This window comes from Callospermophilus lateralis, chromosome 2, assembly GCF_048772815.1.
Source record: "Callospermophilus lateralis isolate mCalLat2 chromosome 2, mCalLat2.hap1, whole genome shotgun sequence".
Lineage (NCBI taxonomy): Eukaryota > Metazoa > Chordata > Mammalia > Rodentia > Sciuridae > Callospermophilus > Callospermophilus lateralis.
This window is the reverse complement of record NC_135306.1, coordinates 61,303,561-61,422,975: the sequence shown is the minus strand read 5'-3', so window position 1 is coordinate 61,422,975 and position 119,415 is coordinate 61,303,561. Positions and strand designations below refer to the sequence as shown.

At 39.5% G+C, this 119,415-nt stretch overlaps 1 protein-coding gene and 1 non-coding gene across 2 annotated transcripts; one reads left to right on the top strand and one right to left on the bottom strand.

The window, feature by feature from the left end:
* Nucleotides 1-9,286: 9,286 nt before the first annotated feature.
* Nucleotides 9,287-96,669, bottom strand: Gldc (glycine decarboxylase). The gene is made up of 25 exons (XM_076843429.2): nt 96,415-96,669; nt 95,799-95,877; nt 75,469-75,604; nt 68,387-68,551; nt 64,687-64,764; nt 63,566-63,713; nt 63,072-63,268; nt 61,419-61,515; nt 55,150-55,255; nt 53,668-53,807; nt 53,055-53,135; nt 51,381-51,478; nt 50,847-50,931; nt 50,629-50,670; nt 48,604-48,746; nt 35,300-35,375; nt 30,062-30,187; nt 28,241-28,390; nt 26,684-26,796; nt 25,596-25,737; nt 22,877-22,988; nt 15,373-15,468; nt 12,081-12,253; nt 10,810-10,890; nt 9,287-9,900 (listed from the first exon to the last, which is right to left on the bottom strand). Exons 1-25 carry the CDS (start codon nt 96,667-96,669, stop codon nt 9,757-9,759), a joined length of 3,063 nt encoding a protein of 1,020 aa, XP_076699544.2. The 3' UTR covers nt 9,287-9,756.
* Trnan-guu (transfer RNA asparagine (anticodon GUU)) lies at nt 65,868-65,941 on the top strand. The gene has a single exon. It is a non-coding gene; the product is annotated as a tRNA-Asn (tRNA).
* Nucleotides 96,670-119,415: the final 22,746 nt, after the last annotated feature.

Below are 119,415 nucleotides of genomic sequence, written 5' to 3'. Positions count from 1 at the left end.
CATCTAAGTTATTACATGCATCAAATAGTTTCATTTTTTTCTTAGTTGTATTTTATTTTCTTAGTTGTATATATTTTATAATTGTAATTAGACATAATACCTTTATTTATTTACTTTTATGTGGTGCTGATGATTGAACCCAGAGCCTCGCACGTGCTAGGCGAGCACTCTACTACTGAGCCACAACCCCAATCCAGACACAATACCTTTTTATCTTATTTATTTATTTTTATATGGTGTTAAGGATTGAATTCAGGGTGTCGCAAGTGCTAGGCAAGCATTCTGCCACTGAGCTACGACCCCGGCCCTATTTCATTTCTGTTTATTGTTAGGTAGTATTCTAGGTTTTTCATCCATCCACCCATTTAAGGACTTAGGTATTGTTTCTAGGTTTTGTCTGTTATAAACAAGGCTATTGAATATTCATATACAGATTCTTGCATTTACATAAGTTTTCACAGTGTTGTATTATAGGTATATGTATAACTTTATAAGAAACTGCCAAACTATTTCCCAGAAGGGCTGTACCATTTTACATTCCTGTCAGCAATATGAGAGATCCAATTGTGCGTTCTTACCAGCACTCTTTTTTTTTTTTTTTAGTTGTAGATTTTTATGTGATGCTGAGGATTGAACCTAGTGTCTCACATGTGCTAGGCAAACACTACCACTGAGCCATAACCCCAGCCCCTCTATTTTTATTTTAGCTATTCTAAAAGATGTGTACTGGTATCTCATTATGACTTTATTTTGTATTTCCCAAATAGCTAATGTTTAATTATGTTTTCATGTACTTAGTTGCCATTTATGTATCCATGAAGTATCTATTGAAGCCTTTGGCCTACTTTCTGATTAGATTTTTTTCTTACTGTTTAGAGTTCTTTCTCTAGCTGAATACTAGTTTTTTATTAGATATTTGATTTGCAGCTAATTTTTCCTGTCCTATTATGTTCTTATCATCTTACCAGGCTATTTCACACAGGAAAAGGTTTTAATTGTAATACAGTCTCTAATTTATCAATTTGGGATTTTATGGATTATACTTCTGGTATCAAACCTAACTTTTAAAATTCTAGAAGAAAATAATAACTTGTACCCAGATATTTTCCTTTGCAATTACTCTTTCCAAAATTGATTTTTCCAAGTTCATTTTCTTTTTGCCTCAAAAGCTTATGTGAGAGACAGTGCAAGAAAGTTTAGAGGTGAAATGATTGGGTTATGAGAGTCTTAACCTAATCACTGCATTTATCCCAATAAGGATTAACTGGATGGTAACTGTAGCCAAGAAGGGTGCCTTGGTAGGTCGTTGGGGGCATACCTTTGAGGTTATATCCCTGGTGAAGAACTCTAGAGCTTCCTGGTGCCGTGTCGAGCTACTTTGTCCCATACTCTTCTGCCATGATGTTCTGCCTCCCTCAGGCCTAGAGTGATGGAGTCAGACATCTATGGATTGAGATCTCTGAAACCATGAGTACCAAATTAACTTTTCCTCCTCTAAAATTGTTCTTGTCAGGTGTTTTGGTTATGGCAGTGAAGAAACTGACACACAGTTCAGAGTGCATTTTCTCACCCACTTTTACAGGCCAGACAGTTTAGTTTTCAAAGTCCTTGGGTCTGCCCAGGACTTCCTACAAAGATGTATATATATTTGTTTTTTAGTTGGACACAATATCTTTATTTATTTATTTATTTTTATGTGGTGCTGAGGATCAAACCCAGGGCCTCGCACATGCTAGGCAAGCAATCTACCACTGACCAAAACCCCAGCCCCCTACAAAGATTTAAAGAATCCTTTTCTCAAGTTCCTTTCTCTCCATTTTCCTCCTTCAACCTATAGTTATGATTGGTAGCGAGCTGCCACTTTGCAGCTGGTCACTCAGTATAGGACAAGGATGGTCTACAGGGCCTTACTCCACAGTCTCAGCCAGACTCAGTTATCAGGGGGATGGGTATTCCCCCCCACCACCCCCGTGGTATTTACCTAGAATAGGGAGAATAATCAAATAGACTTTTTCCTACTGAGTCACCTTTTTCCCATTCCTTTGGAATGCTCAGCTGGTAAAGAAAAATAACATCTATGCCATGTTCTAAGCCTGTTTGGTTTTTTGTGTTTAAAATATAGAAAATGACATTCATATAACAAACCCTGTACAGTATTGATCATTGTTAACATTGAATTTCTTATGCAACTTCGATTTTTTTGTAGTGCTAGAGATCTAACCCAGGGCCTTGCATATGATAGGCAAGTACTCTGTCACTGGAATACATCCTCAGCCCCTATGCTTTATTTCTTAGAAGGACAAAATAATACAAGTAAAGTTGATGAGCTTGTCATGCTTCCCATTCCCTTCTAGAAATTACCATAACTATTTTTTTTGTTTTAGATATACATGACAGTAGGGTGTATTTTGACATATACACACATGGGCTACAAACCATTATGATATTGTTCCTGTTATTGTGGTTGAACATGATGTGAGTTGCACTGGTCATGTATTCATATATCATGACCTTATTGATGCCTTTTCAGCTTATTGTTTGCATGTACACATAGATAAGGATGCATGCAGGTAGCTATAAACAAATTAACTATTATGATGAAAATTTATACCAATGACATTATATGTATTCTGAACTGGCTCATTCAGCTTTACCCTTTAGTCTTTTCTTTTAATAGGTATATTTAATCTCTTCACATATAAAGCATTATTTCCCATATTTAGTATTTTGAATGTTTTTAAAAAGCCATTATTTTTAAATTATGAACTTAATTTATGTAAGTTTTAATCTCAGTGATTTATTCATCTGTGAATACTTTTTATTTTACTTTTTATTGGTTCTTTTTAATTATATATAACATTAAGGTTCATTTTGACAAAATTATAAAAATCCAGAATATAATTTGTTCTAATTCAGTCTCAGTACTTCCCCGTTCTTCCCTCCCTCTACTGATCTGCTGTTTATGGCTTATTTTTTAATATAGTGTCTTGTGGATATACATGAGATTCACTGCAATATATTCATTTATGTTTATAGGAAAATTAGGTCAGATTAATTCCACTTTTCTTTCCTTATCGTATCATCTTCCCACTTCTTCAATCCCCTCGTTTCCTCCACTGATCTTTCTTCTATTTTTTAAATGCCCCCCTCCCCTAGAAACATCTTATTATGAATTAGATTCCACATATCAGAGAAAATATTAAACTGACTTTTGACTTCAAAAGACTGGTTTCTTTCACTTAGAATGATAGTCCCCAGTTCCATCCATTTACCAGCAAATGCTATCATGTCATTATTCTTTATGGCTGAGTAATACTCCATTATATATATACAGCACATTTTCTTTATAAATTCATCTAAAGGGCACCTAGGTTGGCTCCATAGTTTGAGCCATACGGTGGTTCCATTTCTTGTTTTTAGAGGAAACTTCATACTGCTTCCCAGAATGGTTGCACTAATTTGCAGTCCCATCAGTATATAAGTGTACTTTTTCCCCCTACATGCTTACCAACATTTGTTATTGATATTCTTGATAACTGCCATTCTAACTAGAGATGAAATATCAATGTAGTTTTAATTTGCATCTCCCTAATTGCTAAAGATGTTGAACATTTTTTCATATATTTGTTAATCATTTGTATTTCCTTTGAGAAGTGTCTCTTTAGTTTTTTTTTTTTTTTTTTTTTTTTTTCCAATTTATTGATTGGGTTATTTGGGTTTTTTTAGTGCTAAGTTTTCTGAGTTCTTTATATATTCTGAATATTAATGCCTTGAGGAACAGGTGGCAAAGATTTTCTCCCATTCTGTAGGCTCTTTCTTCATGTTTTTCAATTGTTTCCTTTGCTGTGCAGTAAAATTATACTCCAGAGCTATAGTAACAAAAACAGCATGGTACTGGCATGAAAACCAATGGAATAGAAGATAGAGACAAACCCACATGTATACAGTTTTCTGATACTAGGCAAAGGTGCCAAAAACATTTACTGGAGAAAAGATAGTCTTTTTTAAAAATGGTGCTGGCAATACAGAAATCCATATATAGGAGAATGTAAGAATGACCCTATGTAAAGGTCAACTCAAGAGGCTGGGGTTATGGCTCAGTGGTAGCGCACTTGTGTGGCATGTGTGAGGCACTGGGTTCAATCCTCAGCACCACATAAAAATGTTTTGTCTATTTCTTCATTCATTGTTTCATATTGAGCACTTTAAGATGTTTTGTACCTTGAGACCTTTTGGTGACATTCTATGAACAGGAAATTTTCTCAATCTTTGTAGGTTTGAAAATGCCTTTAGATTTTACACTGGTTTTTAATAATTGGTTGAGTTTACATTCTGTATTGCTAGCGTCTTGTATTCTGGCAGGTATTGTTGAAAATGGTTGTCAATTTGTCATTTCTTTGAAGAATGTGTTTTCTAATAGCTTCTGGGTTTCACTGAAATGAAAGTGTTTAATAATTTGTATTCCATTTAGAACTCATCATTTTTAAAATTGAAACTATACATCTTCAGTCCTGGAAAATTTTTTTTAAAATATTGCTTCTCTCAGTTTCTTTCCAGAACTGCTAGAAATTTTCAGTCTTTCCTCCATAACATCTATTACATGTCACACCTCATTATTCCCCCTATGCTGTGTTCTAGCCGATTCCTTCAAGTCATTCTTTCATTAAATTTTCTCATTTGAGAAAATTGTTTTCCAGTTTTTCTGTTCTTGTTTCATACTCTTATCTCTTTTGTGAATGTTAGTCTTTCCATTATCTCTGAGCACTTAAGCATACTTATTTCAAAGTCCTAATATTTCTCATTTCTGACTTCTTAAGAGTTCTGCCATTCATTGGTGCTTAACATTGAATTTAAATTTTTTTTATCTGTGAACTAATGTATTGTATCTGTGAGTTTATTTTCTTCAGATAGGGTTTTGTTTATTGCATGGTTATGGACATAAATGCTTCCCTTGGAGAATTTTGCTTCTTTTAGGGCCTTGCATAGTTTCCTGAAACTAAACCAGATGTTATGTTTTTGTTGAATATAACTTTTTCATTATGCAGATGGTATGAATTGACTTCTTCAGTCACATGCAGTCAAGTTTCTTGTCGGGTGACTTTGTTTAAACCCATGGCCTGAGATGGGAAATTTGTTTTCTGCTATTAACCTGGTTAGTGCATATGGATATTTTGGTCCCTTTATTGGAACAGGGCTTTCCCAATTCTACATGTGCCCCATTTCTCCTCCTTCATGTTCATTATGACTACAGTCTCAGTCCCTAACATTCAATCATTGAACCTCCTGATTACTAAGGTAATATCTAGTCCTGGTACCTCCACAGGCCACATTTAAAGTTATGTGGGTTCTCTCTCCAATTCTGCCACCTCAAAATTTCCTTTTCTTCCTTTAGAACCTGTGTTTTTAAATAAGAATATTTTGTCAGTATGTTTATGTCTTAGGAGCAAAGATGAATATTCCCCACATCCATTCAGGCTGTCTCTAAAAAGGAAGAGTTAATTGATATTTTTAACTTACCATTCATACTCTCCTACGAGGTAAATGGCATTATCTCCATTCTACAGGCAAGGAAGAGGTTATGCCCTAAGTCAAAGCTATCCAATGTTGGGTCTAGAATTTAAACTCAGGGATATTACTCTCCACTAAAGTATTTGACAAACAAGTTGGATACTCTTCCAAAGAGAAATAATGTGCAATCTGACTAAACTGCATATAAAAATACCTGAGAATCATTATTGTAATTTCTTTTAGACACTTCTCATTTTCAAACCATAATCCCTAAGTACAATTAACTTCTGGGAAATACTGAAACCGTTTAGGGACCTTTGTTCAATTTTTTGGCAATTCCCATAACTGCCTCATGCTCAGTAGCATTAAACTTCAGATCGACAGTACTTCGTTGGCTGATGCCATCACAGGCTAAAGCCTATCTTGATAAAATAGAGAAATAGCATTGCCAGCTAGCCTTCCACTTATACCTTCCAAAATGGTTGGCACCACATTCTGTACTCACTGATGTGTTATTGGTAAATCTGTTTAACAGACTACCCAACTGTCTCCCTTCCATGGAAATATTTTTCTCATTGTCTTTTGAAATGTATCTGAAGCAGCTTCTTTTGACCACTAAAAACAGATTTTTTTTTTTTATTTGGGGGATCTTTAATATTGTGGGTAGTTCATATTGGACAAAACATCTTGAACACAAATAAGTCAACTTTTTTCTGTTCCTTCCTATGCCTTTAAGAAAGAATGCTTGCATCTAGTTCTTTGGGTGCTTGGTCTACTGTAGTGAGTAGCAGTTTTGGATCAAGCTCTCGATGGTAACAGCATTGGGGGAAAGTCTGCATATTTTTTTTTTTTTTTTTTTTTTTAAGATGGACTGACCTCATCCCAGTGCCTTTGGATTCCATCCTGTTTTCTGGAAGTTTATGACTTTGGCTGTTATTTAAAGCACTTAAGACTTTCTGAGTCTACCAAGTTTTTTGCTTTGTTTTTTCAAATGATCTTCAATAACACTTTCATTTAAAAAAATTTAAAATGCTGTATCCAAGTATACACATATTTTTCAATGTAGCAAACAGATCAAAACCATAGTAAAATTACTATTGCATCAGTTTTGAAAGCCGTAGATCTCTTAGAGCACCTAGGAAGTTGTTTCTTTTCATGCATTTTTGTTAAAAAAAAATGTAATTTTTTGTTTCAAACCCATAGATCCTATTGAATGCAAAAGAAATCATACACAACCTCCAACTCACATTTTTTAAAAAATATTTTTAGTTGTAGATGAACACAAAACCTTTATTTTGATTGTTTAGGTTTTTTTATGTAGTGCTGAGGATTGAACCCAGTGCCACATGTGTGCTAGGGAAGTGCTCTACCACTGAGCCACAATCCCACCCTCCAACTTGCATTTTAGAAGTTAGTTTGTAAGAGAAATGAAAGTATTTCTTGGTCTTTGACTTGATGCAGGTGGGAAATGATATGATCTTGTTTGTATGAATTTGTACAAATATTCCCCATTGGAACAATGATATAGAGAAAAGGGGTTGGTTACCTGGTTAGCCTATCAAAGTCTATTAAACCATAATTGAACAGCACTGTTTTTTTGTAAAAAACCTTTGTCAATTCTAGGTACCAGAGACTACCCATCCCAAACTGACTACATTTTTTTAAACAAATGTTGGTATGGGTGACCTGACAGAATTAGAACTTCTAAAAATTAGGAAATTAGGGGGCTTGGGGCCGGGCTCAGTGGTAGAGCACTCGCCTAGCACATGCGAGGCCCTGGGTTCGATCCTTAGCACCACATACAAATAAATAAAATAAAGGTTTTTTAAAAAAAAGAAAGAAAGAAGAAATATATCTTTAAAAAATTAGGAAATTATCCCTATCCCCAGGAGATTATATGTTTGAGAGGTAAGGAGTGGAAGTGGAGAAAAGTTTCAGGTGAAAGGTACAACATGTTTGAAGGTTGAGAAACTCGTTTGGCAAACTAATGGCCGGGAAATTTAGAACCAGAAGTACTAAAGGAGTAAGAGAGAGGAAGATGATGTACTCAGTGCCCCCAACAGATGGGAATTACACATTATGAACAGAAGAAAAGGGTTGGGATTGTGGCTCAGTGACAGAGTGCTTGCTTCGCACATGTGAGGCTCTGGGTTCAATTCTCAGTGCTGCATATTTAAAAAAAAGTCTGAAGAGAAAGAAAGGGAAAAAAGATGCCACAGTAAGAAATCAAACATTGACACCCACAAATACGCTCAACATTAATCATACCTCCTACATTTACAGTAATGAACAAACAGATCCTCCATGCTGAAACATGCAAAGTGAACAGGAGTCATGCAAAAGTGGCTGAGGAGAGTGCTCCAAGTAGAAGATGTCATATGAGCCAGGACCCAGAGGTGGGAAAGAGTGGCACAACCATTAAGTAAATATGTGAGTGATTTAATAATGAAGGACATATGGTTCACTTTGACACTCTTAACTACCAGAATTTGCCTCTGATACATTCTAGAGGCATGACCAGTTGGATGGCCAGTTGTGGAAACAACTTTGACCCTCAACTACAAATACTTTGACAAAATAGAAAAGAACCACTCTTTGCTTCAATTATTTATTTTCATTTACTGGTACTTCCTGAGAAGGGGCTGCTGCATGCCCTGATGGCTAACCTGTATTGAGAAAACAGTTTCCAGCTCAGGAAGGGCAAAGGTTCCAAGTTTGCAGTCACCATAACAGTGTCATATCCTGTTTGGGCTGACAAGCGCTAGAGCTGGTCAGCCTAGGCCACACCAGCTTGTGTCCAAGAACATCTCTCCATACCCCTTAGGTAAAAGTGGAAAAGTTTTCAAATGAGATATTTCACACACTTCACCTAGAATTGTAACTGAGATGTAATTAAATATTAATTACCATATAAAAAAGAAACCATGGAGCCTATTGTTTCTTGACTACTTTGTTAGGATTAAGTGTGGCCTACTTGGAGAGAATTCAATAGGGCACTCAGACCTTTTGTCCAGATCATTAGTGATACTGAGTAATTGTTGGAGTAACCAGCCAGAGGAGGAACCAAGAAATCAGTGTTAGAGCAAGTACTTCAAGAGCACCTCAAATATTTGCTTTTAGGGGGAGAAAGTCATGGCAGGCATTCTAGTTGCCTACCCAAAACCTATTCCCCTTTCCTTTCACAAACTGCTGATTTTGTCTGGGGTAGTAGGGTGCCCAGGTAAAAGACCTCCCCTTAGTCCCTTGTAGTTAGGAGTGGTGATCTGAAACAATGCTGGCCGGTTAAAAGTAAGGAGTTCCTAGATGGAACTTCTTGAAAAGCACTTCAAAAGAGACAAAACTTCGATGGAATGTGCCTTTTGCTTTTTCCCCTCATTCCTATCTTAAAAGGGCTATGTGATACCTGGATGTGCAGTAATCATTTTGAAATGTAAAGGCAGGCAGAAAAGCAAAACTGACAGAGCATCAGCCCTTGACTGGTTAGCTCTGGACTTAAAAATTTAAATTAAAATTCTGTACTTGAATTTTAGTTACATGCATCCCAACACAATTCTAAAGGGCCAAAGTAACCTTCAATGGTGACTAGGACAAGCAAGCTTTCTTCAGCCAAAGGCAAAACAGATAATATAACTATGGCTGTTGGGTTGGGTACTCTTGTTAATCTTCAGTTCCCCCTGAATCTGGAGTGTGATGGGGTAAAATTATAAAATGGAGGGCATTCTTCAAATTGAATTGTTTATTAGAATACTAATAAATGCAGATAAGAAAAACCCACACAGAAAATAAACACACTTAAATGCTATTACAGATTAGGCAAATTAGTCAGGAAAAAAGTTCTTCAGTGGATATAAAATGTAAACATTTGCCCTGGGATTTCCCACAGATGGCATAGTCCATGAGGACTTATTTGGAACAAAAATGTGAGTATTGAATTTCCAGTAAAGCCTCTAACTTCTGCAAACTTGCCACATTGAAAACGTTCCTAGCACACTCAAATTTTTCTATGCAAAAAAATAAATGGCTTCCAATCAACTGGATACAGAATATTGAAGCAAAAAACCCAGACTTCCAACAGTCAGCTGCCATTCACTATGCTAACTGTATTTACATTAACCTTGAGAGAGATTACAAAAATATGAAGTACATAAAACCCTTACTTGAGCCTGGGTGGGAGATGAAATATTTATTGCTTATCAAATGCTCCAGGGAGAGACATCAACTTGGTAGCTTGAACTTAGGGAGAGAATATTAAGAAGAAGCTCTCTTCATTTCAGAAAATGGGGACTCATAAACTTCCATGGGTGGGCAGGTACAGACCAGATGCTGATCTCCATATATGTCATCAATCCGGGCAATGGTCGGCCAGAATTTGTTCTCTGGTTTCACAAAGGGCTGGAAAGGACAAAAGATGAAAATACTAGAGGATATTGTGAGCATATGTTCTTGAGGAAAAGGAAGGTGCAAAGATACTCCCACAGCCCAAAATACCATTAGCCCAACAAGTACTAAAAGCTATTCTGTCAAAAATAACAACAACAACAAACATCCAGTGCAGTGGTGCACACCTATAATCCCAGGAACTCAGGAGGCTAAGGCAGGAGGATCACAAATTCAAGGCCAACCTCAACAACTCAGCAAGGCCCTATGCAACTTAGGAAGGCCCCACCTCAAAATACAACATAAAAAGGGCTGGTATGTTGTTCTCTAGGTTCAATCCCCAGTACCCCTCCAAAAACTTCAACTTGTGCCTTAGTAGTGGTATATCCTGTAATCCCACAACTTGAGGCTGAGGCAAGAGGTTAGCAAGCCAGCCTCAGAACATAGCAAAAACCTGTCTGGGACTGGGGCTGTAGCTCAGTGTAGGATGCCCCTTGGATTCAATCCCCGGTAATGTATTAAAAAAAAAAAAAATTCCAACATTTGAGCCTTGTCTCTATGTCACTCCCAACAGACTACAGAGTACCTTCTTCATAAAATCTGTAAGAAGGCAGAGTGCACTTGGGTCCATTTTTTGTTGAATGGCAGTAGAAAACATGTTAATCACAGAGATCCCCTAATATTCAGCTTTCTTCCTGTACCTCTGTTACTGTGGGTTCCAAACCTGTGGTGAATGTCCTGCTTCTGACCTCAGGCACTGAAAGCCAGGACCTTTGCCCTGTGTTCATCACGACCCACCTATCACAAGGTGTGCCATATAGGATTTCTCTAATGAGACTGTAGGAAAGGGATCCTTCAGGAAATGTGGCTTAGGCAAGTAAACACCAACGCAGTTGCCACATTCAGCTTCAGAGGAGAACTTACAAGTGGGAATGCCGCCACCTCTCTGGAATATGGACGATCCCAGTGGGAGGATGTGACACAGGTCAAGGAGTGTGGAGACATCTGAGAGAGACAAGGATGACAGTCAGCAGTGCACTGCCTTCTGCTCTACGCCACAGTCATCGAGCTTCTGCTGGAAGCCCAGAGAGAGGAGTTGTCTTTCAATTTGGGGGATAGGAAATTTTTTGATGAGATATTTCAATTATTAGAAGGGTAGGTAATAATAAGCATATCTACCACCCAGCAAGGTGACATGAACATTTTTTCATACTTGCTTCACCTTTTAAACTAAGACATTACATAGTTAAAGCTTTAACTCCCCTCTGCAACTCATTGCTTACTCTCCTTGTTAGTGATAATCACTGTCCTGAATGTAGTGCTTATCAGTCTCATGTTTTTAACATGGACTACACATTAATAAACAGTATATAGCACAATTTGGCTCATTTTTAAACTTATCAATCTTTGAGAACCATTCTCCATCTGTTTCTGTAACTCAGTATCATGTTCTTTGAGATATCTATTGCCATTTTTAAAAATAGCCTAAATCCTGGAAAAATCAATATCTGGGGAGAAAAAAGAAATGACAGTAAAAATATATTCCTCACATTTAGCAAGGGACTGCCTTCTCTTAGGCAGTGGCCCCTACATGCCAACTTGCCTTAGTTCCTTGTTTTCCAGCTTAGAGCCACGGAGACACAACCATAGCCTTCATGGTATGTTCCATTCATGGTTCTCCAGCCCAATGTCTGGACCTAACCAAAACTTAAGACCCTAACCAGATATAAAATTAACATGCTATAGAAGAGGTAGGGTAATGCCTAACAAACTTTTCTCCAATATGGCTCATATACACTGCAAAACATCCAGGGCAGATCAAATGTTCTCAGAGGCCACTGTTCCAATACAAGAATTTGTGTTTATACAGTTAGAATTTATGCACTTACTTCTGATTTATGCCATTCTCTCACTACAATGCATGAGAGACTTAGAAGGATAAGAATGCTTCAAGTCCTTCAGTATCCACTGCCTCCTTTGGCAATCAGTTGGGTACATGTAGGTATGTAGCTCCCACCCCAACATTATATCCGAGGAATCAGTTTGCTTAAGAAATGGACTACACCTTCTCAGAAGAATTATCTTATTCTAGGCAAGACTATCTTCAGATGAGAGTTCAGTAGTTGCCAGCAGACTGTCCAGATACCATTTTCTACTCTATGGGACATCTGAATAAAGTATCAGCGCTGACGCACCTTTAATGGATTGACCCTAGGGTCGATGCGGCCCTCTTCAATGTCAGCAATTTCCTGCCGAATGTTGATCATGGCATCACAGAATCTGTCCAGCTCTGCCTTGTCTTCTGACTCAGTGGGCTCAACCATGAGGGTTCCTGCCACAGGCCAGGACATGGTGGGAGCATGAAATCCTGAAAAGGGAGATAGAAGAACTTGCCTCACTTACTTTGGCCTCCCCTTATAATTTACCCAAAGGAAATCATCAAATAAATGTGTGCATACATACATGCATCTATACATGTATACACATACATACTGCACATATACATGGGTACACACACCCATATATACATGGAAATTCATCTTAGCACAGTTATTCAAAGAAAAACTTAGGATATAAGCTAATTTCCAGCAATAGGAATTGGCTAAATAAATTTTATAGGACACCCATACAATAACTGTGAAAGCATTCAAAAATATATAAATTCATATTTGTTAAATTGGGTAAAACTTCAAAATTAGGTGTGGAAAAAAAAAGTTACTTATTACCCCACTTTGGTAAAATGAAAACAAAAAAGACAAATACTAATGTTAACAGATGTTATCACCAGGTTTCATTTTGTGTTTTAGGCTCTTTGAGACTGGATATAGCTCAGTGGTAGAGCATGTGCTGAGCATTCACAAGGCCATGGATTATCCCCAGCATGCACACACACAAGCACACATCTCCCTTCCCCCCCCCCCAAAAAAACCCCACCTTTCTGCAATGATCATACCTTACTTACAATTAAGAGAAATAAAAATATAGCCTATACAAATTTAAGTTACATATTGTCCCCATTTTTATAAGTGAGGAAACTGAGACTTGGTCAGTACAGGGAAAGCATGAATACAGCATGAGGTGTTTCTGATTCCAAAAGTTTTTATACGTAAGATGAATCAATAAGAAATATTAACAAAAGATTTCCTGAACAAAAGCAAACAACATTTTTACATTTTTTCGTGGAAAAAAATAATAAAAAATTTTGAGGGTGGTGCTGGGGAATGGAACCCAGGGCCATGTGCATGCTACCTGTGCACTCCTCCACTGAGCTACATTCTCAGCCCCTCTGTGAGACTTTTAAAAGACAAAGAGTAACTCCAAGGCTAATAACACCTGTCAACTAATCTTGCCCCAGAGTTCAGTGGTTCCCCAATTCTGGCATGCGTTAATGATGTGGAGTGTTATAGTAATGTCTGCATACCTTAAAGACTTATGTCCTCAACATTTTATTATAAAAATTTTCAAACATACAGATAATTTGAAAGCACTGTAGGTGAGTACCCAAATACCTATCACCTAGATTCTATAATGTTTGCTTTATCACATTCATCCAGCTTATTTTTGATGCATTGCAATCATCAGTATACTTAGCTCTCTAATATTTCAAAATGCATATCATTAACTAGAATTTAATATTTAGTCACACATTTTTGAGAAAATCTTCAATAAAATGCACAATCTTAACTGTACCTTTAATGAGTTTTAACCAATGCATACACTTGTGTCACCCAGCCAGTAAAGGACTGTTTATTTTTTAATAATAATCTGATTTCATTGAAGTCTACCCTCAATTTACTATGTGAGCAAATTCAGTCCAACATTTTTAGTGGTCTCCATATCTGGAACTGTCAGAGATGTTTTTGGAGAACATTTCTGGATCTAGACCTTGGTTCAGGAAGTCCAGGGAAGGAGCTGAATCTTAGATTCTGAAAATGAGTCTGATAATTAGTTTGACCTAAGACAGTATATCCCAAACTTGTCTGAAAAGAGACAGTGGGCACTTGTAAAATATATAGATTAAATCCAGATTCAGTGTTTATGGCTAAGATCAGAACCTGTGTTGCTAATTTCATTTTCCAACTCAATTTTTTTTTGGGGGGGGGGTGGGGAAGGGCAATACCAGGGATTGAACTCAGGGGCACTTGACCACTGAGCCACATCCCCAGCCTTATTTTGTATTTTTTTTAGAGACAGAGTCTCACTGAGTTGCTTAACACCTCACTTTGCTAAGGCTGGCTTCCTACTCTTGATCCTCCTTCCTCAGCCTCCTGGCCACTGGGATTACAGGCATATGCCACTGCACCTGGCTCCAACTCATTTTTTTTCCCCCAGCTCTCATTTATTAACACATGTGCTGACTGCTGAGGAACCTGAGCTTTGAACAAGTATGGAAATTCTATCAAACATCAAAATAGTATCCAAGTTGGGAGAGAAAATATGACTTGGACACAGTGAGTTGTAACATCAGTTGCTACCTCTCTCCTAGACTTTTCTCTGTTGATGTGGTGTAATTAGGTGTGGGATGTAAACAATGCATGCAAGAACTGAAAATCTTCATCTCAACTGGCTATTACTCAATCCCTGACTGGGTGAGTGAATCAGAGGAACAGAGTTCTACTATCAGGTAATGGGAGATACAGTTGCTAATTTTATTGATAACAGCTTCAGCTTTCTTTGGTTTTTCCATTTATTATCAGTGTAATTCTACATAATATCATTCGAGAGGAGTTAATCATACATGCAGGACTTCCATTATGATGTAATAGCAAAACTATTAAAATTTTCACATTCCTTCTTAAAACAAGACATTAAAATTCAGACAGCTCTCCACATCCCTCCAAAGGCAAAGTTCTCCCCACCTTAGCCTTTCTGTGGGTTGAAGGATCCTTGATATTATTCATAGTATCACTAAAAAAATGTAATTATAATGAGGATGTGGCAAATAAGGGATCCATGCTTCTCAAAATACTTTGGAGAAAGCTGAGTTTTTGTGAAAAGCATATCACCTATTTCTTCATTTCCAGAAGCAGCTGCAACGGCTATGCCTTGGCCACAGTGGTTGTGTAACTCCAGAGCTATGTGTCTCTTAACACACTTCTACAGGTCACCTGCTCTGCTTCCTTCCCTGTTCCACCAGCTTACCTTTTCATGGACCCCGTATTTAATAGAAATGGGAAAGAAGTAGGAATTTATGAGAAACAATAATCCTTTTCTTTGGGATTTGAAAATCTAACTGTCATGACTCCCTTTCTTGGCTCTGATGCATCCAAGAGGCATGTTTTAATGTCTTTCAAAGGGCAGGAGCATAGCAATAGAAGAAAATTTTTTCATTATTAAAGGTTGCCAATAACCCTAAACTCCCCATTTATCCCATGAATAAGGATACTGTGGTGCCTGAACATTCCATTTGTGCTTTGAGGAACTGGTCTGTAGCCAGAAGGGACAGCTGCATGAATGTCAGAAGCTACTTACCCTAAGTCCACTTACCATAATCTTGAAGCCTCTTGGCCACATCCACAGCATCAATATTTGCTGACTTTTTGAAGGGTCTTGTGTCCAAAATAAACTCATGAGCCACAAAACCTGTTCAGGGAAAAAAAAAAAATTGTTTCATTTCAAGATTAGCATCAGCTTGTTTTGCCCAAACAAATAATTTAGCTCTTTCTGCATATTAATGAGGACCAAGAAGCTATGAGCACTTGGTTAGTTTATAGCTGGCAATGAAGAATTCATTGACTCTAATTATATGTGTGTCTGATTTTATTTTACTACCCACCCATGAGCCTGATCACAGCTGATGGGAAGTGGGAGGCATTACTGGAACATTCAGCAGGAGGTATAAGGAGATGAGATTATTTCTACTCTGAGGACCTAAAATCTACTTGCAATAATTAAATATAACATTGTAGTCCTGATCCTTTTAAACAAAATATTTCTAGAGTCAAAGATCCACAGACTTTTTTTTAGCAACTTTACCCTCAACATGGACTAACAGTTTCTTCTGGATGTGTGTAAATATATATTAAATATATGTCCATAGGACGCATACAGGATTTTATATAATTCTTCAAAAGAGCTTTGGTGTTAGCATGCAGACTGAGAATTAGAGATGAGTGGCAAGGAAGCAGTGAGGTATAGTCTGCATGGGGCAGTTCACTTTGTTCTAATTTGAACGCAGATGAGCTTCTGACCACCCCTCCATTGTCAATTAAAAAAAAAAAAAAACAAAAAAAACACAGTGAGTCTACGGCGCCAGGCCAGTGGTACATGCCTATAATCCCAGCAGCTGAGTCTAAGGCAAGAGGATCACAAGTTCAAAACCAGCCTCAGCAAAAACTAGGGGCTAAGCAACTCAGTGAAATCCTGTCTCTAAATAAAATACAAAATAGGGCTGGGGATGTGGCTCAGTGGTTGAATGCCCCTGAGTTCAATACCCAGTACAAAAAAAAAAAAAAAAAAAAAGTGAGTTAATAATTGAAAACAGAAATTTCTGGGGGCTTCCCAAATTCTACAGTCTACCAACTGATGAATTCTCTTAAGAGAAATTTCTAATCTCTAATATTGTGAGACAATAACGTATCCAACTTGCTTTCCTGACTCTCAGGAAATAAAGAAATAGTGAGTCCACTTATGAGCAGAACAGACAAAACTTCCCAAACCTGTCAAGAACAGCTCCAGTCACTAATAACCCCTGCAGATGGTCTGTGAACTGCTCTGAAGAAACACTAAAGAATTGGTTTTGTTTGGGTGGGGAAAGTATGAGAACCCAAGATTGAATACACTAAAACTGTTTGTTTTTAAAATACACTTTCTAACAACAGTGAATTGGTCAAGAGTGTGATTCAAAAACAGAAAGTTCTATTCATGAATAAGTAAACTTGAGGGGAGGAGGGGTGCCAAAAAGCAATAGCCAGTAGAATGCTCAAGGAGAACACCAGGAGAATACTTAAAAGCTTATCAACTATTAATTTCAGTGCCCTGCTATACTATCCTACCTTTGGAGTCCAGTGTCAGCCTTTGCCCTTTTTTTGAACCTCTGGCGCCACTAGGTTATTAAACTATGGCAATGACAGAAAAAAGAAGGCTAATGGAAGCTCACTGCTGTGAAGGACATGCAGACAGCAGGAAGGCAGTGATGCACATCAGGGGGAGAGGAATTGCTTGTTGGCAGGTGGAGAGGAGAGTCTTCCAAGCAAGGGTTCTGTAAAAGCTGAAAGCCCAACCTAGCATGGCTAATACCAAGACTTCATCTGCTGAGGGCCCACCACAGCCAAGTGGTTTGGGAAGAGCTCCACTTTTAAAATGAGGTTCAGATGTTATTGTCTAAATCCGTATTCTATTACATTCAAATGGAAACTTGTGGAACATCAGCATGTCTATCTCTACTTGAGCCCCGAAAAGGATGAAATTTAAACTTGGCAGCCATCAGAGACCAGATACCAAGATATTCATCTTTGCAACTTTTAGGAGAAAGATAAACTTCCTTTGGCATTTTGTTGAGTCAGGACAATCTGAAGTAGAAACTGTATAAAATGATTAGTGCAAGTTTTAATTTTCACCAAGTAGCTATTTTTAGCTATGCCTGATTAACTATAGCTTAAGACAAAGGAACATGAAAGAGATAAGAAAAGTGGATGATGGAAAAGCAAAAGAAAAGTGACTTAGTTCTGTTGGTACCACCTCCCCTCCTAATTGTCTTGGGAGGCTGAAAACAAAGGAATATGCTGTGGGAAAACAGGGCTTCCATAAAGCCTTTCTTTTTTTTTTTTTTTTTTTTTACATTTATGTTTTAGTTGTAGTTGGACACAATGCCTTTATTTTATTTATTTATTTTTATGTGGTGCTGAGGATTGAACCCAGGGCCTCACACATGCTAGGCGAGCGAGCACTCTACCGCTGAGCCACAACCCCAGCCCCCAAAAGCCTTTCTTAAGGGCAGCAACTGAACTGTGCTTGTCCCATGACCTCAGAGAAACTGCCTAGGAGTCAGTCATGGTAACACACATTTGTAATCTTAGGGTCTTAGGAAGCTCAGGCAAGAGAATCACAAGTTTGAGGCCAGTATCAGCAACTCAGCAAGGCCTGAGCAGTTTAGACCATCTTGAAATTTTAAAAATAAAGGGGGGGGGGCAGGCTTTTGGGCATGTAGCTCAGTTGTAAAGCACCCTAGGGTTCAATTCCCAGTAACCCCCTCCCCTAAAATAAGAGGTCACCTAGGAATATTGGAGCTGATTAGGCAATTATTTTGTAAAGCTTGGTGGGCAATCAAAGCTCCTTCAAGCTCTTCAGTGGTAATTCAGGAATCATCATGAATAGAATCTAAATTTGGCTGTTTCCCTGAAAATGCAATCAGGTACACTAGACCCCTGGTCTCAGCAGGGTCACTTTGGACTGGGGATATAAGGGCCTAGGCCCTAAGGCCCCAGCCCATTTACAAAGCAGGGGCCACCTGGACAGGAATTTGCAAGTAGAGTTAGGTTTGTCAAGGGTAAAAAGCAGATAGGCATATAAGAAACTAAAATAATAAATCACTGGTATACTAATACAGTTATCTCCTGCTGATGAGAACTCCATTCAGCTCACACAGGGAGCTGAGGACTTCCCATAAGATCAAAAACCTGCAAAGTTTCTAAAATGCTTCCTTTAAAAATGTATCATCTTCCCTGAGGTGATTCCTTTCTTTTCTCATCCAAGCAGAATTCATACTACTGCTCCTCCAGCCCCACCCTCACCCCCCTTGCCTGTTACTTCCTTGTTTCAAAAAAATCACAAGCAGTTTAGCTGGTATTCAAATCTCACAAAGAAATGTCTCCTATAAAGGCAAGCCTGGAGTTGATTAAAATGATTGCCTCATAGTCAGACACAATTCCAAAGTCTTCATTTGAGCTGGTAAACATGATTAAGACGAATGGCAGGCTTCTAATACTGCCATTAGACATTTTAGAATACAATGTGTTTATTGGGAACGTTCCTATTTGGTGCCCAGAGGAGGGACAGTGGTGATTGATTTTAGGACCTAAATTACTAAGCCTCAAACTGTGTATTGAATGTGTTTACCAGACCAAATATGAGACAATTTTTGGTTTCACAAACTTTGGGATTGGATAATAAAGTCTGTACCAATCTATTTCTGCTTGAAATGAGAAATATTATTTGTTATTTAATTCTGGAGTAAAATGTCAAAACAAATGGAAATTTCATCCATCTTTTTATAACACAAATCCCACAGTTGGTGGGGGTGGTGAGGGGGTGTGGTCAGTCTCTGTGGTAAAGCTGTCATTTAAATGCTAAGCACATGACTGTAATGATCCCTCTCCCACAGGGTGCCAACCACCCCACTCAGTTTAAATCGCATTCATTCTTTTTTGTTTTTAATTTTGATTTGTTATATGTGACAACAGAATGCATTACAATTCATATTACACATATAGAGCACAATTTTTCCTATCTCTGGTTGCACACAAAGTGGAGTCACATCCTTCATGTCTTCTTGCATGTACTTAGGGTAATGTTGACCATCGCATTCCACCATCTTTCCTACCCCTATGCCCCCTCCCTTCCCCTCCATCCCCTCCCCTCCCTCCCCTTTTACCCTTTGCCCTATCTAGAGTTCATTTAATCCTCCCACCCACCCCACAGCATATTATGGATCAGCATCCTTAAATCGGAGAAATCATTCGGCATTTGGTTTTTTGGGATTGGCTAATTTCACTTAGCATTATATTCTCCAGCTTCATCATTTACCTGCAAATGCCATATTTTGGTCTCTTTTTTGCTGAGTAATATTCCATTGTGTATATATATGACATTTTCTTTATCCATTAATCTACTGAAGGGCATCTAGGTTGGTTACATAGTTTAGCTATTGTGAATTGTGCTGCTATAAACATTGATGTGGCTGTGTCCCTGTAGTATGCTGTTTGTTTTTTTTAAATATTTATTTCGTTGTAGATGAACACACAGTATCTTTATTTATTTTTATGTGGTGCTAGGAATGAACCCAGTACCTCACGTATGCAATGCAAGCACTTTACCACTGAGCTACAGCCTCAGCTTCTGTAGTATGCTGTTTTTAAGTCCTTTGGGTATAGATCAAGGAGTGGGATGACTGGGTCAAATGGTGGTTCCATTCCCAGTTTTCCAAGGATTTTCCATACTGCTTTCCATATTGGCTGCACCAATTTGCAGTCCCACAAGCAACGTATGAGTGTTCCTTTTTTTCCACATCCTCGCCAACACTTATTGTTTGTATTGTTAATAGCTGCCTTTATGACTGGAGTGAGATGAAATCTTAGTTTTGTTTTGCATTTCTCTAATTGCTACAGATGTTGAACATTTTTTCATATATTTGTTGATTGATTGTATATCATCTTCTGAGAAGTGTCTGTTCAGTTCCTTGGCCCATTTATTGACTGAGTTATTTGGGTTTTTTTTGAGTTCTTCATAAATCCTAGAGATTAGTGCTCTATCCGATGTGCATGTGGTAAAAATTCTATAGTACTCCACTCCACCAGCAGAGCTACCAAAGGGACTCAGATAATGGTACATCATACAATCAAATTAACATTTCAACAATCAGTATTTCATGCCATGAAAAATGCTCCTGATATAAGATGAAGTTTAAAAATAGGATTAAAAACTGTGTTTTAAACAAAACCAGGACTGGGGCTGGGGCTCAGTAGTAGCACACTTGCCTGGAAAGTGTGAGGCACTAGGTTTAATTCTCAGCACCATATATAAATAAATAATAAATAAAGATCTATCAACAACTTAAAAAATACTTTAAATGCATAATAAAATAATAAATATGACCAATTGTGTAAAATAAAGATTAAAAGGAAAATGGCAAAAATATTAATGACTGGCTATGCCTGACTTGACAGAGGCATGGACCATTTAATTTTCCTTCATGCTTTATTTTCCAAAATGTCCATGTTGAACAATACACATTATTTATATAATCAGACAGAATATTTATGCTAATCCTTAAAGCTCAACAAGCAAGATACATATCACACAGGAGCTACATTTTAGTTAATTAGTAGCTCTAGCAGCTTCTTTAGCACCTACCTCAGAAGCATCTTCTCATGTAGTTTAGAAACTTATTGCCTACCACTTTTTTTTTTTCCCCCTCCTGGGGCCAGGGAGAGGGGGGCATTCCTAACCAGAGCTTCTATATATATTTAGTTTTTTCCTATTTTCAAACTCCCGAACCACCCCTTTGGATACATATTTATAAGGTGAGACCTGCCTTTAAATTAAAGATCACAATGCAGATGTACACTCTGCCTGGCTGGAGAAATCAAGAGCCCAGGAGGGGCCTGGTTGCTATTGCCCAGATCTGGCCTGCTGGTGCCTAGCTTCTCTCTGCTGGTCTCTGTGTCTGCTCAGCTCTCATTCCAGGGCCACAGCCAGCGTTCCAAAGGTCCACTTGGTTCTTGGTTCCAGCCTTTCCCACTCAAGGTGACTCTGTTCTCCCATTTATTATTCTATTGTAGTTTCACTCTCCCTTCATAGACTTTCCCCTGGCAGCTTAAAATCATATTGCTTTCTGTTTAAAAATAATACATGACTACATAACTTTTATGTTGAAACACCCCAATCCTCTTTCACTACCAAACTTCTAAAGCAGGAAAGCTTCTCCTTTCTCCTTCCTAATCCCACATCAACATCTCAGTCCATTTCCATTTCCATCTGGTGTGTGCCTCACCATTTGCCCAAACTACTTTCACAGGTTACCAAAGTCTTCTTAATTATTGAAGTCAAGGGTTCTTTTAAAAACTCATAAAATCAGATGTGTCACTTCAGTAAAGCTGTAGAAAAATATGAATTCATGAAATAAAATCAGCTCCTCGCTCTCTATAGTCTCTCTTTCCTTGTCATGCAAGGTCACACACATTTATCTGTTGACTGCATGTGACAGGCTGGTTATGGGTGCTAGAGAAATGAAGCAGACAGACTGCACCCTGTTGGAGGTGTTTTGCTATCATTTCTTCATACTCCATCCTTGGGTTCCTCTCCAAGACTCTGCACTTCGACTCTGTGGTCATGGCCAATGTCTAAATGTCTACCTGGCTCTTGGTTCCATCACCTCCTATCACTTCTAGGGTGACTTTATTCCCCCACTTACCTAGACCTTTTGTTGTAAGCCTATAAGGTTTACCTAAGATTTCTCTTCATACTCAACTAATCAGTAAATACAGCCAACCAATTCTACTTATAAAGAGCAGCTTTCTTCCTTGCCATAGTCTTAATGATCTATGGTAATAATCTCCTAATGAATCCTGTAGCACTCCCCTTTCCCCCCACCAAGACTCCACCCACCCAGGCAACTTTGCTTCTCTGGCTTGCTCCTGTAACTGTTTACCAGGGATCTTACCTGATACTTTTCCTTCCAGATTCATTTCAACAAGCTCCTTCCCGAAGGGTCTCTCTACTATTTCACCCTGCCTTACCCAATCTGAGCGGCTCCACTTTTTGGAAGCAGACATATAGCATTTTGTGATAACCAGCTCATAGTATTATGTAAACGCATCTCTCAGTGGTGTGTGTTCCTTGTTGAAATGGGCTGTGTAGACTAAGTGCCTTGGATAGCCTTCTTACAATGATACTATTAACTAAACCAAAGTTATTTTCAAGAACTCTATACTTGCTGGGTACAGTGGTACATTCCTGTAATCCCAGTGGCTCAGGAGGCTGAGACTGGAGGATCATGAGTTCAAAGCCAGCCTCAGCAACTTAGAGAGGCTCTAAGCAACTCAGGGAGACCCTGTCTCTAAATAAAATATAAAAAGGGGAGTAGGGTAGGGGTGTGGCTCAGTGGTTAAGAACCCCTGGATTCATCCCCAAAAACAAACAAAAAAATAAACAAAACACCCAACTCTATACTTTTCTCTAGTATATGAAATAGAAATCTCCTGCTCACATCACAAGTCAACTTAGTTAGACCAAGAAAAAAACAAGGTGATGATAGTCTAAAGTTGATACTTACCTCTTGCACCCCTAAAAAGGACTCTATAGTGTTTTTCTAATCGCTTCGCCATGTAGTTGGCATTTAATATAGCAATTTCTGTGGCCTGTTTAAGGCCTTTGCCTCCCATCATCTGCAACAAAAATAAAAAAAGCCATCAATCATTGAACAGGTGAACCCAATGGTCAAGATACTAATCAGACAGCCCCAGATAAACCTCTCCCAAAAAAGATGTCAGCGTACCATAACTCTCTGGATTAAAGATGAATGGAAAATCCTAAGAAAGATATCTGTCTTTTCAGAGCCTGAAATAATTTTTTAATCACTACCTTTACTTCCCCAACCCTCCAATGCCATGCTGGGGATTGAACTCAGGGGCACTTTACTACTGAGCTATATTGCCAGTCCTTTTAATTTGTAATTTGAGACATGGTCCTGCTAAATTGCTATAGGTCTCACCAAGTTGCTAAGGCTGGCCTTGAACTTGCAATCCTCCTGCTTCAGCCTCCTGAGTCACTGAGATTATAGACATATGACATTGTACCCAGCTACATTTTTTATTATAGTAACACAGTCTACAACAGAGCAAAGTTCATGCTGACTACTATGTTATTTAAAGAGAAAAAATAACTGTTCTTAGATACAGGTATTTTGGGGTAGTTTTTTTGTTTGTTTACTGTGAATTTAGGATATTTCAATAATTGCTAGGAGTATCTTGGTCAAAATCTCCATTGAATCGATTTTGTACAATCTGTTTTCCTATTGTCCACAGAGAAGCCCATTGATTTTTAACAAGCACCAAGTTCAATCTTACTCTATTCTGATGGTTATTAAGTCCCTGTGATCATAGGAGGAAATGCCATCACTAGCAAAGAGCTTAAAATCAAGACTCTCAATTTTCACCATCTCCTTTCCTTCCCAAGAATCTCCTCTACTATGGAGCCTCAATATATATTATATATGTAACTAATATAAAGTAAACGAGAAATCACCAAAGAAAGCAAGAGTGGTACCAAACTCCAAAGTAAGGAGAGGACACATGTCCCCAGGCATGTGTCCTGAGTAAAGAATGCCTAGAGTAAAAGTTAGAATTTGACTGAAAACTTAAAAATGGGCAGAATTTGAAGAGGCAAAGAGAAAGGGGGAGGCACCCCAAGTGAGAAAAAAGACAAAAACCAAGTGTGGAAGGCAGCACATGCTTGTCATCTGGGAGTCACTGTAGGACAAGGTGGATTGTGACTACACCTTCTAAGCCTCAAAGTTTCCCTAGGAAGAGTGTGGCCTTGATTCAGTCAGCCTCTGCCTTTGCACATACATCTCAAAGTCACCAAGCATCTTTCTAAAAATGCTGACAGTTCCAGATCAAGCCCACATATTCTGAATTTTGTTCTCCCTGGGATGGGGCCAAGGCATATGGCATATGCTAGTGAGAACCAGCAGTAAGACAGAAGGAAGCAAGAGAGGCTTGTGGGCCTTCAGTCTAGCGGTCCTGTGGGACTGTCCAAGAAGGATCACAGCAGGGAGAGAAGAGGCTCCTGCTAGAGTACAGGAGATAAATAACAACAGCCTGAAATAAGAGAAAGCCCCAGGTCAGAGGACTAGCTTAAACACTACTTTATTTATTTAGTGTTTAAACTGAGACTTTGTCTGGTGTTCCAGGCATAAGGCCAAACCAGCCTCAGGACATTTATTTTCTATATGTGGGAAATCATCTCCAACCCAACTATGTCCATACAAATAACCCAGATTTAAAGAATCCAGGGATCAAAGGGAAATGGGAACTTGATTCAGTTTGCAAAGAAACAGACCTTTATTCCGACTCTTTGCAAAACAACTTGAGTATCATTTTTAAAAGCACATTCTAGTCTCTTGATTCTGCAGAATTGTTCTAGCTTCCAAGAAACTTTTCATTAAGAATCATAAATGCCACACTGTTCATGAATAACAGCCACCCCACAGAGTCATCCCGCGTGATCTGCTTAGCTGAGTTTGGGGTATTGTTCCACCAGTAGCCACCCTTCCTTTAATGAGAGCCAGTGCTTTGAGGAATCTGCTCTAATTAGCAGCTTACACAACATTCCTATCCACAGGCTTGACAGTCAGGAGGTGGGCAGGCCATTTTGAACACAAGCTGTATAAAATAAACTCTGACCCCAGTATTTTTTTGGAGAAAGACAAAGGAAGGAAGCCTGGTCTCTGACAAAGTGTAATTACCCCTAAAAACGCAGCTCCACAAGTCCTAAAGGGCAGAGAGCTTTTGGAATAGGCAAATCTCCACTACTTTTCAAGTTATCCTCCAGGTCACCAAGAAATATAAAGTAAAGTAAGATTTGTCCCTAAAATTTATCCCAGGATCTCAACAAAGTGTAATAATTAGTATGTGCACTTGCAAGAGGCTGTCTAAATCTTACAGGAAATCGAATGATGAAATCGAATGATGAAATCGAATGATGAAACATCCACTGTGATGCATCCATGATGACTCATGGAACTTAACTGTGTCTGGAAAAATATATTGGTTCATCAGTTTCTCTGATGTTAAATCCACTATGAGAACCCAAAGGAAATGGCATAGTGAAGAAGAGATGAATTTTAGCAGATCTCTTCAAGGAGGTTTCTCCTACGTAGGCATCAGCAGTGTCACTGAACCACATCTCGCATCATGAATTTCTTCATTTTTAACCGAAGAAGGAAGAAGGAAGTCTCCAGCTCTCCACCCATACATATCCTCAAGTCTCACCTTAATATAAGCCCAGGAAATGGGCAAGATGGAACTGGAGCCCCACGGGGCTGCACTGACGGTCCCCACAGGCCAGGTGTCCTCATTCAGCTTTACTGCAATGATGGGATGATTGGGCAGAAAGGGGACAAGATGCTTCTTCCTGTATTTTTTGTAAGCAGACATTCAGAAGATGTTAAAAGATCCAGTTGAACTAAACAGGCAAGTATCGGGCCCTTTCAAGAAGCCTTATTCTTAGTGGAGGAACTTAACTATGGAAGGGACCTGATATCTGCCAAGAGGCTGGCAGCAAGGCAGGAAGGAACCAGGAAGAGTTCCTTCCTTCTTCCTCTACCAGCCATGAGAGTCCCAGAAGCTCACCCACTGGTGGAGGATTCAGCAGGAGTAGCATGCAGAGCCATGGGATCAAGGTGTGGGGTAGCATGCAGAGCCATGGGCTCAAGCTGTGGAACATCCCAGTTCTGGCCCCACCACACACACATACACATCTACGGGGCATAGAAGAGTGTTAAGGAGGAGATGCCCCAGGACCTGTACCTTGGAAGCCAGTACATAACCACCACCACCCACACACACATACGGAGCTGAGGCACTGGGGATCATCTGCTTACTATAATAACACTAATCAAAGAGAAAGGCAAGAGAGCCAGGATCCCACTAATCCTGAAAACTGGCAGCTCTGGCCCACATTTTTGGAATATGGAAGAAGATCCAGAAGTGGCTACTGTCACCACAGTATGACAAGGATTCTGTCTGTCTTATTGTGACTTCATCCAATTGTTTCCAGCACTTCCAGGTGCCAACACTTAGTTCTAACCCCTAATATTCCAGTGAAGTTTCCCATCCCTTCCTCTGTTAATAAACCTACTGTCTATGCACAATTGGGAGCTCAGCTAGGCCAGACATTATGGGTATGAAAATCTAATTACACTCTTCTTTGGACATACCCCAAAAGCACTCCTTTCATTGGTCCTCGCCCAGCCCCCACATACTAAGGCATCCTCGACACTTGAAGACCTCAATGGGAAAAACAGTTTGGGGCCATTCTGTCTCCAGGGCCAACCTGAAACCAGTGGCCCAGAACTCACACTCCAATGGGCCCCATGCCAGGGCCACCTCCTCCATGGGGAATACAGAAGGTCTTGTGAAGATTTAGGTGTGAGACATCAGACCCAAAGTCTCCAGGACGGCAGATTCCCACCTACCACAAAGAGAAAGAGCCAGAAGTAAGTATCAAGAGCTTGGCAGGGCCCTCTGCAGCAAAGGCCATGACCTTTTGGTGCTGCCTCTCCCACTGAAAGGCAGGCAGAGCAAGCCACATCCATGGTGTCACAGAAATGTCCTTCATGCTGGCTCACTTCTGCTGTTGAAACGGCCATCCTACAGAGTAGCTGTAGTTTCTATGGAAACAGCAACTGACCCTTTAGCCCAATTGAGATTTTAAAATAGATTTGAATACACAGTATATTTCTAATTATCTGCTCCAAAAGAAGTAGTAAGAAGTGTCATTAATCCAAAAAAAGACATGATCTCTTTGTTATTAAAATAGGCGACTCCCCCCTCCACCCCCCGCCCCCAGCAGTTCTTCCTCTTCCTCTGTTCAGATACAGGTACTATGCGCATTACCAAATGCCCCTTCAGCCACATTGATGTAAGGGCCTAGAGGGCCACCAAAGAGGAAGCTAAACTGAGGGAGCAGGAATGAAGCTGCTGTTCTCCTGAGATGATCCAGATACAGATCTTGACATCCAACTGGCATTTCTGCCCCTTTGGCATTACAGCTCAGTTAGATTATGGGCAAAGATAATTTGCTTCATGCTATTAAAACAGAAGATTATTCCTGGACTGTACTTATGAAAGGTATCAGAGAAAGTAAAGCATGAGGAGGGAAGGAGGGAGGAACATCAAGAAGTTGAAAAAACTCTGAGGAGATTGTGACAATCTTCTCTTTAGTGGCTCCCAACAACATTTCCCAGGAGGTTCATATTACACAGACCCTTAGTCCTCCAGGTAGTCAGGATTGACCCCTGAGGCTGCTGTTTCATAGCTGACAAGTAGTGACCTGCTAAAGTGGCTTGTCCAAGGCCAGGGGAGATCACCATCTACCAGTTGCCACCATGTAGATCTAAATTTCTTCAGCCAAGGAATTGGGAGGCCTTGGCTGGAAGCACTCCCAGAGGGAAGGTACTTCCTGATAGGAAATTCAGCTCATCCCCGCTTCCTTTCAGTCTTCCACCTCCTCCCCAGTGACCCTTAGCATTTATAATCCCAGTGAAATGAGGGTACTCCGTTGGAAGCTGGCAACAAAGAAAGTCAGCCTTAGTTCTGAATTTAGAGTCACTTTATGTTTGTTGTTGCTGTCCTAGGAATTGAACCCAGGGTACTTTACCACTGTGCTCCATTTTTAGCCCTTTTAATTTCTTGAGACAGGAGCTTGCTAAACTGTTGGGGCTGGCCCCAAACTTGTAATCCTACTGCATCAGCTGCCTGAGTCACTGGGATTATAGGTATAAACCACGGCATCTAGCTTGGTGTCATGTTTTAAGAGGTGTCTCCAGAAGACAGAAGGGAGATTTTTTTTTTTTTTTTAATTTGTTCATCTGTTTTTTCAGGGGGAACTAAGGGAGCCCTCTAAGAATTCCCACCTGAGCATTCATATTGGCCCCGTCGAGATAGACCTGCCCTCCATGTTGGTGGATCAGAGCACACACATCACTGATGTTCTCTTCAAACACCCCGTTAGTAGATGGGTACGTGATCATGATGGCAGCCAGGTTCTCCTTGTGTTTATCCACCTGTGGGAGACAAAGGGAGAAAAGGTTTCTTTCTTGGTTAAACCCTCGCTTCTTAAAGGATTGATTACTGAAAGATGAAGTCTTAGTCTTTGCATTCTTGGCACTGTATCAAAGTACAATAACGGCAATAAAAGATAAACAGCCACTATCCCCCTCATGAATCTTCCAAAGAAATATCAAGATTCGTTCAGGCTAGGACTCTACGTATACTCGAGACCTAAAAGACTTTAGGCTGGGTACAGTGGCACCTGCTTATTATCCCAGTACTTGAGAGGCTGAGATAGCAGGTTCACAAGTTTGAGGCCAGCCTCAGCAACTTAACAAGACTCTGTCTCAAAGTAAAATAAAAAAGGTAAGGGTATAGCTCAGTAGTAGAGTACTTGCCTAGCATGTCCAAGGCCTTTTCAATCCCCAACACTGGTGGTGGGGGGAGACTTTTCAGAAGATTTTTGGGTATTTTAGGTCTAACTCTCTAAGGTGGTTTTCCTTTGGTCCATCTCAATAATTATTTTGGGCTTCTTTGGTTCTCGATATGTCTATTCTCACAGTTAATCTCTCTGCTCATCTTGTCACACCCATCCCTACTCCCTTTCCCTCATACTCTCTTGAAATTAGAAAATCCATAAGAAGCATAACTGATTTGATAAGATTTCCTTTCTGCAGAAGGCAAATGTATATAAAAGACTAGTTACTGGTTTTGACAAGTTTTTTGCTTTTTAGCTGTTTTTCTCTAAACAGCAAGTCAGAGCAGAAGCATGTGAAAATGGGAGGAAAATAAAGTCATATCCTATATTGAAGAGACTTGATAATTACCACTACTGGCCCAGAATATTTGTTGCAAAAAAATTCCATCTGGCGATGGAAGGGTAGGGGTGGATGGAAGAAATGAGTAGTGCTGTGTATTTTCAGCTTCCCTCTGAAAGAGGGGTTACATAGGTTCCCAGTCTCGATGCCTAATAACCCTGACAAAATCACATTGCTATTCCACTGATTTCCTTCCCTTTTAAGAAGCAGCCCCCAGTCCACCAGCGGAAAGCAGATATGGTTGCTAAGCAACCTCTTCCTGGAGGTTGGGAGGTTGGGAGTGGGGGTTGGTGTTAGAGGAAAAAGGGTGGAATGCTGCCTGGAATTCAGCACAATGTGGCTGGAACATTCACAAACATTTGCAAAATCTACATTTGTGTTTTAATTCCCAACATGAAGACTGTGTGGAACTCTGACTGCCAGGTGTGATTATTAATGGGGGAAGATGACGAAGTAAAGGGAATGTCGGTCATAAGAGGTGGGCAGATCCTGCAAGGGGCACTCTTCCTACCATGAATAATTCATTCAGTGTCTTACTCAGGCATAATTAAAAGATGGGGATTTTAGTTTAAAGAACCTTCTCCCAGTTGGTGAAGGGACGGGTACATAGAGGTGCTAAGCTTTATTAGGGACTCAAAACATGATTGTTGTTTTTTCCTTTTTCTTTTTTCTTATAGAGACTATTATTAGGTTTCTGACTTTTTTTTTTCTGACTTTCACTATTTTCCCTCAGACCCATTCAGAGGAGGAATTGTAGTCTTCATTAGGATGCAAGAGATGATAATGTTTCCATAGCCCATCAGGTCCTGCTCCCCACCTCCTCTTCCAAACCCAAACCTATCCCATCTGTGGGGGACAGATGAGTACCATGGCCTTGAGGTGAGCAGCGTCGATATTGCCATATTTATCCACTTCTACAGGCTGAATCTTCATGCCTGCCATGTGGGCACTTGCTGGATTGGTACCATGTGCTGATTTCGGAATGAGGCAAACCTTGGGAAGGGAAAGGAAACAGGAAAGAGGGAAAAAATAATAATAACAGGCTATTAATAATGACAGAAAAGTCCCACAACATGCTTGTAGCACAAATTAAATAGGCAACATATGCTTTTATTTAAGCTGACCTTGAGTGCCTTAAAATCTGCTACAATTTAATTTTTAACTGTTATTACAAAACAATGTCTAAACAGAGTTTCCATTTGAATCCTGAAATATTGTTCCCTAAAGAGGTTTGGAATATCTTCCCTCATTTCAGCCACTAAAAATAAGCCTGTACTTATTCTAACCTTGTCTCAGTCAAAATATATAGAAAGTACCTGATAAGAACATGAAATTGGAAGTTAAACTCTAGGACTCAAATGCCTATAGGTGCTTCAGTGTTCCTCTGGGCTTATTCAGGACAGATGCTAATGACAAAAACACAACCCAGGGCCTCCTGGTACCAACACACCAGTTGTGTCAACATTTCTTGGATGCTTACTCTACAACAAATTGTTAGCTACCATGAGAATCCTAAAGTAAGCATGAAAAGCAATCAACACTTGCCCACTGACAACAGTGGCATATGTAGCATGTCTAGAATCCAGAAGTATAATAGGAAATGGAAAAATGGGATGAAGCTTCAAGTTGAAGAAATCATGGGAAACTTCCTCAAGAAGGAACTGGTCCTGCCAATGCCTTGTAAGCTCAGGGCAACCAATTTTAGACCTATGGCCTCTGTTAATTATGAAAATAAATGTGTGCTCTCTTAAGCCATAAAATTTATAGTAATTTGTTACAGCAGCCATAATAACTCTCAAGAGCTACTAAGTTACAGGTTAAGTATGTGCTGGACTTTTGATGGGTTGGTTGGTTGTTCTGCAGCACTAGGGATTGAACTCAGGGCCTCACACCTGCTAGGCAGGGGCTCTACCACTAAGTGACACTCCAGCTCAGTCTTGGATTTTTATGGATGGTAGGTGCAATGTTAGAATTCCCAGATTCAAATTATTTTTGTTTCCTCCAACCCATCATGCAAAGATAGGCAAGCACATAGACTCCTGTAGATTATTACATTATAATGATGTACCACAACAGTAAAGTAAATCACAAAGTTTTCCTCAGCAGAAAGCAACAAGGAGAGGTCATGATTACCCTAAAAATAATCCTCCTCCTTTTTTTCAAATCCCAGAATCAAGATGGCAACCCCTTTGAAGAGAAATGGGCATTATAAAATTGGGCTTATGTAGAGAAAACTTAGCTTCCAGCTATTTCCTTAAAAACAGCAAAGTAGTCTATTTCAGAAGAAAAACACAGAACTTTAACCAAAGGCAAAATGGAATTACTTTGTCACTTTTCTGCTGACAGAGAGGCTAGTGCCCTTTTTGAGTGGCTATTGGTCATACACAGGATATGCTTATGACCACAGATATATTGGCCACAAATCCTTTTTCTTATTTATATGCTTCCCTTTTGTAGTTGACTTTTTTCCTTTCATTTTTTGGACCAAAACTAGAGTCACTGTCCTCTCTCACAAGGTATTTTTATTCTACAAGGAATTACTGAATGAAAGAGGATCCCTTCAGGGAAGAATACTGATAAAGGAAGGAAAAGAATATTACCAATGAATATAAAATAAAAGGCCACAATTAAGGATCTGATGAAACAAAAGCATTCCAACTAAAAATGTCAACCCCCCTAAGGGCTGAATCATCTTCAAGTCCTGATCCCTGGAACCTGTGGGCATCACCTACTTTGACAAAAGGGACTCTGTAGGTTTGAGCAAATTTAGGCAGGATCTAGAGATGGGAAGGTTATTCTGGGTTTTTGACTGGGTCCTACATGTATTCACAAGTGTCTACATCAGAGGGAGACTGGACTACAGAGGAAGATGTGACAACTGAAGCAAGAAGCTGGAGTGATGGCAGGAAAGGGAGCCGAGCCCAGGAGTGTAGGTGGCCTCCAGAAACCAGGAGGACAAGGACATGATCCACCCCCCCCCCATTCCATCTGAAGGAAGCAGTCCTGCCAATCTTGCCAACACCAACAGTAAACCCAGTGAATCCAATTTGAGATTTAGTCTGGCCTCTGTAACTAAGAAAACAAATGTGTGCTGTCTTAAGCCACTATAATTTGTTATAGCAGCCATAGGAAACCAATATCTATCCTGGTATAAAGAATAGTGAAAAAAGAAATTTTTTTTCAGTGGTTTTATCAATAGATTATTTATATATTGCTGTTAAACATTTATTGTTTTCCACATGGGTTAAAGGAACTTGATGACAATGTCAATTTTCCTCACTTGAAAAATCAGTGTTGTGAGAGACCTGAAAGTAACAGCACCCAGATTTGACATTTTAATTTATCCAAAGTAAATACAGCTTTTGGTACATTTATGCCTGTTTGAGTGAGGCTGTTTTCCTGACTTCCAGGGAGCTTGGCACAGATCTTCCTCAAAGACTTGTTGAAGGAGAGAAGGATTAAGGAGACGTGCTACTGCATAGGGGAAGTTGATGTTTTAGCATCAATAAAACACGCTGACTAAAGGCCTCGGCAATTGGAAAGAAAAAACATTCTTATATACATGTATTTGGGGGGCTTAATATTTGTCCTTCTTGTAGGCAACTCAGTCTCCAATCAGCAAGCAAGTTAATATTTAGCAAACTGAGATATTAATTATAAAGTGTTTGGGACAGAGCTTGGCATATGGTAATTGCTACGTAAGTGTTAGATAAATTTGTACTCTCCCAAATTAAACTGGTAAATCAAGAACGTAGGCATTCCATTTCAGGAACCTCTGAAATTTCACCCAATAGTAAATGTGAAAATAACTTCAAAAACAGCTTTAAAGAAGAAAATCATCAGGAACCCAGGCGGTTCTATAGCACATGATTTCCCCACACTCCTTTTCAAAACAGAAGAATCTATTTTACTGGATTCCATTAGAGCCTATTGTGTGGGAGCAGCTGCCTCAGACATCACTGATGTGGAAAAATCTTCCCTGATTACTTGAATAACAAGTCATTTTCTTAAAAAAAAAAAAAAAAAAGTTGGCTTTAATTAAAATCTTTGATCCAAAAGGATACCAATATTTCCAGGCTTATGAATTTTGTATTTCTACAAGCTCAATAACCGGGTGGTCTTTCCTGCCTCTCCTTTCTCCTCCCATCCCCAAAGTGCAGAATCTCACTCTTCTCCATCCTTCAGACTGTAATGGCCTCTCACAACACTTCATTGGTAGCAGTATTGACATTGATGCCAAGAGAAACATCACACACAAAGGGATAGGAGAGATGGGAGGACCAGAAAGCACAGACAGAGGGACAGGGGTCAGGAAGAATCAGAGAGCCACAGAAGAATGCTGCCCAGGCCAAATCAGAAGATCACTCATCCTCCTTGACCCTTCTGGCTTGATCCCCAACTCCTACACCTTCATAGCTACTTCCCTGGTGACAGACTGGAGAATTGGGAACACATTAAGGGGTGGGTAACCTCAGAGCAGAAAGAACCTCGATTCTAGCTGTCCCTTCTACAAACACCACCAACATGAACTTCAGTGGCCTGTAGGTGATGGAAAAGTAATGTGGATAATCTCATAGGACAAACTCCTCCCTTTACAGGGTCCCCAGGATTCCCAGCACCTTATGAGGAAAGAGGGTAATGACCAGGAGTGTCAGGGGCTCCCTAAATGCTTGGTAACCATGAAGGAAAAACAGGAAAGTGGCTTCTGGCATCTCTCACTGGACAACCTGAGATCCAAAGTTTCCTTTCTGATTCTGTAAAAGCGCTGAGCCCCTGAAGCACTCACAAGTTTAAACTAACCCTTCCTTAGAAAGTTAAGAATTCAAAACCATGAGAAAACCCCAGTAAATAAACCCAACGTGGAAGGTCAGGGTCTGTGTCTGCCAGGCTATCCCTAGGTCTCTCTCTGGCTGGCACACACTCCCTGCTCATGGCTAGGATTCAACAGTTTATTGAATTCATGAATGGCTTGTTTTTAAAAGATTTTTAAAAATCACTTATATCCTCCAACCAGGACAACGGCCTGGGAAGATATGCCTGTGAAATCAGGATGGATAAGTAAGAGAAGGAGAGAAAAAAATCTTTCTTCTTTTCCCTTTTTGAAGGGGAAGTAAAATGGTTTCAAAAATCTTCAATGCCAAAGCCAGGCAGCTAGCCCTAACAATCTTCCAGTTTTAATAAAACCAGGAATGGACTAAGATTGGGCCATTGCCCACCCCCCACACACACACACACCCACACACACCACTTACTTGGGCAGCTAGAACCACTGTGCACCTCTTTCTCAAACTCTCCCAGGACAGGACAGGGTTTTGCCCTGCTCCTGACCCCTACCCAGTGCTTCCTCTAAGAAAGCCAATTCCACAACTCAGTAGAAATCCTAGCATAGCACTGGCCACCAAAACCAAGGAACCAGGAACACAGGTCACCTTCAGCTACAACTTAAGCCCTGCAATGGATCAAAAAGCTTTGTTGCTGGGGATTAGTGATGTCTATTAGAACCCGCTGGTCCCCACAAGGGTCCCCAAGAGCAATTTGGATACTGGAGACTGGACTCTCATACCCAAAGCAAATAACAAAACAATGAACTCTGCTCCATGTCTTTTTTGTTGTTGTTGTTGTTACTTAGAGCTGAGTCATCTAGTGGGGAATTTATTTATTCAATAAATATTTTTTTGAGCATACATATAATGAGAACTGTGCTTAGGCACGGTAGGGGTTATAGAAAAATTAAAGTATGATCTCTGCTCTTTGTCCAGGCCCAGGGCCTGGAGAGCCAAGGAGCAGAGGAGAGGAGGCTTGCAATGGCAACATTCCTGCCCCCTTCCTTCCTTTGCTCCCTAGAGAGGGCAGTTCTGCAGCCAACTGGCTGACTTTTACATTCTGGGTTTGAGCAAAAGCCTTTCATCTCTGAATGTTTTCCCTCAATATGGCCTTGGAGGCAAGGATCAGAATGGCCCGTTCACAGAAATTTGTTTCTTGATTATATGTTTCTCATCTGCTTCCAAGAAGGCTTAGAGGGAGTAACCCACAGAACAACAGGGACCCTAACAGCTGGGTCCACTGCCACCCAACGGTGAGCAAGCACCACCTGTCCACCCTCACCGTTCTGTGCCTCTCTCCTTTCCGGTCTAAGTATGCTCGGATTGTGGCCAGTCCAGCATATTCCCCCTGGGCTCCGCTGCAAAGACAAGAAGAGAAGGATCAGGGCTTTGGTCTTTGGGCTTTTATTGACTTATTCAGTATTTATTGGGTGCCAGCCACATGTTCCCCAGTATTTGAAGCTTTGTCACTTTCCCAGACACAGAGGAAAGTTCACCTATTAGCTCGCGTGAGCCAAAAGGTCTTGAACAACCAATGCAACAGCGTTTGGTCTATGCACTAAAGCTCACCCACTCCTAACCAAAGACGGACCTTTCAGCTCAGGACCATACACTGAAAAAGAATTTTTTATTGCCAAAAATTTCAAAATTATATGGAAATAAACTGAAAAAATAAGCAACAACCATGTAGCTATCACTCAGCTTTAACAGGTATAAGTTTATGGTCAATCTTGTTCCCAAGAACCTTCACATAACCCCCTTCATGCTCAGCTAGATTGAAGCAAACCTCAGATCAACTCAAACTTTAATATGTATCTACCAAGGGAAATATTTTAAAAAATATAACAATATTATTACACCTAAAATACTGAACTAATTTCTTAACATTATCAAATTCTGATTCAGGGGCCAGGTTGTACCCAAAGGAACTTTGCACTTTTAATGTGGCACCATTCCTGTAAGTCTTAGATTCGGCTTTCCCAAGACCTGCTCACAGATGGCTGCTGGAGGCTGGCCACACTCTCCACATCCTTGCAGGCATCTCTTTCAGAACATACTTAGTGACTAACATTCCAATGAGCAATGCTGAGTCAACTATAGACTGTTATTTAATGTTCTCAGTACACCACGTAGGAAGGAAAGGGAAATGAGTAATAGCTTATTTAGCTCCATTCAAAATGCACATGTCCTCCATTGTGCACTATTTTACACATGAAGAAACTAATGTCAAAGTGTTATCCGCCCAAAGAGCCAATGGTGACAAATGGAAACTTCCATATGGAGATGGCCTGTCTCAAGGAGCCATGTGTTTCCTTTGCAATCAGAGCTGCTTCTTATGTTAGCTCCCTGAGGACTGAGAATCATGAGAGCAATTTTCCTTCACAGAATTGTACTCTGCATGTAGTAGCTCTGCAATAAATGTTTAGAAAAACTTTTCATAATTGAATTCCACCCTTTATTCAGGCAATTAACACAAATGTCATCCTTTTCCCCTACAGTCAGAGACTTTGACAGATGTATTTTCTATTTACGCCTATGTTTTTCTCATCACTTATATTCATCTTTTGCAAAACCAATCAAGGTGTAGACTAGGAGTAAAAGAAGAGACTGAGCTATAAGCCAGTAATCTGAGAGGAAGATATTCCTTCATAGACTTCCATCTGCTTGACTTAACTAAGAGGTTTAGCGAAAAGCAAGGGTAGAGGGCAAAGCCTGTCTCACAAAACCTGAGACTCCAATCCTTGTTGCCTGCACTGAATTGGCTTCACTATTCTCAGCTGTCTTCCAGGGAGAAAAGCAAAGACTGTTCTGGCTTCTGAAAAACAAGTCCTAGGCCATTTGATGCTTTTTGTTTGGGGACATGAAAAGATGGATATGCCACACTTCAACAAGCCACTCATTCCACTAATTACTTAGTCTCCCCTTGCCTGTGACCTCATCTGTAAAATGGGGATAATAACTGAATCTACCTCATAATGTAGATGTGATATGTAGATAATACATGTCAAGTGCTAGTCAGCCGGATCTTACCCATTCTTCAAATAGTTCTAATCTTTTGCAAAGCATTTTGCAATCCAGCTCTTTGCCAGGGCCTACAAATCCTAGGACATCCTGTAACCTGCCTATACTTGTACCTTCTAACATCCTCGGCCACCCAGGCCTCCCTCCTTCCCTGAAATATATCTAGCCAATTCCTGCACTGGGGTTTTGTACCAGATATTCCTTCTGCTGATAAAGATCTTCCTTTAGATCCTTTCAGGTCTGACTTCTTTTCAATATTTAACTTAAGTGCCACTTCTTCAGAGAGGTTTTATCTGAAGACAAGAATCTTGTTCATAACTGTATTCTCTACCCCAAAAACACTGACATAAAGGATGTTTGATAAATATTGTCTTTTCTGTGGCACAGGCCTATAATCCCAAAAACTCTGGAGGCTGAGGCAGCAGGATTGCAAGTTCAAATTCAACCTCAGCAACTTAGCAAGAACCTGTCTCAAAATAAAAAGGGCTGGGGAGATGGCTCAGTGGTTAAGCACTGCTGGATTCAATCCCTGGTACTAAAACAAAAATAAAAACAAAAAAAATCTTATTGAATGAATGATCCTCTACTTCTTCCAAACTATCATAGCATTTTCCTGCACATGCTCATCCGGTAATACCATCACATATTATGTACCATACATGGAAAATTATTACACATCTCACACTTTGCATACTGATCTTATCTCAATTAGAGTAAGCTTTGAAAATAGGAGCTGGGGCCAGGTGTGGTGGCACACGCCTATAATCCAAGTGGCTCAGAAGGCTGAGACAGAAGGATCCCAAGTTCAAAGCCAGCCTCAGCAAAGGTGAGACACTAAGCAACTCAGTGAGACCCTGTCTCTAAATAAAATACAAAATAGGGCTGGGTATGTGGTTCAGTAGTTGAGTGCCCCTGAGTTCAATCCCTGGTACAAAAAAAAAAAAAAAAAAAAAAAATAGGAGCTGGGACTTGGAGTTCTGTACATTTCCCCCACAAGAATATTCAGAATTGTATTCTGCATATATAGAATTGTAGCTCTACAATAAATGTTTAGAAAAACTTTTCATAATTGATTTCTACCCTTCATTCAGGAAATTAACACAAATGTCATCCTTTTCCCCTAAAGAGACTTTGACAAATGTATTTTCTATTTACGCCTATGTTTTTCTCATCACTTGTGTTCATCTTTTGCAAAACCAATCAAGGTGTAGACTAGGAGTAAAAGAAGAGACTGAGCTATAAGTCAGTAATTTGAGAGGAAAGAAAGGCAATATGGTAAAGACTTGCCTGGAAATGCTGGATGATTTTTGCCTTAGATGCCCTTAAAATCAAATACATTTCAACTCAAAAAATACAAACATGTTCAAATACCATACACAGCTTACCACTGGGGAATTACCAGTGCCACCTGTTGGTGGAAATGTATAATCTGCATACTCTAGATCAGAAAACCTGGTTTTCTGACATCTATTAATGAAATGGCTAGCGGTCAGGAGCTTCAGGGCTGGCTGCAGGGAGGATGATGCCAATGGATGGGGAGTCTCAAACCCACAGAAATGCCACAGAGCACACGCTGATATTGTCTTTGTAAATAATTCCCACCAGTGGATAACAGTCATTTAGGCTGATGAAGAAGTTATATGTATTTTACTCTTTAACACAGAATTAGAGAAAATTAGGAGATAACTTCTTCCAAAGCACATACTCATTCTACAAAGAATCCAAGAGAACTTTCTAGAAGAAACTTGAACAACTATTAAGTACAAGAACTCACAGGTGAAAATAAATTGGAGTTGATGTGCTTCATCTGTTTTGTGATGACTAAATCTAGGCCCTATCATCACAGGTGAAGATGTTCAGGAAAGCTGGTCAATGTGAATGCAGCAAAAAATTTAGCAAGCTTTAACATTAAAAATTTTTAAAAGCCACGAGAGGTGGCACACAGCTGTAATCCCAGCAGCTCAGGAGACTGAGGCAAGAGGATCACAGGTTCAAAGCCAGCCTCAGAAACTTAGCAAGGCCCTGTCTCATAATAAACAATGAGAAGGGATGGGGATGTGGCTCAGTGGTTAAACACCCCTGGGTTTAATCCTCAATACCAGTCAACCAATCAATCACAGATGGCCTGGCAGAGAATGTGATAGTTAAGACTTAAAAGTTCTTTTCCCAGGGTTAGAAGAGAAATTTTAAGGGCACTATAAACTTTAATTTAAAAAAAAATTAATTTTCTTTTACCTTTGCCAGGAAACATAGATAAAAAGTTTGAGATTTAAAATGGCTGTTGCATATTCAGTTTAGTTTTATCTAGAAGGTTTAAATCTTCAGTTAATGTTCAATGCAATATAACATAAGAGCAAACTCAAAGGACACATGGCTACATTTTGGAAATATGATTATAGATGATATGTCTAACTACCATGAAGAAAGAACATGGGGGCTGGGGCTGTACCTCAGTGGCAGAGCATTTGCCTAGCATGTGTGAGGCACTGGGTTCAATCCTTAGCGCTACATAAAAATAAATAAATAAATAAATAAATAAATAAATAAATATTAAAAAAGAAAGAACATGATCGGCTTTTATAGATGATTTGTTCTGAATAGTCAAGACTAATACAGGGGCTGGGATGTGGCTCAAGTGGTAGCATGCTCGCCTGGCATGCGTGCGGCCCAGGTTCGATCCTCAGCACCACATACAAAGAAAGATGTTGTGTCCACCAAAAACTAAAAAATAAATATTAAAATTCTTTAAAAAAACAGACTAATATAGATGGAAAGCACAGAACTTTTCCAATGTAAAAATAAAGATGTATTATGATTATAAAATTAATTGCATCTCAGCCAGTGCGGTGGTGTGTACCTATAATCCCAGAGACCTGGAGTCTGAAACAAGCGAACTACAAGTTCAAGACCAGCCTCAGCAACTTAGCAAGACCCTGTTTCAAAATAAAAAGGGCTGGGAATGTAGCTCAGTGGTAGAGTACCTCTGGGTTCAATCCCTAGCATCAAACTAAATAATTAATTAATTAAAATTGTTTCTCATAAAGTAGGCCTTTTGTGGTACAGTTTCTGTGTACATTTATGGCTGATTACAGAAGTCATCCCTGACCAGTCATGAAGAAAACACTTTATTATGCCTAAAGAACATGGTGGCTAACCACGTGCAATGTTGATCACCTGTAATCTCAGTACTGGGGAGGCCAAGGCATAGAATCACAAGTGGGAGACCAGCCAGGTAACTTAATGAGACCTGTCTCAAATAAAAAGGGATAGGGAGATAGCTCAGTGGTAGATTACCTAACATGTGCAAGGCCCTGGGTTTAATTTCAGAACCAAAAAAAGAAACAAAACATGATGGCTAACTTTATAGACACCATAATAAGTTTCTCAGATGATGGCTGTTTTGGAATATCTGGAAATTGATTATTGTATTTAAGGGAACTATTTCTACACGCTTTAATCATATACACAAACAAGCAAACAAAAACACAGAACCCATTTTGCAAAACTGCAAGTTCAAAGCCAGTCTCAGCAACTAAGCAAGGCCCTAAGGTCTATTTTGAGGCCCAAGGTCTAGAAATAAAAAGTAAAAAGGGCTGAGGATGTAGCTCAGTGGTAAAGTGCTCCTGGGTTCAATCCCCAGTACAAAAAAAAAAAAGCAATACATTTACGTGATTTTTTAAAATCCATCTATGCGGAAGGATACAAAGCTACACGTACCCATTCTGCCCAGTCCCACTCCTTAGAAGGAAACAAGTTATTGTGATAGATAATAATTCGGAGATGGAGATCTCTGATGCCAAATTTCCCTCATCCAGACTTCCCTTTACTTTAAAAATACCACCATCAGGTGGTCAGAAACAAAAATGATAAAAGTGAAACATAAGCTAAAAAATTGACATTATGGTAATAACATTGCAACAAAATAATCAAAATGCCAATGTTGAAATGACTCTCAATTCCTGGCAATCTCAGAAGACCACTCTCAAGACAATAAGGTAAAAATTGGCACTGATTCCTATCTTAAAAGTGTGATAAACACACAACTAATGATTTACCAGCACAAATATCTTGGAAATGACAATTTTAACCAATCTATTTGGGGCTTATATCCTAAACACTACATGGATCTCTATTTCTACAAGCTTAAAATAAAAACTTTCAACATGTCATTCTGGAATGTTCTTACTAACCTGTAGCTAATCAGACATAAATTCAATTCTGTATAAAATTTTGCTATCTGGTCAAGACACCTGGATGGACCCAGTTACTATCAGGAGAATACCTTAGAGCAGTGGTTCTCAGACTCATCTGTCTAGTCCTCAGACAATAATATCAGCATCATCACCTTGAAACTTGTCAGAAATGCAAATCCATGGGCCCCACTCCAGAACTGAATTCACTCCAGAGTGAATCAGAAATCCTGAGGGTGCAGCCAAGCATGAGAACAACTGCCCCACTACCTTATAAACTGAAAAAAAAATAAAATATGCTTTTGAGTTAAGGACACTAGAAAGAGGAAAACCTTATCCCTGCTTTAAACCTCTCCTCAAAATGGCTTTCTTCATCCCTCATTCTGCTTTCTCTTCTTGCTGGCATTTTGAATGCTTCTTTGTAAAATCAGTCTCCATTCATGGGGGGCTTATAGGTCTCACATGTAGCCAATGGATTCAGTTTCTGAAGCTGCATTAGACTTGGTAGGAAAAATTAGACATGAAGAATGACAGGGGAATGTGAGGGGAATGGGGAAAAAAAGCAAGGAGAGAAATGAATTACAGTAGATGGGGTAGAGAGAGAAGATGGGAGGGGAGGGGAGGGGGATAGTAGAGGATAGGAAAGGCAGCAGAATACAACAGTTACTAATAGGGCATTATGTAAAAATGTGGATGTGTAACCGATGTGATTCTGCAATCTGTATTTGGGGTAAAAATGGGAGTTCATAACCCACTTGAATCTAATGTATGAAATATGATATGTCAAGAGCTTTGTAATGTTTTGAACAACCAATAAAAAAAAAGAAAAAGAAATAAAATACAAGACATTAAAAAAAAAAAAGAAAAGAAAAGAATGACATCAACCATGAGCTTAGGAAAGGCAGGGAGGGAGGTGGCAAACAGCAGCTGCCAATCCTGCCTGCTGTAAACTATCTGTGATATATACAGGATACTTGGGCTTTAAAGGCCAGTTTAGAAATCCAAGGTGAAGAGCTATTAGTCATCTGCTAAACTTCCCTTTTTGGTTTTTCCAAGTCAACCTTTTCTTCAAACAAATGATCATTGATTTGCAGGGTGTCGGACATTAATATTCTTAAAGGTTCCCCAGGTAATTCTAACTTGCAGCCAGGTCTGAGTTCCTCTGCACTCCTAGTGGTTTTCACAGGGTAGTGCTCAAACCAGCAGCACCAGCAGCACCAGCAGCATGTTGCTAGAAATGCAAATTCCGAGTCCCTAACCCAGATTGACTGAGTCAGAAGTGCTGGGGCTTAGCAATTTCACAAGCCCTCCAAGTGATTCTCATGCACAATAAATGCTAAGATCCACTGAGTCCCTGTCCACACCACAGAGTGTGAAAAACAACTTCCTCAATCCTAGAAGTCCCATGAGCAAACAACACTTCTGGCTTGTCTTCCACTGTGATTGTCCATGGAAACTGTTAATTACTGTTTCTGTCTGCATTAAACATTATCTCAGAACTCTAAACCAGCAAATCCTAGAGTGTATTGGGGTGCTGCTGAATGACTGTAAGAGTGACAAAGTGTTATGGGGAATAAGCCTGTGCAAGCCACACCAGGCTCAGTGGGGAATGGAGAGGTCATTAAATATTATTTGGCTCTTTTCTCCACCAAGCTAGAAATATTCCCTTTGTGGTTTGACAAATAAATGAGAAAATAAGTATACGTTTTTTGACATTTTTGTTTCAGGCCTTTATACACCCTTAGGCTCTAAATGTCCCAAGGCAGGAAACAAGACCAGTTAAGACTTGGCTACATCAGGCAAAGTGTTCACGCTGAAGTTTATGGTTACTGTCCTAAGTCCATTCAGGCTGTTATAATAAAAAACCATAGATGAGGTGGCTATAACAACCAATGTATTTCCCACAGTTCTGGAGACTGAGGAGCCCAAGATCAGGGTGCCACAGATCCATTCTGTTGAGGCCCAGCTTCCAGGTTTGTTCATGATCTGTGTGCTAATTTTAATTTACTTAACTTTATTTTCTGTGAATTTTCTCCTTTCCTGCCCCATTCTCCATAGCATTAATTTCTGCTCTTATCCTTATTCTTTCCTTCTTTCTACTTGTTTTGAGTTTAATTTGCCTCTTCTTTTTCCACTGTTTTAGTTCATCGGCTTGTGGTTTTCTTTTTTTTTAAATGTAGGCATTTGTAGCTATCAATTTTCCTTTTAAATGCTGCCTTAGTTGCATCCCACAAGCTTTGGTAAGTTGTATCTTCAATTTTCTTTAACTTTTTATGGTGCTGGGCACTAAACCCATACTAGGCAAGTGCTCTACTATCGAGTTGTATATATGTCTGGCCCTATGTCTTCATTTTGATTCATTTCAAAATATTTTCTAATTTCCTTGGGATTTCTTTTTGGTCCATTGGTTATGTATGAATATACTATTCAGTTTCCATATATTTATAAATTTCCCTTTTTCTGTTATTAATTTCTAATTTCATTCCTTTGTGATCAGAGAAATCACTTTTTTCACCCTTGTGTTATCTGGATTTCTTGATCAAAAGAGCAGCAGTATGCTCTTTTTAACAGCTCTGATTTTTTTAAAAAAAACTTCCCATTGAGGTAAATCACTTTTTAAAAAATTTTAATATTTAATCTTTAAAATTTTTTAATTTTAATATTTAATTTTTTAAAATTTTAATATTTAATATTTTTAGTTTTCGGCAGACACAACATCTTTGTTTGTATGTGGTGCTGAGGATCGAACCTGAGCCGCACGCATGCCAGGCGAGCGTGCTACCACTTGAGCCACATCCCCAGCCCCAGGAAATCACTTCTTAATCTGCTTTTAACACACCTTTATTCCCCTAACCTTTCAATAAGAAATCATTTTGTTTCTGTTAAGTTTGTATGAGTTTGTCTATGTGTGTGTGGTAAACGGGATTGAACACATAGCCTCAAGCAAGCAACGCAGGCACCTTACCGCTGAGCTATATCCTCAGATCTGTTAACTTTTCATATTTGTTGACATATGGTAGTATATGTTAATCTTGCTATTCTTTTACAATTATTTTAATCTTACATATACATATATCTATGACTGTTTCCTTTCTCATTCTGTGTGTGTGTGTGTGTGTGTGTGTGTGAACATACACACATATATTTCAATAGTATAAAAAGTTTACTGATTTTTTTTTCTCTTTCACTTCATAAAGCAAAATTTATTTAGCTCACAGTTGGGAGGCTGGAACTCCCCGGGCTCAATGCATGGCAGGAATGTACATGTATCTCTGTGTTCAATTGTTTACTGATTTTATTGGACATTTCAAATAATCAGATTTTTAATTATTCTTTTTACTATATGTTTTAGTTCATTCATTTGCATTTTATCTTCAATAATTCCATTTTCCTACAATCACTTTAATTATACAGTCATTTTTCATCAATTCTTAAGATGAATATGAATTGACTTCCATTTTCTCCTTCTAAAATGCTGCACTTTGAATTTGTCTTCTTAGTTTTTAACTTTTACTTCATAACTTCAGTCTCTATATTTTTGCTTTTTGTTTTGGAATATTTTTTCTAAGAAACTTTTCAAGTCACAAGTTGGTTTTCAACAGTACCCCACCCTGACTTTTTAGAATTACAGCCCATAATTTTAGTTCCAGAATGTCTTTTTTCCAAGCCAGGCACCATGGTACATGCCTTATAGTTCCAGCAGCTTGGAGACTGAGGCAGGAAAATCACAAGTTCAAAGCCAGCCTCAGCAACATAGAGAGGCCTTAAGCAATTTAGCAAGACACTGTCTTAAAATTAAAAACTTAAAAAAAAAAGGGGGGGGGCTGGGGATGTAGCCCAGTTGTTAAGCACCCCTGCATTCAATCTCTACTACTCTCCCCCAGCCAAAACCAAAAACTAAACAAAAAAACCAGAATGTCTTTTTTTAGTTAACGTTGAGTGTCTGGGATTATAGATACTGGGATTATAGTGTGAAGCCACTATTGGGTAACTCTGCCTCACTCCACTGCCTGCAGTGCTAGTTATACAGGGCCACCTGTTCTGAGGGCTGTACCTCTCTCTGCTATTGGGTCCAATGAGACACATGGCTATCTCGTTTGCAGATATGACTCCATTCACCCTGGGGGTTCATTACAAACTGTTCCAACACATTCAGCAGCAGAACCAGCCTTCAAAACTGTCAGTCCTCTATTGAGAACATCAGATCTCTCAAGAGGAAAAATCTCCCCACCTACAAAGGATAGAATGTTCTTGGCCTCAAAATTAGGGAGGATATGGTCTAAATCTTACTTTCCTCTGAAACTCCTCAGGAAACCACAAAAACCTTCTGGTCTATCCAGAAGACTCCTTCAGACAACCTCTCTCCTTTCCAGGGTTTGTAGATCCCCATGAGCCAAAATCACTTTAGGCTCCAAAAAGCCACTATCATAACCCCCAGGGCTCCCTGCCTCATATCACCAAGTGCTCTGCTTCCTAATTGTAGCAGAGCCTGTCAGTCCACTTCTCCGTTCAGGGCCCATTTGGGCTGCCATCTTCCTCTAAAGTGCATTACCATCTCTTTTCCTTCCTTAACCTACTCATGGTCCTTAGTAACCATTTGCAAAGGCCATACCTACTAGAAACCAGCTGTAATGGAGTGGTTATTGTCCTACCCATAGTCCTTTGTCTCATCCTGAAGCTCATTTGCAACCTCTGTAGACAGTTATGATTCAAAATGAAAGCATCTAACTCAAACACCTGTGTTTCTACCTTGTGGATGTCCTCTACTGGCATGTGCTTGATTAGAGGAGGGACAAGCCACAAGTATAGAAGTGCCCAGGAGGTAAGGCACCCAAGAGAGGTTTTCAACCAAAAGTTGGTAAATACTCTAGCTTCCCTACTTCTCACTGGAACAAATCTGAGGCATGTTCCACCAGTCTACCATGATGTCCCCCAGTGGGACTAAGTGCCAGAATACCAGTGACAACCTGCTCATCTTCTCTAGCTTTTCTCATTTCTGCAGCTTACCTCCATACCTTCTCATTGTACTTTCTATGAAGAGCCTGCAAATTAACTTATTGTATTTAAGTTTCAGTTTCTGCTTTTAGGAAACCCAAATGAAGATACAAGCATATTGAGGAAAAAAATGGCACTTTTGATAGAGCTGCCAGCATTTAGGGCCAGCTAGTATCTAGGCCAACAACATAAATTTCCAGCATGGACCCCTTTTCTCTAGATACCCAAGGACCATGTCAGGGCAAACAGCACAGATCAGTTTAAACTACACCACAGTAAGTCACAATAATAGAAATTGATGAGAGACTATCCCTGTTGACAAAAGAATGATATTTACCAGAAGAGGGCCCTAGCTATAGAGTATTAGACAAGGTATAAGTTCTTTACACATGAACAAAAAAGTTTAGAGTTGCTTTTGTGCATAAAAGGATACTATCAATAAAATAGACAATTCATGGCATGGGACAAAACATTCACTAATTGATAAGAGACTAATATTCAGAATATATGAAGAACACCTACAACTCAACTACAAGCTTCCAAACAAATTCCAAATGACCCAATTAAAACATTGTCAAAAGACTTGAGTAGACATATTTTCCAAAGATATGAAAATGTCAATGAGCATAAGAAAAGATGATCAATGTTACCAGTCATAAGGAAAAGCAAATCTAAATCACAAAGAACTACCACTCTATACCTATCAGGATGAAGATTATTTAAGAAATAAAAAGAAAATAACAAGAGTTGTAAAGATTTGGAGAAATTGGAACTTGAGCCTTGCTTATGGATATGTAAAATGGTATAGCCACTATGGAAAACATTACAGCATTTTCTTGAAAGATTAAACAATAATTCACTTTTAGATGTATATCCAAAATAACTGAAAACAGGGACTCAGTAATATTTGTACACTGATGTTCACAGCAATATTATTCACAAAAGCCAAAAGCTTAAAACAACTCAAATGTCCACTGATAGCTAAGTGGATAAATAAAATGTAGCATGTACATACAAGACAATACTCAGCCTCAAAAAAGGAAGGAAATTCTAACACATGCTACAACACTGATGAAACTGGAAAACATGCTCAGTGTAATAATCCAGGCACAGATGGACAAAAATTATACAATTCCACTTATATAAGATGCTTAGAGTAGCCAAATTCATGGAGAAAATAGAATGGTGGTTCCAGGGGCTGGGAAAAGTGTGAAGAGAGTTACTGTCTAATAGAATAAAAAATTTCTGGAGATGGATTGTGCTAAAGGTAGTTAAAGACTTTAAACTTAAAAATGGTTGAAATGGTAAAATTTGGTGTGTTATATATATATGTGTGTGTGTGTGTGTGTGTGTGTGTATGTATACATATACAATACATATGAAGGCTATATAGGTCCCTTAGATTTATGTGTGTGTATGTGTGTGTGTGTGTGTATGTGTGTGTGTGTGTATGTATACATATACAATACATATGAAGGCTATATAGGTCCCTTAGATTTATGTGTGTGTATGTGTGTGTGTGTGTGTGTGTGTGTGTGTGTGTGTAGGTCAGATTTCTGGATCCTGGCTTGGAACTCAACTTAATGTAAAAGTTATGATACTGAAGATGGATCATATTCCCATCACTAGAGGGCGAAGTCTGTTCATTTTCAACATTTTAAAAAGTACATATGTTTTAAAAGTTGAATGATGAAATTTCAATGAAGGTACACAAAAACTTGATTTTATGGTATCCTTCCTCTTTATGAAGTGAAGAGGGGAAGGGAACTTTCAAAGCTGGTGAGAACCAAAGCAGGCCCCAAGTTCACCTGGTCCCACCAGATCAAGACCTGCTGCTTGTTAGGAGTTACCATTTGTGCAGGCTATTTATTCTTATGCTATATTATTGACAGGTATTGTAGCCAGTTTCCAAAGATGGGCCATAATGAACCATGTCTCCATTCAGACCTACATGCTGTCCCCTCCCACATTCAACCTGGGCTGGTACCATGATTGTTCTAACAGATAGAATGCTCTGAAAGCGATGTTGTATAACTTCAGGGGTGAAAACATAAGAGGTCTGCAGCTTCTGCATGCTTCACACTGGAAAACTCCATTATAAATCTGGACATCATGTGTTAAGAATGCTCAAGGAACAACAGGAAGAGGAAGAACTAAGGTTCTAACCAGTATCCTCAATGGTACTCCCAGCCAACAAACCATCACCAACTTTTTGAATGAGGCCAGCTTGTACCTTCTGGCCATATCACCCCAGTCAACTCATAGGAGATGTCCAGTCAACTCACAGGATAACACAAATAAAATGGTATTTTAAGTCTGAAGTTTTGGGTGGGTATTAACAACAATGGATAACAAATGGGAGGGGGGAAAATCCCCTTACCTGTTAGGCTGGAAAGAGACTTGATCATAACCTGTGAGTTCACACAAATCTTTCTCAAGCTCTCGGAATAGCTGCTGGTATCCTTGAGCTTGGTCCAGAGGCACAAAGGGGTGGATGTTTGCAAATTCTTTCCATGTGATGGGCTAAACAGCAAGAGAAGAGGACAAAAATACATATGTCAATATTGTAATTGCAATAACAACTTTAAGGATAATGATGACAATACCTAGCACCAAAAAATGTCTCCTCTTTGCTAGAGACTGTTCCAAGCACTTAAATATATTAATTCACTTAGTCTCACACAATCTTATTAAGTCACTATCTTCACTGTACATGCAACACACAGGCCACAAAGGGAACCTAGGGATAAAAAGGCCCCCAAGTAGATTTATATCCATGAAAACACAATGAATTTGTTCAAACTCTTACATGCACATGTATTATTCTGTCTCATCATTAAGCAGAATAATGCATAAATGTAAAAACAAATATTTCCTTTTAAAATACAAAATTATTTTCTCTGCCTAGTGTAATTTGTCACATTAGAATAATCCCATAAATAAAAGGTATAAATTAACTTTCTTAAAAGGATCCTGGCCTTAGAGATACTTATCAACCAAAACACCAGGTTACAAAATCCTCTGTTGGCCTTCGGAAAAAAATTAAGCCTCAAATTCATATCCACTCCCACATTTTTTTTTTCATTTAAAAAAATTTGTTCTTTTTAGTTATACATGACAGTAGAATGCATTTTGACATATCATACATATATGGAGTATAACTTCCCATTCTTGTGGTTGTACATGACATGGAGTTACATGGGTAATATATTCATATATGAACAGAGGAAAGTTATGTCCTATTCATTCTACTGTCTTTCCCATTCCCATCCTCCCATACCCTTCTTTTTTTTTTTTAAATTTAAACTGTTTTTTGTTTTTTAAGTTGTAGATAGACACAATACTTTTATTTATTTATTTTTATGTGTTGTTGAGGATGGAACCCAGTGTCTCACACATGCAAGGCAAGCACTTTATCATTGAGCTACAACCCCAGAGCCAAATTCATACCCTCCTAACACAATGATTTGTAGAAAGAAGGCTTAAGGTTCTTAATTCTACTTGAGGTTAACAACTACAAATAGATAAAATTAGTTTTTATTATGATAAATTTTAAAAAACAAACAAAAAAAAACCATCAAGCTGACACAATGGAACATGCCTGTAACCCCAGAGACTTCAGAAAGATCCCAAGATCAAGGCCAACTTGGGTACCTTATCAAAACCCTGTCTCAAAATAATATATAAAGCCAGGCATGGTGATGCATGCCTGTAATCCCAGTGATTCAGGAGGCTTAGGAAGGAGGATTGCAAGTTAGAGGCCAGCCTCAGCAATTTAGTGAGACCCTGTATCAAAATAAAAAAACAAAAAGGTCTGGGGATGTAGTTCAGTGGTAAAGGGTTAAATCCCTAGTACCTAAATAAATAAATAAGGCTAAGAGGTAGCTCTGTGGTAGAGTACCCTAGGTTCAAGTGCCAGTATTGTCAAAAATAAATAAATAAATAAATAATAAATAAGTTTAAAAAGAAAGGATATGAAGGTATAAATACATCTAATTATTTTAATTTTAAAAAATAATTTTACATAGCAAAGCATGGTAGTACAGGCCTATAGTTGCAATTACTTGAGAGGATGAGGCAAGAAGGTTGCTTGAACCCATGAATTTGAGACAAGCCTGGGCAACATTAATAATAATAATATAGCATGAATAAGGCCCTGGATTTGATCCCCAGCACCATCAAAACCCCCTAAAAAAGGGTAATTTTTGCCCATATATTTAAATGGTCAAGTTGTGTGAAGTATCATGGTCTCTCCCAATATTGGTGAACAGCAAGTTAAAGGATTATTGAAGTGATTATTAAGTCATAGCCCTGGTAGATTTCTCTAGATACTAGCTTCTGTACAAACTGGAAAACTGTACCTAGTAAATACCCTAGTAAATACCCTTAGAAGTGACCTACTTACTGTGAGTTCAGATGAGCTATTGAGCTTCATGGTACAGGATCCCTTTAAGAAGAACATCCAACATTTATCACATTAGTGATTTGCTACAGTCCATCATCAACCCTCCTCTCTCCCCACCTGGCCGCCCCTTTACCCCTCTTGCAGTGTATTAGATATGACCCAAATGGGATCAGATCAGGGCAGGACTAGAGGTAAGAAGAAAGGCCACAAACAACTACCAGTGGAATCATGCTGTGAACAAGGGAAATGTCTTTGTTCTCTAGTTTCTTCATGTACCGGACAATATTTGTTTCTGAGTGATAGCTGTGAATACAAGATACATGGTCAGGGCCAACAAAATCAGATGAGTCCACGCACATCCCCCTGAGACACACTGACATCTACCTTCAAAATATAGAGAAATTTTGAATATGGGCAACAGGTCAACTCTGCATCAGAAGGAAGGGTACAGAACCCCTGACCACAGAGAATGCGTGATTCAAGAAGCTGCCTGTGGGCATGAAGAAAGGAAGTTGGGAAGAAGAGAAGATAGGGCTCCTAGGTAAAAACTTCAGCCTGGCAATTATACCTCCAAACGCCCCTCTCCCCCAACAGTGCCAGCAGACTGGGTCTACCAGGTAACAAGGCACGCTTGGCCCGAATCAGGAATGAAATCATTAGGGTACTGATTTCAGCACAGAAGCAGCTCCCTACTGGGCTCCCTAGCTTATGGCCATGACACAAGACGCAGATGTCACACAAGCCACACAAACCTGTTGAACACTTGATGTGTGAGGAATGGGCTAGTTCTCTTGAATGCAGATCCTGGAATACCTCTCCATTCCTCTCCCATGCTTTCAGCCACCAGTTCCTGCACAGAGAGACAACAGAAACTAAAGGCCAGAACTGTGCCTGGAATCACAGTGGACATCCACGCTTTCAGATGGCTAGGCCACAAAACATGCAAAATGATCAACCACATCCCTTTAAAAGCCAAAACTATTAAACTCTTAGAAAAAAATATAGGAGCAAATCTTCATAACCTTGGGTGTAGTGGTGGTTTCTTACATATGACACCAAAGGCAAGAACAGCAAAAGAAAAAAAAGTAGATAAATTGTGATTGCAGTAAAATAAAAATCATTTGGGCTAGGAGTGTAGCTCAGTTGGCCCTGGGTTCTGTCCATAGCATCACAAAGATAATTAATTAAAAACATTTGTCCATCAAAGGACACTATCAAGAATGACAAGAGAACCCACCAAGTAGGAGAAAATATTTGCGAATCATGTATCGGATAGGAATTTAATATCCAGAACATGTAACTAAATGCATGGTTTGTTCTTCATTTTTTACCCCAGGCTCAGAGTATGGCCATCTTGAACCCTATATGAGTGGCTCCAGAAATATTCTTCAAATGGATAGACCAAATAAATGTGATTAAATTTTGCACAGTGTTCCAGGGGGAAGATTACTCAGTCCTGTTTAATTAATAAATGAAGCTCAAAAGAGCATATTGTGAAGCTGCTTTGGTAATTTATGATTAGTATCTGGGTGCTGCACTCCTCTTCCAAAGAGAGCACACACAGGCAACCAAGATGGCAACATTCAGCACTCTGGGGATACTTCTACTTCTGCAGTATGATTTTCTTTCATTAACTTATTCAACAAATAGTCACTGAGTGATTACTATGCACCAAGCAGTGCAGTGTCTAGGTAGCTGCTGACTAACTCTCCTCCCACGGAACCAGAACCCTGCTCCTGGCTTTTCTTTGCTACTTTATTATTTTAGAAACCAACTCAGTCATGCTGAAGTGATTACATTTCTTGAACCTCTTGATCTTTGTGGCTGTTTCCCCCCAGTGTTTGCAATACCTCTAAACCCACCTTCCTTCTCCATTGTGCCCTGTGGGATAACTCCTACTTATCTTTGAGATCTTAGCTTAGACTAAATCAATGCAAGCCTTGGTGAGTAGCACACCCTCTGTGCTCCCAGAGCACCTTCACACATCACCTAGCATACCACCTGGACTGTAATGCTGTGCTTGCGTGTCTGGACCCTCCCACGCACAATTCCCCACTGGATCCTCAGGGCCTAGCATAGTACCTGGCACATATTAGGTCCTCAATAATTATTTATAAATAAATGAGTATCATAACTTTTCCCCAGAATTGACATAAACCAAGATGCTAATGTCATGAATCTTTGTATTAGGAATAGTTTGAATTAAACATCATTAATAATACTTCCAACTAGCCTGGCTGCATGGTCCTGGCTGGAGTCCTACAGCAATGGCCTTTAGCTGTCAGCAGTCACAGGAACAAGGGACAGTCAGTGGTGTAATTTTAACAGCAGGCTGCCCAATGTCATACCTGGGCACTCTCTCCCTCACACTCTTTAACACCCCCCTAAGAGTCATTACGAGGAATGCATGATTTTACTTTACTTACTGCAGATGACTCACAGCCAAAGATCCATAACAAATCATCGAGATCTTTCTCGTTGACTGTTTCATCAAGAGAAATACCAAGCTACAGAAACAAAAACAAAATGAAAAACATCAACTCTAAACTCCAAGATCAGTGGAGGAACCCAGAGGAGAGATCAAAGGGGAGAAGGTGGTGGACAAAATTTCTGGTCAATCCAAAATATCAATATACCAGTCAATCCAAGTTGACCCTTAGGGGATGGCAACTAGACCAGGCTGAGACTTTACAAGGTTTAGAGTTCTGCAAGCCACTTGTGGATTCAATAGTCCAATGGCTATTGAGTTCAAGGGCACTCCTATTAGAACTAAATATGCTTGGCTTTTTCTCCACTTAACTTACTTTATTTATATCAATCATTTAATAGAGACTTGTCCTTGAACAGTGTGTATGAAAACACAAAGACTCAGGAAGCTGTAAACAAACTATTTGAAAAGGTTCCAATGTTCTAAACTGGTATTTACAAAAACAGCTTGTCCCAAAGTCCTAACATATTTTTAAATAAAAAGGAAAACTTTTAATTAGAAAAGTCATGAAAAATTAAAGAATTGGAAAAAATACAGAAAAGTTGACTTACTGTGCCATCCTCAAAGAGCCGAAAATTGATTTGCCGCTGGGCAGCCCTGCTCAAGACCTCTTTCACTGAGCAGCCACACTGAACCTTCAAGGTGTCAAAGAACAGGTCATGCTTGAGTTTATGCCCTGCTCGCCTGAGACCTGGATAAGACAGGGAGCCACCAGTTACTGACACAAAAACATGCTCTTCAGCCATTGACATCCCACAGAGAAATAGAGAACTTCTACTATAGACTACTCCTGATCCTGGCCAATGTTTGGGGGCTGCTTTAAAAATAAATACCTTTATTACTAATGCTATAGAAAATTATGAAATAAATTCTAAAAAAGAAGAAAGATCATCGTTATCACCAACAAAAAATCAGTACTGTTTACATTTTGGTGTGTATTCCTCCAGAAATGGTGACGGTGGGGGTGGGGGAGGGAGATTAGGTATATATATTTTGTTACACTTTTTAAGAGCTAAAATATGAGTATCTTTGTTTTTCTATAGATTGATATCCATCATTATTTTCAATGGCTGTGTAAGGTCAAACATGGATATACCATAATTTAGTTGCATTATTAAATTTTATCATGTATAACAGATCTTTATTTTCTCCCCCTTGTGTTCTTCCAAGCTTCTGGTTAAAGGAAAAGAGTAAAAAGAAAAAAGGAAAATGTGTCTAAAGTCCATCAGTATTAACTCCCTGTGACAGGGATGAAAGAAAATAATTTAATAGTTCAAAAAATAATAATATTGAAAATTCTCTATGAAAGACTGAATGTAAAAGTAAAAAATGTTTCAATGGGCACGCTTTACATACTTATTTTATTATAAATTTTAGATATATCCCTAGAAATTTATTTCTAGATAAAATTATAGGAACATTTTTTTAAAGCATTTGATATGTAAAGTGTCATCATAACCATATGTTATCAACATTTCTTATTTATTGTGGTACTGGGAACTGAACCCAGAGGCACTCTACCACTGAGCTACATCCCCATCCCTTTTTTACTTTGAGACAGGATCTTGCTAAATTGCAGAGGCTGGCCTTGAACTTGCAATCCTCTTGCCTAAACCTCCCAAGTCACAGGGAATGTAAGCATGTAGACTGCCCCTCTCAGCATTCTTCTTAATCTTTGCCAAAGTGATAGATAAATACTATGATACTGTTTCCACTTGTAGTGAGGTTGAGATTTTGTATATTCATTGGCCATTTACTTTTATATTTCTTTCTACATTACATTTCATGTCCTTTGCTCATTTTTCCATCAGAATGTTCATTTTTTGTGTGTTTAGGGATATGGAGAGAGCACAGTATATATTAAAACTATTCATACTCAGTCTATCATGGATGTTGAAAATATTTTTCCTGGTTTCTCATTTGACTTTTAATTTTGCATTTGGTATTGGACATGCCCCAAATTTTCCATTTTTCTTACTCAGATTTATCAGTCTTGTTATGCCTCAAAATTTTGAAACAGATAACTGACTCACCTTCAGACAAAATCAAAGTGGCATTATGTACCCTCTTAGCAATATGCTTCAGCCCTTGGGAACCATGGTAGATTGCAAACATGGCAGCCATATTTGCCAAGAGGGCCTAAAAGAATAAAAAACATTTAAAAAATCATGTGTAACAATGTCACAGAACGTGATTATTAGGAGGGGGAAATTATACAACTTGTGATGCCAAAACTGAAAATAGGAACAACACAAAATGATCATATTTTCTGCATTTTTTAATGATAGTTGGGAACCACTGTAAACTGCCTGATTACCTGAGGGTAAAGACAACATCCAAATCACTCCGAAGTCACTATACTAAACCTACAAACTGAATCATTATAGAGGGATCTCATTAATGCAACATAACCATGACACCCATGAGGGGGACAAGCAGGCTCCTATCTGGCATCAAAAAGCAATATACAAAAAAAAAAAAAAGCAATATTTGATGTTGGAACACAGTGGAGCAAGAAAAATTTCAGAGGAAAAAAGTGAGATCTAAGAATTTTATACTCAAATAGCTCTTCAAGAATGAAAGAAAAAACAAAGAACGAAAGCAGCAATTTCTAAACACTCAAAAATTTTCTCAGAGATGCCAGGTGTGGTAGCACATGCCTATAATCCCATAGACTGGGGAGGCTGAAACAGGAGGATCACAGGTTCAAAGCCAGCTTCAACAACTTAGCAAGGTCCTAAGTAACTTAGTGAGACCCTGTCTCTAAATAAAAATAAATAAATAAATAAATAAATAGGGCTGGAGATGTGACTCAGTGGTTGAGTGCCCTTGTATTCAATCCCTGGTTTAAAAATAGATAGATGATTGATAGATAGATAGATAGCTCAGGAAATACAATTCTCCTGAGGTCTTAAATAGAACACTAAAAACCGAATTTCACCCAATCAGTAGATGAGCAGAGCTGTGGTGTAGCTGGTGGCAAAGTGAAAGCTTGTTATGTTATTAAGTTCTGCATTTGATCCCCAACACTCCCTCCCATAAAAGAAATGAATGGAGAATTTGTGACCATAGACTGCCAAAACTAAAAATGTGGGAAGAAAAGAAATAAAGCCAAAATGAGCTGATAGGAGATACACTGGATGACCCAATGAAAACAAGGTCATTTTCTCAAGTAATTTCTCGCTTAACCATTGGATTGAGGTTTCAGAAAAATATTTAGAGGGATGTGTGAGTTGCGTGTTACAGAAATAAGAAAGAAAGAGCATTGGAACCTCATTGAGATAAGGGACCCCTGTGTGAGGGGTCCTGAATGAGGAACAAGAGACGACCCACTGTGATAGCATCTGGAGTGGGGGAGAGAGAAAAAGAAGGCAGCTAGGGTCAGAAGCCAAAATGAGTGGTGTCTCACGGGAAAATGGTGGAGACCCACATCCTATATCTCCTCTTGATCTCATTCCTCACTTTCTTTTTTACCCTAGAACCTGCCAAAGAGCAGCATTCCAACCGTTCACTGTCATCCCAGGTAACTGGGCCAAATTCAAGTCTCTCATTTGCTACCTGCCCAGCCCACTCTACTCTCCCACGGTCCCTCCTCTCTCATTAGAATGATCTCTAATGAACTAGGTAAGCAATTCAAGGTCTACCTACCTTCACGGCAATCTCTCCAGGATGGGTAGGAACATTTCACAAAACAGACACCGTACTCAACTGAGAAATACAGTAAACACTTTAAAGTTGAATAATGTTCAATGTGGGATCTATTTTTGCTAAGTACATCTTTTCTCTGCTAGAAGAAATCTCTCTATGGGGCCATTGCAAAACAAGAAACATTCTGGAAATGATTTCATAAAGGAAGTTAGCAATCAATGAAGAAAATGAGGAGGAAAAAACAACATCAGAGAAAAAAGAAATAGACTTTCCTGAACTAGAAGCTCCCAGGAAAGCACTGACATGCTTATAGACTCCATACACCAATCAGAGATAAATTCAGAAGGATCACAGCACATTGCCGCTGTGGAGAGGGTTAGCATGAAGTAGAGGATTCATGGCACAGTGTGCTCAAATGCCCATGGCCATGCTGCCAGGGAACAGAAACCAGGCCTGATATTCACAGAACATCCTAGAAGCCTCCTTCACTACAGCCTTCTGGAGGCTAGTTCATGTCCCTTTTTAATTTAGAAATGAATCTTTCCATAACCAGGAGACTATATGACTGGAGAACTATATGAACAAATTGATAAGAAGTATAAAATCACTTCTAAAAATCTTTGAAAAAAATAAAACCCAGTGGTATAGCGCTTGCCTAGCATTTGTGAAGTCCTGGGTTTAACACCCACCAATGCAAAATAAATAAATAGATAATAAAACAATAAATAAATAAAACTAAACGTAAGAAATTTAAAAATTTTTTACATTAAAAAATGAAAACCTGTGGTGCATGCCTGCAATCCCAGTGGCTCAGGAGGTTGAGGCAGGATGATCAAAGGCAGCCTTAGCAAAAGCAAAGTGCTACGCAATTCAGTGAGATCTTGTCTCTAAATAAAATGCAAAATAGGGCTGGGGATGTGGCTTAGTGGTTGAGTGCCCATGAGTTCATTCCCTAGTACTAAAAAAAAACTAAAACTTTTGAAAAGCATAATTTTTTTTTTTTTAGTACTCAGTATGAAAAGGCATCAGAATAGCAAATAAGATCAGAGAAACAAAGAGACCAAAAAAAATTTCAAATTTCTTTGATATATCAGAGAAACTTAAAAATACAATCAAGGTATTTAATTAAAGGCAACAAATAATCATGAAAAAATATTCAAAATCATGAGTTACTAGGGACATGCAAATCAAAAGCACAATGAGGGCTGGGGTTGTAGCTCTGGAGTAGCACACTTGTCAGACATGTGTAGGGCACCGGATTAGATCCTCAGCACCACATTAAATAAATAAATAAATAAATAAATAAATAAATAAATGGTATTGTATCCATCTACAACTAAAATATATATATATATATATATATATATATATATATATATATATTTTTTTTTTTTTTTTTTTTTTTTTTTTTTTTTAAAGCACAATGAGGGGCTGGGATTGTGGCTCAGTGGTGAAGCACTCGCCTAGCATGGGCGGGGCCCAAGTTTGATCCTCAGCACCACATAAAAATAAAGGTATTGTGTTGTGTCCATCTACACCTAAAAAATAAATTTTTTTTAAAAAAAAAAGTATAATGAGGTACCACTTCATGCCCATTAGGACAGCTAGACCCAAAAGACACAGGCAGTAACAAGTTTTGGGGAAAAAGTGGAAAATTTTGAAACTTCATCTTCTGGTAGGGATGTAAAAAAGAGAGCAACTACTTTGAGAAATAATCTGAAGTTCCTCAAAAAGTTTAATGTAGAATTTTCATATGACCCAGTAATTCCACTCCTGGGTATCTATCCAAAAGAACTGAAAACACGTTTGCACAAAAACTTGCACAAAAAATGTTCACAGAAACCTTATTTATAATGTCCAAAATTGGAAACAATACAAATATCCATCAAGTGATTAGTGAATAGACAAAATGTAGTATATCCACACAGGAAGCTATCGTTCAGCCATAAAAATAAAAAAAAAAAACAACAACTCATGTTACAATATGGATGAACCTTGAAAACATGCACATTTAAAGAAACCATATGCAAAAGCCCATATATTATACAATCTCATTTACATGAACCATCTAGAGTAAGCAAATCTGCAAAGATAGAAAGTAGAGTAGTGGTTGGCCCGGCTCTGTGAAAGGAGAGGTAAGGGGAATGATTCCTTAATGGGAAAAGGTCTCTTTTTGGGGTGATGAAAATGATCTGAAATTTAATACTCATGATGGTTGCACAACCTTGTGAATATACTTAAATTGGTGAATTCTGTGGTGAGTTGTGGCTCAATTAAAAAAAAAAAGCTAATGAAATATAAATTCTTTCTCAATGCACCCAACTTTGGAAATGCTAATAAACGAGCAATTTTTGGCTGAAGGTGAGAAATATGAGAACATGATGAGAATTCCAAGATCTGTAATGTTGCAAGTTTATAGAAAGATTTTTTAAATAATCCATTAACAGACTTCCAGAGATTAAAAAAAAAAAATAGTCATGCCCCATGAGTGATTCAAAAATAAGACTCCATTTGGACCCCATAATGCCAAGAGGGAAAATGCAGGATTGAGAATATGAAAGAATTGCTACGAGCAGCAGAAGGCCAGCGACAAACAGCACAATAGGAACAACTCAAAATATATCAGTCATCTCCTAACAAAGAAGGGAAATTTTTATCCTCACAAATAGAACAATAGTTATATGAATAACTGCTTTATGCAACAGTTATGAAAAGGAACACATGAAATAGATGATGGAAAATTAGAAGACTACCAAAATGAAAAGACAAAAGCCAGACAGTTTGGCAATTCCAAGGGCAAACATAATTTTTTTTTTTTTTTTTTTTTTTGGTGGTGCTAGGGATTGAACCCAGGACCTTGTGTATGTGAGGCAAGCACTCTACCAACTGAGCTGTATCCCCAGCCCTGGCAAACATAATTTTAATAATTGCTTTCTTAAAAAAATAGCCACCAGCTGGGCTAGGGTTGTGGCTCAGAGGTAGAGCACTTGCCTAGCAAGTGTGAGGCCCTGAGTTCGATCCTCAGCACCACATTAAAATAAATAAAATAAAGGTATTGTATCCAACTCAACTAAAAAATAAATATTAAAAAAAAAAAAAAAGCCACTAGCATGGTGGCGCACACCTGTAATCCCAGAGATTCAGGAGGCTGTGGCAAGAGGATCAAAAGTTCAAAGCCAGCCTCAGCATTTAGTGAAGCCTTAAGCAGCTTGATGAACCCTGTCTCAAAAAGTGCTATGGATGTGGCTCAGTGGTTAAGCACTCCTGGGTTTAATCACTGGTACCAAAAAAAAAAAAGAAGGTTTTACAACCCAAGGGAAATGATGAAATCAGAGTTATATGTGAACTGGAATAGTTTAAGAAGCAGAAACTTTTCTTCTGAAAAGTTCAGAAACAAGGTAGCCCAAGTTCCCCTGGAAAATAAATTTTAACCCTGGAAGCAAAAAACTGAGTCCCTGAATGGACTTAGGACCAGACACAACTTCTGGAAGGACATGGACATAAAGGGCAAGACAGGAGCAGACAGCTCCCAAGGAAAAGAAAATACAGAAGCAGAGAATTAAAAAAACAGAACAGAAATTACAGAAAGGAAAGGCATCATATAAAGATCAATTTATTGTTCAATGCAAGCAAAGCCTTTAACAACTGGTTCCTTCCTGTGCCACTGGATGATCAGAAGATCTTTCACCTGAAAAAGGGCAGCCACTTTCCTGAGGCAAAAAGTAATATAACAGATGAAAATTATCAAGACCAGTGGCTGTAGGAACCAACTACAGAAGACCTCATTATCCACTGCCTCTGTGGAAACGTGTTCTAAAATCTCCTGGCAATTCTTGGAGCCAACACCCTCTGAAAGAAAACTGCCATACCTCCCACTGAGGTGTCTGTGAGATTTTTCACTTTCCCCAACCCCTAATGAAAAAGTTGCACCTAGCATGAATACTATGCCCAGGAGGGGTCTTCTACCTTGTCCTATGAGGTGGTTGGATTTCAAAGCCCTCGTACCTAAGCCTTGGAGCAACTTTGAGGATGGTCAAAAGCGCAGGAAGTGTATCCCTTAATCCCATCCTTTTCAGGAATGCTTTTCATGAGCTCTGAAAGTGCCCCATAGCCAACACCAGTTGGCCAGTGTGGACCATCCCCCCCAGCACCTCTGCCTTGCAGACCTCATTCCCGAAGCATCTCCATTCCAGTCCTAAATAGAGTGTCCCAATCTCCACCCAGAATGAACCTGCCCCATGGCCAAGAAAGGTACAGACCCTCATCCACATCTGTTATAAACACTCTTAAAATACATGTAAACAAAAAGTGAAGAGTAGCCCCTTTGTCCCTTGGTCTTAGCCTGTTCAAGATCTGAAGATGTGATTTTTAGGTAAAATAAAAATGAACAATGTTCTTTGTTTTTTATTAAAACACTTATGAAGTGAATACATGGGCGATGCATGTATACACAGAACATCAATAAAAGACACTCTATTTTGGTTCTGACAAGACCACAAGACTTCCTATTAAGATCTTGCCCTTCTAGTGTGCGCACTCTTCAGCAGGCGGTGAATGAGTAATCAAAGGAGTGAATGAACGAGTAGCTCACTCCTATAGATTGTAAGGTAGCTCACTTCTGCAGATTAGCAGGCAGGTCAGATGTGTGATTTACCTGAGCTGTGCAGATGTTGCTGGTAGCTTTGTCTCTCCGGATATGTTGCTCCCTGGTTTGAAGAGCAAGACGATACACTTCTTTCCCAGTGGCATCCCTGGACCAAGATAATGTGTCCAGTTAGCACAGGTAATTGTAACACTAGGAGGTGCCATAAACCAGCTTCTTTCCTTCTCAGATAAACTGAATTCAGAAAATTTACTTGGGTGTGAGTTCAAAAAGAAATTACCAAAACTTTCTCTTCTAAATAGGACTAACTGGTATTTAGTTTATACTTTTGAAGCACTGAGACATATACAATGAGGCTAGAAATGTGGAAATAAAATAGAAGTTTCCAGGATTACCCAGCCTAATATAATGTTAAATTAAATGTCACTCTGAGCTTCTTAGCAACAGATGAAAAACAAAAATACTTGAAAAATTAAAATTGTTGTACCAGAAGTATGAAAAGAACTGAATGGCTATTAACACACACACACACACAAAAAAAAAAAAAAAAAAAAAAATCATAATAGTCTTATTGCTTGTCTCTAAAATTTTCCCCTCCCTAAAACAATTGGAAATTTTTATAAGAATCAGTCTTAATCTTTATTTCATCAACCTATAACTTATGGGACCTACTTTTCAGAAAGATAAAAAGTTCATTATCAAAATCAGTCAATAAGCCAGGCATGGTGGCACTTGCCTGTAATCCCAGAGACTTGGGGAGGCTGAGGCAGAAGGATTGTGAATTCAAAGCCAGCCTCAGCAACCTAGGGAGACCCTGTCTCACAATAAAGAATAAAAAGAGCTGGGGATGTGGGTCAGTGGTTGAACTCCCCAAGTTCAATCCCCACTACCAAAAAAAAAAAAAAAATCCATTTAAAAAAATCAGCCAACAGTAACTAACACACTAACTTTTTAAATTAGAAAGCCTTCTGCCTCATCCCTGATGAAGAAAGGGCATCAATAAGATAAGTTCATGCAAGAGTAGTTGATGAGACTATTTCTACACTAAAAAGCTGTTACACAAATTTAGAGTATATCAAAATTTTATATCACCCTTACATCACTCACTATATTCAGCCTACTCACTTATGTTCAACAGTCGAGCTTTTAGCAAAATGATTATGCTAAATTTCCCCAGTAATATTCCTGGCAGTCATATGAATTCTTCATCTGAGAAGCTTCATGAATGAGAAGCACTTAAGAAAGTACATCTGAAAATTACTTCAATGTCAAGTGGCAGACGCCTCTGGGAAGTGACAGAAATCACTTAATGTGATCTTTGTCATCTCTCATTGCACTTGTCTTTACATAACTATAATATATGAGAATACATATGATAAACAAACTAAGTAGACACAAAATGCACCTAAAATATTTAGTGTCTCAAGGTTTTCGTCAACCTAAATGAATGCATTTACATGAATAAACACCAATATATGGCAAATTATACACACACTTCTTCAAGTATGTACAAAATTTAGGGTGTTTGAGAAGTACTAGTTCATATCCCAGACTCTCCCATCTTAATCTGTGTTGTACATTTGTTTCATTAACTCAACATTTGTGATCAGAAGGAACAGGAGAGGAACCACAATAAAGCGGGGGGGGGGGGGGGGGGGGGGGCGGGGGAGGCGCGGGTAGGGTGGGCAACAGGAGCTGCTTTACCTTGTTACCCCTACCATCCTTCCAGGCATCATCCTCACCAAGCTTTCTCTGACAGCAAAAAAGGCTGCATGTGGTCCACCGTAGCCCAGTGGCACTCCAAATCTCTGTGAGTTGCCCAGGGCGATATCCACCCCAAACTCTCCTGGTGGCCTCAAGATACACAGGGCTAGAAGGTCAGTAGCACAGCAGGTCAGGGTCTGGAAAGGAAAGAAAGGGTGGAGTTGCTACCTTTGCCTGAGAGCAGAGCACATAATAACTAGATCTACGACAGCTGATTCATGTTCAGTGAAGTCCATTTGCTCCTTCATTCTTTGAACAAATATTCAGAGGGCCTGCTATTTTATTTATGAACAAAATATATCAAGAGAAAGGAATAGGTAGGAGTTTCTCCATTCCTTGTGATAATGGTAAAGAAATTAAGACATCAAAAGATGGATAGATAGACAGACACAAGATGGGACACACCTCCCTGAACTCCCGAAAGGTCTGCCTACCCCAGTCTCATGGGCTCTCTCCACAAGTTCTGTAAAGTCTTCCACCTTCCCCTCAGTATCTGGGTATTGGAACAACACCCCACTGACATCTTTTCCGCTGAAGTCCATTTCATGGGGTAACTTCAGCTCAATGAGGACTCCACGGTATCTGGAAAAAAGAAGACAAAGAACAATCATGTTTTGGCTTTACAAGGGAAAATTAAATGAACTGCAGTTTCTTTTCAGTGAAAAAGCATTCATTTTATGTGCCCTCCCTTGATGTCCTCCCAGCCCCACCCTACACCTGGCCCTTCCATGGTAACAGGACTTCACACCAACTCAACGGCATCCAGCAACTCAGCTTCTTTCCCTCTCTCCTTTCTACTCCTAGCACTCTCCTCCTTCAACCTTTCCATCAGAACCTACTCCTGAGAGAGAACCAGGAGCACCACTTCCTAAGGCAGAAGGAAAAACAGCTGAAACCAGAGCCACCACCACTTTGACCTTGGATCAGTTTTAGGAGGTAATTGGGAAAACATCAGTAAGGTGAAGAGGAAGAATTTCCCTAGATTTCTAAACTCTAACTATAATTATATGTCAGAAAACCTTCTGAAGGGGTGCAGGATGGTGGTGTGGGATGGGGGAGGAACTCCTGATGTTTCCAAAGGAGAAAGCAAACGCACACAAATGGAGGTGGTGCTAGGTTTGTGCATCTGATTACAGAATTAAACAAATTCAACATATCTTACATCAGTTTACACCTCGGTATTATGTAGATTCCCCATAAATGATGTTTACAGAGGACACATAAAAAAAATCATAATACTATGGGTGAGTTCTATTTTTCCCCTTTGTTTTTTAAAATTTCTGAAATATTATTTACATATATATGTATTTTTTAAATGAAAAGACAATGAAACAGCATGGTAAATTACCATGAAACAAAGCAACTGAACCCACTATGTATCCCTTTGATTCTGACAGTGAGGTTAACAAAGAAATCTCTGGAAGAAAGTAGGACGGAAAGAAAAAGGCAATGATCCCAATTAAAAGCATATTCACTTCTAATCAGGTTACAAGTGACAAAGAACAAGAGATAAGTGTGATATTACCCTGGGTTTAAAACAGATAAAGTTAATTACTTGGCTCGAGTCTGGATGACAGCTATTGTTTGTGGGTGGCAACGAGGGTCGACAAAAAATTTCCTCCTCTTGTTGTGTCTATTGAAAAGAAAAAGCACATTCAAACATGAACATTAAAAATATCAAAGTATCTGAGAATGCAAAGCAAACATGGAACTTAGGGAAAGACTGAGCATAGTACAAAAAGTACCAAGTCATTAATTCCTAATGATATTGACTGATTTCACTTAAATCAGATTCCCATTCTAATCCCATTTACTAAAACCAGTCTTAAAAAGGCGCAAATATATATATATTTTTTGTTTGATTGTTTGTTTTTGTTTCTGGTACGAGGGATTGAACCCAAAGACACTTTACCACTGAGCTCTAAACCTAGCCCCTTTTATTGTTTTTTAATATTGAGACAGGGTCTTGTTAAGTTGCTGAGGCTGACCTTGAAATTGCAATCTTCCTCAGCCTCCCAAGTTGCTGGGATTATAGGCATGCACCCTACACCTGGCAAAACAGCTCAAATTTTTAAGAAAATATATCACAATAAGAAAGAAAGAAAAGGTCAATGGTTAGATATAAGTGAAAAATTTTAAAAATCTTATAAATAAATACATCTTAGAATTTTATTGGCATAAGGAGCGTTTTAAAAATATATATCTAAATCAAGTTCCTTCACTCATACAAGAGGAAAATATTTAGGTTATGAAGTATACAGGACCACAAAGAGCAGAATGAAACCTGAACCCTGTGAGCTCTCTACCATCCCATGGTTTCAAGCAACAAAACTGGGATGGACGCACATAGTTCGGTATCATGATCACATTAGGATAAAAAGAAAAGGTGAGGGGGGTGGGGTGTATGTGTGCATTGTGCTATACACTTAATATCCAGAAGGAAACACAATGGATAATCAACAATGGCTTCAGGGGACTAAGAAAAGAAAACATCAGGTTTTACTTTTACTTATATCCCACTCAACTTTCTGAATTTTTTTCCAAAATTTTACAATAAATAAAATTAATAGAGGAATTGGCAGAGTTGGGAAAATACAAAAATGATTAGTTATCCAATGCACAGTGCTCTTAACAGTTTGAATCTAAATAAACCTGGAGAAAAAGCTCTCTGAGAGCCTAAATGTGTCTGAGGTACAAACAGAAACAGCACTATTTAAAATATTTTTGCTAGTGCCTGTCTCTGTGGCGCAATCGGTTAACGTGTTTGGCTGTTAACTGAAAGGTTGGTGGTTCGAGCCCACCCAGGGACGAGGAGGTGTATTCTGTGAACTGTGAGGGTAGCCCAGAAATAGACTTTATGGTTGTTATCGTTGTCTTCATCCTTAGCCGTTTCACCCCCTGCTTTTAAAAGGGAGGGGAGGAATAGGGGGGGATAGGAAGGGCAACAGAATAGACATTATGATTGCTGTATGTATATAGGTGAATCTATGACCAGTGTGATTCTGCAATCTGTACAATTAGAAAAATGAGAAATTATACCCCAATGATTCAAATGTATGAATTGCCAAGATCATTGTAATGTCATGTGTAGCTAATAAAAAAAATTAAATCAATAAAAATAAAATATTTTTGCTACAAATAAAAAGCACACACCTAAGCTCTTAGGGCTGCTTTTCAAGAGTAAATCTAAATGCAGACACCAAGGAATAAGAATGAAGGGAAGACACAAGTCAGGCATTTGCAGAGTGTGAGCACAGCCCATGGATACTGAATATATCAGGGTAGGAAACCCCTGGACTCCACAAGTGTGAGGTGAACTTTTCCACATAGAAAAAGAGGGAGGGGGAGGTGGGCATGGTGATCCAGCCTGTATCCCAGTGGCTCAGGAAGCTGAGGCAAAGCCAGTCTCAGCAACTTAGTGAGGCCCTAAGCAACTTAGTGAGACTCTGTCTCCAGCCAGAGCTCCAGCTCAGTGGTTAAGCACCCTGGGTTCAGTCCCTAGTAAAAAGAAAAAGAGGGAGAGGGAGGGGGAGAGAGGATAGATGGTAGGAACAGGGAGTTGAAATCAGTGAAAAACTGAGAATAACAGGTACACTGACACATGCCTGTAATCCTAGCTACTGGGCAGGCTGAAGCAGGAGGATCCCAAGTTTGAGGACAGCTTGGCCAAATTACCCAGGCCCTATCTCTATCCCTGTCCCTGTCTTTGTTTCTGTCTGTCTGTCTCTCTCTCTCCAAATATATATACATATATATGTTTTATTTTTTTAAAGGGCTGGGGATATAGTTCAGTGGTAGAGCACTTGCCTAACACACTTAAGGCCTTAGGTTCAAACCCCAATACCACCCAAAGGAAAAATGATAATAAAAGCTGAGAATAGTAACCAAGGGTTAGATGGATGGCACTCCTTTGTGGCTGTCCATCCCTCACAGAAGGAAGAACCTGAACTCACCCTAAGGCTGCTCAGGAAGCAGAAAGGCCTATGGCTGGAATCCACCATAGGGACCTCCACACCTACTGAGGGAGTTTGGGCCTCTTTTTTCCACCCCCAGATCTGTCGGACCCAAGAAATAGAACTCCATGGGCATTTGGGATCAGATGGACACACCATGAAATGGTCAGATTTCCCAACCAGATGACCATCGGCATGAGAATTCTACCAGGAAGGTATGTTCTAACACACTCACGAGGCAGAGAATTAAGGAAGGAGAGGAACTGAAGAACAATTACCACAACCCAGTAACTACTTCTAAAACTGAATCCTCAGGAAATAATCAGAATTTTTGACAATGATTTATTATGGGGTGCACATGAAGTGCTATTACTAATAATAAATGGTAGAAACAAAAAATAGAGAGGATGTGAAATAAACCACAGTGCTTCCATGCAAGTGAGTACTACCATGGAAACAATATGGCATAGAAAGCAGGCTAAGGAAATCAAGAGATGTTCACAATATATTGTAAAATAGGAAAAGAAAACAAGGTTAAAAAAAAACGCTCAAATATTAAACATAACCTGAGTACAATATCTTCATAAAAGAGTGTGATACTTATTACATACTACATTTCATATTAACCAGTTCCTCTCAGTATCCATTCGTCCCTTCACCCCAAAGTAACAGAATCCCAACATGTTGGGTACAATAATGTGCCAATCTAAACACAATTTATTTCCCCAGGTCACTCACAGGAAAGGGTGACCATTGAAGTATAAGTGAAAGTTGTTGAGTGGGGGCTTCCAAAAATCTTTTTTAAAGAGGGCATATTTAGCTAGCAGTTCCCTTTGTCTTTTGCTTTTTCCTGAGTGCAGATGTGACAGCCAGAGCTCCAGCAACCATCTGCTGACCATGAGGATGAAACCTCATGCTAAAGATGGCGGGAGGCGGGGCGGGGCGGGTGGGGGTGCGGTGGCATTGGTCCTTGGTAATATCTCAGGGCTGCCACAAAATCCCTGAACATAATGTTCCCTCTGGTCTTAAAATTATGTAAGATAAAATGAAATGTCTTTCCTATAGGTTAAGCAATAGTAGCTTTTCAAAAACCACTATTATATCAATCTGATCTTTTGGTTACCTCAGCTAGCTAATAAAATGTCACTGATACGTTGTTTCTCATGTATAACAATGTGTGTGAGAGAGAGAGACAAGTCACAAAGGCACTGACAGGGATAGTGGAGCCTGCTCCCATGTGCATCAGGAGAGGGACTGGAGGATGTCCCTGTCCTGGAGGGACTCCCAGGCTGATCCTCTTACCTGTGACACAGCTGCATTGCCTCAGCAGCTGCGGTCGCCTCGTCCAGCAGGGATGCATTGGCCATGTCCATGCCTGTGATGTCACACACCATGGTCTGGTAGTTGAGTAAACTCTCCAACCTCCCCTGAGACACCTCTGGCTGGTATGGGGTATACTGGGTGACCCTGGGAGGGAAATACAAGACCATGCCCAAACTGGGTCTGCTGCTCAGAGAAGCTCACGAAATGCCTTCATTTTAGAATTCAGTACCTGAATGTCTTGAGAAATATACATCAATGAGCAACCCTTTTGGCTTTTGTAAGGGAGATTAGAATTAATTCATAGTAACAATATTATCCTTTGTTTGGGGGGATAATCAATGCTTATTTTTCTTCTTCTACAATTTTTTTTAACCTATGATACTATATGGGGGAAGGGTGAGCAGTGGGGAGTAAACCTGGAGTGCTTTGCCATTGAACTTCATGCCCAGACCTTTTAATTTTTTGAGAAAGGATCTCAATAAGTTGTCCAGGCTGTCCTTGAACTTGAAATCTTTCTGCCTCAGACACTCAAGTTACTAGGATTACAGGCATGCACCACTGCGCCTGGCAGAACATTACTATTTTAATGATCTTACTGTACAAATGTGTTTCATTTTAAATTATCTCTTAAAATCCACATGAGCCTACCTATGATATTATAAACAGAACTCTCACTTCCTATTATCTTTCCTCGAAATAAAGCACATATCTTTCACAGCTCATAATAGGAAAGCATTCAAGAACCTAGTATCTAATATTTGAAACCTTTTTATATTAAACAGGAGATAGTCTATATATTCCTAGGAAATTAACAGATATCTGTGGGGCATAGGCACGGTGGTACATGCTTATAATCCTAGCAATTAAGGAAGCTGAGGCAGGAAGATTCCAAGTTTGAGGCCAGTCCCAGCAACTTAGCAAGATCCTATCTCAAAATAAAAATGTAAAAAGGGCTAGGAATGTAACTCAGTGGTAAAGTGCCCCAGGTTCAATGGGGTAGGAGAAGAGGGGGTGGTGAGGAGGAGAAGGAAAAGGAAGAGAAGACGTAGAAGAAAGAATAAATTAATAGACATTTAAGAATTCTCACTAGCTACTAAGTCAATGAAGGTTAACTCTTTAGCTATCAAAAATTCAGGGGTAACAAATGATTAGAAGGCCCCATAGACATGGATTCTAATCTTATGACTGCTAGCTGTCAGCCAAGAATGTGGCTTTAGATATTTGAATTAACCCCTTGAGTTCCTTCTTTTTTTTTTTCTTTTTTTCATTTCTTCATTCATTCACCCATCCTCCAGTTTACTATCTTCTTAGTATCAGGAACTATTACAGGTTCATAAACAGCGTGGTTAGTAGTCCCTGATTCCAAGGGAAATATATCTTAAGGGAGAAAAGAGACAATAAGTAAAATAATTTCAGATTGATAAATGTCTTAAATAAAATAAGGTGATAGGGTGGGGGTGATTGAGGACTTATAACAGAGCTGCTACTTTTTTAACCAAAAAACCATTTGCTCTGACTACCACCAACATGGATCAGGTCTGTGTCCATGCTCCTGCAGGAGACTGGCATTCATAAAAATCTCTATTATATTTATATTTCCAAGTCAAAAGAGTCTTAGAAAAAAGTTTTGATGGTTGATTTGCTTTTCATTTCTTCAAGTTCTTTTCCTTTCACCCCTATTCTGGTAATCATCCATTCACCCCCCTGCCCCTTTTTGAAGCATTTGAAATCAATATCTTTTGAGTCTTGTTTATTTTAAACATTTTATCACTTAGGGGAAGTGTAAGGAGGAGTTTTCCTTAGCAAGCAGTACAATATCAAGACTTTTAAATAATTTCCAGAAACTTGCTGGTATAACAAAGTATATATGTGTATGTATGTATACAGTCTCTTTTCTATGTTAAATTTTTGCCTCAGTTAATTCCTTGAATACCCTGGCTTAGCAACTGTAAATTAGTTTTTGCCAAATTCTAAGTGAGTGGTGAACTGGAATGAATGAGGCACATAATGCACAGTGCAGGCCATTAAAAAGGGAATGTGCACAGAAATGGGGTCACACAAAAGGCATGGACAACAGGCAGCTGTGATCTCAAATCAGACTAGACCTTCATGCATCATTTGCCACCATGAAGACAGACATGGTGCTACTCCTGCCACATGCTTAGGTTGCCTGGCTAACACAAAACTTCCATTTGGCTCAGATCCACTATTCAGTATGCAGACACACAGGGGCATATGCACAAACCGAGGATTTAGTATATCCATGGAGAAAGACCTTGAATAAGATAAGCATCAGGAAGAGAGTGGTGTTCTGAAAGAATTCAGCAGCACCGAATGGGGAGAACAAGGAACAACCTTAATTGTTCACTAGTAGAAATGGTAAAATAATTTAAAACACACGTATAATACCATGCACTCATTGAAAACAATGCTCTAAATAAATATTTTCTGACTTTAGAACATTTTCAAAATGTTAATTTTTAAAGTGAAATATAAAATACTATGATCCCATTTTTGTACATTTGTAAAAACAAGCTAGTAAACCAAATATTAAGCAGTGATTTTTCTCTGCATGGTAAGAGAAAACTAATTTTTATTTTACTATATGTTCCAAGAGTTAAAGACATTAGATACCATTTATTAACTACCTTCTGTATGCCAGGGATATATTTACTATCTTTTATTATGATTATGTTATACATATTCATTGTAATTAGTTGTAAAACTCAGATGACTATTGAGAAAATAAAATTGCTCATAATCTTCAAATTTCAAGATAACTACAGTTAACATTCAGTGCATTTCTTTCAGTCTCTTTTCTATATTATAATCATATTTATATCTAAAAGTAGGATTATATTCATCATAAACTCTTATATTCTGTTTTTCAGTTAACATTATTCCATGGACAATTTAACAACTTTACATATTATTCAAAAATCTAATTATTCTATGGTATTAAATATTTTTATTTTATTTACATGATAACAATTATGAATTTACATTTAACAAGTTCCTTCAAGTTTAATATGACATTTGATTTTAGTATCAAAATAGCATAATAGTGAACAAGCTTATCTAGGTCTATTACCTCCGAATAAATTTCTAGAAGTAGAATTTTAATTCATATTTGATAATTAGTTTTAAGGTTCTCAGTACATATCGTCATCTTCCTCTCCAGAAAGTTTATACCTGTCTGTACACCAGTAAATAGCACATTGACTCAAAAGATTTCCCTATATCTAGTGTTAAGACACCTGGGCACAGGGCATGGTGGCACACCCCTATAATCCCAGTTACTCGGGAGGTCAAGGCAGAAAGAACGTAAGTTTAAGGATAGCCTCTGCAATTTAACAAGAACCTGTCTCAAAAATAAAATAAAGGGATAGAGATATAGTTTAGTTGGTAGAGTGCTTGCCTTGTATGCATAAGGCCCTGGGTTCAATCCCCAGCACCACAAATAAAATAAGAAGGGCTAAGGATATAGTTCAGTGGTAGAGTGCTAGCCTAGCACATGTAAGGCCCCGGGTTTAAATCCAAGCACCGGGGCTGGGGATGTGGCTCAAGTGGTAGCGCGCTCGCCTGACATGCGTGCGGCCCAGGTTCGATCCTCAGCACCACATACAAAGATGTTGTGTCCGCCGAAAACTAAAAAATAAATAAATAAATAAATATTAAAAATTCTCCCTCTCTCTTTAAAAAAAAAAAAAAATCCAAGCACCACCAGGGGGAAAAAAAGAGGTAGTAGTAATAGTACTGAATTTCAGTTTTAATTCTTTAACTTACTAGTTGTGAATTCAGACAAATAACTCTCTAGCTGATTGCTCTTGGCCATCAATGAAGATAACTACTTATAACAAAGGTTTTTCTTAACACTCAAATCAGATTCGCATACATGAAACATTTTGGAAATGGCAATATAGTGCCCAATTGTTATTCAAGCAAACAGCACTTGTAAATTAGCAATTGCAAATTCTTTTGAATGAAAAAGAACACTGATAATTGTTGCCTTCTAAATCCCTGGCTTTAGAAAATTTATGTGCCTGTAAGAATCATGTGTTCTAACAGTCCATATAAAGAGGCATGCATGCCTTAGTTCCAGCTACTGGGAGGCTAAGGCAGGAGGATAGCAAATTGAAGGCCAGTCTCAGCAACTTGGTAGATCCTGTGTCAAAATTAAAAATAAAAAGAACTAGGATGGGGCTGGCGTTGTAGCTCAGAGGTAGAGCGCTTGCCTAGCATGTGTGAGACACTAGGTTCGATCCTCAGCACTTCATAAAAATAAATAAATAAATAAAGGCATTGTGTCAACCTACAACTAAAACAATAAATGTTTAAAAAAAAAAAAAAAAAAGAACTAGGATGTATTAGGATGCACCTCAGTGGAATGGCACCTCTGGGTTCAATCCTTAGCACAGCAAAGGGAAAGGACCACCTCTGGGTTCAATCCCTAGCACAGCAAAGGACCACAGACACATTTTCTGTCTATGTCTTGACTAATTAATTCAGTTGGTTTCTGTATGTATTTTAATATCTATTTCAAAAGTATCTGCCTATCCAAGAAAGTTTTTAGTTCTGCTCAAATAGGATGTCTGATATTTTCAACATGACATTAACATTTATTCAAATGAATTAGTATTCTCTATCATTTTGACTGTGACTTTCTTTTAGAACTGGAAGGAAGGAAAGTAGTGGGGGTTTGCATGAAGACAAACACTCATGAGTGTCTCTCATTTTAATCCTGGTACCAAAATTACATAAAACAGAAAGCCACAAAGAAAATGTGAATGTTACTGATGATATTAGTTACTTATGTTATCAGCAATTGAAAAGTTGGAACAGTGGACCCCATAAAACAAACTCTAGATTTGATATAAATTTTCTTTTAAGGGCCTAAATGTTTGTATTCTTTCAAGGCTGTGTTGCCCATTTATTTTCACCTCACGTCACCGGAATTTGTTGGTTCCATCTCTATGGAAACCATTCAGAAGGATGATAATGTGAAGTCCACCACCCACGCGTGCACAGCCCTCCCTATCAGTGCTGGCGGGGTGCAGTATCTCTCTCCGGTTCAGATTAGCTTTCAGAGAATGGAAAGAAACAATATTTAATATGCACCCAAAATGGAAATTGAAAGGCACACAAAAACACTGCCTCCCTCTCAAAACGCTGGCTGCTTCTAAAGTAAACGAACACATTCGTTCACAACCAGAGAGCCATATGGTGAATATTCTGTATGGCCACCAAGAGCAAAGGCCGCAGGCCAGCACTCAGACAGCTGGAAAGTTGCTGCCCATTCATGAACTTGGGAAGGTTTTTTGTTGTTGTTGTTGTTTTGTTTGTTTTTTAAGGGCAGCAGAGAGACAGGCCATTTGCTTTTGAAGTCAACCTTGGAGTTTAACTTTTACCAATATCACAGTGGAAAAGAAGCCCTCAGTAATGCGAACACATTCACATATACACCCCAAGCAGAAAAACGAGTTCTTAGATGGTCTCGTCTTCTATTGAAACTAAAAACTACATGCAGGCATAGCAATGCAGGTATGATTGTGCCAACAGATCTGGCTCCTATAAAGATGTGACACAGATAACGAGGACAAAGCACTCTCACCTGCCAGGTGACAGTGATACTTACGGAAAAGCAGATAAAAAATACAAAGTATTGATCAAAATTTTAAGATTTGTCAATTTTAAAATTGACAAATTTGATCTGCCATTTACTAAAGTTGATTTTATATATGTTAATCTGAAAGATAATCTCTGTATCTTGCTATAAATACATTTGAATTGCAGAGGCAACGAGTTATTCTGTCCTCACATAATAATGGTTCTACTAGAAATTAAAGTTATTTCTTACACAAACAAACAAATCACCTAGGAATCATCACCATCTCTCCAACTGCATATTAGCTCTGTTTTTATACTGGGAATAAGTATACACCTATATTCCCAAGTAGACGTCTTCCTTTTGGACTAAGGCTTCACTTGAAATAAAGTTTCAATTCAAATATTCTGGCTTATAAAATGTCACCAATCCAAAGAGGAGGCACAGAGGGCCCTGCCCTCCTTTCTCCATGGTTAGCCATTATTTCCCAAGGGACAGAAGCAGCAACTGCCCTCATCTGTCCTCATTCACTGTTGGAGGCGTGGCCTCTGCCCAGTAGGACATGACCAAGGTATTTGCTTGTTTAGCACTGGGATGTAAACTTCTCTGGCTCTTTATGACTTTTAGCACTCAGCAATGGGAGACAAGAAAGAGGGCATGAAAGAGGCCTCCAAGTTGTTCCTCAAATGTGAAAGTGCATTCAGGGTGTTCCATCAGTGAGAGCCAGAGTGGCCATCAGGCATAGTCAGGCATGCATTTGTGCAGACCCCTAAAGAGCAGAATGACTCATCTGAGGGGTGAGATAACTGGAGCAAGTAACAAGTATGCACAACCCAGGCCTTTCTCTTGTCTTTTCAAGAAGAGCCTATCCACAGAATACACATGCTCTCTTTGTCAATAAAGTGCTAAGTAATCAACCAACATTATGATCTTCATTTATATAACACTGTCTTTTCATTTTCAGTTGGTCACGAATCCAGATATGGGGTAGGGAGGGGTGGAAGGAATGATTATCTGTCACCTTCAAATCCTGAGAGAAGAAAACCCACTGAGTTCCCTCCTGGACACCAACACTGATTCACTGAGGAAGCTTAGACCTAGCCTAAAGTTCCAGGATCTCCAAAGAGAACTAAAGCCCTGAGTCTACCACCTGTGGGTTTGATGTCCTGCTCAAAGACAGCACGCAGAAACCAAGTTGCAGAGAGGAAGTCACTATTAGCATCTGCAATTTACAGTGCTAGATGTTATGGGAATAAAAGCAAGAAGAAGCTTCTATTTACTTAATACTTGAGCAAGGAGACTTCCCAGGCAGAGAAACCAGCTACCTGGAGCTTAGAGACAGTATCAAGGTCTAGGTGTCAGCATGTGGGCTCTGACGCACCTTGGGGAAAGGAGGAGGATGGGAAGAATCAGGCAGATCACAGTATTCCTGTTCTGTAACCAGGAGATACATTACCATCCCGAGTTCTCCAGTAAGTTCCGCAAAATGGTCTGTGGCACTGAGCAGTTATAATAGCCCATGCCAATATACGATCTCCAAATCTGGTTTTTGCTGGAAATGGCACGCAGAGTTGCAAGGATTTCATTTTCACCTGATTGTGGGAAAGAGAGAAATGTTAGAGAGAAAATGTCTCAGAAGGGAGAGCTAAGTACAGTTTAAAAGCCTCATTTTGTTTGAATGATTAAATGATTTCCATGATATATGGAAAATATAATCATCTATCCAACCAACTCTAAGTACTATATGTGGAAATCTTTAAAAAATGAGAGAGGGGTGGGGGAGGGAGAGGGAGAGAAATTGGGTATGACTATGCACACCTGTAATCCCAGAGACTCAAAAAGCTGAGGCTGGAGGATCGTAAGTTTGAGGCCAGCCTCAGCAATTTAGTGAGACCCTGACTCAAAATAAAAAATAAAAAAGAACAGGGGTGTAGCTCACTAGTAAAGGTTCAATCCCCATAAAAAGAAAACAAGCAAATAAAAACCAACTAAATAGCACTCATATTTTCCTCAAGGTTGGCCCTTCATAGTAAGTTGTTTTTTGTTGTTATTGTTTTGTTTTGTTTTGGGGGGGATGCTCTTTGTTTGCCAAAATTGATCAATTTCCTCTGCTTTGGGTACTAGAAACTGAATCCACAGGTGCTTTATCACTGAGCTACATTCCCAGACCATATTATTTTTTTATTTTGAGAGAGGGTCTCACTAAGTTGCTGAGGCTGGCCTTGAACTGTGATCTTTGCCTATCAGCCTCCTGAATTGCTAGGATTATAGATATGCACTACCACATCTGCAGAACTGGCCAAGTTTAACTCTTGCCTCATTCCAGGTTTATTCTTTCTGTCTTCCATGTCTGTTATATTTAATCTAAATAAAAATTCTATCTCACTGTTTTCCCTTTTAAATTGTCTATACTTTCTGCAAGCAGGAAAGGTTGCAGTTTTTAAAAACATAAGTTACATTTTCTCTACAATTCTTCCACTGAATCAAACACTTTCCCTTTGTGTCACTGGAAGGGCTACTTATGAAAAGCTCATCACCCAACAAGAAATATCAATTAAAATAAAAGACCTACAAGCATTGTCACCCAACATTTCCATTAGTTTATCAAGTAAAACTTATAAAATTCTCAGATATAGGTTATTCGTATAAAAATCAACAAAATAATAATGGCACTGGTGATTTATTGAACATGAACTCTGCCAGGAAGTACACAAAGGCTTGAAGAGGACCACTTCCCTGAGGTCACATGGATTTAAATTAAAGGATTACCAATCCAGTCTCTAACTCTGGATCCCACACTTTAACCCACTGAACAAGACTTCTGTCCCTCTGCAAATAGATCATGCTACTAAATTTAAATGTTTAGCAAATGTACATATCCTTAAAATCTTCCTAGGGATTCAGTCACTTAATCCCTGGAACTGATTTTCTTGTTGCCAGAAAAATGTAGGCACATCAAAATCAAGTGAGCAAATCGGCTAGGAAGAGGCTTCACAGTGTTTTATCTCTCAATATTGTTTTCATCAATATATTTTTATCCTGAATGAAAACACTGTCACCCTCCACCACACTTGTATGGTGTCACCCTTCACCATACAAGAAATAAATTCATAAGCAATGTGTCACATTATCACAGTAGATTAAAGAAAGACAACTTGTGAGTTATTAGTTTCATGAGTATATATATGGAGGTCTATCTTGCCTTCTTTCAGTGAAAGCTTAGGAAATAAATCAAATTACAATAACTAAGACCTGAGGAGAAAGACAAGGAAGGCATCTGTAGGAACAAACAAGCAAGAAATCCCAAGTAATTACTTAGATTACTTCCCAAGTAATGTAAGGGGCAGAGTGATCCAGAAGCCCAGTAGGAGGGGAGGCTAATTAGCAGTGCCTGGCAGGCAAAGCCAGGTTCAATTAAGATCCTGTGCAAGAGGTTCAGTCCCTGCCCCGCATTATGTCATAAGGACAAAGGGTCCAGTTCTCAAATGAGAATGGAATAAAGGAATTTGTCAAATCAAGAGTATAGACTTTAGAAGTCAGAGAATATTTTCAAGCAAAAGAATAATATGATTTTTTTCAACATTATAGAAAGATCATTCTATTGATGGTATAGAGAGATCATGGAGGGAAGACCCTGGACACAGGGAGATGAGGTCAGAGGACAGGCAACAGTCCTGGAGGAAAATGGATAAGAGGAATATCATGAATTGAATTGTTTCCCACAAAATGATACACTGAAATCCCAATCCTCAGTATCTGTGAATGTAACCTTATTTGGAAATTGAGTCTGCTGATCCAATCAATTTAAAATGTAATCATGCTAGATTAGGGTCATCTCTAATCCAATGACTGGTATCCTTATATGAAGAGGGAAATTTTGATATAGGGACATGGACCCAAGGAGAATGCCATGCATGTTATGATAAAAGCAGAGATTGGAGTGATGCTTCTACAAGCCAAGGACTGCCAGCTATGACCAGAAAAGGTACAAAAAAAATCTCCTTTAGAGTTCCACAATAGAACCAACCCTGCCAACACCTTGATTTTGGCCTTTATAGTCTTTGGAACTATGAAAGAATAAATTTCTTTTGTTTAAGCCATCCAGTTTGAGGTCCCTTTTTATGTCAGTCTTGGCAAATTAATATAGACAGTTCTATCAGCCATTTTCCACAGAGGCTGCTCTGTGCTTGAACCCTCTGTCTGGTCAAATCACACTCAGAGGCTTTGGTGAACTCCAGCATTTTGCCAGACATTCCTTACATTGTTAAGATTCTACTAGCAAAGTAATCACCCAAATCGTATGTTCACTCCCTAAAAACAATCTTCATATCCACTGGCACAAGACAGCTGGTGCTCTGTTTCTGGAATGTATTAAAAATCTATATAGAAAAGTGCAGTGCTTTCCCCCTAGCTCCTCAGTGTAACTTGGCCAGATGTCAGAGCCAATTATCCAGCCCAAAGATCTGCCCTGAGCATTGCCCACCCTTCTCACAGCCTAACGTGGGAGAGGCAAAGGGGTCTTGGAGTCGTAGTGTTCCTCAACTGACAGAGCTCACATAACCAACTCAGTGGCTGATGTTTAACTTGCCCCATACCTGGAGGAAAACAATCTAATGTAGGTGACCTAATTAGAAATAGCTCAAATATATTTGATAGCAGCCAAAAGGATTATTTAGATCAGAAGTTTTCATAGTTAAGCTGCCAACATGATTCTTCCAGTACAGGAGTCTCCTTCCCTCTTTTCCTGTCCCATGAGAACATATGGGACTATAGAGATAGGAATTGGGTTTTATGCCAAGAGCCATGATTATGATCCCTCATTAAGCCAGAATATCTGAAAATTGCACTTCAAAGACTCAAAGTCAGGAGGTCAAGGAGGTGACAGGAGCTGGAATCAAGAGAATTCTAAACTAAAACCAAACCCAGATCTCTTCTCTCTGGGAACACAGATACCACTCTTCTGCTTCCTCAGCAAAAAGTCTCCCGTTCTTTCCTCATGAGGAGGTGCTCAAATGGGTTGTTTTGATTTTGCCTGTAAACTGTCCCTCTTCACTATAGTCTTGTTTTCTACTTCTTTAATAGTAGCTCTGGCTGTGTGTACAAATTCCCATTGAGACGCAAGAGGCTTTCTCTTGGAGGGAGATCTATGTATCTTATAGACCATTATATAGACCTCAAATAGGAACTATCTTTCATATCGGTGGAAATACACACACACACACACACACACACACACACAACGTCCCTAGAAGGCAGGGCACCACCCTAGCTCCACAAGACCAGACTCTCAAGACTAGTAGAGAGGACAGGGTAGATAGCCCTGTTTCTTCACTGGACAGATAGCACAGGAACCAGGAGGGCACCAGCCATTTAGAAGAGGGTTTTCAGAGTGGTGGAACAGAGCATAGACATGGTAGGGTCAACAAGCCTGACTTCTCATAGTTAACTTTTTCTGTTATGCTTTCTTTCAGAGATTAAAAGCTTTTCAATCCCCCCCCTTAAAAACTCAGACTATCACAGGTGAATTAACAGGAACCTCAGAAAGGGAAACCCAAGGACAGCTACCCCAGGGGCACAGGAAATGCTTTTCTTGGGCCTCACACTACCCTCTGCTCCAAGATCTTCCTTTTGGAGCTCTCATAGCTAGAAACTCCTGTGTCTCAATATTGTCCATTTTTATGCTTCTGCATCTTTAAAATTAATTATTTTGTTCTTCATTTATGCTAATTGGCCTTTTGAAAAGCTTAGGTATATCACTCAAGTGTGAAAATTTCTGGAGACCCCAGCCTCTCAACTGGAATAGTGGAGAGGTCCGAATTTTCCTTGTAAAAGAAAACTGTTGCCTCATACTCGCCAACAGAACTGTCCACAAAGATAAGCAAAGGTGAAGTTCCAGACCACAGAGAAGCCAATTTCTATCTCCCTTCCTTCTGCAGTCTCCTACCACATGACTCCTCTCTGGCCTTACCCCCATGCCTGCAATAGCAAGGAAGAAAAGACGCCATGCCAGGAATTAGCACACTCCACATTAGTTCAAGATATAAATCAGCATCCCTTACAGCAGTCACTGAAGTCTTATGTACTTGAATAAAACACCTGAGCCTGTTATGGTGGTTCACCCCTGTAATTCAAGCTACTTGGGAGACTGAGACATGGCTAGTGATGTAGCTCAGTGGTAGAGTAATTCCGGACCCGGAATTACTCTACAATCCTCACTACCAAGCCAAAAAAACCCAAAACCCTGAAAATTTTAAAAGCCAATAAGCATAAATGAAAAAAAAAAAGTGAATTACAGATAAGATCAAGAATATAGTCAAAGCTAAGACACAGAACTTTCTAATCCCATAAAGATACAACCCTAGTCCCTATAGCACCAACTAAGCTTTTCAAGCATGTGTTGATGCTCCTGTCTATCCAGACTGGGATTGATATGCATTTCATTTCCCCCAATGTGACCTCATCATAGCCTGATCTTCATGCTCAGTTTTATCTTGGTTGAGAAAAGAGTGTGAATAGAATGAGCTGTCCCCTGTACCCCAAGCTAACAGACACTGGAGCCAACAGGAGTAGGGCAAGTACCTGGTCATGGTTCCTGAAGCTTGAACAGTGTGAGAAGCCCTTGCCATTAATTTACCCACTCTTTATCATGTCCAAGCTCCACAGCTAGAAGCCAGGACACTCTGTGACATGATGAACAGAGTGAAACTTCTCCTTACCATGATAAGAATCTTAAGATTGCAGGCTCCCCCATCTACACAATTAAAAAAAAAAAAAAAGAGTTTTCCAAACACCAGCCTAATGAGTGTCTGAATCATTTCAAATATTTGTTCACTGGTTGCCATTGCTCAAACCCACTCATGATATCTCACTTTGGTCAAATCTGCAGAAGAGTCAAATGATGTATTTAGGAACCCAGAGACAGTTATAATCATAAGTGATACCCAAATAGCAATGATGGGGGGGGGTCCACAATTAGATTTCTACTTGCTAAACTTACTTGAAATTGAACTTAGCAAAATCCAGTCTCTGAGTAAGTTCTAGAGTATGATCAAGTCTAAATAAAACTCCAAATTCTAAGCACACAATGCCCACCACAGTCACTTATTTTCTCCAGTGGAAAAGAAGAGAAAACAGTGTGGAATCCTTAATCCCAAAGTGGCAGCCTTTTTCCCCTACCTAGTAAGAGAAGCATTATAAAGAAGCAATTGTGCCATCCAACCCCCAGGCAGCACAGCCCAAGGAAGCTGTGTGTACAAAGGGAAGAGGAAAAAGAAGACTGGGACTACCCCCAGAGCCAACCTCAAGGATGCACATTCCTTACAATTTTCCTTCCAACTTGACAAAAACAGCTTGCTCCTGGGCACAGGTCTGATTCCTATAACTATCTTCTTGAATGTAACTGTGATGAAACTAACCATGGGAAAATGAGAGAAATTAAGAAAGGGAGCATCTACTAAGAACTACTTGGGGGCCGGGGTTGTGGCTCAGTGGTAGAGCGCTTGCCTAGCATGCGTGAGGCACTGGGTTCGATCCCCCGCACCACATACAAATAAACAAATAAAATAAAGGTATTGTGTCCATCTACAACTAAAAAGATTAAAAAAAAAGAAAAAGAAAAGAAATACTTGGAAGAGAGATGAATAGAGGAAAGGGAACGGGGGAGGGAGGAGAGAAGAAAAGGGAAAATACTGGGAAATGATATTGGCCAAATTATATTGTTATATTATGTGCATGTGCGAATATGCAACCACAGATCCACCATTATGTACAACCATGTTGTACCAAACAAACAAACAAACTGTGGGGGGGAAAATTGAAAAATAGAACTACTTGGAGACAAGTTGTCATTTTCCAAATGCTTGCTGACAGTCCTGCAGGGCAGTCAGACACTGTGTACTCCCAGCCAGGAGGGAGTCTAGCAATCCTTCAGGCACCTAAGCAATAAGTTCCTTCCTTGTGGAACAAGCACCTGCTTCTGACCTTGTTTACTCCTCTGCCTCAGAGCATTGCATAATGCTCTGGTCCTAATGTACCAGGAACAGAGTTCAGTGGCCTCTCAGCATTGCTTCCTAAAAATTCACAGGTGATGACTTGTACTGCTCCTGCTTCTCAGAATTCAGAATGAATACTTCCTTCTTCCTTATATAATTCTAGAAGTCTTTCTAGAAGCAATTTCCTTGCCACTTCTGCCTAAAATATCAAGATAACTACGCTAAATAAATACTTTCTAACAGAAATAAATCAATTTAGCTATTAAATACTTGATGCCTTGCTAGAGGTAATTTTTAATTGCCCATATATGAGAATTTGCATAAGAACTATACAATGTCATTGAAACGGACAGGCTGGCCGAGTGGAGATATGTGCTAAATCTAAACACACATACACACTATTCCCCATCCTTAACTCTTTACCCCAAATACAAATTTACTATAATATTTTTTTGCCTTAATTATATGGAAAATGTATCCATGCTTCACTTTTTCTTCAATAACAATTTAAGATTGTTATGGCTAACATTCTACAATGTATAGAGTATGCTATCATTATATTTTTAAATGAACATCTCTAAGACGATTCACCAAAAAAAAAAAAATAATAATAATAATAAGATTAGAAATGGGAAGAAGTTGTACTTTTCCCTGTGTATCTTTTTGTACTTTTGAGTTTTGGACAATGTGTCTATACTATTTCTCCAAAAACTAAGCCAAGTGTGGTGGCACACACCTGTAATCCCAGAGACTTTGGAAGCAGAGGCAGGAGGATTGCAAATTCAAGGCCACACTCAGGAACTAAGTAGGGCCTAAACAATTTAGCGAGACCCCAAATCAAAATAAAAACAAAAAGAGCTTGGATACAGCTCGATGGTTAAGCACCCCTGGGTTCGATCCCTGGTACCTAAATAAATTATAATGTTATGTCTAGAATGAGATACCACCTGGGAAATACCCGGTGGGAGAGTCTTGTCACTCCCTGACTCTGGCGTTTCCTGGGCAGCCCAGCCAGCAGTGTCTTGCACAGAGCAGCCTCTAGCCAGCGTCACAGCCTGCCTCCCTTCCGCTCCTCGCTCTTCATGCACTTGGCAAGATACTAGGAACAGGTCTCCAAGGAAATCATCAGGACCGAAAACCAACAAACTCATATTTGAATTTGCCCAGACAATGTCACCAGTTTGAGAAAGGCCTTTCTCTGCCAGAGACTAAAGAGGAAATCTGGGACCAGAATGTGAGGACAGAGACCGCCTTGGCAGATTTTTCTTGCCAACATGCAGATCCTTGGCTTCAGAGCTGTGCTGGAAACCATGGGGGTAGGGTCCGGGTATCAGTCAAGATAAATAGGCTATGAATGACAGCACAAGTTAAGATTTTCTGATTTTTCTGAGTAGAAGCCAGAATTTGGGTACAAATTCCAACCTAATGCTTAGCCTTTCCTTTATTTCACCTGATTATTTACAATACTTTTTTAGTTCCCCCATAACCACCTGGCTTAAGCCCACTTCCATAGCCCATGTATCCTATTGTCAATTTTCCCCCATGAGCAGAGAAGAGTTTCACAACCAAAGTCTGTTCAATCACAGAATTTTTTCATTCCAGGAAGCCAAACCAAACCATAAGATCTGCACAGTGTAGAATGCAGACTTTAAACTGAAAACTGGAGACCGATAGAGAGGCAGCATGTGTGACGATGTGGCCAAGGTAGCAGCACCACACGGACTCTCCTCACCCCAACCTACCACGATCTTCCCCGTCTTCTTTCTTGCTCAGCCAATTAATAAACCATATGAAGCCAGGGCTGGTGGTGCACGCCTGTAACCCAGCAGCTCGGAAGACTGAAGCAGGAAGATCATGAGTTCAAAGCCAGCCTCAGCAATTTGGTGAGGCCCTAAGTAACTTAGCAAGACCCTGTCTCAAAATAAAATATAAAAAATGCCTGAGGCTGTGGCTCAGTGGTTAAGTGCCCCTCTCTTCAATCCCTGGTACCAAAAAAATAAAATAAATAATAAATCATATGACTCGGTCCTTCATGACTCTTAGGAACTAGAACCTTCCTTAGGACATCTCCACTACCCAAAAGCAGCTGAGGTACTTCTCCTCTGTGTTTTTAATGGCTCTTTGGTCCCTCAAGAGTCAGCACAAAGTAAGCAGTCATACAGCTTGTCCTACTCACTCAAAAGCCACAACTTCAAGATCCTTCTAGTTATAGGATCACTAGAGCAGCGTCCTCAGTGGACAAGTAGGAGCATCATGTCTATCATTTTGTTCCTTTGAATCTTATTCCTTTCTATGGAAGGCTCCTTTACAACCTCTCTTCCTTTAATCTATTATTATTATTATTTTTGCTTTGTTTTATTTTGTTTGCAAAATAAATGAGGATTAAACCCAGGGCCTATACACCCCCCAGCCCTGAATGTTTATTTTAAAGAAACATACATAGAAATGTTGCAATTAATAGTTATCTGGGACATCAGATAACCTATGTAATCATGCCAAAAGGTTAATTTGAAATGAGAATCAGTGGAATATTTGTTTTTCCTCTTCATTACCCATGGGCACACTGTTATGGACTACAGAGAATAAGGAAGAAAGGAAGAACATGTTCTAAGAGCCTTGCTCCAACAACTTACACTGCTAGAAGGAACAATAATTTTTTATAGATCATAAGATTAATCCTATGGAGAAATCAGTAGTTCAATCCAGAATCTCATCATGTAAATTGTATTCTCTCTGTGAACAGAGGCATCCTGGGTTGACAGGTGAATAGATGTGTTGCAATGAAAATTCACCTAAAGTCTCACAAACAGATAGATCAATATTTGCAATAATTCACCCATCACATACTCCATATGAGAAATCAATACACACATATTGTTCTCACATTTGGTTCAACTGCATCCCTAAAGCAAAGGCTTCAAAGGAACATTTATAAATGGAAACCTGCTGCTATTTATAGAATTTTTCAAAAAATACAGTGCTTACAATAATTTCAGGTTTCCAGAGATTTTTTTTATTTTCTCATTGTTTAATCAATTAGTATGTTGAGCAAGCATTGAGAATTCTTACGAAAGTTCTCAGCTTGCAATTTTTGTTTAAAAAAAAAAATTCAAGGGCATGCCATGCCTATAAGACCCCGTTTCTTTTCTTTTCTTTTTTGGTACTAGGGATTGAACACAAGGGTGCTTTAACCACTGAGCCACATCTCCAGCCCTTCTTTTTTTTTATTTTGAGATAGGGTTTCGCTAGGTTGCTTACAGCCTTGCCAAGTTGCTGAGGCTGGCTTCAAACCTGTGATGCTCCTGCCTCAGCCTCCTGAACTGCTGGGATTACTGGCCCACACTACCATGCCTGACTAATGAGTCACTGTTTCAAAATAAAAGAGGATTGTGGATATATTTTCATGGTAGAATTCCTAGCATGTGCAATCCCCAGTACTATAAAAATAAATAAATGAAATGAAATTCTCTGCTAAATAGGTAAAATAAACTACCAAAAATCAGATCAAAGTTATTCATTCATCATATAACTGAGACTCATTAAAGCAAGTCAGGGTGGAAAGAAGACTAAAGAAATCAGAACCCAAACAGCTTATAAGCTGCTCATAACCTTGTTGCCCAGCACCTGCCCTAAAGCTCCTCGGTCATTCACAATAAGCAGCTCAGGCCCTCAGTCCATGTCTCATGAGTTGGTCACTGACCCACGAGGGACCAACCTGGGGTTGCCTCACCTCTCTCCAAACCAGCTGACCTGAGCTAACTAGCGGACCTTGAAGTCCTTGGCATGGATCTGCCAATACTCAAGTTCAGCTGAACTCAATCACCACATTCCTCTCTTCCTGCTCCCAGATCACTAAATAATATCAGGGAGAGGAGACCCTGACAAGCCTTACGAATCCATGCCATTCAATCTCAGCAGGTCCTCCATGCAGGCTGACCTATGTTCTTACCACCCAGATAACAAACACACAGTAGCTCTTCTGAAACTCTTTTTTTTTCCTAATGCTCAGTCTCACCCTTCCTGCCCCTCTGCAGCAAGATCATCAGGCAGATTCTCAACTCCTCCCTCCTCAGAGAGTCCTCATGTTTTTATGTAGACTTTCTTCCCTCTTGTATCTAAGAAAAGTCCAGAATATAGCACTAGATCCTCACTTCCCTGCTGAAAATGTGCCTTCCTGACTCTGATGACTTGATCACAGATTGCACTGATCCATCTACATGCTCTGTTTGCTAACATCTCAACGTTGTCTTTCTTCCCTACACTCCATCCCTGGGTAATATCACTCATTTCCATGGACTCATTCAAAAGACTAAGTCTGCAACTTCATCTATTTTCTCTTGAGCTCTAAACTCTACTTTCAGACTCTTGCCCCAACTTTTCCAAATGCTCCAAGAGCACCAAAAATCTAATTCTGCTTAAGAATTTGATCTCTCCTTTCTCTAGGACCCTGTTCTCTCCCTGTTAATGACATTGCCATAACCACAAAACACTCATACTGGAAATTGACATTAATTGAAATTAATTATTGCCCTTCTGGATCAACCACCATGTTTGTACTGGAACCATACTTCCCAAAGACTGTCCCTAGCCATTGACAAAGCCCAGAAGGAGAACTAATGCAGACTCATTCCTGCGAGACATGAGACTTCTCAGGCGGGTTGCTTTGACACAAGAACTCTTGGCCTAAATGAACTTTTCTTAGATTTGTGCAGCAGGAAGACTTTTTCTGCCCGATTCTCTTCCATCTCTCTCTCCTTTTACCAGGGTCTTGCATTAGTCTGTGTACTCCCCTGCCTTGTCCTGCTGCCATTGCCAATAAATGTCTTTGTGTATCTAACTTTATTTTTGGTGTCTGCTTCCTATGGGACTGAACTAATGAGCATTTAATATATAACATCTAAACTTGCCAAAAATCTCTCAGCTGGTCCTCTGCCTCCGATCTCAGAGGCACTCAGCAAAATTCTGCACTGAGAAATGGCTAGGCTGAATCCTACTGATGGCTTCTGTGATAACTTCTAAAGTCTCCCTCCCCATTACTTAGGTGGGTGGAATCCTTTACAGCTCCGAGCCCTCCACATTGTGGCCCCATACCTTCAACGCCCCTCTGCAACTTAACAGTCTACTCACATGGTGTATTCAACATTCCTAAAATACCCACATCCTCACATACTTCCATTCCTCTGCTGATGCCTTAGCCTCAGCCAGAGTATTGATCCCATCTGCAGAATCATAGCATTATTCAATATCTGTCTCCCTATCATATATGACCTATAGTCCAAGATCATGTCTTTATTATCTTTTACTTCCTCACTCTTACATAGCCAGTTTCTAAAACAGTACTTCCATAAGTCTCTCAATAAATGTGGAATGGAAACAGATGGAGGAAGCTGTAGAAGCAGATTTGGTAACAGAAACTCAACAAACACCTCATAAAGGTGATGGCAAATGCCATGCAAAAATCATAAAGCTTTGTAGTCTATGGCATTTCATGTATGGGAAAATGGTCCTATGTACTTTAATAATCCCAAGGATAATACCACACTTACAATTCAGTGTAAATGATTTCATTTTGATTCAAGGAACATTTTTAGAATTATATAAAATTCATTATAATTTAAGATATGGAGTATGTACAAATTTCAATGGTTGTGATAGTTTAGAAGTATGCTTGCAGAGGATTCTTTTTTTTCTTTTTTATATGTATTTTTTAGTTGTTGATAGACCTTTATTTTATTTATTTATATGTGGTGCTGAGAATTGAACCCAGTGCCTCACACATGCCAGGGAAGTGCACTACTGGTGAGCCCCAGCCCCTTGCAGAGGATTCTTAAGGAAATGAAACTATTTGGTATGATACTATAATGATAAATAAAAGTCCTTACACTGTTATTAAAACTTTTAGAATGTACATTAAGGCTGAACCCTAATGTAAACTGTGAGTTTTAGGTGATGACAAGGTATTAGTATAGGCCCATCAGTTGTAACAAATGTACCACTCTAGTGGAAGATATTGATAATGAGGGAGACTGTGCTTGTGTGGAGCCAGAGGTGTATAGGAAATCTCTGTAGACTCTGCTCAATTTTGCCATGAACCTAAAGCGGCTGTAAAATATGGTTTACTGAAAAAATTAGACCTACAAATTTGTTTTACTCCTCACTTCAAAATGTGACAACTAATTCTTCATTTGACTGCAGGTCAGACTCTAGCTGACTAATGTATGAAATATGGCACAAGAGATGCTATGGTATTTCTAAAGCTAGGTCATAAGATGGATAGCTTCTGTCCTATTTGCTTTCTCAAATCACTGGTTCTGTGGCATCCAGCTACCATGGTGAAAGGACACCCTAAAAGCCTGTAGACAGACCCGTCTAAGGAACTAAAGGCACTCCACTTTACAAACCAGCATCAGCTTGCCAGCAGTGGATCCTCCAGTTCAACTGAGCATCCACCAACATGTGACTGCAAACCCCCTAGAGACTCTACCCTCCTAAGAGACTTCAATCCCCACAAGAGACTGTAAGCCACAGCCCACAAGCCAGGCTGCTTTTTTTTTTTAAATTTATTTTATTTTATTTTTACACAAATGGAACACAACTTTTCATTTCTCTGGTTGTACACAGGCTGCTCTTAAATTATTGGCCAAGAAACTGAGGATAGTAAATATTTATTATTGTTGTAAACCATCAATTTTTTTTTTTTTTTTTTCAGTACTGGGGATTGAGTCCAGGGGCACTCCACCACTGAACCACATCCCAGCCCTTTTTATTTTTTTATTTTGAGACAGGGTTTCACTGTGTTGCCCAGGCTAGCCTTGACCTTGGGATGCTCTTGCCTCAGCGCCCCAAGTAGCTGGGATTATAAGCATGCAGCATCAGCCCCAGTTAAGCCATCAAATTTGCTAGTAATTTCTTATGTAGTAAAGGATAACCTAAACAATGGCTTTTCCAAGAGAATCAATTTTTAAAAATAATGTTAAGGCCAGGTATGATGGCACATGCTTGTAATCCCAGTGACTTCAAAGGCTGACAGGAGGATTACAAGTTCAAGACCAGTCTCAGCAACTCAGTGAGGTCCTAAGCAACTTAGTGAGACCCTGTCCCAAAATAAAAAAACAAAAAGGGCTGGGGATGTATGTCAGTGGTAAAGTGTCCCTAGGTTAAATCTCCAGTACAAAATAAAACTTTAAAAAATTATACAATTTATGTGAACTGTAATTTTGAAATATAAAATGTTTTTATATTTGATGATACCAGATGAATTCCATGATCCTTTAACAAGATGCAGAGGAAAAAATTTGACATTTTATATTCTTTGCCTGACAAGTATGACCTATCTGGCCCCTCATCACTATATGCCAGCAAGTTTGTACCCTTGATATATCAAAAATAAATAAATAAATAAGAAAACCCCAACTATTTTAATATTAAAGGTTAGAATTATAAAGACTTGGATTTCTAACTTGGCATTCTAATTTTAAGAAGAAGAGAAAAATGATTATGATTTAGGATTCATCTCTTTTAAGTAAACATTTTTACCCCTCCACTTCTGTCAGGAAATACTTTCACATTTACCTGACTCTCCACAAATGATTGACAGCATTATTCTTAGATTCCAGCAAAGATGACAGTGCAACAATTCTCAAGTGCTTCCCTAATTATGCCTGGCATGTTGCATTATTCCATTTTCTTTTACTCAGAGAAGATATAGCCTTTGTATAACACATTTACACATAAAAAGTCAATGCAAAAATATCATCTTTGCTTCTAACAAAATATATATTTCAACTACTACCTCCATTTCTGAAATCCCTATTTTCATACCCAATGTTACACCATTTCTGAATAATCATGACATTGTTTAAAATATTTTTTTAGTTGTAGATGGACACGATAACTTTATTTTATTTATTTATTTTTATGTGGCACTGAGAATCAAACCCAATGCCTCACATTTCCTAGCCAAGTGTTCTTCCACTGAGCTACAACCCATTTTTATTCAAGGTTCTCATGGCATCTGGAATCTATTTATTTGTTTATTTATTTATTTATTTCCAGCAATTGCACTTAGGGAATCTCTACCATTGAGCTACATCCCCCAGCCCTTTTTCTTTTTTATTTTGAGACAGGGTCTCACTAAGTTACTTAGGGCCTTGCTAAATTGCTGAGGTTGGCCTCAAATTTGTGACCCTCCTGCCTCAGCCTCCTGAGTCACTGGAATTAAAGGTGACATCTAGAACTTTTTATCTTCCTCACTTAATTTATATTAAGAAAGCAAGATGAAAGCATCTTGGAGACAGTGACCATATTTATTCATAAGTATATCCTCATAGTGCCTTACTATTGTAGAGAGTCAAACATGTAACAATTTAGCGCCCGGGTGTGGTGGTACAGGCCTATAATCCCAGCAATTTGGGAGACTGACACAGGAAAATGGCAAGTTTGAGATCAGCCTGAGCAACTTAGTGAGATCCTGTCTCAAAATAAAAAATAAAGCTGGTGTGATGGTCCACACCTGTAATCCCGGGGACTCAGATGGTTACAGCAGGAGGATTACACATAAAAGTTCAAACTCAAAGCCAGCCTCAGCAATTTAGTGAGGCCCTAAGCAACTTAGCGAGATCCTGTCTCAAATTAAAAAAAAAAAAAAAAAAAAAAGATGGGGAGCTGGGAATATGGCTCAGTGGATAAGTGCCCCTGGGTTCAATCCCCAGTACCAATAAATACATAAAATAAGTAAAAATGGCTGGAATGCAGCTTAGTGGTAGAGTACCCCTGCGTTCAGGGCCCAATACAAAAAAAAAAAAAAAATTAGGCAATAGGTTGTTTGTTCAAGGTATTATTCAGATTATTCAGATCAGCAGGTATCTACTTAATAAGAATTAATGACACCTTCAATAAATGAATGGATAAAAGAGACTGGTATATATACATAAGAGAATATTACTAAGCATTAAAAGAGAATAAAATATTGGCATTTGCAGGTAAATGGATGGAGCTGGAGAACATCATGCTAAGCAAAGTAAGCCAATCCCAAACAACCAAAGGCTGATTGTTCTTTCTGATAAATGGATGCTGATCTATAATTGGGGGAGTGACCATGGGAAGAATGGAGGAATTTTGAATTGAGCAAAGGGGAATGAGGGGAGGGGAGCAGGATGGGGATAGGAAAGATGATGGGATGAGAAAGACATCTTTACCCTAGGTACATGTATGATTGCACAAATGGTGTGACACTACACCATGTACCAGAGAAATAAAAAGTTGTGCTTCATTTGTGTACAATGAAATGAAATGCATTCGCTGCCATGTATAACTAATTAGAACAAACATAAATAAAAACAAAAAAGAATTAATGACAAGCTGGGTGTGGTGATGCATACTATAATCCTAACAATTTGGGTGACTGAGGCAAGATGATCACAAGTTTAAGGCTAGCCTGGGCCACTTAGTGAGATTCTGTCTCAAAATTTAAAAAAAAGAAAAGACTGGAGATGTAGCTCAGTGGCAGAGCACCCCTGGGTTTAAGCCCTAGTACCCAACCACCCCCTAAAAAAGAATTAATGAAAAAAAGCATAAGATAAATTCTGTTGTGGAGGAAATGATAGGCAACAGCCTGTCCATATTTCAAAACAGAACTCTCACACACAATTTGTACATAAACTAAAAATCTTATCTACAAAAAATCCAGGAAGACAGCCTACTGTAAATTATCTTTGCCAGAAAACCAGATTGCTATCCCTAATTACAATCCAGGAACTGAGCAAAAACTTCCATAACAATAGTTTGTAAATGGTCAGGACCTGATTAATAACTGGCAGCTTCCCTAATTTTTGCCCACTTCCTAGTTTGGACCAACCAGACAAAGCCAAATATATACCCCTAACCAATCACTTTGGATGTTCTACTTCTAGTTTGCCTTCCTGCGGCAGGGCCATTCCTGCAGCCTTCCCTTTTACCACTCTGAAGCTTGCCCTTTGGCCAAAACTCACGTCCAACCCAACCAGAGTGAAGAAGTCACCACCTGCAGCTGCATTACATAATGCCCCTTCCCTCTGGTCACTGCCCTCATTAACCATGTATTAAAAATCACTCTAAAGTGATTAGAACATCTCTCATGTGTCTCATTCCGACAACTCAGCTCCTCAGCTCTAGCTCAATAATTTGAACATTAGGGAATTTAGTCTCTTTGCTCTCTTTCCAAGTTGCTCATGATAAGCAACACAGTTTTGTGTAAACTTTAATCCCTGCAGATTTTGTAAGGTTAGTTCAGTCTGGTTCAATCTGGCTATTTGGAGATGACTCCACTGAAAACACTGCACAGTGAGGCACACTGTGGCTAAAAGGGACTGGCTTGGTTAACAAATTATTTTAAATTTTGTATTAATTAGCCAGGTACAGTGGCACACACCTGTATTCCCAACAACCTGAGGGACTCAGGCAATAGGATTGTGAATTCAGGATCAATTTAGTTATAAAGAGAATTGGAGATGTAGATATACCTCCAGTTCTGAACCAAAAGAAAAAGTTAACTTTGTATTAATTATAAAATGAATATATGGTATGGCAGAAAGTGCAAAAAAAATGAAAAGCTAAAATCACAAATGATGACACAAGAGAACCCAATTTTCCCTTTGAAATATATTCTTCTCATTTTTTTGTTTTGTTTTGTTTTGGGGAGTGAGGAGCATCTATGATTAGGAGAGGGAAATTTACCTGAATAGGATTAAACGGATAGGGTTTTGATCTGAGTGACTTTGCTTGTTTCTCTCTATAATGACTAAGAGTCCAGTTGATAAAACATTTTTTCAAAGCACTTCTCAAGTGTCTAAGGAAAGGTCCATGTCTCCTGTCTGATGGAACCACCTGTACTTTCCCAATATGGACAGGCTGCTCTGTCCTGTAAGTGCTGGTCCCTCTACCTGAAGCAGTCTCCTCCAGAATTTTCCAGCACAGATCATGGCTCCTTCACTACTTAGCCTACACTTCAATCACCCAGGTGTTTGGCCTGGGTACTCTCACACCTGTGTCCTCAGTGTACTAACTCATTTCCACTGGAGGTGTTGACATATATGGTATAGTGATTCCTCTGTGACTGAGTTTGTGCATTTCTGTAAATGAGGTACTTCAGAAGAGTCAGGGCAGGAGTTTTCTACTTTGCATAGCGCACCATGAAGACAATACAGAGTAGTGGTTGGAGTGAGGGCGGTGGATCTGGGTTTGTATTTTGCCTCCACCAAAAGGTCACAGGCTGTGACCTTGGGCAAGTTACATATTCTCTGTATACCCTGGTTTCTACCTTTTCAAAAGGTAGATAACATCTGGGCACATGCCTATGGTCCCAGATACTTGAAGTGGGAGAATCAGTTGAGTCCATGAGTCAGATACCAGCCTAGGCAACATTGTAAGAGAATGTCTCAAAAAAAAAAAAAAAAGAAAGAAAAAAAAAAAAGAAAAGAAAAAGATAAGAAAAGAAAGAAAGAAAGCAGGGATAGATAATAACCCTGCTTACCTTATAGGGTTATAATAAGGATCAAATAATAATACATGAGGGGTTGAAGACATAGCTCAGTGATAGAGCGCTTGCTTAGCACATGAGGCACTGGGTTCAATCCTCAGCACCACATAAAAATAAATAAATAAAATAAAAGTATTGTGTCCATCTATAACTAAAAATAACAAAATAATAATAATACATGAAAAGCTCTTTATTTGGGGTGGAGGACTAGGAATTGAACCCAATGGCACTTTAGCACTGAGCTACATCCCTAGCCCTTTTCAAATTTTATTTTGAAACAGTGTTTCACTAAGTTGTGTGGATCCTCCTGCCTTAGCCTCCTGAGTCACTAAGTTGTTAAAGGTAAAAACCACCATGCCCAGCTGAGAAGCAATGTAAAGCAATATACAGCAAGTGATAAGCACTACATAAATGTTTGAGATTATTCAGTTATGCATAAAAACTAACCCAAGTATCTCCACACCACTTACAACTTTCACAATCTTTTTAGTCAGCAGTGAGGAATTTAAAACTCCTATAATTCGCTCTTACTACAGTTATTTTTGAACAAGGTAAAAACTTGGTCCAGAATTCCTCTGACTACACTAGAATGCACACTCCATGAAACCAAGTTTGGATAATGCTGCTCCATTATTAAATGGAAATGCTGCTAACAGAGGTTACCTGGACCAATTTACTCCCACTATGTAGAAAACATTCATTGGCCATAACATGAGCACACCTCAGAGTAAAACATCCATGTCTTGTGAAGGTATCCTCCCCACCCTCTGCTCACTATTCCAAGAAGCAAGCTTTGCTGGAGAGCCTGACCATTTCAGGGCACAGGGGACTCCTGACTGTGCAATGTTTTCTGAGTCACCTCAGACTAACCAGATGGAACCAAACAAAATGTCACAGAAGCTTCTAGGTTTAAAGTTTACACTCAAGTTGCAAAGTACTTCTGAGTCTGCTTCCAAAAGAGAGGAGAAACAGGAATCATCTGATGGCCAAATTACTCAGCAGAACCAAGTAGCTGAACTAAAAAAGAATAGACACATTTGATGTATTTTCCCAGGTTTTTATGCTCTTAAAAGAACATCTTATTTCAGATTACATTGTAAATAATAATAATAATAATAATAACAACAACTTAAACATTCTGACTTTGAAAGTCTCAGGAAGGCATTCATTTGTTCAAATACTCACCTAAGGCTCACAATATACAACCCTTCACTTTTCACACAATGAATTAGAATTCTGATTTCCTGAAATTGAAATAGATAAAGCTTCCAGCTAGTTCTAGGTATCAATCCATTTAATTCAACAAAAGGTGCAGACTTTCTTTTATGAGTTCTCTGCCAGCAGATTGAAAGCAACAAGAGCAATGTCCTTAGCACAGCTTGAGGTACAGAATTAGCCAATGGTGTGGGGACAGGTTCCATACCTCAAGTCACCTACTTTAAAACAAAACAGATTGCACTCAATAATTCTTTCCTATCACAGAAACTAAACAGCTCCTGTCTCTTCACTTTACTCCAAGAAGTAAAAGAGCAAGTATCTCCTTGATTGAAAATGAGATGACTAGGTGAAATCCCCAGGCCCATCCCCATTTTTTATAAGAGCTCTTCAGCTCTGCCTGTGACCTTGATTTGTAGATTCTTCCCTCATTTCAAGGAAGTCAAATACCCTCATAAAAATACCTCTGAAGGGCAATCTTTAGACCATTAAAAACATCTCAAATATAAAATCCCAAGAAAGTCTATGAGTAAACTGAGCTTTTGTGGCCAAGCATGAATCTTGTTTTTCTAGAAAAAATCATTGGGACCTGAAAAGTCCTGCTGCCTTTCAGTAGGTAAGTAACAAAATCTGGATACCAGATAAACTACCTGAAGCTACTGTGATATACAGAACCTTGGGCTGGGGAGGGACGAAGTCTGGGTCTCCTCCCATGTCTGTTTCTTCCTAGTTGTCTTGATTTCAGGCAATTCCCTTTTCCTTTCTGAGTTTATCCTAATCTGCAAAGAGGAGATGACAACTCTCAACACAAAGGAGGGGAGAACCCTGCACTTGGGAGTGCTTGGGAAGTGGGGAGTCTTCCACATGCCTGTCTAGGCCCTAGGATAAAGACTTAGAAAGCAGCTGTGTCTCCCGAAGGCCTCCAAGGTAACCGCCACTGTTTCATTCTAGTCAACATATTTCCAGCTTCGAGCAATCCTACCCCAGAGCTGGACCTTCAGAGATTTACGGAAGGCGAATAGGCCTGAGCAAGCGGAACTCAAGAGAGACCCCAAGGCCACTTACAAATAGGGTCTTCCATTTTCAAGGGTCTTTTCAAGCGGATGCTGGCAGGGACCGTCTTCTCGATCAGTTCATCAATGCTCTAAAATTAAAACGCAAGCGGGTGAACACTAACGGCAGAGTAAACTGCCCTGAGTTAAGAGGCACCTCTGTGTTTTGAATCTACAAAGGCTTGTGAGAGCCTCATTTAAATCGCCTAATTAGGTGTTCTTTCTAAAAAGAAAAACTTTGTGCAAACCAGAAATCACTTGGAGGAAAGAAAATCGTGAAGCGGGGTGGTGAATTGATTGGGCTGCAACTGGGAGATAACGGGATAAACCCTCTCTAATCCGGGGGTCTTTCTGCTCTTCTTACAAAGTCACAGTTTATGTGCAGGGCTGCATAGGTTAGGGGCGGTTCTTACATGTACGGTTTTGAGACAAGAAGAGCGGGTGCAGCGTAAAGTAAGCTGTGGAAGAAGGCGCCGAGATCAAATGCGTGAGCTCAGGCCGGGGGCTCAGGCCAGGGACCCACGCGGAGGGCAGCAGAGTTTAGGGCTGGAGCCCCTAAATTGGGGGTGGGGGGGGCAGAATCCGGGCTGAGCGGAGCAGAGGCCCAAGGGCCAGATGGAGGTCCTTACCGCCAGCCCCAGGGCCTGTAGCATCTCTCTCTGGTCTTTGTCCCCGGGGCCGATATGTCTCCGAGCAAAGTCGTCGTGTCTGGGCAGGAAGCGCTCGAGGAGGCGCGAGGCCCCAGTCGCGCCGCTGTCCCCACGGCCGCTACTGCTGTCCCGGCTCCGCGGCGCCCAACTCGGGCCCGCGCCCCCAGCCAGACGGCGGCCGCCCCCGACTCCACATCCCAGGCGCAGCCCCCATGCCTTGGCACACGACTGCATGGACTCGGTCGCAGTCTCCTCCCCAGCCCGGGAGGGTCAGCGAAACTCTGGGCTCCCTCCTCTGGCCTCAGTCCCCGGGTGGCAGCTGCGTCTGGCCTGGAGCCCCTTCCCGTCGGATTAGGGCGGGACAGAAGATAAATCTCGGAGGCAATGAATGAGTGCAGCAGTCAACCCCAACTCTGACTCAAAGTTGTAACTGCACCCGAGGCACCTGCTCCGCACACTTTAAGCTTCGCCCGGGAGGCGGGAGGTGGGATGGGGCCAGGAAGCCCTTGGCCAATGGAGTGGATGAAGGGGCGGGGGCGGGGCTGTTTCCGCCCCCTGCCCTGTTCCTGCAGTCTACTCTGTCCCTGTGTGGAGTGCTGCAGCTCCCGCCCCAAGTCCGCCATCCCCTGTAGAGCCACTTCCATCACCGGCTGAAGCCGGTGTTCCGGATGAGCTGTGTGTCCCCTGCCAGAGTGTGGGCCACACTAACGTGGGATCAGGATAGATGAGAGTCCGGGAGAAGTTTCAACTGCACTCTACTGAGATGCAGATGATTCTTACAGCCAGGACAGACTCAAAAACTTGGTAGAGGCTGAGGATATAGCTCAGTGGTAGAGCTCTTGTTTTGCATGAATGAGGTCCTGAGTTTAATCCCTTGTATTACAAAACATAAATGAAAAGTTAGTCTCCATTCATTAATTTTAGTTATCTTTTCCTGTCATATCTCATGGGAATCTTATGGGCAGACTGGAGTTCTTTTATACTTATGGGATTATGAGAATTACTCAGCCTTTCCGAGCATTTGTCTGCTCATCTCACAGAACAAAATGGTATTTTAAAAATGGATACTTGGGTGCGGTTAGACACACCTGTAATCCCAGCGACTCAAGAGGCTGAGGCAGGAGGATCCAAAGTTCAAACCCAGACTCAGCAATTTAACAAAATCCCATCTCAAAATAAAATATAAAAAGGAGCTGAGAATGTGGCTCAGTTGTTAAGTCCCCTGGGTCCCCATTGCTCCCTCCCCACAAAAAGTCAAGGGTCATATGTTTTCTCTCATATGTGAAAGCCAGAGAGGAAAAGGAAAAGAAAGATGTGTGTGTTGGGTGGGGGGAACTCATGAAAATCTGAGTGAAATCAGTAGAATAGAAAAAAAAAGACCTGGGTGAGGGAGGAATGGAGGGAAATGGGAAATATTGGGGAATGATACTGGTCAAATTATATTGTTATTTGTATACATGTACAAATATGTAACAACAAATCCCACCACTATATATTACCATAATTTACCAATAAAAAGGTATGGAAAAAATGAATTTAAAGAAAAACAAAAAAGAAACACCCTTGAGAAAGGATCTTTATAATTATATTATAATTATAATTAGTGCACACCTCTAATTCTAGCTACAGATCAGGTAATCCTCCTGCCTCAGTCTCAAGAATGGCTGGAGTGGCTGAGTTGGCTGAGTTAGCTGGGCACGATGGTACATGCCTGTAATCCCAGGGGCTCAGGAGGCTAAAGCAGGAGGATAAAGCCAGCTTCAGAGAAAGTGAGCTGCTAACCCACACTCACTGAGTGAGATCCTGTCTCTAAATAAAATACAAAATAGGGCTGGAGATGTAGCTCAGGGGTTGAGTGCCCTTGAGTTCAATCCACCGTACCAAAAAAAAAAAAAAGGCTAGGATTACCGTGTGTACCATTGGTTAAAGGAAGTTCTTTAGACAGAAAGAAAAATGGTAAAAGGAGAATTTTTAACACCAGAACAGAAAAATAAATACTGCAAAGAGCAAAAATATAAATAGCTGGGCAAAGTGGCACACACCTGTAATCCCAGAAGTTCAGGAGGCTGAGGCAGGAAGATCATGAGTTCAAAATTAGCCTCAGCAATTTATCAAGGCACTAAGCAACTCCATGAGACCCTGTCTCTAAATAAAATAGAAAAAAGGGGTGGGAGATGTGGGTTGGTGGTTAAGTGTCCCTGGATTCAATCTTCAGTAGCAAATATATAGATAAATAAAGATATAGATAAATAGATAAGTAAAAATAGATAAAGATATAGATAGATAGATAAAGATATAGATAGATAGGGGACTTTCCTCCATCTGGGTTTTCTATATTATGTTTCATGGCTGAAGCAAAAAATGGTAAGACTATGTATCTACTGTTGAGAAACTAATGTGACTCCATTTTTGAGAAACCAGCCTCTACCTCAGAGCAAAACCAAGGAAGGGGCCGTGACCCTTGTCCTTGGAAAGACCCACAGAGCATTCCTAGGCACATACCCACCCTGCTAAGTTGTCTGTCTACAAATAACAGGAGAGATCTGCAGTGCCAGGTGTTCCTGACTCAGGCTAGGTGAGGACCCATAGCAACCCCTCTAGCAACCACCAATCGGCATGAGACAGGGAAAATACCTGGAATGCCAGGTGACCCCCAAGTAGTTTATGGTGGTTGATAACAAGTTGAGAAACCATGTAGTTCAGCATGAACACCCCTCGTGGCCTAAACCAATCAGTTCAAAGGAATCCCCCTCTTGTACTAACCAATCACCCCTACCCAACTTGTTCCTGCCAGTGAATGTGCTAATCAATATTAAGAGTTTTGTTTGACTTTCCCGCGGTATGGAATGATTTGCTGGTGATGTTGTGACGCATAGAGTATCCCCCCCAAAACCTATAAAATCTCACTGAGAGGGATTCATCATTCCCTGGGACCAATGCATTGGGAATGGTTGTGAATCCAGGCTCGAGCTTGCCATAAAGACTCTTGTATGACTGCATTGGATTCAGCTCCTGGAGGCCTGTTCGGGTCCCAGGAATCTGGCATAACACTGTGAATTGGGGGAAGAAAGGGAGAGAGGAAAAGGGAGACAGAGAAAAAGAACACTTCAATCATATCTTTTAACCTTTTATTCTTTGATCAAGGCACAAATAAACATATGTGATTCCCTATGAATACATTATTATTTCTGGTAAGATCTGGTCCTTACCAGAACTCATGAAAATGGACACCTGGGAGTATCTGGTAATTTCCAGATCTGTTAAGATCTGCTTACCGGGGCAGAAGCTGCTGGAGCTATAAACTGATAAGATTGTGCACATGATAATTCTGACAAATTGCTGGGCTAGTTGAGGGGAAGAAACCCCTGGGGAATAAAGGCCTAGAGGAGATCCCACATTTATGGGCTTTACTTCAAGGAACCCCATTAGGTTTCCACAGTGAAAATTTAAGGAATATCCCCTCATCCCCTCATGGCATTGGCTGGGAAGATGAGGAATAATCATTGTGAAATACGCCCAGAGCTTTCTTCATAACAAAGGCCTACTCTCCAAGGGAAAGTATTTTACCAGAACTTTATCCAAACTGGATAACAGAATTCTCCTCACTCTGGCCCTCTCCAGCCTTCTCATTTGACATAATGTAAAAATTAACATATTCAACGGAGTAAGTACTGAGAGGAAATTAATTGCAGGTGGGGAAAGAGGAACATTAGTGGAAAAAAAAAATAGTGATATTACTGGAGAAACTTGTGGGAAGTTTACAGTCCAAGACACAAGCCTATGAAAACACTAACCTTGAGGGGTGTGGTGGCCATGCCTGTAATTCTAGCAGCTCGGGAGGCTGAGGCAGGGGGATTACAAGTTCAAAACCAGCCTCAGCAAATTAGTGAAGCTCCAAGCAACTTAGCAAAACCTTGTCTATAAATAAAAAATAAAAAGGGCTGGGGATGTGGCTCAGTTGTTAAGTGCCCCTGGGTTCAAGCCCTGGTAGTACTAAAAAAGACCAAAACACCCCCCCCACACACACACACATAACACTAATATTTAATCAGAACATTATAGAACATTCCTTGTCCCCTATAACTTACCACAAGTCCAGCAAAATTCCTATAATAACAGCTAATGGAGATATAAGACACAGAATTTCTCTGAGAAAGAATATGTAGGGAAACCCCAAAACAATAAGGGAGAAAAAAAATACAAGGTCACTAGAGGAATATGAAGCCTATGGCATTGTTAGACACAACAAACTAAACACAGCCTAACTCCTAGCCAAATTAATATGAATCCTCCCACTAAATTTTACCTCATTTCCTATTACCCAATAAATTATGTTAGACTTAACCCCCCAAAAAAGTGCAAGGTTTATAAAAAGTCCAGAAGAAAGAAAAAATACAGTTTGAAGAGACAAAGCAATGATTAGAATGACTTAGATGTGATACAGATGTTAGAGTTACCAGGCAAGAAATATAAAATAACACCAAGCATGGTGGCGCACCCCTATAATCCCAGTAGCTCAGGAGGCTGAGGCAGGAGGATCATGAATTCAAAGCCAGCCTCTGCAACTTATAGAGGAGCTAAGAAACTCAATGAGACCCTGTCTCTAAATTAAATACAACAAAAGGATTGAGGATTTGGCTCAGTGGTTAAGTGCCCCTGGGTTCAATCCTCAGTACCAAAAAAAAAAAAAAAGTAAAATAACTATAATTAATATGTTAAAGACTAATGGAAAAAGTGGACAAAGGCAAGAACAGATGATCATTGTGAGCAGAGATAAACAGATTTTAAGAAATAATAAAGAGTAAATGCTTGAATGCAACTGCAACAGAAATAAAAGATGCCTTATGAATGTTCATGAGTAGACTTGATATGGTTGAGGAAATAATCAGTGAATCTGAAGATAGGTTGATAGGAATTTTCCACTCAGAAATGCAAAGAATGAAAAGACAGACCAGAATATCCAAGCACTCTAAGCAGCAGAAAATAAAAACATTTTAAAAATCTTAAAAGATGCCAGGCTGGGAAGGAGAAAACACAACAATAACAGGGGACTTACAGAAGATCAAGGACAGAATGACAGCAGACTTCTTGTAAGAAAGAATACAAGCAAGAAGAAAGTAGAATAAAATATTTAAAATATTTAAAAATCTAAACCAGGTGTGGTGGTACACACCTGTCATCCCTGTTCTTGGGAGGCTGAAGCAGGAGGATTGCAAGTAGAGGCCAGCCTTGGCAACTTAGTGAGATCCTGACTCAAAATAAAAAATAAGGGGCTGGCTGTAGCTCAGTGGCAGAGTGCTTGCCTAGCTCGTGTGAGGCATTGGGTTCTATCCCCAACATCACACAAAAATAAACAAAATAAATGTATGCTGTCCATCTACAATTATAAAAAAATTTTTTAAATAATAATAAATAAATAAAAATGGCTAGGGGGCTGGGCTTGTGGCTCAGCAGTACAGAGAGGCACTGGGTTCAAAACTCAGCACCACATCAATAAATAAAAATAAAAGCATTGTGTCCACTTTTTTTTTAGTTAAAAAAAATATATTTAAAAAAATGGGGGGCTGGGGATGTGGCTCAAGTGGTAGTGCGCTCACCTGGCATGCATGCGGCCCAGGTTCAATCCTCAGCACCACATACAAACAAAGATGTTGTGTCCGCCGATAACTCAAAAATAAATATTAAAAAAAATTCTCTCTAAAAAAAAAATTAAAAAAAAAAAAAAAGGTTGGAGACGTAGCTCAGTGGTAAAATACCCCTGGTTTAATCTCCAGTAGTAAGGAAAAGGAGGGAGAAAAAAAATCCTAGAATTCTTTAAAAAATTATTTTATTTGTTATAATATATTCATACATTCACACAATAAAACAGTATAATTTGATCAAATTCATTCCCCAGTCCCTCCCCTTCCCCTCTCCTCCCTCCCCTTCTCCTTCTTCTATTCTACTGATCTCCCTTCATTTGTTCTAATTAGTTATACATGGCAGTGGAATGCATTTTGACACACTGTACACAAATGGAGAAAACACCCAATGAATTTATTCTTCAAAAGAGGAGAAAGATTTCCTCAGATGAAAATTATTTCAAAATAAATCATAAAATGCAAAGCTATAAGACTTCTAGGAGAAAACCAATGCAACATTGGGTTTGGTTATGAGTTTGCAGATATAACACCAAATAGCAATTCACAAAATAGGGGCTGGCGATTTGGCTCAGTGGTAGAGTGCTTGCCGGTCATACATGAGGCCCTGGCTTTGATTCTCAGCACCAAAAAAAACTGACCATAATTCACAAGATAGAAAAAAAACATATTATAATCCCAGCATAAGGGGAAGCTGAAATTAGGAGGGTTTCGAATTCAAACCCAGTCTTAACAACTTAGTGAAGCCCTAAGCAATTTAGTGACACCCTGTCTCTAAATAAAATATTTTTTTTTAAAAAGGAGGGGGGCTAGGGATGCGGCTCAGTGGTAAAGCACCACTGGGTTCAATCCCCAGTATCTGTCTCCTTCAAAAAAAAAGAATGAAAAAAACCAACAACACAGCCAGGCATGGTGGCACATGCCTGTAATCCTAGCCACTAGGCAAGCTGATGCAGGAGGTTTGCAGGTTAAGGCCATTCTCAGCAATTTAGAGATTCTATCTAAAAATTAAATTTAAAAGGGGCTGGGGAACAACAATAAGTGTTGGCAAGGATGTGAGGGGAAAAGCACAGTCATACATTGCTGGTGGGATTGCAAATTGGTACAGCCAATATGGAAAGCAGTATGAAGAATCCTTGGAAAACCGGGAATGGCTGGTGGGACTGCAAATTGGTGTAGCCAATATGGAAAGCAGTATGAAGAATCCTTGGAAAACCAGGAATGGAACCACCATTTGACTCAGCTATTCCAACTCCTCAGTCTATATACCCAAAGGACTTAAAAACAGCAAACTACAAGGACACAGCCACATCAATGTTTATAGCAGCACAAGTCAAAATAGTTAAATTGTGGAACCAAACTAGATGCCCTTCAGTAGACAAATGGATAAAGAAAATGTGGCATATATACTCAGTGGAATATTACTCCGCATTAAAAGATAATAAAATCAGGTAAATATATGGAACTAGAGAATATAATGCTACGTGAAGTTAGCCAATCCCAAAAAAACAAATGCCAAATGTTTTCTCTGATAAAGGATGCTGATTCAAAATGGGGATGGCAGGGTGCGGGGGAGCATGGGTGGATTAGACAAACTCTAGATAGAGCAAAGGGGAGGAAGGGGAAGAGAGGGGGCATGGGGATAGAAAAGAAAGTTGAATGAGATGGATATCATTACTCTAAGTACATGTATGAAGACATGAATGGTGTAACTCTACTTTGTGTACAACCAGAGACATGAAAAATTGTGCTATACATGGGTGATATGAATTGAAATGCATTCTGCTGTCATATATAACAAATTAGAATACTTTTTTTATAAAAAAAAAAAAAAAAAAAAAAAGGCTGGGAGCTGGGCCTGGCACATGCTTGTAATCCCAGTAACTCAAGAGGTTGAGGCAGGAAGATGTGAGTTCAAAGCCAGCCTCAGCAAATTTGCAAGTCACTTAACAACTCAGTGAGTCCCTGTCTCTAAATAAAATATAAAAAAGAGCCAGGGATGTGTCTCAGTGGCCCAATGCCCCTGGTTCAATTCCCTACCAAAAGAAAAAAAAAACAAAAAAACAGAACAACTCAAATTTTTAAAAAATGGGTTTTAGCATAATAGATATACAGAAGTCATAACAAGCATATGAGAAGATGTTCAACATCATTATTCATTAGACAAATACAAAATACAACAATGGGATACCAGTGCACACATTAGAATGGCTAAAACCCTAAAAACTGGAAATACTAATTGTTGGCTAAGAGCAACAGGAGCTCATGTTCATTGCTGAGGAAAATTTTTTAAAAAATGATAATGGTATGAGAGAAAATACGATGATGGTGTTTTGGAAGATACTTTGGCAGTTTCTTATAAAGTTAAACCCAGTCTTACCACATGACTCAGCAATCATGGCCCTAAATATTTATCCAACTAATAGGAGAATGTATTTCTATGCAAAGCCCATCATGAGAATGTTTACAGTGGATTTATTTATAGTCATCAAAAACTGAATACAATAAAGTTGATCTCCAGTAAATGAATGGGTAAACTAACTATGGCATTCCCATACAATAGAATACTGTTCAGCAATTAAAAGGAATAAGCCATTGAGCCACATAGATAAATCTTAAATATATATTACTAAGTGAAAAAATCCAGTATGAAAAGGGTATATACCGTATGATTTCACTTACATGACATTCTTGAAAGGGCAAAACTAGGGACTGAGATTGTGGCACAGCAGTGGAGCGCTCACCTAGCACGTGCGAAGCCCTGGGTTCAATCCTCAGCACCATATAAAAACAAATAAATAAAATATTGTATCCAGTTACAACAAAAAAATAAATACTAAAAAAAAATTTTTTTTTTAAATAAAGGGCAAAACTAAAAGATATTAAACAGATCAGTCCTTGCAGTAGTGAGATGGGAGAGGGAAGGGAGGATTAAACAGAGGAAGCATGGGGGCCTTTTTTTAGAGTAGTGAGACTATTCTGTATGATACTGCTGAAAAACCAGCCTCTACCTCAGAGCACAGCCTGTCCAAGGAAGGGACATGACCTTTGTCCTTGGAAAAACCCACAGAGCACTCCTAGGCACATTCCCACCCTGCTAAGTTGTTTATCTACAAATAACAGGAGAGATCTGCTGCTCCAGGTGTCCCTGACTCAGTCAGGCTAGGTGGGGATCCATAGCAGCCCCCTAGTAGCCACCAATCAGCATGAGACAGGGAAATACCTGGGATGCCAGATGACCCTCCCAGTATTTTATAGTGGTTGATAACAAGTTGGGAAACCATGTAGTTCAGTACGTACACCCCTCTTGGCTTAAACCAATCAGTTCAAATGAATACCCCTTTTGTACTGACCAATCACCCTTACTCAATTTGTTCCCGCCAGTGAATGTGCTAATCATGTTTTAGAGTTGTTATTTGATTTTCCCACGGTGTGTGATGATTTGCTAAGAGATGCTATGATGTATGTGAAGTCCCTGCCTTCTCCAAAGAATGTATAAAACTGCTGCAAACCCTGGGCTCGGGGCCTCTCAGCGTCACCAGTTGCTGTGTGTGTGCGCGCGCTCGGAGGACGGAGCTAGCTCGCAATAAACACCTCTTTGCTGCTTACATAGATCTTGGGTCTCTGGTGGTCTTTGGGGGTCCCGAATTCGAGCATAACACTTCAATGGTGGACACATAACACTACGTGTTGATCAAAACCATAACACAAATAGTGTTCTTTAATATACAAATTTACCCCTTATTTGGGGGGAAAAATATTTCGCCAAGTTGTCCAGACTGATCTGGAATTCGTGGTCTCAAGTAATCCTCCTGTCTCAGCTTCCCAATTAGCTGAGACCCACACCACTGCACCCACACCATGTACAATTTTAAATGAAGACTTGGTTTAAGTTCATCTCGCAGTGCAGATAATGGGCCCTTGAACGTAGTCTTTTGTTTGTTTGATACTGGGCATTGAACCCAGGGGCACTTTACCACTGAGCTACATCCTCAGCTCTTTTTATTTTATTTTAAGACAGGGTCTTGCTAAGTTGCTGAGGCTAAATTGAGATCCTCCTGTCTCAGCCTCCCAAGTCTCTGGGATTATTATAGCAAGCCTAGCTCCCGGGGAAAGTTGGAATTGCAGCTCCCCAAAATAGGAAACAATAATGCATTTGTGGGGAATCACATATGTTTATTCGTGCCATGATCAAAGAATTAAAAGGTTAAAAGATATCATGGAAGTCTTCTTTTTCTCTCCCTCTCTCCCCCCAATTCACAGTAGATAGAGCATCTTACTGTTTTTTGCTTCAGCCATGAAACATAATGTAGAAAATTCAGGAGGAGGTAAATCCCCTATGTCTATCTATGTTTTTGTTCTATACAGTATTCATTGTTCCTATCTGATATTACAAATCTTTCTTTTATCATTTTTCTTTTTGTCCAGAGAACTTCCTTCAAGAAGGTGCAATGGCACATACCAGTAATCCTAGCCACTCTAGAGGCTGAGTCAAGAGGATAGCAAGTTTGAGGCCAGGCTCAGCAACTTAATGAAATCCTAAGCAATTAAGCAAGACTCTGTCTTTAGATTTAAAAATTTTTTAAAAGTGGTGGGGTGATGGAGATATAGCTCGGTGGTAAGATGCCCCTAGATCCCCACCCCCAATACAAAGACAGAGAGAGAGAAAGAGAGGGAGGGAGGGAGAGAAAGAGATCCTTTGGGAATTTTTTTTAAGTCTGTAACTAATTCTCTTAGTTCTCCCCTCCCCTGAGAATGACTCAATTTCCCTTCATTCCCAAAGGATATTGTAATGAGATGTAGGATTCTGGGTTGACAGTTTTTTTCTTTCTGTACTTGAGTAGTGTTGTGCCACTTCCTTTTGGCGTGTGTGATTTCCGATGAGAAATCTGCTGTCACTCAAGTAATTTGCCCAGGTGGACAAGATCTCATTTCTCTTTTACTTCTTTCAGAATTTTTCTTCAGAAGTTTGACTATGATTTGTTTTGGCATAGATTTAGTTGGGCTTATTGTGTTTGGCTTTCACTCCATGTCTTAAATATGCAGGATTCCCACCACACACACACCTGATTTGTGACTTTTTCAGCTATTTTTTCTCTAAGTACTTTTTTTTTTCTATTTTCTCTCTGTTATTCAGATTAGGTAATTGGTATTTCCCTGCCTTCAAATTCATTGATTCTTCCCTCTATCTTTTCCATTCTGCTCTTGAGTCCAGCCATTGTTGATTTTTTTTTCAGGAACTGCCAAACTTTTAGTGTTTAATAATTGATAGCACAACTGATCAAGTTCTGAGATGTAAAGAGAGCATGAGGGCAGGGGGATCACTCTGACAACTCTCTATATAATATGTGATCTTAGCCTGGAAAAAATGTTACAGGTTTCAATATAACTGGCAACCTTCAACTCTTTTGTCTTCACCTGACAGTTTTTCCACCCCAGGTCATGAGGTCTGTTTTTCTCCATATGATCAACGATGACTACTCAAATCATCAATCTTGCATCTGCTACAGAAGTGTACAGACACCCCTAGATGCCCAGACACACTTCTCTTAAGGAGACAGGACATTCCAGCCATTGACTTTTTTGGTGGTTCTGGGGATTGAACCCAGGGCCCTGTGCATGCGAGGCAAGGACTTTACCAACTGAGCCATATCCCCAGCACCCTAACCACTGACTTTTTTTTTTTTTTTAATATTTATGTTTTGTAGTTGTAATTGGACACAATTCCTTTACTTTATTTATTTATTTTTATGTGGTGCTGAGGATCAAACCCAGGGCCTCACACTTGCGAGGTGGGCGCTCTACCTCTGAGCCAAAACCCCAGCCCCTAACCACTGACTTTTAATTCATGTATCTTTCAGTTCTAGAATTCCTATTCTGTTCTTCTTTGTATGTCTCATTCAAGTTGCACTTTTCCAGGTTATTGATGATTTTTGAGTATTATGAGACTCTACTTCTTATTTGGATTTGCTTCTTTTAAAATTTCTTTTTCCCGACATTTCCCGAACCCAAATATGTGCTACCACTGAGTTATATTCCCAGCCCTTTTATTTATTTATTTATTTTTTATTTTGAGACAGGGTCTCACTAAATTGCCCTGGCTGGCCTCATCTTGTGATCCTCCTGTCTCAGCCTCCTGAGTAGCTGGGATTACAGTGAGCACTATGGTGCCTGGTTTACATCTTCAATTTTAAAAGGCAGTTAAGGTATAAGAAAGAATATATTTGCTCTTGGTCTCCAGTTGCTGGTACAAACTTCCTAAAGCCTTTGGAATTGGCTAAGGTCTAGAAACATCTTTTGTTATTCATAAGGAATACCTTAAAAAAAAAAAAAACAGACTCTGCTAATGGGGTGACCTAGGATGGGACACCTAGAAAGCCTCCGGATGGGGTTGGTCACCAGAAAGACCAAGTGATGGGAAGGTTGGAACTTAAGCCCCACTCTGTGACCTCCCAGAAAAAAATGGGGGGAGCCAGCTACAGATTGTGCTCTATAAAAACTTATTTATTTTTTCCTCTGGTGGTTCTGTGCATTGAACCCGAGGCAAGCACTCTACCAACTGACTATACCCCCAGCCCCTACAAAGACTCTTGAAAAGGAGATTTCATGAAACAAGTTGCTGAAGAGATGGAGGTGCTAAGAGATTAGTACATCCTAACTCCACAAGGACAGAGGTCCCATACTAGGGACCCTTATGGTTCTTGCCCTGTGTTCCTCTTAATCTGATTGTTTGATTGTATCCTGTATAATAAATCAATAAAAGTAAGTAAGTGTCCCCCTACATCCTTTGAGCCATCTCAGCAAATTATTAAACCCAAGGGGAGGACTGAGGGTGTATCTTTGTGTTATAACACTTGCCAACATGTGTGGCGCCCCAGGTTCAATCCCCAACAACACAAACAAACAAACAAACAAATAAATAAAATAGAAAAAATAAAATCAAAGAATTGGGCTAAATCCAAAGGGTGTGTCATGAGATCTCTAATGTATAGCAAACTGGTCATGAGTACAAGTCACAACCTAAGACTTGCAATTGACGCCTGTAGTGGGAAAGTCTTGTGGAACAGAGCCTTTAACCTGTGGGGTCTGACACTGTCTCCAGGTAGATTGTATCAGAATTGAATTCAATCACAAGATGTCTGGTTAGTGTCCACTGGAGAGTTACTTGGTGTGGGAAAGAACTCCCCACCCCCACACACCTGGTCTCACAACTGTTGTGTGAGAGGGTTAAAGACGGAATGTGGTTTTCCTAGTAGGCAATCTGTTTGGGCTTAGAATTCAAGTCCTAAGGCTGTGGTTGAAATGTCAATTTTTTTTTTTTTTGGATCAGGAATTGAACCCAGGGGTGCTTAACCACTAAGCCACATCCCCAACCCCCTTTTAAAATTTTATTTAGAGACAGGGTCTTACTAAGTTGCTTAGGGTCTTGCTAAATTGCTAAGGCTGGCATTGAATTCACTATCCTCGTGCCTCAGCCTCTGAGACTGCTGGGATTACAGGTGTGCACCACCTCACTTGGCTCAATTTGTTTTTCCAGGCTGTGCTGTGCTATTCTGGTCTGTCCTATTTGGTGCTGCCTGAAGCTTATCTGAAACCTGGGCAGTAGTCCACACATGTTAGTTTTCCATTTTTTTTTTTTTAATTTAATTCTTTATTAGAACTTTTTAAATTCATGTTTACATTTAACACAGGGGGAAAACAAATCATATCACACAATTCTGTCCCCAGCTTTTAGGGTAGAAGGAGAACCATTAGAAACACAACTTCTTTGGAGACTTCCACTTTAACCCCTGGCTCTCCCGACTCAAAGATGCCTTCATAACCTGGTAACCAGGTCCTGGGCTGCTTTCATAACCTGGTAACCAGGTCCTGGGCTTCATCGGTAGGCTGCTGAGTCCCGGCTTCTGGGACTTCCAGGTCCAGAGACTGCTCGTCTGGAGATCCCTGAGTCCCAGCCTCCTGGGTCCCAGCCACCTGGGCAGCGGCTTTCTCTGTGCCTAGCACCCGGCAGCTCAGGGAAGTGGTTAGCCAAGTGCCTGATCATCTTGGATACCTCCAGTAGGAAATAAGGCCTCCCAAATAGCAAGATCTCAGCCTCGCCTTCAGGATTCCACCGATCCATGTGAAGCACAGTGTGGGTCACACACTCGATATGCGGAATTTTCCTCTCCATCCGGGCCTGGGTGGGGTCTCCAAGGACCTCAAAAAATTTTCCTTCTTTCTGTTGCACTTCCACAAGCGTGTGAAACTTCTTGGGAGTGGCCATGCCGCATGAGCTAGGGGGGCAGGCGAAAGTGTCTGAGGAGACCCTAAATCTGTGCTGGAGATAGCGGGCCTAGTTTGCCATATTCATGAGAGTCAGTTTCATGCATGGTCTGCTTGAAGCTCTGCCCACAACTTCCCATACAGATTTAAAGAATTTCTTTCTTGGGGCTGCGGATGATACTCAGTAGTAGAGAACTTGCATAGCATGTATAAGGCCTTGGGTTCCATCCCAGCACCACCAGCCTGGGCAACTTAGTGAGAACTTGTCTCTAAATTTAAAAAATAAATTAAAAGGGAATGTGCTCAGTGGTAAAGCTCCTCTGGGTTCAATTCCCAGTACAAAAAAAAAAAAAGAAGAAGAAGAAGAATGAGAATCACAAGTTAGACTCATGAAGTTTGGAAGCAAAATCATGTCCCTTTCTGCAAACAAATGCTCTTCTTGAGAAAAAGCTTTTGGATTGAACATTGAACAATGTTCAATCACTAAGAGACGCTGTGATCTATGACATCCATCATGAGTCTGACCCATGAATCTTTAAAGCTGAGTATACCCAGTAGTACTGCATTGTCAACCACAAGTGGTATCTGTTTCATCATCCAATGCAATGTTGGGCTCAAGCAGATCTGAAGGCTCAAGTAAGTTCAAGAACACGTGCTCAGACTCTGGTACCTGCTTAGACTGCATTATCTACTTTCTTTCAATCCGCAAGTATTGCATCATGGGAAAAAAAGTTTGAACTTGATGTGTAGTTGGTTATTTATGATATTTGACAAAAAAAAAAAAAAAAAGGAGCTTCTATAGAAACTTGGTCCCACTCAGGGATAGCTCTTTGCAGGATAATGGGAAATAGAGATCCTCCAACTGGGCAAAACTTGAAATAGTTCACTTGGAAAGAGATAGCCAGAGACAAAGATTGACTGATTTGGGGATAGTGGCTAATGGTTTGTAGATAATGGGTTTTTAAAATTAAGATACAGAAGGGCCAGGTGTAATTACATGACTGTAATTCCAGCAACTTGGGAGACTGAGGCAGAATTGTTGGTTTGGGGACAGCCTCAGCAACTTGGTGATACCCTAAGCAACTTAGCGAGATCATGTCTCAAGATAAAAAAATAAAGAGGGATGGCAATGTAGCTTCATGATAAAGTGCCCCTGGGTTCAATCCCCAGTAACAACAACAACAACAACAAAAAGACAGGAGATCAGTGATAAGGAAAGGGGTCTGTGGCTGAACCTCTTACAATGACACAGAAAGAGGGCCCTTGCCTATATATGCAAGGCTCTGGGTTCAATCCCAATACCACCAAAAAAAAAAAAAAAAAATTTTATATGACACAAAAAGAGAAGGTGGTTAGCCCTCCATGTGAACATTCACCAAAGGACAGTCCTGCAGATAGGCTCTCAATAATCAAGTAGACAAGGTAGCCCATTCTGTGTCAACCAAAATCATTACCCAAATATTCCTATGCTTTCTCAATGAGCTTATGTTAAAAATGGTCATGGAAGCAGGGCATGGTGGTACACACCTATAATCTCAGCTTCTTGGGAGGCTGAGACAGGAGGATTGCAAAGTTGAGGCCAAGCTGAGCAACTTAGCAAGACCCTGTCTCAAGATATAAAAAGAGCTAGGCATGTAGCTCAGTGGTAGAGCATCCCTCAGTTCAATCCCCAGAACCAGAGGGAAAGAAAAAAAGAAAAAACCACGAAGCTTTCTGTTTCCTCTTCCAGGAACAATGTATAGAGGCACTCAGAATGATTCAGCTTTGCTGGGCATAGTGGCATGTGCCTATAATCCCAGGGACTAAAGAGGCTGTGGCAGGAAGATTATGAATTCAGGGCCAGCTTCAGCAACTTAGGAAGACCCTCTTATATAAATTTAAAAGACTGGGGATGAAGTTCAGTGATAGAGCATCTGTGAATTCAATCACCCATACCTAGAAAACAAAACAAAAAAATGAATGAGCCAGCATTAGACATATGACCATAGGCTTTCCAACAAAATAAACTTTGCTAGTCAGCTTTTTGTTACTGTGACAAAATACCTGAGGAAATTGACTTTAAGGAGGAACAACTTATTTTGTACTAATGGTTTCAAAGATTTCAGTCCAGGGTCACTTGGCCCTATTGCTTTGTGCCTTTGAGATAGAACAACATGGTAGGGAGCAGAACAGTTTACCTCATGGTCTCAGAAGGCCTGGGGACAAAATATACCCTTCAAAGGCAGACCCCCCCAATGACCTATTGCTCAAGGGAAAATGGGGCACCACTTCCTAATACCTCATTCAACTATGAACTCAGAGCTCTCATGACCCAATCACTTCCCAAAGGCACCACCTCTGAACATTGTTGCACTTGGGACCAAGTTTTCAATACATGAGCTTTGGGGAACATTCCAGGTCCAAACCCTTACACAGCTTCTAACAAAACTAAGCTATCCCAAACTCCTAGTAATACATTTCTTTTTCAGTGCTGGAGATTGAACCCCAGACCTGGCACATGCTAGCCAAGCATTCTATCCTCAGCCCTATAAAATTGTTTAGCTTTAAACCAAGAAGGTTAAGAAAGCACCAACATCTGCATGTGGAGTGTGGCCAGACTGACTTCAAGGAGTTGGTGCTGTGAGACCTAAAATTTCTGAGATTGTTTAAACAAAAAACATGTCAATAGGACCCATGTAGTTCCATGCATGCTAAATGTGTCTGAACAGGAACAAGGGTGCTTTGAGGCAATAAGGAAAATCTTTGTGAAAGTGTTGAAGGCACAAGCACAAAGTCAAAAGTTAAATTCAGAAATGGAGCTATTTATCTAGCTGATACAACACTGCAAAGAAGAAAAGCAATAATAATAGGGGGCTGGGAATATAGCTCAGTTGGTAGAGTGCCTGCCTCCTATGCACATAGGCCCTGGGTTCAATCCCCAGAACCACAAAACAAAGAAAGGAAAAAAAAAAGCAATGAAAATCAGGCTTTTTTTGAGTAACTGGAGGGGAAAAAAAAAAAGATTGTGGGGTTAAATATGGGCTTAATAATGTGGGACTACCCTGTTCTCATTCCACAGTTGTTGACTTTTATTTCAGAGGTCTTAGTTCAAAAAAAAAAAAAGGAATGCATTTCCGTTGAACTAGAATTAAGACTGCTACCTGGACAGGACATTTAGGGCTCTTCATGCCACTGAATCAGTAAGCAAAGAAGGAAACTGTTTTCCAACTGGGAGAATTTATGCTGACTATGAATGGAGAATAAATTTATTGCACTTACAGGAGAATATCAGAATCCAGGGCATTTTCTGGATTTCTTATAACTTCCATGTTCAGTGGTAAAAGTATGATGGTAAACTAATAAAGACAGAGCCACCAAAGGCTCAGAACTCTCACAAATGGAAGTTTGGAACATCACACTACAGATAAAAAAACCAACATCAGGACAGTGTGGTGGCACAAATGCCTATAATCCCATCATAGGGATTATAGGTTCAAGTAGGAGAATTATGAATTTGAAGCCAGCCTTAGCATCTTAGAACCTCAGCAACATAGTGAGACCCTGTCTCAATACAAAAAGGGATGAGGATGTTGCTCAATGGTAGAGCACCTCTCAGTTCAATTTCAATCCCCAGTACAAAAAATAAGGAAAAAAGAAACAAAAACATGCAGAAGATAAGGAGTTGCCTGATGAAAAAAGACAGTGCATAGGTAGTGTATAAGGGCAAGCTACACAGTAAGGGTGAAGAATCTAGGCACACTTTTCCATGTTATTTTATGTATATACTTTGAATCAATGTATTTTTTCCTTTTTTCCTTTTAGTACTATTTTATGTAATATGTGTTTGTAATAGTTAAATTTAGAAATTAGTTTTTTGTGCACACTATCAAAGAAGGAGGATTTTTTTTTTTTTTTTTTTTTTACCCAGGGATTGAACCCAGGGACACTAAATTACTGAATCACATCCCTAACCCTTTGTTATATTTTATTTAGAAACAGAGTCTCCCTGAGTTGTTTAGGGCCTTGCTAAATTTCTGAAGCTGGCTATGAACTTCTCCTGCCTCAGCCTCCGGAACCATGGGGTTTACAGTTGTGTACCACCATGCTCAGCTCAAAGGAGGATCTGACTGAAATAGAAATACTCAGAAATAGATATAAAGGCTGGTGTATACAGTAATATAAAATGTGCTTTGGTATTTGTTCCCAAGGCCTGCCATAGAGCTCCTAAAACCCTAAGAAATTGCTAAGTAATAGGATTGTCTTGTCATTCATAATGTGTCCTTTTTAAAAAATATATTTATTTATTCTAATTTGTTATACATGAGATCAGAATGCATTTTAATTCACATATCTCCATACTGCTTTCCACGATTTTTCATGTCTCTGGTTGTACACAAAGTAGAGTCACACCATTCATGTCTTCATACATGTACTTAGGGTAATGATGTCCATCTCATTCCACCATCATTCCTACCCCATGCTTCCTCTCTTCCCTTCCCTCCCCTTGGCTCTATTTAAATTTCCTCCATTCCTCCCATGCTCCCCTATCCCCATTATGGATCAGCATCTACATATCAGAGAAAACATTTGGCATTTGGTTTTAGGGTATTGGCTAACTTCACTTAGCATTATATTCTCCAATTCCATCCATTTACCTGCAAATGCCATGATTTTATTCTCTTTTAATGCTGGGTAATATTCCATTGTGTATGTATACCACATTTTCTTTATCCATTTATCTATTGAAGGGTATCTAGGTTGGTTCTACAATTTAGCTATTGTGAATGTGCTGCTATAAACATTGATGTGGCTATGTGCATGTACTACGCTGTTTTTAACTCCTTTGGGTATAGAGCAAGGAGAGGGATAGCTGGGTCAAATGGTGGTTCCACTCCCAGTTTTCCAAGGAATCGCCATACTGCTTTCCATACTGGTTAAAAATGCCTAGCACACAGAATAAGAGGAACATTTTAAAAGCCACAAGAGATGGGGCAGGGGTTGTGGTTCAGAGGTAGATATGTGAGACACTGGGTTTGATACTCAGCACCACATAAAAATAAAATAAAGGAATTGTGTCCACCTATAATTAAAAAATAAATATTAAAAAGAAAAGCCACAAGAGAAAGGAATCAGATTGCATATAGGGGGAAACCAATTGGGATATCTGCAGATTTTTCTTTTTTTTTTTTAAGCAGTTCATGGCTTTGTATCCTAGGTCTGGTATGCTCTCAGACACAAAGATAGTTTTTTTTTTTTTTTTTTTTTAAGAGAGAGGTGAGAGAGAGAGAGAGAGAGACAGAGAGAATTTTTTAATATTTATTTTTTAGTTTTTGGCGGACACAACATCTTTGTCTATATGTGGTGCTGAGGATCGAACCCGGGCCGCACGCATGCCAGGCGAGCGTGCTACCACTTGAGCCACATCCCCAGCCCAATCTGCAGATTTTTCAACCCAGATCCTGAAAGATAAAAGATCCTGGAAAAACACATACCAAGCTCTGAAAAAAAAATGGATGCCAACCAAGAATCTTATATCCAGCAAAATTAAGCTTTAGATTTGATGATGAAACAAAAACATTCCATGATAGGGGCTGGGGATGTGGCTCAGGCGGTAGCGCGCTCGCCTGGCATGCGTGTGGCCCGGGTTCGATCCTTAGCACCACATACAATCAAGGATGTTGTGCCCGCCGAAAACTAAAAAATAAATATTAAAAAAAAAATTCTCTCTCTCTCTCTCTCTCTCTCTCTCTCTCTCTCTCTCTCTCTCTTACTCTCTCTTTAAAAAACAAAACAAAACAAAACAAAACATTCCATGATAAATAAAAGTTAAAAGAATTTATAACTAGAAAGTCTGTACTATGGAACTTCATCCGCAGAATATTCCACTAGGAGGAAATGAAAATCAGAAAAGGAAGGTAGTATACTAAAGGAAAAACCAATCAAAGGAGAAACCAAGTCAAGTTAAATACCAAAAAATACACCAATATGACCAGGAACACAAATAATATCTCAATAATAACCCTAAATATTAATGGCCTAAGCTCACCAATCAAAAGACAGATTGGCAGATTGGGCTTTAAAAAAAAAAAAAACCAACAACATGCTGCCTTCAAGAGACCCATCTATAGGAAATGACATTCACAACCTGAAGGTGAAAGGTTGGGTAAAAATATACTGCTCAGGTGGCTAGGGTACGGCTCAGCATAAAGTGCTTGCCTCCCATGTGTAAGGCACTGGGTTCGATCCTCAGCACTACATAAAGGAAATAAACAAAATAAAGATACTGTGTCCATGTACAACTAAAAATATTAAAAAAAAAAATACCACTCACATGGACTACAGAAACAAGCAGGGGTTTTCATCCTCATATCAAATAAAGTAGATTTCAAGCCAAAGTTAATCAAAAGGGATAAAGAAAGACATTTCATTCTTCTTAAGGGAACCATACATCAACAAGACATAACAATTATAAATATATATTCCCCAAACAATGGAGCATCTATGTGTGAAGGGAAAGTGAGGAATGAGCGATGGGTAAGTGAGAAATGAAAGATGGAGACCAGGCAGAGATACACACTAGAGTATTTGTCAGAGATGACAAATACAAATAAAGGCCATCTCTCTGTAGGAGAGAGAGGCAAAGCAGACTTGAGTTCTGGGAGGCTCAAGAATCAGAGCAGGGCATGTCCTAATGCGGGTGGTTACAGGTTGGGTTTGTATGAGGGAGGGGTGAGCCTTTCTCAGAAATGCCCTTGGCGCTGTTGGCAGCTGTCTCTTAAGATGGCCATCCAGATGCCAAGCAAGGACCTTATAACGTGCATCAAACAAACTCTTCTCAACTTCAAGAGTCAAATACACCACAACACAATAATTCTGGGTGACTTTAACACACCTGCCTCACCTTTACAAAAGCTAAACAAAGAAACTATAGAACTCAAAATACAAACAATGACTTAGACTTCACAGACAAATATATTGAGTACAATATAGTGTACTCAATGAGTGAGTACACTTTCTTCTTAGCATCATATGACTCCTTCTCTAAAATAGACCATATATTATACCACAAAGCAACTTCTAGCAAATACAGAAAAGTAAAGATACTACCCTGCATTCTATTAGATCATAATGGAATGAAATTAGAAATCAATGATAAAATTAAAAATAGAAGCTACTGCAACACCTGAAGACTAAATAATATGCTATTGAATAAAAAATGGGTTGCAAAAGACATCAAAGAGGATATTTTAAAATTCTTAGAAGTAAATGAGAACACTGATACAGCACATCAAAATCTCTAGGACACCATGAAGCAGTACTAAAAGGAAACTTCATTGCATGGAGTTCATTCCTTAAAAGAAGAAAAAATCAACAAATAAATGACCTAACATTACATCTCAAAGCCCTAGAAAAAGAAAAACAAATCAACACCAAAAGCAGTAGAAGACAGGAAATAATTATAATCAGAGCTAAGTCAATGAAATTGAAACAAAAAAACAATTGAAAAATTTGACAAAACAAAAAGTTGGTTTTTTTAAGTATAATTGAGTTCAATTTAATTACATTAGACAAAAACAAAACCAAAAAAAAAAAAAAACTTGAGTTCTCAGGATCTTTTTTAGTTTTAATATCTTCATATCACCTATTTTTGAAGTTCTGTTATTATCTTTACAATTCCAGTAGTCTTTGATGTGGTTAAGTATGTGTACAAGGGTACAAAGAGAGGTATTAACTACTTGGTCAAGTCCCAGTGTCATCTGGGAATCAGTGATTATTTTTTCTTTGAAACAGCCCAATCTCTGGGAATGCCCTTCTTAGCCCTCCCACTCAGAGAGCTTCCCCTAGGCATGCAGCTTCATTCTGCATTACTGAGGAAAAAGTTGATTTTTTGAAAAAATAAATAAAACCGATAAACCCTTAGCCATGCTAACAAAGAGCAGGAGAGAGAAAACTCAAATTACTAACATCCATGATTAAAAAGGAAATATCACGATGGACACTACAGGAATACAGAAGATAATTAGAAATTATTTTGAAAATTTGTACTCCAAAAAATAAAAAATATCGAAGGTATCAACAAATTTCTAGAGTCATATGATTTGCCCAAACTGAATCAGGATGATATATACAATTTAAACAAATCAATTTCTTTTTTTTTAAAGAGAGAGTGAGAGAGGAGAGAGGGAGAGAGAAATTTTTAATATTTATTTTTTAGTTATCAGCGGACACAACATCTTTGCTTGTACGTGGTGCTGAGAATCGAACCCGGGCTGCACGCATGCCAGGCGAGCGCGCTACCACTTGATCCACATCCCCAGCCCTAAACAAATCAATTTCAAGCAATGAAATAGAAAACTCCGTCAGAAGCCTACCAACCAAGAAAAGTCTAGGACCATAGGGATACACAGCTGAGTTCTACAAGACCTCCAAAGAAAAACTAATACCAATACTCCTCAAATTATTTCAAGAAAGAGAAAAAGAGGAAGCACTTCAAAATTCATTCTATCAGGCCAATATCACTCTGATTCCAAAACCAGACAAAGACACATCAAAGAAAAAAATCTTCAGACCAATATCTTTAATGAACATAGATGCAAAAATTCTCCATAAAATTCTGGCAAAATGAATACCAAAACATATCAAAAGAAAGTGTGCTGTAATGTGCCTTTTTGGATCACACCTTAATTTATGCCAATAAGATGATTTAGAGTGGGGGAGGGGCCTCTGGGTAGCCTCAGGGTGGCCCCAGTCATCTGAAATACAGTGATCAGAGGAATAGAAGGTTGGAACTTTCATGGGGTAGGTTGCAGGAGAGGGAGCTCTATATAAACTCTTGAACAAATTTTTTTTTTTTTTTTTTTTTTTTTAGTTATCGGCGGACACAACATCTTTGTTTGTACGTGGTGCTGAGAATCAAACCCGGGCTGCACGCATGCCAGGCGAGCGCGCTACCACTTGAGCCACATCCCCAGCCCTCTTGAACAAAATTTGAGGGCTGAGGTTGTGGCTCAGCAGTAGAGCACTTGCCTAGCACATGTGAGGCCCTGGGTTCGATCCTCAGCACCACATATAAATAAATAAAATAAGGGTATTGTGT

Excerpts from the sequence above, each read along its gene's own strand:
- Gldc (XM_076843429.2), bottom strand. The coding sequence starts at position 96,669 with ATGCAGTCGTGTGCCAAGGCATGGGGGCTGCGCCTGGGATGTGGAGTC. Across the intron at positions 61,516-63,071 it reads AGGATGGTAGGGGTAACAAG|GGATGCCACTGGGAAAGAAG; the intron begins GTAAAGCAGCTC and ends ATCTTGGTCCAG. Across the intron at positions 26,797-28,240 it reads GGGCCAATATGAATGCTCAG|GTGGGAATCTGCCGTCCTGG; the intron begins GTGGGAATTCTT and ends TCTTTGTGGTAG.